This window comes from Mustela lutreola, chromosome 15 (assembly GCF_030435805.1).
Source record: "Mustela lutreola isolate mMusLut2 chromosome 15, mMusLut2.pri, whole genome shotgun sequence".
Taxonomy (NCBI): domain Eukaryota; kingdom Metazoa; phylum Chordata; class Mammalia; order Carnivora; family Mustelidae; genus Mustela; species Mustela lutreola.
This window is the reverse complement of record NC_081304.1, coordinates 20,319,136-20,456,773: the sequence shown is the minus strand read 5'-3', so window position 1 is coordinate 20,456,773 and position 137,638 is coordinate 20,319,136. Positions and strand designations below refer to the sequence as shown.

At 52.4% G+C, this 137,638-nt stretch overlaps 9 protein-coding genes and 1 long non-coding RNA gene across 14 annotated transcripts; 4 read left to right on the top strand and 6 right to left on the bottom strand.

The window, feature by feature from the left end:
• The first annotated feature begins 14,333 nt into the window (after positions 1-14,333).
• Positions 14,334-17,108, top strand: EIF1 (eukaryotic translation initiation factor 1). Its single transcript, XM_059149442.1, has 4 exons — positions 14,334-14,522; positions 15,227-15,390; positions 15,537-15,638; positions 16,232-17,108. The coding sequence occupies exons 1-4, from the start codon at positions 14,492-14,494 to the stop codon at positions 16,274-16,276; spliced, it is 342 nt and encodes a 113-aa protein (XP_059005425.1). The 5' UTR covers positions 14,334-14,491; the 3' UTR covers positions 16,277-17,108.
• A 16,551-nt stretch (positions 17,109-33,659) lies between these two features.
• Positions 33,660-34,166, top strand: GAST (gastrin). The gene is made up of 2 exons (XM_059149443.1): positions 33,660-33,870; positions 34,002-34,166. Exons 1-2 carry the CDS (start codon positions 33,660-33,662, stop codon positions 34,103-34,105), a joined length of 315 nt encoding a protein of 104 aa, XP_059005426.1. The 3' UTR covers positions 34,106-34,166.
• A 5,468-nt stretch (positions 34,167-39,634) lies between these two features.
• Positions 39,635-47,029, bottom strand: HAP1 (huntingtin associated protein 1; the record flags this gene model as incomplete). The annotated part of the gene is given in 12 exon segments (XM_059149650.1): positions 39,635-39,832; positions 40,937-41,251; positions 42,194-42,553; positions 43,140-43,214; positions 43,598-43,728; positions 44,981-45,042; positions 45,108-45,201; positions 45,424-45,598; positions 45,721-45,837; positions 46,135-46,572; positions 46,632-46,700; positions 46,948-47,029. Coding segments are annotated over 10 exon segments (1,716 nt in total), but the record flags the coding sequence as incomplete, so codon positions are not given.
• A 12,732-nt stretch (positions 47,030-59,761) lies between these two features.
• JUP (junction plakoglobin) lies at positions 59,762-82,303 on the bottom strand. 3 transcript variants are annotated; one of them, XM_059149431.1, is made up of 15 exons: positions 82,164-82,303; positions 71,911-72,120; positions 70,082-70,341; positions 69,625-69,863; positions 68,713-68,914; positions 67,760-67,904; positions 67,514-67,617; positions 66,044-66,382; positions 64,745-64,900; positions 64,418-64,537; positions 62,105-62,255; positions 61,873-61,994; positions 61,348-61,387; positions 60,922-61,087; positions 59,762-60,624 (listed from the first exon to the last, which is right to left on the bottom strand). In XM_059149431.1, the coding sequence occupies exons 2-14, from the start codon at positions 72,113-72,115 to the stop codon at positions 60,936-60,938; spliced, it is 2,235 nt and encodes a 744-aa protein (XP_059005414.1). In that variant the 5' UTR covers positions 72,116-72,120; positions 82,164-82,303; the 3' UTR covers positions 59,762-60,624; positions 60,922-60,935. The 3 variants fall into 3 exon arrangements, with proteins under 3 accessions (XP_059005414.1, XP_059005413.1, XP_059005415.1); XM_059149430.1 differs by having other exon boundaries at positions 71,911-72,123; positions 82,164-82,298; XM_059149432.1 differs by lacking the exon at positions 82,164-82,303 and adding an exon at positions 82,080-82,094 and having other exon boundaries at positions 71,911-72,123.
• Positions 82,304-88,227: 5,924 nt separating this feature from the next.
• On the bottom strand, positions 88,228-91,457 carry LOC131816474 (uncharacterized). Its single transcript, XR_009348076.1, has 3 exons — positions 91,258-91,457; positions 90,404-90,474; positions 88,228-88,718 (listed from the first exon to the last, which is right to left on the bottom strand). It is a non-coding gene; the product is annotated as an uncharacterized LOC131816474 (long non-coding RNA).
• Positions 91,458-92,694: 1,237 nt separating this feature from the next.
• Positions 92,695-99,012, bottom strand: P3H4 (prolyl 3-hydroxylase family member 4 (inactive)). Its single transcript, XM_059149517.1, has 8 exons — positions 98,478-99,012; positions 98,010-98,162; positions 97,743-97,914; positions 96,767-96,895; positions 95,812-95,957; positions 95,072-95,155; positions 93,454-93,598; positions 92,695-93,140 (listed from the first exon to the last, which is right to left on the bottom strand). Exons 1-8 carry the CDS (start codon positions 98,955-98,957, stop codon positions 93,118-93,120), a joined length of 1,332 nt encoding a protein of 443 aa, XP_059005500.1. The 5' UTR covers positions 98,958-99,012; the 3' UTR covers positions 92,695-93,117.
• Positions 99,013-100,066: 1,054 nt separating this feature from the next.
• Positions 100,067-108,176, top strand: FKBP10 (FKBP prolyl isomerase 10). Its single transcript, XM_059148509.1, has 10 exons — positions 100,067-100,414; positions 103,684-103,829; positions 104,264-104,453; positions 104,571-104,716; positions 105,058-105,247; positions 105,427-105,572; positions 106,143-106,335; positions 106,720-106,862; positions 107,065-107,228; positions 107,514-108,176. The coding sequence occupies exons 1-10, from the start codon at positions 100,170-100,172 to the stop codon at positions 107,697-107,699; spliced, it is 1,749 nt and encodes a 582-aa protein (XP_059004492.1). The 5' UTR covers positions 100,067-100,169; the 3' UTR covers positions 107,700-108,176.
• Positions 108,177-110,478: 2,302 nt separating this feature from the next.
• Positions 110,479-119,388, bottom strand: NT5C3B (5'-nucleotidase, cytosolic IIIB). 2 transcript variants are annotated; one of them, XM_059148510.1, is made up of 9 exons: positions 119,281-119,388; positions 118,938-119,036; positions 118,273-118,342; positions 118,140-118,186; positions 115,601-115,686; positions 114,944-115,033; positions 112,827-112,989; positions 111,833-112,033; positions 110,479-110,984 (listed from the first exon to the last, which is right to left on the bottom strand). In XM_059148510.1, exons 1-9 carry the CDS (start codon positions 119,290-119,292, stop codon positions 110,850-110,852), a joined length of 903 nt encoding a protein of 300 aa, XP_059004493.1. In that variant the 5' UTR covers positions 119,293-119,388; the 3' UTR covers positions 110,479-110,849. The 2 variants fall into 2 exon arrangements, with proteins under 2 accessions (XP_059004493.1, XP_059004494.1); XM_059148511.1 differs by lacking the exon at positions 119,281-119,388 and having other exon boundaries at positions 118,140-118,205.
• Positions 119,389-120,242: 854 nt separating this feature from the next.
• Positions 120,243-126,299, top strand: KLHL10 (kelch like family member 10). Its single transcript, XM_059148508.1, has 5 exons — positions 120,243-120,577; positions 123,346-123,835; positions 124,554-125,171; positions 125,479-125,628; positions 125,858-126,299. The coding sequence occupies exons 1-5, from the start codon at positions 120,384-120,386 to the stop codon at positions 126,230-126,232; spliced, it is 1,827 nt and encodes a 608-aa protein (XP_059004491.1). The 5' UTR covers positions 120,243-120,383; the 3' UTR covers positions 126,233-126,299.
• Positions 126,300-126,442: 143 nt separating this feature from the next.
• On the bottom strand, positions 126,443-137,238 carry KLHL11 (kelch like family member 11). 2 transcript variants are annotated; one of them, XR_009347972.1, is made up of 3 exons: positions 136,636-137,238; positions 130,214-131,872; positions 126,443-128,332 (listed from the first exon to the last, which is right to left on the bottom strand). XR_009347972.1 is itself a non-coding variant. In XM_059148639.1 (2 exons), exons 1-2 carry the CDS (start codon positions 137,178-137,180, stop codon positions 130,291-130,293), a joined length of 2,127 nt encoding a protein of 708 aa, XP_059004622.1. In that variant the 5' UTR covers positions 137,181-137,238; the 3' UTR covers positions 126,443-130,290. The 2 variants fall into 2 exon arrangements, 1 of the variants encoding a protein (XP_059004622.1); XM_059148639.1 differs by having other exon boundaries at positions 126,443-131,872.
• Between the last annotated feature and the right edge of the window lie 400 nt (positions 137,239-137,638).

Below are 137,638 nucleotides of genomic sequence, written 5' to 3'. Positions count from 1 at the left end.
CCACGTCCTCCCCTCCCTCCTCCCCTTCCTACTCCTCCCTGACTGTCCTCTGCTGTCCTCTGCTGTCCTGCCCTCTGCTCCCAAAACTTCTCTTTTGTTCTGCCTTAGGTGAATTCTTTCATGACCAACGCTCCCGGCCCCCACCCAGTTGGAACACCCCACGTTTGGTCTTCCCCCGCCCCCATCCAATTGGAGTGCTCCAGAGCTACCCACAGTGGTCCCGTCTGGCTACATACAAATCAGGGGTTCTCCTAAGCCCCTCCTAGGGTTCGATAATTTGCTAAAATGGTTCATGGAACTCAGGGAAACACCTAGTCATGACCCGTTTCTTACCAAGGACAGAGAGACGAACAGCTAGATAAAGAGGTACAGGGCACAAATCTGGAAATGTCCCCACACTCAGGAGTTTGTGCCCTCGTGAAGCTGGGGTACACCTCCCTCCCAGCACATGGATGTGTTCACCCACCTGCAAGCTCCCCAAACTCCATTGTTTGAAAAGTTTTTATGGAAATTCCTCTATGTGTGGGCGTGATGGATTAGCTCATTGCCTCTCCCACTCCCCCTGCTAGGGTTCCCTCTCTCGCTGTCTCTCTGTCAAATAAATAAATTAAAAATCTTTACCAAAAAAAGGTCATGAGTGAATGCTGGTGTTTCCCATTTTGTTCCAATATGACAGAATGCCTTCTTCATTTCTTTGATTTGATTTTTTTTTTCCATCTGCTTATAGCTTGACAGTTTTTAAATTCTTTTTTTTCTCATTTTTTCTTTTTTTTTTTTAAGATTTTATTATTTATTTGACAGACAGAGATCACAGGTAGGCAGAGAGGCGGGCAGAAAGAGAAGGGGAAGCAGGCTCCCTGCTGAGCAGGGAACCTGACAATGTGGGGCTTGATCTCAGGACGCTGAGATCATGATCTAAGCCGAAGGCAGAGGCTTAACCCACTGAGCCACCCAGGGGCCCCACACTTTTTCTTTTTTAATTTAAATTTAATTAATTAACATACACTGTATCATTAATTTCAGAGGTAGAGGTCAGTGATTCATCAGTCTTATATAATACCCAGTGCTGGTTATATCACATAACCTCCTTAATGCCTCTCACACCCAGTTACCCCATCCCCCCCACCTACCTACCCTCCAGCGACCCTCCCTTTGTTTCCTATGATGTAGGATCTCTCATAGGTTGTCTCCCTCTCTGTTTTCATCTTATTTTCTTTTTTCCCTCCCTTTCCCTATGATCCTCTGGTTTGTTTCTTAAATTCCACATATGAATGAGATAATACGATAATTTTCTTTCCCTGATTGCCTTATTTTGCTTAGCATAATACCCTCTAGCTCCATCCACATGGTTGCAAATGGCAAGATTTCATTGGCTTTTTGAGGGCTGAGTAGTATTCCCGTGTGTGTGTGTGTGTGTGTGTGTGTGTGTGTGTGTATCACATCTTCTTTATCCATTCATCTGTCGATGGACATCTGGGCTCTTTCCATAGCTTGGCTATTGTGGACATTGTGCTATAAACATTTGGGTGCACATGCCCCTTCAGATCACTACATTTGTATCCTCGGGGTAAATACCCAGTAGTGCCATTGCTGGATTTTAGGGTAGCTCTATTTTCAACTTTTTGAGAAACCTACATACTGTTTTCCAGAGTGGCTGCACCAGCTTGCATTCCCACCAACAGTGTAGGAGGGTTCCCCTTTCTCTGCATCCTCGCAAACATCTATTATTTCCTGACTTATTAATTTTAACCGTTCTGACTGGTGTGAGGTGGTATCTCACTGTGGTTTTGATTCATATTTCCTGGATGCTGAGTGATGTGGAACATTTTTTCTTGTGTCTGTTGGCCATTTGGACGTCTTCTTTGGAGAAATGTCTGTTCATGACTTCTGCCCATTTCTTGATTGGATTATTTGTTCTTTGGGTGTTGAGTTTGATAAATTCTTTTTATATTTTGGATACTAGTCCTTTATCTGATAAGACATTTGCAAATACCTTCTCCCATTCTGTCAATTGTCTTTTGGTTTTGTTGACTATTTCCTCTGCTGTGCAAAAACTTTTTATTTTGATGAAGTCCCCATAGTTCATTCTCGTCTTTGTTTCTCTTGCCTTTGGAGAGACGTGTCTTGCAAGAAGTTGCTACTGCCAAGGTCACAGAGGCTGCTGCCTGTGTTCTCCTCTAGGATTTTGATAGATTCCTGTCTCACATTTACGTCTTTCATCCATTTTGAGTCTATTTTTGTGCATGGTGTAAGAAAATGGTCCACTTTAATTCTTCTGCATGTGACTCTCCCTCTGTCCCCCCTCCACACACAATGATGCATCTGACTGCATCCATGCTCTTGGAAATCCTACAAGCCAGCACATCTTTTGGCCAAGTGGAGACCGGTCTTTGCTGCGCGCATGGGTGGGGAGGCATGGGGCAGAGCTGAATTGCAGAACCAAGGTAAGAAGAGGTTAAGGTCTGGAACAGGGACAGAATCAAAGGGGGAGATGAGGAAGCTAGCAAAGACAGATCCTGGAGGGAGAAAGGGACACCCTTATGTTATGGGATTTCTTCTCCTTTAGTGCCATGGTTCTTGGTCACACCATTTCGAAAAATGAAGAGGTAAACCAGACGGAGAGTGGTGGGCAGCAAAGCAAAGTTTATTGATAGTAAAATGATAATACAAAGCTTCTGAAGAGGGACACCTGGCTGACTCAGTCAGTTAAGCATCTGCCTTCGGCTCAGGTCATGATTCCAGGGTCCTGGGATCGAGGCTCCCTGCTCACATGGGAGTCTGCTTCTCCCTCTCACTCTATCTCTCTATGTTCTTCTTTCTCTTAAATAAATAAAACAAGCTCCTGAAGGGGGAGGAGACCCAAGAGTGTGGCCACCAGAGTTGCTAAGTTCTAGAGGTTTTTATGGGTTTTTTGACCGAATCTAATTAACCCTCTGTGCACCTATCATCCAATCAGGTTTTGTCAACTTTCTATCATGTGGAAAAGGGTTGAGGGCTCCTTGCAGGGTGCTGTAAAATCCTTTAACGGTGGCTTCCTCTGCAGGGGGAAGGGGAGGCTCCTTGTCCCTCCATGCCTTTCTTCCAACTATCCTTTATCAGAGTGAGCAGTAGGGGTCCTCGAAAGCTGAGACTCTTGAGCTGTGTTGGGGGGATGTAAGTGCCCTCCCCTGCCCAGAGGTCACTGAGTAAAGCTCACATTGTTCACTACTGGGTTTTGGGTTTTTTTGTTTGTTTGTTTGTTTTGTTTTTTGACAGACAGAGTGTAGTGAATACGAACCTTTAATAAATAAAGTGTAATAAATAAATAAATAATATGTAGTAAGTGCGAACCCCTACTAAATGAAAACAGGCAAAAGGAACAAAATACAAACTAACCACATAGCAAATAAGCCTAGACCATATGCGTGTAGTGAGAAGATTAGCGCGGAGTAACAAGTTGTAAATATTTTAACTTGTGCGAAATATCGAAATATGGTAAACCAAAACATGTTTGCGACGTGTGTATGTTTTTGGTGTGTAAGCATAAGAAAAACAAGTGATGTAATATGTTTATGAAGGAGACTTAGCACAGTATATAAAGAAGCATCGGGTTGGACTGAGGTGAAGTGAGTTTCCTGTCAGGAGAACATCATCGCCGGTGCTACTGACGCCCCGACAGTTTCGTTGCCGACCACTCGCTGGTTCTCGGTCTCAACTTCTGCGGTGACCTCTCTGTCTAGATTGTGAGGAGACGTCTCCTTCTCCGTGACAACGTCAGCGGACTGTGACCGGACCACGATAGTGGTGCGGACCTCGTCCCAATAAAGATCAAGTGAGTTACATCATATCCATCTCTCTATCTCTTCTTTACACGTTGCGACTCCTGGCGGGACACAGGGGTTTTGCTCGGGACACAGAGATTACAAGTAGGCTGAGAGGCAGGCAGAGAGAAAAGGAGGAAGCAGGCTCCCTGCCGAGCAGAGAGCTTGATGCGGGGCTTGATCTCAGGACTCTGGGATCAAGGCGCCCCAGGCGCCCCTTCACTGGTGTTTTAAATAACAATGGATTCATTGTCCATTAGGGGGAGAACTTGAACAGGTGCCAAGAGTACCAACGGCTAACATGACACAAAGCAGAAGGACACTCAGCAGTGGACAGCTTTATAAATATCCACATCAAGAGGTGGAAACATGACAAAATGAATCTTGGTCATTCTTAGGCGGTAACTGATTTAACAGGTGATTTTTTTTTTTTTGGTCACTTTTCTACTTTTAAATTTTTTATACATTAAGAACATATCATATTCTTTAAATAATATATTCTCATTGCATAAGAATTTTGAGAAGTTAAAAAAACAAGAATATAGTATTTTACAATGGGGAAATAAAATCATTTTTTTTAAGGTTTTAATTATTTATTTGACAGAGAGAGATCACAAGTAGGCAGAGAGGCAGGCAGAGAGAGAGAGAGGAGGAGGCAGGCTCCCTGCTGAGCAGAGAGCCCACTGTGGGCTCAATCCCAGGACCCTGAGACCATTACCTGAGCCTAAGGCAGTGGCTTAATCCACTGAACCACCCAGGTGCCTCTATAATCATTATTTTTGAATAAAATAAAACTGAAGGAAGTGAGTTCACTCAAGGCCACACCAGGCCACCCCACCCGGGGAGGGGTGTCTCCTCCCAGCTCTAGGAGGGGGAGTCCAGCAATGTCTGGCATTTGGGGGGAAGCCAGTATGGACAGCCCTTCAGGGCAGGGGCACCTTCACAGTCAAGGTCACAGGCTGGGGCTGAAGCCAGCCCTGCAACTTACCAGCTGCGATCTTGCAAAAACAATGCCACCATTCTGAACTTCAGCATTCTCATCTGTAAAAGGGAATGGCTCCTCCTGGTTGCTGGGGTGTCGGGAGGATTCAAGGAGACAATAAATATAAAGTACTTAATGCCGGGCCCTTGGAAGCAGGTAATAAACAGAGGCTTTACAATGAGTCATAACCTAACCAAGGCATCCCAGTTTCCCCCCCACACAGCCCAGGCCGGGGCTCACTCTGTCCCCAGGAGAAAATCCCCTCTGTGGAAGCACCAGTGAGCACTGGATAGTTGACTAGAGATTCTGCAGGAGCAATGCAGATGGGACAGGTAGATCCCTGCACACCAGGCGCGCAGGAGGCTTCCCGAATAAGGCCCCCAGGGAACGGTTATCTCTCCCAGCCCCACCACCCACCCCAGCTTCACTTCATTGCCCCCAGCTGCCCTGGGCTGCACTTCCAGTCCCCTCAAGTTTCCCTGGGGGTCTCCATCCTTCCCCCAGCACCTTAGCTCCACCCAGCCTCCCCCATCAGACAAGAAAGGCCCTCAAGGCACCTGGAGCAGCTCTCCTTAGAAGGTGAGCTGGAGAGTATAGTAAGTCAGTCCTGATACATATAGGAAAGGACACGGGCTCAGAGAGATTATGCAAGTTGCCTGAGGACACAGAAGAGTCAAGTAACAAGACAGCATCTCAAAGAGTCCCTTGACCCAAAATCCCAGTCATGCCAGCAAGGCCTCCCTGTGGGGACTGAGATCCTTCCCTAAAGCCTGGCTGTCCCCAGGAAGCTCTCAGTTCCTCCGGAGCATCTGGAAAGGAAGAAAGGACTGTACACATAGATACATGCTCCCGCTGGCTCAGATTTGCAAATGGGCACACACACGCGCTCACCCCCATATCTATTCACACTGCCCACACATTGCACACACACATGTCTCTGTTACCACAACACCCAGTCCTCTCTGAACCACAGCTGGTCTCTGTACATCTCCCTGACACCTCAGGGGCCAGACATGCACCCATCTCAGTGTAGGTCAGAGCAGTTCAGCCATTGTTTAGAGAACAAACTTAAATATCCAGTTTTTTAAAAAATCCAAGTCCGTATGCTACCATGGCTGCCTGTCCGCAGCATCACTGGTCACCCAGATTCACTCTTCAAACATGGAGCCACACCCCCCAGCTCTGGCAGAGAACTGGGGTGCAATCCCAGGTGTGGGCCCCTTGAGGGAATGGCAAACCCTCTAACAAGGACAGGAGCAAGCCAGAGGTTCCTCCCGGGACCCCAGCTTTTCCGGGTGGCCGTGCAGCACAGCAGGAAGGCTGTTGCCACTCCACAGTGTGTCCTTGTCCAAGCCCAGACAGCTTACCTGCAGAAGACAATGACAAGAACTTTGTCAGGATTCCACAGGACCTGAGAGGGAGACACTCAGCACATGATCCAGAATGGAGGGGGTATTCGATAAAAAAAAAAAAATGTTTTTTGTTTAAATTGTTTGAGTTACTGTCCAGGATTCCTCTCTGGAAGAGTCCTCTGTATGGTTACAGAGAATAATTGCTGAGTTGGGGGCCGGTACCCCCACCACCTTGGAACGTTCTCAGATACCCTTGGACACTAGCCAATGGAAGTGTCGGTTTGGGCTAAGCAAGTGAGAAAGAGAAGGACATCACCTTCTTGGTGGTAGAACTCTCCCCCTGCCCAAAAAGAGACCCAGTTTGGATGGGTGAAGGCTCATAGGACCCTCAAGGTGGGGGGCGGGGGGCGGAATCCCTGGACAACCCTGGCCGGCCTCAGTAGTCCATGAGCATCACTGAGCGGACTTGCAATTTGCAATCTCATGGCAGAGGGAACCAGAGAGGCTGGGAGAGGGAGCAGGAGACAGAAATAAGGCTGATGGTGGCGAGAAGAAGGCCGTGGCAAGCCCCGTGTATGAGGATGGGTTTGCATCTGCCCAGTCAACCCTCTCTTCCGTCTGGAATTATCTAGAGCAGCGCCACCCAGTGGAAACAGAGTATATGTCATCTATATAACTTGAAATGTCCTAGAAGCCCTGTTTATTTAAAAAGCAAAAAGAGGGGTGCCTCAGTTAGTTAAGCCTCTGCCTTTGGCTCAGGTCGTGATCCCGTGGTCCTGGGATAGAGCCCCGAATTGGGCTCTCTGCTCAGCGGGGAGTCTGCTTCCTGCCCTGCCTCTCTGTCTCCTTGTGATCTCTGTCAAATTAATAAAATCTTTAAAAAAATAAATAAATAAAAATAAAAAGTAAAAAGAGACAGGCAAAATTAATTTTAATAATATATTTTATTTAATTCAATATATGCAGAATATTATTTCAATAAGGAGTTGAGATAAAAATTACTGAGATAGTTTACAATTGTATTATGTTAAGTGAAATAAGTCAGTCAGAGAAAGACAAATATCATATGATTTCACTCATATATGGGATTTAAGAAACAAAATGGATGAACATAGGGGAAGGAAAAATAAAACAGGATGAAAACAGAGAAGGATGGGGCGCCTGGGTGGCTCAGTGGGTTAAGCCACTGCCTTCCGCTCAGGTCATGATCTCGGGGTCCTGGGATCAAGTCCCGCATGGGGCTCTCTGCTCAGCAGGGGGCCTGCTTCCCTTCCTCTCTGCCTGTCTCTCTGCCTGCTTGTGATCTCTCTCTGTCAAATAAATAAATAAAATCTTTAAAAAAAAAAAAAAGAAAGAAAACAGAGAAGGAGACAAACCAAGACATACTCAACCCCAGGAAACAAATCCGGGTGGCTGGAGAGGAGGTGGGGGGGTGGGGTCACTGGGTGATGGGCATTCAGGGGGGCACTGGATGGAATGAACAGTGCTGTGTTGTGCGACTGATGAATCACTGAATTCTCCCTCTGAAACTAATAATACAGTATATGTTAATTAAATTGAATTTAAATTAAAAATTAAAAACTCGTGTGTGTTACACTTCTAGCACATCTGCCTTCAGGCTAACCCTATTTCCAGGGCTCATGACCCACATGTGGTCCGTGGCTGCTGTGGCCCTTAGTGAGTTGGATTTAATTGGGGAAAGGTGGGTGGGTGCAGGGGAGAGCAGAGGCCACCCAGAGTGGCCCAGCCACCTCCAGGGGACACGCTGAGAAGAGCTGGGGGCTGGGGGCAGGCCGCAGAGGTGTGGCTGAACGAGCGCAAGTGGTAGGGAGGGGTGGGGACACCCTGACCTTGCTCTGTCAGTCCTCTCTCTGTTTCCTCCTGGATCCTCAGTGCAAACCGCCCACACTCTCCCAGTCGACAAGAGAGCTCCCCAAGGCCATGGGAACGACTTGTCCAGATTGGACAACAGATTGCTGTTGCGTGAACACAGAGGCCTTTCTGGAGATGACCCTTACATGAGTTACACTAGTTTTAAAAATAAAAATAAAAGAGGAGGAGGTTGGAGGAGCGGTGGTCTCAGAGGAAGTCCGGTCTGAGCTGATTTCCATTACGGCACGTCCACTGCTCTTCTCCTGGTCTGGTTTGTCCATCCTGCCTCACCCCCCAGCCCACCGAGGCGACTCCTCTCCCAGTGCCTCATCAGAATGCAGGGCCCTCTGTGCCTCTGGACCTGGCAGCCCCTCCAGCATCCAAAGCTTTGCTGGGCTGTCAGCTCCTTGAGGACAGGGCCAGGTTTGGCTCCTGGCTTCCTCCGGGAACCCAGGCTGCTCTTTATCCTTCCCACCAGAGGCTCCTGAGTCTGCAACTTGGTTATCCAGGTGGCCCTGCCCAGGGGAGGAGAACCAGGGGCTCTGGCTGTATCCCCTTGCCCAAGCAAGGCCACCTCTCCCTCATCCCATCTATAAGGGACTCTCCAGAGGAGGAGAGGAGGGGAAGGAGCAAAGGTGAGGTACAGAGGGAAGATCCTCCGCACTGAGTGGGGGTTCCCACCTTGGGTTGGTAGAAGTGAGTCCCTGGCAAGGGCAAGAAGAAAACCGGGCTGAATTGGGGCGGAGGGGCAGGTTGGAGCGGAGTAAAGCAGACCTGACATATATACAAAAGCATGTTAGCTCTAAGGGTCCAGCCCGATGAGTTTTTACCACCCGGATCAAGGTGGAGTTCATTTCCAGCACCCCATAAGGTTCCCTCGTGTCCCTTCCTAGTATCACCCTGGACCAAGCGGCGGGGGGGGGGGGGGGGGGGGGGCAGCCTAGTCCGAGCATGCGTGCAACTTACGGTAATCACACGCGATCGGGTCAGAGCCGCAAACAAGCCCGGCTCTGCCTCCATTCCAAAGTGATAACAATAGCAGACTTCATTCACTGGGAAGAGGTGGGGGTTGGGGGCAGCATTCCAGCTGTTTCCATACGTGGGTGGTGACTCGCTAATAGAGAGCAAGAAATGCAAGGAACATGACATGTATTTGACTTTCTTTAAATCGAGCGAAGTCCCGTGCCAGTGAACAACCCACCCAGCTGCCCTGAATGTGATCTCGGATGTGGCAAGGGCTCTAGCGTGCCCCAGGATTTTCTCTGGGTCACAGGGTTTCCTGCAGCACCAGAGCTATAGGTAGACGCCTTGGACGAGATCATCCATCGGCCCTAGTTCCCAAGAAGACACCTATTTCTCCAAAGAATGCGACTCATTCCCCGAAGCCACATTCTTGGGAGACTGCTGTTTCCATGCCAAGTTTGGGGCCCTGGGGAATTCTTCGCGGGGGGAGGGGGGGGGCGAGGGTCCCCAGGTGTACCGCACAGCTGTGCCCTTGCCACATGGCCTAAGGAGATGACCATGAGGAAGTACCCACCTCTGTCCCATCCCCATTCTGAGGTGCTCGCGCTGTCCCCTGTTGCTCTCAAGGGTTCTCTCTCTCCCTTTTCACTTCTGGGAACCTGGCGTAAACTCTTCGGTGATTTAATAATGCTATATGTTTATCCCATCACACGTATTCTCCTCTTGAAATTCTCTCAAAAGAGGGACGCCTGGGTGGCTCAATGGGTTAAAGCGTCTACCTTTGGCTCAGGGTCCTGGGATTGAACCCCGCATCAGGCTCTCTGCTCGGTGGGGAGCCTGCTTCCCTTCCTCTCTCTCTGCCTGCCTCTCTGCCTGCTTGTGATCTCTCTCTGTCAAGTAAATAAATAAAATCTTTAAAAAAAAAAAAAAGAAAGAAAGAAAGAAAGAAATTCTCTCAAAAGAGAGGGCAAGAGAAAGGCATCATTATCCATTTGCACAGATAAGAGAATGGAGGCTGGGAGAGATGGAGCCCCCATCCCCGCCCCTCCCCCAACCCTCCAGCCCCCTCACCCCCTCCCCCACCACCCAGGAAGAGGAAGCTGGGGATACTTAGATTCAGATATTCCAGAGCCCATGCACTGTCCCTGCCCCCTGGCTCCCGGGCAGGGACCAGAAGTGGGACCACAGTAACCAATAAGCAGTATTCACAGTAAGCACAGGTGTCCCTTTCAGACAAATTTGTCCTGGTCCCATCTTTACTCCCCAAGCTCCCAGGGTTGGGATAACCTCCACACTGGACTGTGGGCTCTTGGAGACCCTCCTTGGAAATGCTCCCAGCCTGGAAACACAGAACCCCGGACTTTAGACCTGGCAAAAGCTTTAGAAATCACGGGGGCCTGGGTGGCTCAGTGGTTGAGCCGCTGCCTTTGGCTCGGGTCATGATCTCAGGGTCCTGGGATCGAGTCCCGCATCGGGCTCTCTGCTCAGCAGGGAGCCTGCTTCCTCCTCTCTCTCTCTCTCTGCCTGCCTCTCTGCCTACTTGTGATTTCTCTCTGTCAAATAAATAAATAAAATCTTTAAAAAAAAAAAAAGAAAAAGAAAGACCTAGGTCTTCTGCTTCCCAGCTGCTTGCTCCAGGCCTGCCCTCTGCACTGCCTCCTGCCTGGGGCAAAGCCTGTGTGTGTTCCTGGTGATAGCTGTTTACAGAGCACCGAGGTCAGCGCTGCCACCAGGCATCGAGTCCCTGCAGGAGAAGCTGGGGGATGTGGCTGACATAGGGCTATCATCCCTGCCCTGAGCCAGGAGGCCAGATCTAGAAACTTTCTTTGGAGCCCAGAGACAGACCTCTCAAAAGGACTTTTTTCTCAATCCTCCACCCCAGGACTCTCTAATACAGTAGCAGAGGTCACAGCCTGGAGTCAGGGATCAGCCATTCCAACTAAGCACTTACTATGTATGTCCATGTGTTCATTCGACAAGCACTGGGCACCCACCGTGTGCCAGGAATCTACCACACACAGACTACAGAGGAAGTAGGCATGCACCTGCTCTTTGCACATACAGCCCAGCAGGAGACAAATAAGGGAAGGGGCAGAGCCCGATTCAAGGGCATGCCACCTGCAAAGTCACATGGGGCCCCATCCTTGGAAGAACTGCATGTGTGGTTTAATGTTCTGCTGTCACTGTCTTGAAATTCTTAACCATTTTTTGAGCAAAGGGCCTCACATTTTTTATTTTGTCCTGGGCCCAGCAAATTACCTAGCCAGTTCAAGGAACAGGCGAGCCAAATGCAGTTTGATAAATGTCAAAATAGAGGGGGTGGGGGCCCAGAAAAGGCTCTAAGCACAGTCTTCTCCAAAGAACTGAGTCCCAGCTGAGTCCCACAGATGAGTGGGAGACATCACACGAAAAAGACAGAAGAATGTAGCAAGCAAAGGGAGAGCCTTTGCACAAAGCCCCTGAGATGAGAAAGTCCAGGGTGCTTCGTAGAACTGCCGTGGTGTGGAATGTGGGGCGTGGTGATAGGCCACAAGGCTGAAAGGGGAACTAGGACCAAGAGCCAAGATTATTCTGAAGAAGAACAAAACGGAGGAGCTCATCCTGTTGGACATCAAGACTTTTGGCAGATCTCCTATCATTAAGGGAATGTGGCTTTGAGATAAACAGACCAGTGCATCAGAACAGAGACTCCAAAAACAAGCCCACACAGAAATGGAAACATGAGTAGAACAAAAAAGGCATGAATCAGCGGGGGAATTATACGTTATTCAATAAATGGTGCTGGAACAGGTGGCTATCCATATAGGAAAAAAATTAGATCCCTATCTCACACCACACACACAAATCAGTTCCCTGCCTTAAAGACCTAAAAGGTAAAAGTAGGGGCGCTTGGGTGGCTCAGTTAGTTAAGCTTCTGCCTTCGGCTCAGATCATGATCTCAGGGCCCTGGGATCAAACCCCACGTTGTCAGGCTCCCTGCTCAGCAGGGAGTCTACTTCTTTCTCTCCCTCTGCCCATCCCCACCCTTGTGCTCTCCTGTATGCGCTCACGCTCTCTCGCGCTCTCTCTCTCTCTCAAATAAATAATCTTTAAAAAATAAAAATTTAAAAATTAATTAATTAATTAAAAAATAAGTACAAGTTAAAAGTAAAGTTTTAAAATTTTCAAAGCAGGGGCATCTGGGTGGCTCAGTCATTAGGTGTCTGTCTTTAGCTCCGGTCATGATCCCAGGGTCCTGGGATGAAGCCCTGCATCGGGCTCCATGCTCAGCAGGGGAGTCTGCTTCTCCTTTTCCCACTGCCCTGGCTTGTGTTTCCTCTCTCACTGTATTTCTCTCTGTCAAATAAATAAAAAATCTTAAAAAGAAAAGAAAACTTTCAAAACAAATAGGAGTGCCTGGATGACTCAGTTGGTCAAGTGTCTGACTCTTGATTTCAGCTCGGGTCATGATCTCAGGGTCTTGAGATCAAGACCCATGCGGGATGTGGAGCCTGTTTAAGACTCTCTCGTGGGCAACCCTCTCGAGTTCCCTCCCTCTTTGGGAGCTTTGTCCTATCACGCAATAGACTTTGCTTTGCCAGCCACAAAAAAAAAAAAAAAAAAAAAAGCCTTTTTCCCTCTGAGCACCGCTTCTCCCCTCTCTCACTTTTTTCTTTCTCTAAATAACAAAAGAGGGGCACCTGGGTGGGTCACTCAGTTAAGCCACCAACTCTTGACTCTTGGTTTCTGCTCAGAGCGGTCCTGGATAGAGCCCTGCATCAGAATAGAGCCCTGTGTTTGAGCTCAGTGCAAAGTCTACTTCAGATTCTTTCTACCTCCCCCTCTGCCCCTCCCCTCTCATGCTCTCTCTCTCAAATAAATACAATCTTTTTAAAATAATAATAAATAATATAAAAAAAGCTTTTGAAACAAACAACAAAAAGGAGTATCTTTATTTACTCAAAGGAGAGAAAGAATTTCTTTAAAATGGCACAGAAAGGGTCTTTTCCTAAAAGGGAAGATTGATAGGCAAGACCATGTTGTTAATTTAAAAATATGTATAACAAAATATGTCTGCAAACTGGGAAGGCTAGTTCTAACTCATTCACACTCTCTTTCCTCAAACCCCTTTCAAGCACAGCCATGTCTATGAGGGCAGAAGTTCCTAGGTGGAGGGCAGGTAGGGATGGATGTCTGAGATGCCCATGACTTCTAGCTTTGGTTCCCCCCTTCCTGGTATCAAGGAAGCCAAATTATTAAAAGGTAACTTAGTAAATATGCAATCAAAACAACTATCAAGTACACCTAAATTTTCCTTCCTTGGGGTTTCTCACCTCATCTTGCAGGCTCTCACCCTGCCCCCACAAATGGGCTCTTTCCCACCCTCTATGCGTCACCTGGGGCTCACATCGCCCATCGTTTCGATAACCCCTAGTTCTCACCCCGGTCCCCTCCACACCCCATCACATCACACTCCTTTATCTTACCTTCCTGGCCCCTGGAAGCCTTTGGTGTCTAAATCCCCTCTATTCACCCTTGCAACTGAGAACATTTCAATTTATATATTGAAAGATCAAGAAAGGTTGACTGTTTTGAAGAAAATATTTTGACTCCTCTCTGGTAAGGTTCTACCCCACACAACTTGGAGGACACACAGGACACCCTTCGGGTGCCTGAATTCTTTTAGCCCCCAGAACCCGCCTCACTCCCCCTTGAACCCAGGTTAATGAGCTGGGCATTTTTTCTTTAGATTGTATGAATGATGTATTTAAGGTAGATTAATCCATTTTTAGATTAGATTCATCTGAAGAGTAACTTAATCTAAATGATGAAGTTAAGGCTTGAGTTATATCATTGTTGATACCAGTGTTGATATCAGTGTTGATTTAAAAGTGCTGCTCTATATCCGTAAGGAAGATTACGTGGGTAACTCGGAGAGTATGAGACAGTGGGAATTCGTCGCGTCTGGGAGGTTCAGCATCTAAGCCTTATTTAAGGAGAGCCGATCTAACCCATGCAAACGCTCTTTTCCAAGCAGATAGGGCTGCAACAGGATCAACCAGGTGGAATGTGCCAGAAAACATAAGAAGCAACGCGCTCCAGAAGCCTTGGCCAGTTTCCTGCGCCACCCTGACACCCTCCTCCTGCACTGCGCAGGCGCCTAGACGGACCAACCTTTCCCTCCCCCTTCCACCTCTCGGGGAATCGAGAGGACGCCCTCCTGCAGCGCAAGAGTTCCTGCGCAAGCGCCGTCCCGCGTCCCCGCCCCCGAACCAATCGGAAGCGGCGGCGCCAGGGCGCGGAGGCCACGACGCCGTGGGTGGGGCCGGGACGTGAGGGCAGCGCGCTGGCGTCACAGGGGCGGCTATATAAGTGAATACAGGCACCGCCCCTCCGCCCCAGTCACTGAGCCGCCGCCGAGGACTCAGCAGCCTCCCCCTTGAGCCCCCTCGCTTCCCGACGCTCCGTCCCCCCCGCCCGCCTTCTCCCGCCGCCGCCGCCTTCCGCAGGCCGTTTCCACCGAGGAAAAGGAATCGTATCGTATGTCCGCTATCCAGAACCTCCACTCTTTCGGTAAGCTGCGGAGAGGTCCAAGGGGTGAGGCCTGGGTGGGGCGGCGAAGTGTCCGGGCTCGGACACCTGCCGGATGCTCCGGGCTTTCATAAACGCAGGCTGATAGAAGGTGTGTGGACTCGCAGGAAGCGGGGCCCCGAATTGGGCCCTGGGGTCGGCCCTTAAAGCGCGACCGGAAGGAGCGGGCTGGGAGGCAGCCCTTGGGCGGGCCCGGCGTCTCGGGTGGCGCATTTACTAATGGCTCCCGGGCCGCCTTGGGCCACACCCGCCCCCTCCCGCCACCCCTGCGTCACGTCCGTTACGTCACCGCCGTTGTCACGGAGCTGGGAGTGAGAGGCGGTGCCAGCCCTAAGTGACAAACGCTCGCGCCAATGGGGCGGGAAGCTTGGCCCCGCCTTGGAGCTCGGGTTCCGGCCTGTTGCATCAGCCGGGTGGGGCGCTGCCTGCCGGCCCAGGCTCCCCCGGCACGTGATCATCCTCTGGGGGCGGGCCTGGGGCAGGAGGCCCAGGCTCTCCCTGGCTCTGGGAAAGCCGGCCGCCCCGGACTGACCCGTTCGCGGACAGCCAGCAAGGACAGATCTGACGTGACCTAAGCCCTGGAGATTTCAGTATTAGTTTGTACGCGCGCAAAAAAGATGCTTTGGAAGGGTGGCAGTGGCGTCCGAGCCCCAACAGCTCTAAGTGAGCTTGATCTTTCTTCCCAGACCCCTTTGCTGATGCAAGTAAGGGTGATGATCTGCTTCCTGCTGGCACTGAGGATTATATCCATATAAGAATTCAACAGAGAAACGGCAGGAAGACCCTTACTACTGTCCAAGGGATCGCTGATGATTACGATAAAAAGAAACTAGTGAAGGCGTTTAAGAAGGTAGGTTTTAAATGAGATTGTAGGAAAATCATATTTAACTTGCTCAGGTTGGGGGTGCTGACTTGGATTGCTTCTCATTAGGGATTGTTAAGTGCCCTCAGCCTGTTGGCTTGGTCTAATTTGTTTTACTTCATCGCTGCTTGCAGAAATTTGCCTGCAATGGTACTGTAATTGAGCATCCAGAATATGGAGAAGTAATTCAGCTACAGGGTGACCAGCGCAAGAACATATGCCAGTTCCTGGTGGAGGTGAGTTCAATCAGTTCTTCAGAATCCGTTTGTGCCACTGTCAGATCTCTGTCCTCTGTTCAAGCTCTCCTGGGGACACAGAAGTTTGTTCTGTAGCGCTAAGCAAAACAGTGGTTGAGTTGTGAAATATATACACCGGTAGACTTGTCTGACTTATATCACTGTTTGCGTGGATCGTTTTTTTTTTTTTCCCCTACTTTTTTTTTTTTTTTTTTAAGTAATCTCTACTTGGACCCAACCTGGGGTCTGAACTCAGATCCCCAAGGTGAAGAGTTGCGTGCCCTACCAACTTAGCCAGACAGTTGCCATGTATATGGATCTACTTTAAAGATGCCATTTTAAATTGCACACAGATGATAAAACAGGATGTCTGGCTGACTGTTCCTAAGTGCTAAAATCCTGTTACATCATTGGTTTCTAACTGCATACTCTGAGTTAACAAACCATTGTGCCCGTGGTGCTCAAAGTGTGTGCCTTGGGTCTGGGACTTTTGCCCAGTGTAGAAGCAAGCAAACAGAGTTGTTGCCATCAGAAATGGACACTTGAATTCTTTTCATATCTCCTCTTATAACCTTGTTTTCTTTTCTTTGCAGATTGGACTGGCTAAGGACGACCAGCTGAAGGTTCATGGGTTTTAAGTGCTTTTGGCTCACTGAAGCTTAAGTGAGGATTTCCTTGCAATGAGTAGAATTTCCCTTCTGTCCCTTGTCACAAGTTTAAAAACCTCACAGCTTGTATAATGTAACCATTTGGGGTCTGCTTTTAACTTGGACTAGTGTAACTCCTTCATGCAATAAACTGAAAAGAGCCATGCTGTCTAGTCTTGAAGTCCCTCATTTAAACAGAGGTCAAGCAGTAGGCGCCTGGCAGTGTCTGGCCTGAAACCAAGCAGTAACGTGAGGTTTCGGTCCAGCACAGAGCCCCAAGATCACAGACGGCTATGTCTGGCCGGAAGCTCCTCGGCTCTCCCTCTTCAGAGTTCCCTGCCCTAAGAGAATGTCACTACCTGAACAGTCCACGGTGAAGCTGAGAGGACAGGATGGGGTAAGACGGCAACCGCAGCTGTGCTGCTACAGGGAGTCACCGGTAGTCAAAGCTCAATCCCTGGTGTCTCCAACCTGACCAGGTGGGCAGAGCTTAGGGCAGCCACCTTCCCTCTAGTGAAGCGTCCTAGGACATCTGACTTGCCACCAGGTCTTTTTGACCAGACATATCCTAGCTAATGGATGTCCAAACACCAGAATGTGAGGCCAACCTTCTATCTGAGTTAAACTTTTGACAAGGGAACAAACTTCAAATTGATGTGTCAGTCAGGTAGCTAGCTGTAGAGCTTGCAACTTACTAGCGACAGCTGCCCAATGCCATGTGAAGTAACAGACTGGTTTTTGGTTTATTTCTTCCTTCAGTTTTAATGTTATGTAATGTATTTAAACCCTTATTTAAATAAAACTTGTTTTCAGAAACACCTGACTTGAAGATTGTATTTTCTCAATCAGTCTCATATGTGTGAAGGAACCACAGAAATGGGCAGTGAGGGGTAGTCTATGCCCGTAGCTCAACTGGGACCTCAACCTCTTGGCCAAGAAAACCTTCAGTGAGCTTTTTCTTTCCCAAGTTCCCCACAGGTCAGCTGTGTTGCAGGCATGGTGGTCAGATGTGGTAACGGCTGTCCCCTCCCAGTGGCTATGGAGGAACTTGTGCTGTGGAGCAGTTTGGAGTCTGCTCAGTGATAGGACCTCAGCTTGAAGGCTGTAACAAAGACAGTAGTGTAGGACTTCATTGAATCCTCACACCCATATGAGGTACAAAAAAGGCCTTCTCTAGGGAATAGATTTATCATGTGCCCATTCAATGATTAGAAGTATTCTGAGAAGTTGAAGTACAGTCCGGAGGCCATCCTTTGAAAGGGCAATGAGTATGTGGAAGTTTGTTCCTGGTGCCATTAATTCTGCTAAAATTCTCCCAGCATGTGGATCATGAGTTGGTACCAATTTCAGGTCATAAATAAAGGCTGCAAACTGCAGAGAGGAGTCCTGAAGAATCCACACTTGTTCCCCTCTTGTAGATGGTCAGCTGGCAGCCTTGTGAACAAGACTGTACAGAGGCCAACCTAGAAGGGGAGATGAGATTGGAGGCTGAGATGGTGGCCACTGCCATGAGAGTAGAGGATTGTAATCTGGGAGATAAACTGGTCTCATTTAAGGTCCTGTAAAACCTCTGTTTAGCAAACAGGAACTTAACCAATTGCTACCAGACGTGAGGGCATTGTTAGAATGTTTGGGTGATTGTTGTAAATCTAAGATTTGACTGTAAAGCAGAAGGGCTCTTAGAAACTTCTAATAGGAACCTTGGAGGCCAAACCCACAGAAGCCCACAATCAGAAAATAAAACAGAATCAAGTAGGTTAATAACAGTAGGTCCTGTGCTAGGCTATTGAGAAAACTTTGACCTTTTAAAGACTTTAGTTTTCTAGAAAGAAATGAGATGGAGTTAAGCTAGCAGCATCAGTATCAAATCAACCATCTAGAACCAATCAAAACAAATGCCTGGGGGCACGGGGTGGCTCAGTGGGTTAAAGCCTCTGCCTTAGGCTCTGGTCATGATCCCAAGGTGCTGAGATCGAGCTGAGCCCCGAGCCCCACATGGCTATCTGCTCAGCAGGGAGCCTGCTTCCTCTTTCTCTCTGCCTGCCTCTCAGCCTACTTGTGATCTCTGTCAAATAAATAAATCTTTTAAAACAACAACAACAACTGCCTGTAAGCGTGGCAGTTTGGGGAACACCCTAATTCAGTATCTCCGGCCTAATACAAAGCACAGTTGTGCCCATTTGGGAAGGGCAGAAGCCAGAGATCCTGGGTTCTAGATGAAACTCTACCACTGAGTAGCCCTGCGAATTTTCCCCATCAAATGGGCACAACTGTGCTTTGTTAATGTGTAGTTTATACATTAACAATTTAAATAGCTCATTCTACAGGGGCACCTGGGTGGCTCAGTGGGTTAAAGCCTCTGCCTTCGGCAGCTCAGGTCATGATCCCAGTGTCCTGGGATAGAGCCCCACATCTGGCTCTGCTTGGCAGGGAGCCTGCTTCTCCCCCTCCCTCTCTCTGCCTACTTGTGATCCATGTCTGTCAAATAAATAAATAAAATCTTTAAAAATAAAAACTAAATAGCTCATATTACAGAGACTGTTGTATGCAGCATACAGCGTGGGGAGTCATGGGGTCCACTCAAAGTAGTCAGGAGGACACCCTGTGTTCGGGAAGCAGATGGCCCAATAGCGTGGAGGACCAGCACACTCCTTGAACATGAGGCAGAAAGGAACCAGTACTGCCACTGGCCTGTCCAAAGAGCTGCAGGTGTTTGGGACTGGGAAATCTTCCCCACCTGGTCCATACTTGGGGGGGCCAGGAAAGGCTTCATTAAAATTGGTGTCATCTTGGGGTGCCTGGATGGTTCAGTGGGTTAAGCCTCTGCCTTCAGCTCAGGTCATATCTCAGGGTCCTGGGAGCAAGCCCTGCATCGGGCTCTTTTCTCTTTTCTCTCTTTTCTCTTCTCTCTTTTCTCTTTCCACTCCCACCCACCCACCACCCACCCCCACTGCCTGCCTCTCTGCCTGCTTGTGATCTCTCTCTCTGTCAAATAACTAAATAAAATATTTTTTTTTTAAATTGGTGTCATCTTAAGTCAGGGTGTTCTGGTCAGAATCAAGACCCAGAGGTGAGAACACCCAGTGTCTCAGGGCCCTAAGGTAGGACCATTTGGCTGGAACAAAGACCTTGTACAGAGCAGAAATAATGTAGTATTATCTCTCACTATATGCCAGGGCTGTGCTAAGCGCCTATAGCTACACTGGCCTCTTTATTTAACAGTAGGGACTCAGCCCCATGGAAAAACAGATTCAGAGGAGTGATGCAATGAGCCAGCATGTAGGCGATGAGAAGGGAGCAGAGGGGAAGGAAGGCTGGAAGGTTGATGTGAGGTCGCGGTGGGCTGAGCCAAAGCTGAAAACATTCAGAGGTTAGTCTGTGTTAAAAGAGTCACAGCCAAGAGCAGAACACGATGAGGAGTGTGTCCCAGCTCTGGGCTCTTGGCTCCTCTCTCCAGCCGCAGTCTCCTCTCCGCCTCCTCGCTCCCTCTGGTCGCCTCTCTCCCCTTCCCTCTCCCATTTCCTGCCGAGATGAGTACTGGTCAGCTACAACTGCACAGGAATCCACAAAAACTACTTTAAAACCTATTCAAAGTTTACCTATAAATAGGACAAAGAAACACGATATATTTGGGAACTAAACAACCGGTCAACCAGCTCTGGAATTGCCCGGCTTCCTTGTTTACCAGCCTGAGTGCTGCCCCCCGGTGGCAAGAGTGTCAAAACACAGTTGACTGTCCATAAGGCTTTGAAATGGAAGAGCTCCCGGTCTATTTAACTTTTCAGGAGGTACACATTTATTTCAGAGTTAGCAAATAGTGTGAGGCTTTGGCCGTTTCTTCACTTGGACTCTCTTAAATCCTCCTAATTCAAATATTCATAATACACAGTTCTTGGGAAGCATGTTAAAAAATTCAGATTCTAGGGGTGCCTGGGTGGCTCAGTGGGTTAAGCATCTGCCTTCAGCTCAGGTCATGGTCCTGGGGTCCTGGGATTGAGCCCCGCATCAAGCTCTCTGCTCAGTGGAGAGCCTGCTTCTCCCTCTCCCTCTGCCTGCTTCTCTGCTTACTTGTGCTCTCTCTCTCTCTCTAATAAAATCTTTAAAAAATTTTTTAGATTCTAGGCCCCACCCAGGATAGGGCTCCATTGGGTGTGAGCTGAATAATCCCACCTGCTTTTCAAGAGCCTACAGTAACGTCTAGGCACTGGAAGAAACTGATCATCTCCAAAATTTGACCAAAAAACTGTAAGACTCAGAATGAGCAAGTGTTTAACACTACAAGAGGTAGCACTGGCTGTCACTGATATATAATTCTTGTATAACTATATGTAAATGTAATAAAAATTTCTAGAGAAAGAACAGTTTTTTTAAGTAGGGCTTGAACTCAAAACCTTGAGGTCAAGGTCTCAGCTGAGATCAAGAGTCAGACACTTAGATGCCCTAAGAACTATATATATATATATATATATATATATATATATATATATATATATATTTTAGATTTTATTTGACAGAGAGAGCACAAGCAGGGGGAGTGGCAGAGGGAGAAGCAGGCTCCCGACTGAGCAGGGAGCCTGATGCGGGGCTCAATCCCAGGACCCTGGGATTAAGACCTGAGCCGAAGGCAGACGCTTAACAGACCGAGGCACCCAGACGCCTCAAGAATAATATTATTTTTAACAAAACTCAGATTTATGGGACGCCTGGGTGGCTCAGTGGGTTAAGCCTCTGCCTTTGGCTCAGGTCATGATCCCTGCTCAGCAGGAAGCCTGCTTCCCCCTGCCCCACCCCGCCTGCCTCCCTGTCTACTTGTGATCTCTGTCTGTCAAATAAATAAATAAAGTCTTAAAAAAAAAAAAAAAACTCAGATTTATAAAATTTATACATCTTTCCAAAAATACTACAGAAAATGTCTATTTGGCCTGTGGCTGCATTTTATTCACTTGGTATGAGGTACAACAGAGCCTCTGAGGTCAGAATGCCTGGCCCACAATGTTCCAGGAAATGCCCCCCTCTTCTAGAGCCAGAGACCCTGATCCAGAGGTTCTGATGTGGGGCTCAGGAACCTGCCATTTTAACCAGCATCGGCCAGTTCATGTGGGAGGGCCACAAACCACACTTGGGAAACACTGCTTGGCTAATGGGAGCTATTGAGGAAACATGAGCGGGAGAGAGCATTACCAGAGCTAAGCTTCAGGGAAAGCAATCAGAAGTATTGTATTTAAGATGGTTTGAGAAGGGGGTGGCCAAGAGTCAGAACTTGGTTACCAGCACCTGAGAAACCAATCCCTGATGTTTTGTGTGTGAGGTACATGTGGGCATGTTCTGGTAAGACTGTCCATGGCATGGGGCGCCTGGGTGGCTCAGTGGGTTAAGCCTCTGCCTTCAGCTCAGGTCAAGATCTCAGGGTCCTGGGATCAAGCCCCACATCAGGCTCTCTGCTCAGCGGGAAACCTGTTTTCCCCTCTCCCTCTCTGTCTGCCCCTCTGCCTACTTGTGATCCCTCTCTCTCTGTCAAATAAAAAATATTTAAGAAGAACTGTCCACGGCTTTTATCAGATTCTTAAAAGAGCCCGTTACCCAAACCAGCCCGTTACCCAAACTCACGGGTCTGTGGTTTCCTCCCCAGTCTCACACAGCCCCAGGATTAACAAAGTTTTCTCAAGCACAGCACTCCAAGCAGAAACGTGCCTATTCCAATATCGACTTTGAAAATGAATAACTATTTAAAGATATTTCTAAACAGCTCCCAAACCGACTGTGTGCCGGCCAGAAGGTACACAGACCGCGCAAGCCACAGCCGTCAGCCACCACCCTGCCTCAGCAGCCCGGGCCGTCGCCCAGTTTAAATTGTCTTTAATCTTAGTACTTGATGGTCCATTTATACCTAGAATGAACAATCGGCTAAAAACAGGAAGCACAGGGAGCACAGAGGTTGGAAATGTTAATGTGGGGCATAAACGTTACTGTCATTCCCTGTGTGTCAAGTCATTGATTGTCCATTTCTGTGCAGCAGGAGAAAACAAGAATGAAGTCAATGCAGAGAGCTGTGACCTACCTAGGTTTCGTGGTCCACCTTCGAGACAGAACTACAGACACTTTTTTTTTTTTTTTAAGATTTTCTTTATTTCTTTGTTAGAGAGAGAGAGGGACGGAGGGAGAGCACAAGCAGGAGGAGCGGCAGGTAGAGGGAGAAGCAGGCTCCCCCCTGAGCAGGGAGCCCGAAACAGGACTTGCTCCCAGGACCCCAGGATCACTAGAGAGCCGAAGGCAGACTCTACCCCGACTGAGCGACCCAGGCGCCCCAGAACTATAGACTCTTGCTGCTCAGTGTCCCCTGGGAGCTCATTGGACGGACAGAATTTCAAGCCGGACCCCCCTGAAGCCATCTTCATTTTAACAATCGGCACTTAGCAAAGCTTGAGAAGCATGGGTTTGAACCATAAAATTAGCAGGCCTCATATTGTGGTCTGCAAACTGGTTAAAAAAAGACAGTAATAGGGGCACCTGGGTGGCTCAGTGGGTTAAAGCCTCTGCCTTCGGCTCAGGTCTTGATCCCAGGGTCCTGGGATCGAGCCCCACATCGGGCTCTCTGCTCAGTGGGGAGCCTGCTTCCATTCCTCTCTCTCTGCCTGCCTCTCTGCCTACATGTGATCTCTGTCTGTCGAATAAATAAATAAAAATCTTTAAAAAAAAAAAAGACAGTAATATTATGACTTTTATTTTTTAAGATATTATTTTTAAGTAATCTCTACACCAAACGTGGGGCTTGAACTCACAACCCTGAGATCAAGAGTCACATAGTCCATCGACTAAACCAGCCAGGTCCCCCATGACTTTTAATTTTTATAAGTGCATTTTCTATTATGGTTTTAGATGTGCATTTAAAACACACAAAAAGAGGTCCCTGGGTGGCTCAGTCGTTAAGTGTCTGCCTTGGGCTCAGGTCATGATCCCGGGGTCCTGGGATGAAACCCTACATCGGGCTCCCTGCTCAGTGGGAGGCCTGCTTCTCCCTCTCCCCACTCCCCCTGCTTGTGTTCCCTCCCTCGCTCTCTCTCTGTGTCAAATAAATAAATAAAATCTTTTAAAATATAAAACACACAAAAACTGTCACAGTGTGGAAAGCAACAGTTGTGAGCTGAATATGGATTGGGTTCATTGCAGTAGCTAAGAGGTATAGAGACCTGGCTGTCATGGGATCAGCTGGAGAGCCCCTGCAATGGTACCAAGCCTGGACTTGGCCCCCAGAGCCTCAGGACAGAACCACTGGGGGGTGGGGGTGGCCCATGAGTGATGATGATCTAGCCATCCACCCCCATCGAAGCCCACCAGACCTCCAAGTCCCATGCATCTGATTAAGAAGTCTCCCAGATGTCAAAAATAATGCCGAAGGAGAAAATACAGTGCTGGCTAGAACTAATTTGACTTCTATTTCACTGGAACCGAAGACACCCTGCATCTCTGTAGTGCCGTTCACAATGTGCCTGCGTGTGAGACATCTGAAACCCTGTTCTGTCGCCCCCAGGAAAAATAATACAAAAACCATAATAAATATAAGGGGATCCCAATGAACATTAGATTGTTTTTTTTGTTTTGTTTTGTTTAGATTTTATTTATTTATTTGACAGACAGAGATCACAAGTAGGCAGAGAGGCAGGCAGAGAGAGAGAGGTAGAGGGAAACAGGCTCCCTGCTGAGCAGAGAGCCCGACGCAGGGCTCGATCCCAGGACCCTGAGATCATGACCTGAGCCGAAGGCAGCAGATTAACCCACTGAGCCACCCAGGCGCCCCTTAGATTGTTTTTTAATTACATAACAAAATCTAAAGCTACATTTTAAGATACATTTTTTTTCTCAGAACCAAACATGATGCAGTATCGCTTTTTTAATTTGTCTGAAGTCATGCTTTTCCTTCTAATTAAATTTAAACAGTGTTTTGTCACCTTTTTTTACTGGGGAAAGTCAAAAGCTGTCTTTGCACGGTATGATTATTACAGATTATCTTTTAAGTCGAACTTTAAAGGAACCAATCATAATTTACCGACTTCAAGTAATTTTTTTCTTAAAATGCTGGGCATACAGCTGGCATATGATGAGAAAGATCTAAAAAGATCTAAAGATCCCAAGTTGGTCCTGTAGACTGTTGATAGGACAGGGATTTTGAATCCAAAAGAGTCAAGACTCACTGAGACAGAGCTCAGTTGCTGTGTTGGATGCAGGATAGAAAACATTCGTGTGGACCGATTCACGAAGAGCTTGCCCAGGCTTATGACAAGTACCAGGGGGTTCGTGTAACCCGGGGGCTTCACTTAACTCAGCACTATTAATATTTGGGCCCAGATAATTATGTGTTGGGGAAGAGGGCCTGACCTGTGTATCACAGGATGTTTAACAGTATCTCGGACCTCCCCCACTGCTGGGTGATAGCACTCGTTCCCATGCATGCCTGACAACCAAAATTATCTCCAGACATTGTTAAATGCCCCTGGGAGGCAAACCCACATCCCCCTTTTGAGAACCACTGGTTTAATTCACCCTTTCACTCGGGATCCACCAAGTAGAAACACAAAGCAAGGAGAGCAAATCATGATGTTACAGAATCTTCACCTGCTAATTTTCACTTCTCATGGCATGAGTCATTCATTCATTCAATAAATATTTATGCAGCATCCCAGCTGTGCCCACCACCCTTTGAGGCACTGAGAATGTAGCCCCGAACAAAGATCCGAATGGACACTACGTTCTAGGAGGGGAAGACGGACAGGGTCTTGGATGTCCTCGTCTCCTACAATTGTTTCCTGCAACCCTGAGCACCATACACCAGCCCTCTTTCCTTCTCCGATAAAGTTTCCCATTCGGTACCCTGTGACCTCTCCACCTGCTTGGACCTAACATCTCTCCATTCTCCAAGTGTAGGGGGAGTTCCAAAGGAATGAAGACAGTCTCGGCCTTTGGTACCTCTCCCGTGGTGGCCACACCCTGGGTCATGACTGATTATGCTTTCAGTGTTCATGATCCTAATTCTCTGTTTCCAGCCTCCATTTCTCTCTCAAGCCCAGAGCCCACTGCCAACTCTCTGCCGTATTCACTCACCCATTCCCATTTCCGGAGGACTTGCTCAGTACAGGTCAGCAATGGAAAAACCAAAGCCCACCTTCTTCCTCCCGGAGTCTACACTCTAGCTGGGGAGTCAGATGCTAAACCAATCAGTGTACAAACACCTGAATTATTTCAGTCATGCTTAGGCAAGGGGTCACACTCAGCCTGTGACAGGGACTGCCTGAACAAGTCAATAATTTATCTTTGTTTGATTTTGCCCATCTTCCCCCATCTCTTAGAATTCTTGTGGCTGTAAGGTTCTAGAACCCAGTGGTTTGGGTTTCCTTTCGGAGTGCTATTTGAGAGAGCTGCTTTAAATTTCAACCAGTCGATGAGGAGGGAGTTCCTCGTAAGGTGATCTCCGCGGTGCCAACTCCCCAAACAGTTATTTGAAAACCACTTTTTCATTTCCCAGTCATTCCCTCCAGAGGGATGGGGAGGAATGAGGAGTGACGGCAAATGGGTAAGGGGGTTTTCCTTTTGGGGTGATGCAAATATTCTGGAACTAGATAAAGGTCATCGTTGTGCCACTTTGTGGATCTGCCGAAACCCACTGGCTTGTGTGCTTTAAAAAAGTGAATGGAGGGGCCTGGGGGGCTCAGTGGGTTAAAGTCTCTGCCTTCGGCTCGGGTCATGGTCCCAGGGTCCTGGGATCGAGCCCCGCATCGGGCTCTCTGCTCAGCAGGAAGCCTGCTTCCTCTTCTCTCTCTCTCTGCCTGCCTCTCTGCCTACTTGTGATCTCTGTCAAATAAATAAATAAAATCTTTTTTAAAATTTCTAAAAAAAAAAGGGGGGGATGGAAAAAATAAAGAGTGAATGGTGTTAAAAAAAAGTGAATTGTGTGATATATGCACTATATCTCAATAAATAGAGCTTATATATGTATCTTTTAATGATTTTTTTATTTATTTGTGACAGAGAGAGCATGAGTGACGTGGGAAGGGGCAGAAGGAGAAGCAGCAGCAGATCTGGGATCGAGCCCCGCATCGCATCGCATCGCATCACATCGGGCTCCCTGCTCAGCAGGAAGCCTGCTTCTCCCTCTCCCACTCCCCCTGTTTATGCTCCCTCTCTCACTGTGTGTGTGTCTCTCTCTTCGACAAATAAATAAAATCTTAAAAGAAAAAAAAAAAAAGTAAGATTACAGGTGAAATCAGCTACCAAAACCTCCCTCATTTCCCTGGCCCAAATCTGCCCCTCCAACCAACCCCACTCACTGGCTTCACAGATTACAGAGTACAGGGAAGAGAAGGCTCACTGTAGAGAACGCGGGATAGCAGCAAGGAAAGGCTTATTTTTTTTTTCTTTTTTAAGATTTTATTTATTTATTTGACAGAGATCAGAAGTAGGCAGAGAGGCAAGCAGAGAAAGAAAGGAAGGGAAGCAGGCTTCCTGCTGAGCAGAGAGCCAGAAGCCGGGCTCGATCCCAGGATGCAGGGATCATGATCTGAGCCCAAGGCAAAGGCTTTAACCCACTGAGCCACCCAGGCGCCACCAGAAAGGATTTTCTTAACGCTTACAGAATCCATCTGTCTAGGTTCAAGCCCCCACTATGCTTCTGATGGGCTCTGTGAGGGAAGGCTCTAGGGACTATTACAGGAAAGAGTAGAGAAGAAAATAATCAAAGAAAGCAGGGTAGAATATTCTGGAAGTCAGCAGGATGCAGCAGCACGGAGGAGGGGCAGGTAAGGCTGTGGTGCTGACAATACCAATGCTGACAGCCTTACAGAGAACTTACCGTGTGGCAGAGACCAAGTGAATGCTACAGGTGTCTCTGTTATCCCTCACCATGGCCCTCCCAGGTAAATGTCGGGGTGGGGGGGGTGTCCCAAATCTGTGACTTGCCTCAGATCACAGCTAGGAAGTGCCAAAGCTGGGGTTCAGCCCAGAATGGCAAAGCCTCCTAGTCCTGGCCTCCCACGTGCACAAACCCCAATTCCGCACCCAGACTCCAGCCACCCCCTGGGTCTCACCCTTGCTTTTGATTTGAAAAGCCTTCTGATGAGCACCCTGGGTGTGGGGGTGGGTTTAGGGCTCCCCCAGGTGATCCTAACATGAGGAGTGGATTGAAAGCCACCGCTCCAAAGGCACAGCTGGGCATCAGATGAGAAGGAGAGAGGGGGACCAGGGAGAGGAGACCGAGGCTGGAACGTGGGGTGCCCTCTGCTCTCCCTCCCAGCCAGCTGAGCGGGTCACCTGGCCCCTGAGCTCATCCCAGGGCACCCTCTCCACCTCTGCCTGAGAGCAGCCTGTGGGCTGTCCTCTTGGTCCTGTTCCCTTACCAGCCTGGGAAAGCAGGTAAAGCCAGAAGTCGTGAACCCACTTACTCCTCCGCAGCCCCCCTTCCCGGGGAGGGACCACAGACGCCCCTGCTGCTGCCATGAACACCTCCCAGGTGTCACTGTTTGTCCCAGCACCTTCGCCCCTCCCCAGGCCTCACTGCCTGAGGCACAGAGGCATCCTCAGCCTCTCCCTTGTCCACCATCAATAATCAATGAGGAGCCCCGGGCAGCCTCGCACAGTTTGCAGCTCCCCAGTACAACAGGTGGGAGCCCCAGTACCACTGCTTGCCAGGACCAGTCCTGGCCGGTGGGAGTGTGGTCCCGAGAGCAGACTTGCCCCGGGGGGGTTCTCCCTCCCCAGGGACCGTCCTCCCCACTCTTGTTATTGTGTCTATTGTTTGTGCCCCTATCCCCTGGAATCTCAGTGCCACCAAGCCATGAAGGGGCCAGTCATAGTCACCTCTTATCCCCAGGGCCTCGCCTACCTCTGACTTACAGCAGGTGCTCACTAACTGGAAGGAAAATGGAATGGGGGAACAGCCCAGTACTTTTTCTTTTTTTTTTTAATATTTATTTATTTATTTGACAGACAGAGGTCACAAGTAGGCAGAGAGGCAGGCAGAGAGAGAGAGGAGGAAGCAGGCTCCCCACTGAGCAGAGAGCCCCATGCAGGGCTCGATCCCAGGACCCCAGGATCATGACCTGAGCCGAAGGCAGAGGCTTTAACCCATTGAGCCACCCAGGTGCCCCACGGCCCAGTACTTTGACGAACACCCTCCTTACCTATATTTGGAAAATCCCACACAAATTCACACAGGGCCAGTTCTGACTGAAGGAAACCTCCATGAGGCCAGAATCCTGGGTATTTTCCAGCCATAACAAATCACCACAAGCTTTAGAAGTTTAAGACACCACCAACTCATTCTCTGACCGTCTCATGGGTCAGGAGTCCCAGGTACAGTGTGGGTCCCTGGGGCAAAACAAAGGCATCCCCAAGGCTATGTTCCATTCTAAAGGCTCTGGGTGAACCCACTACCAGGCTCATCGGATTGTTGGCTGAATTCAGTTCTTTGCATTCTGGGGCCTCAGCTGGGGGCCTCTCTCAGCTCCTGAAGGCCACCTGCTCTCCTCAGCCTGCTGTCCTCCCTCTCCCATCTTCAAACCAGCAAGGGCAGGTGGAATCCTCCTCAGTTTTCGAATCTCTGATTTATCCTTTAGCCACATCACTTCCACTTTTACCCAAAGGGCATGGTTTGGTTTTTTTGGTTTTTATTTTTTATTGTTGTTGTTAAAGATAGAGAAAGCACACAGCAGAGGGAGAGACAGAGGGAGAAGCAGGGTCCCTGCTAAACAAGGAGCCCAACTCGGGATTCGATCCCAGGACCCCGAGATCATGACCTGTCACTCAACAGACTGAGCTACCCAGGCGTCCTGCCAAAGAACGTTTTAAGGGCTCATCTAGTTAAATGGGGTCCACTCAGATAATCCAGGATAAGTTCCCTACTTTATTTATTTTTTAAGATTTTTATTTATTTATTTGACAGAGATCACAAGTAGGCAGAGAGATAGGCAGAGAGAGAGGAGGAAGCAGGCTTCTCGCTGAGCAGAGAGCCCGATATGGGGCTCGATCCCAGGACTCTGGGATCATGACCTGAGCTGAAGGCAGAGGCTTTCACCCACTGAGCCACCCACGCACCCAAGCTCCCTACTTTAAAGTCTATAATTACATCTACAAAGTCCCTTTTGCCGTGTAACCTCATATATTCACAGGTCCCAGGAACTGGGGTATGGACATCTTTGGGACACCATGATTCTGCCTACCACACCTCTCCTGGGAGCAGAAAGATCCCAGAACCAGGATTTCTGGTGCAGGTCTCCTTGGTCCTGTAAACTCAGGATAGAGATTATTCTCCTATGTGAGCCTCAGTTTCGTCGTCTGTGGAATAGGGACACATTAGTACTTACATCCAAGAGCAATGGTAAACAGCAACCACATTTATTCATGCAAAGAGCCTGTCACACAGCACTGTCACTATTGGGGAAACACGGGCAGGGGCCGCAGAGAGAGGGAGGGCACTGACCCCAGGGTCTGGGATCTGGTCTTCAATTTATAGACTCAGAAACTGGATTTTCTGGTCACCCAGCAAGTCAAAATACTGGAGCCAGGAGTCTATCCTGGCCTCACCGGTTCCCACATCCTCTGTACACCAGTCGGTGCTGGCCTCTGAGATGTCCAGCCTCCACAGGCTCCATCACTGCTCCCTCTTCAGTGGCAACCCAAGACAAGTGTCCCTCTGAGTCGTGGCCAGCAGGAGGGAAAGACTTAGATTCACAGACGATACTTTTTAGGGAACTACCCTCCTAAGTCTTGGGAAAGGAGAAGCTCTCTGATGTGTGCAAAGTGTGTGCGTAGACCTTGTTATATTTCCCCTTCACATCAGCTCAATGAGGTAGGAATGAATGATTGCCATTTCCAGATGAGGCTAACTGAGGCCCATAAACAAATTAGGTGCTTGAGATGTTCTGGGCACTGTGCATGGTGCTTTATGTACATCACCTTCACAAGATGCTCCCCCTCCAACCCAAGTTATTTTCCTTGTTTCTTGAAGGAGAAAATAGCTCAGAGAGGAGGAGAGATCTGCTCAAAGTTCAACATCTGGAAAAGGGCAGCACCTGGAAACCCCTCTGTTTCCCATTGAACAAGGTTTCCCTAAGAACAGAACATGGAGGTTCGTGACTGGAAGCACCTCGGGATGAGAGCTGTCTCTCAACTCTGAGCAGAGCCCTCCCTGCACGCCCGCCAGTGCCCGCAGTCAGCGGGGACCATCACCTGCTGAGTGGGTACCCGCTTCTGTCTGCTGCTTTCACCAGCCCTGGTGTGACCAGCCTGTGAAAAACAGCCGGGGTGACAGGTGGAGGGCTGCCTAATCCCCTCCACAGGCGAAATCTTGGGTTCTGGTACAACTAAGGCTCCACAGAGAGCTTCTTGTTTCCCATCACCATGGTAACACGAACATCTCTATTCCTCTAGCACGTGAACAGAGCTGCTCCTCACACCACCGGCTGCCAAGCCCCCCCCACCTCCGCAAAGGCCTTTCCATCTCTAAGACTCTGGATTCAATTCTTTATCACCAATCCCTGCACTGAATTTGTCGTTTTCGCTTAATTCCATCTGCCGAGTCACCAAGCCAGGCCCTGGGTTATTCACCAGAACATTCGGCTGCTGGTTGCCATGGACACCTCACAGCCTGCGGCATCACCTGTTAATTCTCAGCAAGGCTGTCGCTGAGCATGGGTACCACTGCCCCTTATCCAGGACCCAAGGGGCATCAGAAATCCCCCAGACAAGAAGGGGCCCCGATGACGCATGAACAAAAGCAAAATCTCTAACGTCAACCTCGGAAAAGTCAAAAGCAGCCTAGAGCTCGTTACGTCTGTCCAAAAGAGGTCGAGGTGACAATTTATCAAATCAGTCAACAAGCGTACTCTTTGGTGTTCTGGCACATCTTGGGCAAATCCTTCATTCAGTCTCTTTGCTAACCACTTGAAGGTGTATTTTTATATTGAAAAGTGGTGAATGCATGACACAGATCGCCATCTTCCCTAGAAGACAAAAGGAGGGAGCCTCCAGCTGCAGAAGGCTGCAAGAATCAGCCCTGGGTGGGGGTTTGCAAGAGGCTGGTGGAATGGGCGGAGCTGAGGTGGAGCTGCCAGCGGAACCCAGGAACCCAGCCGCCACAGAGGGCACAAGGCGGGGGACACTTGGGGTTTTCCAGGCAAAGGAGGTGACGGAGGCAACCGGGCTACCGCCCAGGCGGAGCAGGCAGGGCCATCAGCCTACGGCCCATTGCCCCCGATAACTAGCTCACGTCCTGTTTGTAGAGCTGGGCAGAGGGGACAGGGGATCGATACAGGACTTGACATCCACACGCTCCCTGCTCTTCAAACACCAGTGTCTGATGAAAGATGCTTCCTCACCAAGGTCACTCGGTGCAACTGCCTCACCAGCCCCCCAAGGGGGATGTAGCTGGAGGGCTGATGCATCCCAAGGTCCGGGCAGGGGGGCACTGTTCCTGACCCCAGGAAGCCTGTCTCCTGGCTGCCTTCATGCCCAGCTGAAGCCAGGCCCCCACCCGCACATGCCCCTCACTGCCAGGAAGGTCAACTCCTCTCCCTTCCCCCCTGTAGATGACTGAATGAATGGTAGGACAGGGCAGAGGCGAGGGACCTAAGCCCACGCCCTTTTGTCTTGCTGTGGTGGAGGCTGACCTCCTGGGGTTTGGGAGGGGCCTTGAGGGCTTTATAAGGCAGGGCAGGAGCACCAGGAGGAGCAGAGAGAGGAAGAGGCACCAGGCTGGCTAGAGCATCGCCCACCTCCCAACTCTGCAGGTGAGAGCACCCAGGAGGGGAATGGAGAGGTGGGGAAGAGGGTTGATGGGACAGTTCCCTGCATCAAGGTACCAGGCTCATGTCTCTGTGTCTCCAAGGCTGCCACCCTTCCTTTATCTCAGGGCCAGACTAGGTCTCAGCTCTAGAACCCACACTGGCATTCCCATACCTTTCCTTTGAGCTGACTTGCTACTTCAACCCTCTTACTCCACGCTCATCCCAGTCCTGCAAGGTGAGAAAAACAAAGTCTCTTCTCCCGTCTCTTGGGTGAAAAAACTGAGGCCGAGAAGATGTGACTTGCCCAAAGTGACACAAATTATTGGGAAGGGTTGGAACTGGAGCCCAGGGCTTCTGGATCCCATCTCAAGCTCTTTCCTAGACTAAGGCTGTTTGAAAGAACTTTCCATGATGATGGGGTCTGTACCTGCACCACCCAATATGGTAGCCACCAGCCACAAGTGCACCGAAAAGGTGGCTAGGCTGGGGGACGAATTTTTTATTTTAATTAATTTAAATGTAAAGCGCTATATCTGCCTATTAGCTACCACATTGGACAATACACGTGGCCAGCATGGGCCAGTGTAGCTCTAGATCACTGATTTTTTAACCTTGTATCTTTTTTTTTTTTTAAGATTTTATTTATTTGACAGATGGAGAGAGATCACAAGAAGGCAAAGAAGCAGGCAGAGGGGGAGGGGAAACAGGCTCCCTGCTGAGCAGAGAGTCTGACGCAGGGCTCAATCCCAGGACCCTGAGATCATAACCCGAGCTGAAGTCAGTGTCTCAACCCACTGAGCCACCCAGGCGCCTTTAACACCTAGAACACTTTCTCTTCCAAAGGAAATCTAACAGAGAACCCCACTATGAAAAATAGATAAAAGTCTTATTTTATTTCTATTAATGTGTTCCTATAAGGTAATGCCAATCAGAATAATGAGACTGAAAGAACACAAATGCTGAGAATAGAATTTTAGATTTGAATTTTAGATTCATTTGAGTATCAGTTTAGGTGATACATAACACATAGGTGTTATGGTGTCCCCAAACTCAGGTCACCCTGATACACAGGAGCAAACGGTAACAGCTTAATTTTTAACTGCTTCATTACAATCACAGGATAGTCCTCAGTTAAGCAAAAATGGTGGGAGAAGCTTCCCTCCACGGGCGGCACAGAAACGGTGAGACCCGACCCCACACTGAATACACTGGGGGTCTTCACTGAGATACCAGGTCGTCTGCAATGTGCCCTTGATATGACTATTTAAAAGCTCACTTGAAATTACAAGAGGGAAACATCTACAGAGCCGCTCACATAGCCTCAAATTCTGCAGAAGTTTGGAAACTATTGCTCTAGGTTGTAAATTCCTCCGAGAGAAGTCACTGCTATAATGAAGGTAGGTGATGAAGAAAGGGGGCAAGGCTTGGGAGCTGGGGGAGTTGGCAGGAACTGGAGAAGTGAGCTGAGGGACAGTCCACAACCCCACACAGCGTGGTACCTGCCTGCAGGGAGGGATCTAGAGTCCATCTGGTCCAGGCCTGTGCCTCTGGGTGCCTGGATGGCCCCATCTTGCAGCTCTGTCCCTCTTTCCTTTGCAGACAAGATGCAGCGACTGTGTGTGTGTGTGCTGATCCTGGCGCTGGCTCTGGCCACCTTCTCTGAAGCTGCTTGGAAGCCTGGCTCCCAGCAGCAGGACGCACCCTCAGGTCCAGGGGCAAATAGAGTCCTGGAGCCACACTGGCTGGACCGGCTGGGCGCTGCCCCTCACCAGCGAAGGCAGCTGGGGCTCCAAGGTCCCCCACAGCTGGTGGCAGGTAGGAGCTGTGACAGCCATCCCTGCTTGCCTCGCCCAGCCAGGGCTGGCCCTGGCCTTGGTTTCCAGCAGCTAGATGTCCTTCCCATAGCCTCACGTTTCCCCCCCCCCGCCCCCCACTCTGACCCTCAGACCTGTCCAAGAAGCAGGGACCGTGGGTGGAGGAAGAAGAAGCAGCATACGGATGGATGGACTTCGGCCGCCGCAGTGCTGAGGAAGGGGACCAGCGTCCCTAGAACGGAGCTTCAAAGCCCAGACATCGCCCAGCCCAGCCCCATGAAAAACCACTCAAAATAAACTAGCTTCCAATGGATCACATTGTGTCAAGTGTGGGGCAAGAGAGGGGAGTTGGTGGGGATAGGGTGAAGGCAGCGGGAGAAACTGAGCACTCCCCTGGGGGCAGGGACCATGACCTGTTCTTCTGGGTATCCCCAGATCTTAACATTGACCCTGAACCTACTCATGCAGGTGGGAAATGGTGGTGGGGTTGCAACCAGAGTCAGCTTTCTAAAAGACAGATCAAATTGTGCCACTCCAGGCTTTAACCCTCCAATGCTCCCTGTCACACTTAGGAGAAGACCTAAACTTGCCAAAGCCCTAAGCCAGCCTGCTGTCCTCACGGCAGGTGCCCTGTTCCTTCCTCCTCTCTCCCTTTCTCCTTGCACAAATGTGCCATGCTGGGTCCTGCTCAGAACATCTATCCTCACCATTCCCTGTGTCCCAAAGGCTTTTCCAGGCACCCACATGCCTGGCTGCCCTTTTTCTCCCTGGGGTCTTGGCTGAAACATCTCTTCCTGAAAGACCCACCTGTTCTGCTCCTCCTGCCTCATACCCAGTGCCCAATGTCCTCTAACGGCCCCACAGTCCCTGACATTGCTCTCCAGAGCACACTTCACACCCTGTCATTGTCTCGTCAGCTAGTTTATTGTCTGCCTCCCCAGGTAGCAGGGCAAGTCTGTAAGAGTGGAGACCACACATCCCTCTTCCCTACTGTATCCCTGGTTCCAAAAACAGGAGGTATCCCTTAAACACTCATCAGATGGGTGCATGAGTGGCCGGCAGAGGCACTGTCAATGCTACCCCCATATTCCCTCATAGTTCTCTGCCTGTCAGCAGCATCCTTCCCCAAGCAGGTGCCGCTGCTCCCCCTGAGGGCTTTCTGAAGGCAAAGCAGGCTGCAAATGCTCTGGAGTGATTGTCTCCCGAGGGAGCCCTGCATTGGTGACAGTTGAGAGCAGGAGGATCAATACCCCGGCTTCCTCACCCCTTGGGCGGGGTAACTCTGAGGTGTATCCAGCTCTGTCTCCCAGAATTCCCCCACAGGACTGAGCCCCACTTACCCACAGCAAGCAGCTGCTCGAGGGCACCCTTTGTTGACCACCCTCCCTTCCCTGTCCTGCATGCGCACGCTCCCACAGGTGGTCTTTGGGATCACCACACTCCAAATAAACTATTTGAACTCAAATCCTTATTTCCAAGTCTGCCTCTGGGCTAGGGGACTCCTCTGAAAACAGGTGGTCCTAGAAGGGTTGTAGAAAGCAACACTGTCATCTTGGGATTCTGGAATTTGATCCTTCACTAGCCAGACCCTTTGCTGGCATTAAGCAGGGTGCCGACCACCTCTGGAATACTTTAGCAACCCCACTGCTAAGATTCTCATTGTTGGTGCATCAGGACAGGGTATAGGGGCCCTGTTTAGCTGATTGCTTCAGCATTCAAGACAGAAGAGCAATGATGATTATGGCTACCGCTAACGATCAGAGATTTCTGAAGGAAGAAAATGTTGGGCTCCGGTCAGCCAACCATTAACTCAAGCCCAAGATCTGAATGTAAGAAGTCAGATAACAAAGAAAGTGGAGACATTGGAGCACCAACAAGTCTCCCCATCAAAGTCCTAGAATGAAAGGCATGGGACCATGATAACCATGCACAGAACATTTGAGAAAATGCCCTGAAGAACTTCAAACTCCCAGGTTTCCAGGAAACTTCTGGGCTGGAGGAATTGTCTCCACCTTGCCAGAGGAAAGCAGCTTTTCCGTCCCTGGAGACCATGCCCAGACCTCCTTGAGGCAGAGGTCTTGCGAAGTGATGTTTCTCGCAATCGGCCCCTGCCTCCCTTCAGAGCTTCCACACCAAAAACTAGGGTCAAGTCTTAGGCTGTGCAGAAGCACAGTCCCAAACATGGCAGAAACAGGATTATTCACCCACAATACTACAGGTCCTGAAGAAGCTGGAAAACATGGCACAGAAGGAACCAGGAAGCACACACAGGAGGGGATTTTCGAGGCTGACAGACCAAGGAGGAGGGCTGGGGACTGGGTACGGAGAGTTTGTTGATACAGGAGTGGAGGACTGTCTCCCACGAGTCAGGCTTTCAGCTCCCGGCAAGGACATGCGGAGCCCGTCTTCATGCCTTGATGGGCGTGACTCCCTGAAAGTCTGGAGCAAGTAAAGTGCCCAAGCTGCCCCAGCAGAGGACCGAGGAAGGAGCCAAAAGATGAGCAGGCACCCTGGAATGAATTGCCATGTCACACAAGAGCATCCACCATGTGACTCCGGTCCCTGCAAGGATCCAAAAACCAGTCCTTTTCTGGAGGACATAAGGAACGTGTTGGTGAGGACAAGCAAGCATTGTTGAGCAGCCCAGCGGAGCTTGTCCTCTGCAGCCTGGGGCTGACGTAGGAGATGCTGCTATGGACCCAGGTTACTTAGTGTCAGTGGGGATGACAGGATTTCAGGGCAGAGGGGACCAAGTGGCAGCACTTAACCCACTTAACCATCAGAGGCAAGGTGGACCTACTCACCAGGCAGCCTTAACCCATAGGATTTGCAGCAACAGCTTAGACTATGGGGCTCCTAAACTGGAGACCTACGGGTGGCCAAGAAGAGCCCTGCTGGTCTTGGGCAAGGAGAACAGGTCAAGAGCAAACGAGCCTAAGCTGATGTCAGCTGCCCAAACGGAAAACCACGATCCGCAGACTGGTTTACAAGTCTGCATCAGTGCTTAGAAGTTGCCATTTATCGGTATGTGTGCACACTGGGCAGGAGGCACACCCAGATCATTCCAAAGCTGTCACGCACAGGGCCTGAGCTGCCACAGCCGAGAATGCAAATGCCATCACGCTTCCACCCACGTTAAAGAGACACTGCAAGGGGCGCCTGGGTGGCTCAGTGGGTTAAAGCCTCTGCCTTCAGCTCAGGTCATGATCTCAGGGTCCTGGCATCGAGCTCCGCACTGGGCTCTCTGCTCAGCAGGGAGCCTGCTTCCTCCTCTCTCTCTGCCTGCCTCTCTGCCTACTTGTGAACTGTCAAATAAATAAATAAAATCTTTAAAAAAAAAAAAGAGAGAGAGAGAGAGAGAGACAGTGCAAGGTGGCACCTCTCCTGGCTGGTTCAGTCCGTAGAGCACACGGCTCTTGATCTCATTGTCACGGGTTCAAGCCGAACATTGGGCTCCATGCTGGGCATGGAGGCAACATACATACATACAAAAAGTGTAATCGTTTAAAAATATCCATTCCTGGGGCGCCTGGGAGGCTCAGTGGGTTAAGCCTCTGCCTTTGGCTCAGGTCATGATCTTGGGGTCGAGCCCCGCGTCGGGCTCTCTGCTCAGCAGGGAGCCTGCTTCCTCCTCTCTCTCTCTGCCTGCTTCTCTGCCTACTTGTGATCTCTATCTGTCAAATAAATAAGTAAAATCTTAAAAAAAAAAAAAAAACAAAACAAAAAAACAAGTATCCATTCCTGCATGTGCTGGCCATGGTCCACTAGAAGCATCAATATTCTTGGGGCGCCTGGGAGGCTCTGCCGGTGAAGCATCTGACTCTTGGATGCAGCTGCCATTGGCCTCTGCGCTCAGCAGGGAGTCTGCTTCTCTCTCTCTCCCTCTCTCTCAGCCCCTCCCCCTGTTCTCACTCTCTCTCTCTCAAAAATAAATGAATCTTTAAAAAAATTTTCTGCCAGCAGCATTTCCCTTACCCATGCATGGGGCACAGAGCGTGACGTTAAGGCCCAAGGCTGCCAGTAACAAATGTCAGCTGGGAGATGCTTGCCCGGCTTCCTCATCCCTTGGGCGGGATAACCCAGAGGGCCTCCATCTCGGTGGGTCCCGAAATTTTCCATGCACGTGCATTCCCCAGCGTCCTTGTGACCATGCAGAGTCTGACTCTATAGGTCTGGGGTGGGACCTGAGAATCTGCCTTTCTGTTAAGCTCCCAGGAGATGCCAATCACACCTGTCCACAGGCCACACCCGAGATGCAAAGGGTACACTTGTTTCCAGAATTCCCCAGTAGGGTTAACCCTCAGTGCCTCGCATGTCCTTTAGCTTTCTTCCTTCTCAATATCTGCCCCCGACCCCTGCCCCCCGCTCCCAGCCAGAAGTGCTTCCTGGATCAGCTTCCAAACAAACTACTGGTTTTCAAATGCTGCTGCAGGTCTGACTCCAGGTCTGAGGGACCTCCACCTAAGACAGTGGGCGACTCTTGCCGGTGTCTTACCCCTCACAGCCAGGGGACTAGGTTAGAATTCCTGGGGCAGAAAAATAGGGAAGGGAGGCTGCCTGAGCACGGGCTCAGGATGCCTGAGGGCTCGGGTTCACATCCCAGTTCCGCCGCTGGCTCTTAGACCCTTGGGAGGGTCACTTAATCTGCCTGGGCCTGTTTCATCCTCCAACACCATTTGTAAGATCACCCGCCACTCCACTCCACACGGTTGTTGATGGGACTAGGTCATGTGTTTAACAAAAGTCCATTGTCTCGCCACAGCTTTGCCCCAGGAAAAGCTGCATGCGCAAGCACGCACCCACGAATGCACACACACACACACACACACACACACACACACGCTCCCAGAGAAAGATGCCAGAGTGCAGGCCTGGTAGCACACAGGTCCTTTATCTCCTGCACCAGCAAGTGTGTGGGCTGACAAGCAACAGAAGAACAGAAGAGCGAGTAGCACAGCAAGGAGTAGGGTCAGACCGAGGGGGGTCCTGAGCCCCTGAGTCCAGCTGTTTAGGAATAAAGAGTAGGAAAGGGCAGAACATCTGGAATGAAGAACGAGGAGGGGAGGGCAACAGGGAGGGGATGACTTGGGCGGGGAGCCGAGATATTCAAGGGCCACAGGCAGGGAAGCGGAGAGGCGGTCCCCAATGGTCAGAGGGGTCCCTCACCCTCACATATAGACACTCTGGGTTTCCAACAGTAGTGACGGACTGAGAGGAAAGGACCAAGAATGGAGGAAGAGGGACAGGTCCCTGAAAGTCAGCAAGGACTTGGAGGCCACCTTTACCTTGGGGGTCAAGGTGCATGTTGCTAGGAGGGTCGTCAGAACACCTTCCTGCACCGGGCCCGAGCCCCACCCCACCCCACCCCGCCCCGACACAGCTCAGAGCCAGGTCTGGCAACTGGCCGGCCTCCCCCTGGGCTTCCACCGCCCCCTTGACTAGCACGTGATCCCAGGCCCAGCTGCACAGTGAGGGCTCGGCCCCTTATCTCGAGAAAGCCTGCAGGCTTGGGTCCTCAAGGCCCAGCCCAGGTTCGTCCCAGGTTCGTCAGGGCAGAAGGTGCGCCGCTGACACAGGAGGGTCCCATTTGGGAGGGTGGGAAGGAGGTTTCTTTTTTTTTTTTAAAGAAGAAGTATAGGAAATTTTTTATTTCCCACATTCCTTTTTTTTTTTTTTTTAAGATTTTATTTATTTGACAAAGAGAGATCACAAGTGGGCAGAGAGGCAGAGAGAGAGAGAGGAGGAAGCAGGCTCCCTGCAGAGCAGAGAGCCCGATGTGGGACTCGATCCCAGGACCCTGAGATCATGACCTGAGCTGAAGGCAGAGGCTTAACCCACTGAGCCACCCAGGAGCCCCGGGAAGGAGGTTTCTGCAGCAGGTGGGACTTGGCCGGGCAGCTAGCTGAAGGATGGGCCTCAGGCTGTCTGTGAAGCCTCTGCAGGCTGCTGGGACACAGCAAAGCCTGGAAGAGAAGGGGAGTGGAGGTTAACTGGGGGGCCTGGATGGTGGGTAGGGCTGAGGCCTTGTCAACTATATCAGAAAGACAGTCACGATGACCACTGTGCAACTGCCCACTGGCCGGCCATAGAGGTCACTGTTCGATATACAAACTGCACAACTGTCCATGGCGACCCTGATGAAGCTGCCCAGCAGTGACCAAAAGGCCAACAGAATTGGGGCAGGCCACTTACAATGGTGAGGCTAGCAACAGGCTCTAAATTTCACAGCTGACTGAGCAGGCTAGGCAAGCACTGAGACAGGGTCAGAGGGGAGAGACAGGCTAGGAGAATCATTTCAGCACAGCGCTGATGAGAACAGGCTCAGATCCTCTCCAGCTGTGTGGCCACCAAGTTACTCTAGCTCTGTTCTCACCTAACAAAGGGGGAGGGCACCTCTACCTATGGGCGTGACAATTAAAGGAAACAATGCATCTCTGTGACCTTCGTGAAGGTAGCTGACACTTAGCAGGTGCAGCTCTCCAAAACTTGTGGAGTTTCTAGCTGGGGAGAGGAGACCCTAGCCCATCTTCAGACTCACCCAGGGGACCCGTCCGACCACCCTTGCTGGCAGAGGCCTTTGTCCCAAGGGCCTGGGTGGCCCCAAAACACCCCCCTCTTTGTCCCTGGGAGAGTGGTTGGCCCTGTCCTCCTCCAGTCTCTGGAAGTCCAGGGTCAGCACCCAGGCTGCTGTTTTGCGATAGCGCCCCCCACACTGTTTTGGACTGCTGTTGCCACTGCCTTAGGGTTGGGGAGCCTTGGGGACGGGGGCAGCAGAGACAGGAAGCTGAGGTGTCATGGAGGGCAGCAGTCCTGGTACTGACCCCCAGCACAGCCCCCCAGGAGGAAAGCAGGTAGAGCTCTGGAATCTTAGGCAAATTCCACATAAATGAGCCCTGGGACCACAGTCCCCTGTTGCCTATGTAAATGATATGCAAAGTCCATGCAAATAAGCACACTAGGTGGGGCCAGGTTGGAGTCAGTGAGCACTCCATGAGCTTGTCCCACTGGTGGGGTGGGGGGGACTTGAGGGGTCGGGGGGAAAGTGACCCCTGTGGGAGCACACTCACCTTCTCACCTTTCTGGAACTTCTGTCGAAGTTGCCACCTGTACCCCGAGTCCCACCAGTCAGCCACCTGCTGGAGGACATGCTTCATGCTTAGGTGAGAGGGGCCCAAGCCACTGGCCTCCAACGTCGAGGTCACCACACTGTTATCCAGCTCCAGCTCCACTTCCTCCCAGGCTTCAGCCTCCTTCAACACCAACTCTGCCTCTTCTGTCAACCCGTCCACAGCAGGCACCCCCTCTTCTGTGGCCCCCAGCTCCTCTGAAGGCACAGAATCCTCAGCTGTCATTAACCTCTTCTCAGACTCAAACCCCCGTTCCTGCTCTCACGCCTCATTGTCGCACAGCTTGAACCTGACCAGGGAGACAGGAACGTCTTTCCCTGCCCCTGAAAGCCTACCCCAGCCAGAGCCCCCAGTCCCCCATCATCTGCTCCTGAGGGACATCCCTGGCCACCAGGGCTGAGGAGCTCCCTGCTCTCTGTCCCAGTCTACCCCCAAGACCCGACGGCTCCTCCCCACTTCTGTCGCGGGGTGTGGGGGCTGGGAACCAGCACCCAGGCTTCCAGGTAAGAAGGAAGAAGAAGGGTCACCCACCGTGCACAAGCCCCACAGGCCCCTGGTACCCCCTACCCTGTGCACACCCCAGAGGAGCAAGGATAATATTCCTCTCCCTGATTTAACCTTCGTGGCCCAGCCCACAGCTAACTGCCATAGGAACAAATTCCTTTTTTTTTTAAGGCAGAGAGGCAGGTAGAGAGAGAAGGGGAAGCAGGCTCCCTATCGAGCTAAGAGCCCGATGCAGGGCTCAATCCCAGGACCTGGGATCATGACCTGAGCTGAAGGCAGAGGCCTTAACCCACTGAGCCATCCAGGCACCCCAACAAATCCATTTTAATAAGGCTCAGACAAGTCAAGCCATTTGCCCAGGGATACACAGTCAATAAAGGAATAAGGTGGGGACTCAAGTCTCAGACGTCCCCAGCCCTACACCAGTGTTCATTCTCCCCTCAGTCCCTGGTGATGTGAAGGGAAGGCTTCAGTCCCCACGTGAGACAGCCTAAGTCAGTTGGCCAACTATGGGCAAGTGGGAAGGAAGAGGGGGCATCCCCTTCCCAGAACACCTCAGCCCAGCCAGCCCCAGGAGCCGGGCCTTCTCCAGGATGGCAGGGTCACAGGTGGCTGTCTGGCTGCTAAAAGTGAGGCCAGTGATGGGGGGCACCTGGCCAGCTTACCCCAGGTGTGACGTCTCCTCTGCAATTATCCCGTGACTCCTTCAACAGAGAAAAGGGCCATCACTGTCCCAAGACAACATGAGCTGAACCTGCAAAGTCCCTGGGGCCCCAGTGTGGAAAAATCCCTGGAGAAATGACAGGCCCACACACATGGACAGAGAAAAGGGGGGTAGAGGGGCCAGGCAGCTAATGTGGGGAGCCAAGAGTGAAAGAAAGCAAAAGCAAACCCTCTCCACACTCTGGGAAGGTGAGTGTGGATCAGGCAGGGACCGGGGAGGGGGGCCCCAGCAGAGCACCTTTCCATAAAAAACACAGAATCTGAGATTATCTTCCTTATAGATATTCTGAGCTCCTCGTCCAGGGTCTCCTGGAAACCAGGAAGGGCCTCCTGCAGGGGAGAGCAGGGGATCCCCACAGAACCCCAGCCCCCACTTCCAGGGCCAGAAAGGGATGAGGGATGGAAATCAGCCAGCAGGGGAGAGCACACAGAGGGCAGAAGGCGGAGGGGAGGGTCCTCACCAGAGGTACAGTGTATGTGTAGCAGGTGACAGGACCAGTGGACACAGGGGCTCACCGGCCGAGGGTCCTCACCTCCTCGTGGGCCTCAGTCAGCATGCCCCCACACTCTGCGTACCTCCCCTGCAGGTCCTGCGGCTGGAAAGCCACCTGCAGGTTCTGCTGCAGACACACACAGGCCCAGGCTCCGGACCCACACAATGACATGATGGATGTCCCTGAGCTGGTCCTTGGACTCTGCTCCACTCAGGCTCCATTCCATGTGACCTCTTGCTTCAGAAAGAGCTGAACAGCCAGGGCCCCACACCAGACTCCAAGAGTGTACAAAGGGACAGACCCAGAGCCTACTCAAGGAGCTCGTCTTCCCAGGACAGCCAGCCAGCTGGTCAAGGGCTTGAGTTCCCGGCTCTGGGCCAGGGGCTCTCAACAGCCCAGGCAGGACCCAGGGGGAGCTTCACCTCATCCTGGAGCCTCATCTGGATTTCCTTCTCCAAAGCCAACTGCCGCTGCAACTTCTCCATCTGGGCTCCATACTGGAAGGACCAAGACTAGTCAGCCCCACCCAAGACACACCAGCCCCACCCGAGGCCTCCCTACCTGCTCCAGCAAGTCTTCCCAGGCACACTGCCGAGTGTTTGGCAGACCTTTCTGAAGCAAGAGGTCACATGAAATGGGGCCCCATAGAGCAGCAGAGCCAGGCATTCTAGAACACCCCATGACCTTCCCTGGGCTTGGGTCCCTTCCCGGGGACAACCAGGGGGCAGAACGAGACACTCTCCGGTGTCCTCCAGTTCTGACTCTGCGCACAGAGGGGCCTGGGGCCTGGCTGCTCTGTGAGCCCAGGGCAGGGAGGAGGGGGCTGGGCTTCTATGGGGCCAGGCAGGGAGGAGGGAGCCCCGCACACCACCAGACCCACCGTTTGGCAGCAGCACTGCAGCATCAGGACCTGGGTTCGCAGCTGGGTGACCTCCCTCTGCCGCTGGTCTTGGGTCTCCGTCCTGAGCGCCAACACCTCCGACAGGTCGGCCATCCGCGCACTGACTTCGGGACCAGTCTGGCCCTCCGGAGGCCCTTGTCCACCCCACCCCTCAGCTCAGGCAGGGGACTCGGGGCTCGCAGGACTCCCCATTTCTCACTGGGTCTTCATCCCAATGAATGTCTGTTGACTGACATGGAGCAAGGCCCTGGCTGAGGAGCCCGAGAGCCCTGGTCCCAGCGCATGCAGAGCTCAGGTCTAGTGGGGACACTGAAGAGCAAGGAAATGCCACCAGGGCCCACTGTGGGCTAGGGAGGAATGTGTGTAAAGGGCACGCTGGGGGTCACAACAGCGGCACCCAGGCTCGCCTTACACAGTCTGTGCAGCTAAGACCTCTGCAGGGTGAGTGGGACTCAGCCAGGCCAAAAAGGGCAGACAGGCCCAGAGAGGGTGTGGAGGGGCTCAGAGCCCATCATGAGACCCTGGGAGGGAGGGCTCTCCCAGATCCCAGGGGCTGGGGTAGGAGGCCCAGGTTACTCTTTGGCCAATGGGAAGCTTGGGGTTTTAGGCAGAGGATGACATGGTCAGATTTGGTTTTAGAAAACTCATTTGGACTGTGTGCAGAAGGACCTGGAAAGACAGCAGTACAGGAGGGGAGGCCAGTTAAGACTGGGCCTGGGCTAGAGACAGGGCCTGAGGACAACGAAAGAGACTTGAGCCTTCCTTAGGAGGCGGAAGCAATCGAACTTGGGGACCAGCTCCTATGGGCCTGGCCACTGGGGTAGCTGGAGGACCCAGAGGGAAGGAAGGTCAGGCCTGCGGGAGGGGGGGGGGGCACGGGAGCTCAGCCCCTGCCATCTTGCACGTGCATCTCACATCTTGACTTGAGCTTCTTGGGGACAAATGCTGTGCCTGCCTCATCTTCATAAACACAGGTACCCGCACTGGCCCCTGCCCCAGATCCGGTGCCCCGCCTGGTGTCTGGCAGCTCAGGGCTTCTTCTCTTCCTTGCATCCAGGCCCCTCCTTCCCGTGTCCCGAATGACAAAAGGAAACAGGCTTAGAGGGGTCCCATGGCTTCTGCACAGCTCTTTACAATGTGTGCAAAGCACATCCTCAGCTTTGCCTCTGGAGAGGTCTGCAGGGCTGAGGTAATTCCTCCTCTTTCTAAAGTTTCAGAGACATCAGGAACTTGACCAAGCTCCCACAGCTACAAAATGCTGGAGAGCTGGGACTCGAGCTCAAGTCTCCAGTCTATGATTCCTGAGTTCTTCCTTTGGCTCCTTGGGACAGCCCTCCACCCCCAAGTTACAACCTCACGTACAAAACTGCTGCGCACAATCCAGGATGAGCCCTTGCTCCTCTTCCTCAAGGGCATCGAGTTGAAGGTCTGGAGGGAAAGAGAGGGGGGTCAACAGCCCCCCCCAGAGGGTGCGCCCTCTTGCCACAGCCTCACCTCCTCACTCAGGGGCTGGTTCTCCTCCTCCAGCTGCCTCAGATGCTCCTGCAGGGTTTCCAGCTGGGGGCAGTAGTGTAGCGACTCAACTCCCACACGGAAGTCCTAGCGGGCCCAGGAGCAAGGGGAGTCAGGGCCCAGGGCTGGGGGACCCAGGGCCCAGCTCCCCCAAGGTCTACCCCACCACCACCAGGCTCAGCGGGGTGGTCTCATTTGGCCCCAGCAACCCTGCTGGCAGGTGCACCATGTATGTCTCTGTTTGCAGATAGGGAAACTGAGGCAGAGAGCAGAGACTGTCCCAGAGAAAAGGCAGGACACTCACAGCCCACGGGCTCCATAGGGATGATGGTGCTGCTGCTCTGCCTCTTCCTCCTCTTCCTCCTCCTCCTCTTCTTCCTCTTCCTCCTCCTCTTCCTCCTCATCAGAGTCGGAGTAGAGCTAGAGGAAGTCATCTCGCAAGCACAGCTGGCATCTGAGATGTAAAATCTGCCAGTGGGGGAAAGGATCCGTGTTGGAAAGCAGGCAGAGGCAGGCACAGGTCCTGGCACGGCGGGGACGCAGGAAGGTCTGAGATGGCACCCCCGTGCCCCTCCTCCCTGCCCAGCTACCTCCTCCCTGGCTGAGCCCAGCATGGCTTCCAGCTTGCTGTTCTCCTCCGTCAGAGCACGGTTCTGTTTCGCCAGGGACTGGCCAATGCGAGCCGCCGTATTTAGGTCCCAATCTCTCTACAGAGAGACCCACAACCATGGGGAATACTTTCTTGTTTTCTGGGATCTCCCAGACAGGTGGGAGAAGCTAGGGAGTACACAGGGGTCAAAGGGAAGCCAGGCCACTAAAAGAAACCTTTCCACACCCTAGTTTTCCAGGGTACTAGGAAAGAACCTGCCGTCAACCCACTGTGGGGCCTGACTCCATGTCCCCTTATGGGAAAGATGGCTCTAAGAGCAAGTCCAGCCTGGACCTCATAAGAGGGACCCCCCAGCTTGGCCCCCAGAAAAACAGTGAACAGACAGGCCTCCTACCCCTCCGGGCAGATTTAAAGGGGAGGCCTGGCTAAGACTCAGGCTGGCCCCAGCGGGAAGGCAACACCCACGTCCTCTAGCAGATTCAACATCAACCTGACAGCTTCTTGGGGGCCGGTCAGGATACAGGGATGCAAAAGCAGGGCGTGCAGCTGTGTCAGGAAAAGGGGGGCATATCCCACCCCACATCCCACCATTTCCTGTCCGATCCCCAAATGCTCCCTCAAAAACAAGACTCAGCAGCAAGGGAGGAGAAGACTGAGCTCCCTTCCTGCCCCCAATATCCTCTCCACACCACCCCACCCCACCCCCCAGTACTCAGCACTCCCTTCCCAGGACCCGCTGGACTCTCGTTCTGGAGGGGCCTGGGCACGGTGAAGGATCCCAGTCCTCCAAGCTCAGGTAGAACTGCTTCTCCGCCGCCTGGGTCCCTGGTACCTAGGAGAATGCAGGCGGCTAGTGGAAGTACAGCCACAGACTGGCTCATTCCTCCTTACCCCGAGGGCAGCCTAGGCCGACTCACTTGGAGCCTCCTGCGTCAGAAAACAGACGCACCCACCCTGCACCTGTTGCGTATGAAAAGAAGAAAGAAACTTTTCCAGCACTGCAGTAGGGGGGCCCTGAGCCTTTAGACCCAATCCAGGGATCTCCAATCACCCAGGAGAGGCTATGAGGGGAAGAAACCTGAAGCCCCGCCCATCCCTAGGCTTGGGAAAGCAGGGCTTTGACCCCCAGCAGCCAGAAGGTTGACAAAACGTTCCACTCCGCCCACCCACCTCCCCAGCGGGCGCAAGGCAGCGTCCTCCCTAGCACCTGCCCTTCTCCTGGCACTGCGATGGGGGGGGGGGGGCGGCTGAGAGTGCGCAGATCAGCAGAGCAACGGGCGTGCAGAGCCCCTAGACCTGACCCCCCGTCAACGATCTGCAGACGACAGAAGGGAGGAGGAGATAGAGAAGAGGCGATCGGACAGGCTCCGCAGACTGTGACGTCACAAATGGATAGAGCGATAAGACTGAATGCCCGAAGGGCCGGGGCGCGTGGAACCGACGCGGCCCCACTCTCCACGGAAATGCCTGCGTCCCACTCGCTCTGGGGTTCCGAGGACCGGCTTTACCTTCCTCCAGATCCCAAATAAAGGCGGAGCGCCCGATGAGGCGCTTCCAGATGCCCGGCGCCTTTCCAGTCCCCAGGCCAGTGGCCCCGGGGACCAAAGGGTCCCTGGAATTTGAAGCGGGTCCGTGGTGCGTCCGAGTTGCTGGGCACGTACTGGGCATTCCCCCGGGCGGCTGAGAATGCGGACGCGCGTGGGGTTTCTGCCCCCGATCCAGCCTTGGAGGTCAGGCGAGCTGGGGCAGGGCGTCCCGAGACGGATGGGGATCCGGATCCTGCTCCCTGTCCGGCCGCGGGTGCCTGCGCAGAGGGCTCTGGAGTGAGATGCGCTAACGGCGGGGGTGCGAGGGTGATTCCCGCCAGATCCCACTGTCTGAACCGTGTCTTGCGTACCGGGGCCCCGACCCCTTAGGACGCAACTTGAGTTCTCAACCGGCTGCAGCAGCCGGGCCTGGATAACCAGCGCCGGGAGTGGGCGCCTGCCGAGCGGTACAACGCGCGGGAGTGGGCGGGCGGGAGTAACCTGTGGGTCCGGGACTGGGGGTCGCGCACAAGGGAAGCTCTTGGTGGCGAGGCAGCGCGCAAAAATCAGAATAAGGAGAAGATTCGAGCGGCCATCCCAGCCGGTTCCATGGGCTCTGGTTACGAGTGCAGGGCTTCTCCTCTCCCTCTCCACCTCCCGAGAATGGTTCTGCCCCAAGTCGCAGCTTCCCTGGAATTCGGATATGGCGATTTCAACGTCCCTAGATGGGGACACCCCCGCCCTCCACTCCCGCTATGGTTGCCGGCTGCCCACCCTGGATATGACCTGGGAGTTAGGGCAGTATTGTATTTTCACCTCCGTAGCCGGGAGGTGAATCCAAACTCCAGGATGGTTTCCAGGCGCTGCCCAGTGTGGCGCATCACACCGTGGTCCCCGCGCTCACAGCCCAGTGCTCCAGCCGCTGGACAGCCCTCTTTCTTATACCTTACTTCTTATTACCTTTGCTGGTGCTTTACCTCCAGCCCTCATTCGCTTTGCCCACCTCTTTCCACCCTGGCAGACTCCTGTTCTTCCTGGAGACTGCACTTAGAGGCTCCCCAAGTGAAGACTCCTCGGACCTCGTCCTGCATGCCCCCAGAGCATCCCTTACCTGGTGGCAGGCAGTGCTCAGAGTATGTCTGTCTCCCAGACCAGACCTGCGCCCCTACAGCACAGGAAGGAGTCCCTCAGAGTGCGCCCAGGAGGGGGTACCTATGAGTCACCCGAAGTCCTGAATGAGTTGGATGGGGCGGCAGAGGAGTCCGGTGGCCATTTCTGTCCCTTTAGATTGGAAGAATCTGCCGGCCAGAAAGAGATGGTTGTGGAACTCATTCTTTTAAAGCCTTAGAATCGGTGCACCTGGGTGGCTCAGTGGGTTAAAGCCTCTGCCTTTGGCTCAGGTCATGATCTCAGCGTCCTAGGATTGAGTCCCATATGGGGCTCTGCTCATTGGGGAGCCTGCTTCCCTCTCTTTCTCTCTGCCTGCCTCTCTGCCTACTTGTGATCTCTGTCTGTCAAATAAATAAATAAATAAAATCTTTTTTTTTTTATAAAAAAGCCTTAGAATTATTCTTGGTGCCCCAATTTTCTTCCCTTCGATAACCAATCACTTGTCCCGCTTGATTTACCGCCTAAATATTTCTCAATATTTGTGCAGTCGCCTCTTCAGTCCCTCTACTGTTCAGGCTTCATTTTCCCTTCTAGATTTTTGTGATAACCCCCCAGCCCCCTCCACATGAGTCTGTCTTGAAGGAATTCCAGGCACCCCTTCCCCACAGCCACCAAGCTAAGCCTGAACCCAGAACCAAGGCTGCTGCCCAAGGACAGCTGGGACAGAGACTTCTAGTGCTGACAATGTGCCTTGGGAGTCGGGCGTCTGTGACACAGCATGGAACAAGAGACACAACCTAGGAACGAGGATCAGAATGCCCTGTCCACCAGCTTTCCCATGCATAAGCATTGTGATAAGAATGTTTCCTTCCAGGGTGCCTGGGTGACTCAGGGGGTTGGGCCTCTGCCTTCCCCTCAGGTCATGATCTCCGGGTCTTGAGATCAAGCCCCATATCCAGCTCTTTGCTTGGCAGGGAGCCTGATCCCCCCCACCACCTCTCTCTGCCTGCCTCTCTGCCTACTTGTGATCTCTGTCAAATAAATAAAATCTTTAATTTAAAAAAAATGTTTCCTTCCATCTGGGTCCATTCATTCACTTGACAAATATTTATTGAGTCCCTAATACATCAGGCACTGTACTATACTCTCAGACTAGACTCTCAGCAAAGAGTAAGAGAAACTAGATCCCTGTTCTCCTGGAGTTCAGGATCTAGAAAGGGAAACAAATAGCTGAGAAAACAAGACAATTACAGAACATGGTGATTTTTTTTTTTTTTTAACAAATAAGGAACTATGAGAAAAATGGAAAGTACCCATCTGACAGGGTGGTCTGGGTGAGAGGGGGAGAAATCATTAATGGCTTCCTAGTTTGCATCTCAGGCCACACTCCCAGCCTTCCCAGCCAGCTCATATCTGTCCCCCTGAAATGGCAGTCTCTCTCCTCAGGAGCCAGTGTTGTTTGTTCCTGATTGCTGAGTGAACCCTGGTGCCTGTTCACCTCCCTCGCGCCAGATCCTCTGCACCCCCAGCAGTCCCCCAGGGAATTCTCTGCCTGTTTACCAGAGGGGCAGTCTTCATTAGTTATGTTATTTCTAAGATATTGCCTCCGGGGGCGCCTGTTAGGCATCTGCCTTTGGGTTGGGTCATGATCCCAGAGTCCCAGGGTGGGTCCCCTGTTGGGGGGTCCCTGCTCAGCAGGAAGCCTGCTTCTCCCTTTCTCACTTCCCCTCCTTGAGTTCCCTCTCTTGCTGTATCTGTCAAATTAATAAAAATCATATATATATATATATATATAATCTGTAAAACGGAGCCAGGAAAGCCCAATCACTAGTATATATATATACATATATATATATATGTATATATATATACATATATATGGGGGGGTGCCTGGGTGGCTCAGTGGATTAAAGCCTCTGCCTTCGGCTTGGGTCATGATCCCAGGGTCCTGGAATCAAGCCCCGCATCAGGCTCTGTGCTCAGCGGGGAGCCTGCTTCCTCCTCTCTCTCTGCCTACTTGTGATCTCTGTCCAATAAATGAATAAAATCTTAAATATATATATATATGGAAGAATCTTCCAGCCAGAAAGAGATGGTTGTGGAACTAATTCTTTTTTTTTTTTTTTTTTGGAACTAATTCTTTTAAAGCCATAGAATCGATGCACCTGGGTGGCTCAGTGGGTTAAAGCCTCTGCCTTTGACTCAGGTCATGATCTCTGCTCAGCAGGGAGCCTGCTTCCCCCTCTCTCTCTGCCTGCCTCTCTGCCTACTTGTGATCTCCGTCTGTCAAATAAATAAATAAAATCTTAAAAAAAAAATAGAAAAGAAAAGAAAAGAAAGAAAGGGAGCAGCAGGCCCCATGGACCAGACCTTGCCTGAGGGAGTGGACGGCTTGTCATCAGAGAGATGTCATCTTAAGTTTAATGAGAGAGAGACACGGCTGTGGCTGTGAGTAGAGACAGTAGGCTGTGTCTTGGTTGGCTTGGACGGTTTTAACAAGATACCATAGACTGAGTGGTTTATAAACTGTTTCTCGGAGCTCTGGAGGATGGAAAACCAAGGTGCCCACAGATGTGGTGCCTGGTGAGACTTCCCACTCCCGGTCCATGGACGCTGTCTTGTCTTCTGCTGGTGGTTGTCACATAGCGGAAGGGCTGAGGGAGCTCCTGGTGGCTCTTCTACAAGGGCCATCAGTTCCCACTCATGGGGGTTCCCACCTCAGGATCTAGTCACTTCCCCAAGGCCCCGCCTCCTAACACCATCACACTGGAGGTTAGCATTTCAACATGAATTGCAAGGGCACACAGACATTTAGACCATAACGACCTTATCGCTCTTGTTCTTGAAACAAAACAGGTTTTTTAAAAACTTATTTTTTTTAAGATTTTATTTATTCATTTGACAGAGAGATCACAAGTAGGCAGAGAGGCAGGCACTGTGGTGGGGGGGGAGCAGCCCCGATATGGGGCTCGATCCCAGGACCCTGGGAACATGACCCAAGCCAAAGGCAGAGGCTTTAGCCCACTGAGCCACCCAGGCGCCCCTAAAAATTTATTTTTATTTCTTTTTTTTTCATTTAAATTTTTTATTTTTTATTAACATGTAATGTATTACTAGCCCCAGGGGTACAGGTCTGTGAATCTCCAGGAAACAAAACAGCTTTTTTAAAAGACTATTTATTTATTTCAGAGAGAGAAGTGCACAAGGTGGGAGAAGGGCAAAGGGAGAGGGGAACCAGACTCCCCACCGAGCAGGGAGCTTAACTCGGGGCTCCATCTCCCAATAGAGATCATGACCTGAGCCCAAACCAAGAGTCAGACACTTAACCTACTGAACCACCCAGGAGCGCTGGGGCGCCTGGCTGGCCCAGCCAGTGGAGCATAGGACTCTTGATCTTGGAGTTGTAAGCTTGAGCCCCACGTTGGGTGTAGAGATTACTTAAAAATAAAATCACAGGGAGCGCCAGGGGGGCTCAGTGGGTTAAGCCTCTGCCTTCTGCTCGGGTCATGATATCAGGGTCCTGGGATCAAGCCCCGCATCAGGCTCTCTGCTCAGCGGGGACCCTGCTTCCCACTCTATATCTGCCTGCCTCTCTGTCTACTTGTGATCGATCTCTCTGTGTCAAATAAATAAAATCTTTTTAAAAAAATAATAAAAAGTAAAATAAATAAAATAAAATCACAAGGGCTCCTGGGTGGCTCAGTTGGTGGAACATCCTCTTGGTTTCAGTTTGGGTGATGATCTCAGGGTCCTGAGATCCAGCCCCAGGTCAGGCTCTGTACTCAGCAAGGAGTCTGCTTGGGGTTCTCTCTCTCCCTCTGCCCTTTTCCCCCTGCTCTGAAATAAATAAATAAATCTTCAAAATAAAATAAAAATTAAAGTGTCCAATCTGTGGTTTTCGGTATATTCATGGAGTTGTGCAACCAACGCCAGTATCTAATTTCTTAACATTTAATATTTTTTATCACCTGCCCCAACAAATCTCCCCAGAACAGGACATACAATAGGGGCCCATTCCACGCCTGCTGAATGGATGTTTGATGAATTGAGTTATTCCTGCTCATGAGAAAGCAGCGCGGAGGACCCTGAGAAGTTTAGGGTGATGAAGGAGAAAGTGGAGCGGAGAAGACAGGGTTGAAGGGGACCCTCTAGGTCCCGGCACCGGGCAAAGCAACTCTAGACACAGCCACCAGGGGGCACTGTCCGCCCACATACCCCTACCTTCTTCCAGCCAGCCCTGACCCGTGGGATCAGTGACCCCACAGAAGAGGCAGAGTACGGATGGCGACTTCATTTGACCAATGGAGAAGCCAACGCTTAGACCCCTGGTCACTCCACAAATGAACATTTTGGACTGACTGATAAGCCCACAGCTGCCCAGGAGACCCTGCAGGGTCCCCGATCTCCAGTGGTGTCCTTCCGCCTCGTTCTCGGTCCCAAGCGGCAGAACAGAAACCCTAGACCTCCTCCTTCCCTCCCAGTATGCACCCTCTGATCCCTGCTGAACCAGAAAGAGGACAGGAAGAGGCTTGTGACCCACCACAGCCATAAACTTGAGGCCAAGCACAGTCACTCTGACCCCAGCCTCAGGGCACCCCCGGCTCAGGCCACCTCTCCTGGCCTGATCCTGGAAAATGAACCCAGGACAGGCTACCCCATGGCAAGAGCCTCTGAGGGTCAGGTCAGTGCCAGGGATCATGGCAGGGCCAGACACCAGGACCACTTTCTGCCTCAGACTAAGTGGGAGTGCATTGGGCAGGACAGGGGAGCTGCCTCACCAGCCCCCCTCCTGCTCCTCTCTTGTAGGGCTCCTCCCGGAACCCCTCCTCCCTCTGCAGCACCTCTTCCCCACCACTGCCCAGGCCCCTCCACAGCCTCAAGCCCCCGGTCCTTGATTCCTCCTCCGCAGACCCTGGTCAGACTCCTGGGCACTGCACACTCAGAGCTTCTCCCCCCAGACATGGGCTGAGGAAGTGAGGATGCTGGGGACCTGAGCCCCTGGGCCTGGTGTCTTCTGGGTGTATAGGCCCCTTGCTGGTCAGGACAAGGGAAGGAGAGAAGGCAGAGGGGAAGTACCTGGGGTGACAGTGGGGACCGGGCTCTTTCTAGCAGGGATGGCTAGGCTCTCGACCTGGAGGAACATCCAGGAACATCCATTACCTACATGGCCTCCAGGCTCGCAGGCTCACTTCTGCTCTTCTCTGGCTCTCCTGCTGAGGCTGGCCTCCTCCTCCGGGAAGCCCTCCCTGTTTCCTCCTGGCATCTTCCCGCCTCTCATTGTTCATAGTGTTAAGAGTCTTGTCACTTATAAGATGGTTATTTAACCAGGAGAGCATGTCTGTTTGCTCACTTCTGTATCCTTAGGGCTTTAATTGGAGTAAGCACTTAGTATCTGTTGAATGAACACACGATGGATTCTCTGGGTGAGTCTGGTTGTGGGTGGGGTGGGTGGGGAGTGTTCCCCAAAAGACTCCAGAGAGGCTTGCCGAGTCAGGGCGAGACCCTAGGGCTCTAGACCCTGGACAGTGCTCCACACTCCCCAACACAGGGGAGCCACCCCCCCCCCCAAGGAAACCTCCCAGGGCACAAGGACAGCAGACCCTCAGGGGTGGGGGATATTGGGGCTGCAGCATAGTCCTCTCCCCGCTTCTCACTTAGAGCCCCTCAGCTCAACCCTCACTCACTTCCTGGAGGCACCAGAGCTAGAGGCCTAAGTGGGATAGGAGCAATCAGCAGGTGGCAGGTCACAGCCCAGGGCCTGGGAGGCTCTGTGGGAAGCACCTGGAAGCCAAGGGAGGGGAACCACAGCACCCTGTGTCAGGGAAGGCAGGGCCACCAGCTGTGTCTAGCCTGCTGAGCTGGCAATGGCAGGCAAGCCTGGGAGGAGCTTCTCCAGCCCTGGGGCCTCTCTCTGCTCCACCAGGTTCAAGGAAAAGGCCAAGGAACACTTCATGCCCTGATTTCTGTCCCCAGAGTCAGCGGCTCCTTCTAAACCTTGGGTCCATGTCCAGACTCTGAGCCCTTCTGGGAACAATTCATGATGGGGTTGCGGGGGACAGCAAAGCAGGGAGAAACGCAAATTCACCGGGCCCCATATGCTATTCATGTATGTCATTTCATCCTTACTGGAAGGAAGAAAAATATTACTGTTTTATAGATGAGAAACAGGGGTTAGCACACCAAGCGGCGAGTGAGGACTCTGGACATTCCAGCCATCCCCGGCAGAGGAAGTGTCCTGGGGTTCCCTAGTCACAGATACCCCACGGCGCCAGGTTCCAGGGAGACCTTTTACCAGTTTTCCCTCATTTTCCAGCCTGTTTCTCGCTCTCACCCCTCCAACCCACTGTCATTTCTCCTGACTCTGTGCTCAGTCTCCTGTCCTCACGTCTTTGCTGCTCCCACGGCCAGGAAATCCCAGATGCCTTCCATGATTTCCATCGAACACCTCCTTATTTGAAGGGTGACTCAAATGTCCCCCACTTCCTCCACGGGCTCGCTGAACCCACTGAGACTCCCACGCACATGCGCTCTCTGCTGCCGCCACTGCTTACTTGCGTGTTTCCGCACTGGAAGACAAGAATGTGGGGCATCTCTATCCCCAGGGCCATGAGCAAAGCCTGCCAAAAAGCAGACCCTTAGGAAGCTTTGGTGATGGAATGAACAAAGAACGCCCCACGTATCTAGCCCACAAGGAGCGTTCCCGTTCCTTCCAGAGACCAGGACTGCATTTGGACACGTTTTGCACAGCTTCGTGGTACTAGTAATTATTGGGAATGGGTGCGGGGGGTGTCAACAACAGAATTTCTCAAATCTTTCCCATGTGTCTTGGGTGTTACCCAATTTCTCTGTATATGTTACCCATGTTCTCTATATGTGCAGAGAGGTCTTTGGATCTAGTATAGGATTTAGGATTCCATCTAAATATTTCTTACCTAGTTATTTTATCTTGTTTTTCTTTTTAGCCAACTTACATGCCTTTTAGATGTGGCTGTGTAGACATGTTTTCAAGTTTTTTTAGTGTAAGACTTTATTTTTCATGTTTTTAAATTAATTTTTTTTTAAGATTTTATTTATTTATTTGACACAGAGAGAGATCACAAGTAGGCAGAGAGGCAGGCAGAGGGAGAGAGGGTAGCAGGCTCCCTGCTCAGCAGAGAGCCTGACACAGGCCTTGAACCCAGGACCCTGAGATCATGACCTGAGCCAAAAGCAGAGGCTTAACCCACTGAGCCAACAGGCGCTCCTTTATTTTTATTTTTTTTTTTAAGATTTTATTTATTTATTTGACAAACAGAGATCACAAGTAGGCAGAGGCAGGCAGAGAGAGAGAGAGAGGAGGAAGTAGGATATCCGAGGAAGAGCGCCTGATGTAGGGCTCGACCCTGGGATCACGACCTGAGCTGAAGGCAGAGGCTTTAACCCACTGAGCCACCCAGGTGCCCTTGGCGCTCCTTTAAATTAATTTTTTAATAAGATTTTCTTTTCTTTCTTTCTTTCTTTCTTTCTTTCTAAACCACGGGTTTCACACATGAGCCCAGTGCAGGGACCTGAACTCATGACCCTGAGATCAAGGCCCAAGCTGAGATCAAGAGTCAGATGCTTAACCAACTGAGCTACCCAGGCATCTCTGAAGATTTTGTTTTTAAGTCATCTCTACACCCAATGCGGTGCTCAAACTTAGAACCCTGAGATCAAGAGTCATTTGCTCTACTAAGCCAGTGAATCACCTTGGTAATCTTTAAAAACATTTTTTTTTAAGATTTTATTTATTTATTTGACAGAGAGAGATCACAAGTAGGCAGAGAGGCAGACAGAGGGAGAGGGGGTAAGTAGGTTCCATGTGGAGCAGACAGCCCGATCCCAGGACCCTGAGATCATGACCGGAGCCGAAGGCAGAGGCTTAACCCACTAAGCCACCCAGGCACCCCTAAAAACATTTTTAATAATGTCTTAAAATTGACAGACTATATTTCGAACAGTACTTTTAGGGTCACAAATGATAGTTCATTTTGGATTTATTTTGATAACTTGATTATTTTTGTTTGGTTTGGTTTTTTAAGTAATCTCTATGCCCACCATGGAGCTCAAACTCGGAACTCCGAGATTAGCCCTCACGTGCTCTACCAACTGAGCCAGCCAGGTGCCTCCTGAGAACTTGATGTTGAAATCCCACTATAGGGGCCAAGGGCAGGCTGTCCCAAGATGGGCCACTGGGGCATAAAGATGATTTCCAGGTAGGAAGAATCAAAACCTAGCAGATGCAGGGAACGCTCAGCCTCCCTTTCAGCTACCAAAATTTACATTGGAAAGGAGAGCCTGTGCCCGGAAGAGAGCTATTAACAGACTTCCCTTTACCTGCATAATTGGGCAACCTTGTTTTTCCAAAGCTCTCCTTTCAGCCTCCTGCTGGTGAGCTTCCTCCCCTTTGAATCCGCAGAGCCTTCCCCATCAGCTTCCCATTGCCTCATTATCTTTGGAAGTTCATGTCTGTGTGGATTCCCCATAGGTAGACCTATTAAATTTGATTTTCTTCTGTTCATCTGTCTCATGTCAATTGGATTCTAAGCCCAGCTGGCAAGATGTAGAGCAAAGGAAGGTCTTCTGCCCAACACCACTTGGTTGGCTTCTGCCCCTCATTCTAGTTCTTTGCCATTTCTGGGGGGCGCTTGGTGCTGCCTCCCTGGTCTTCAGCCTGAAGCGTGACACCTGCCATTGTGATAGGTGAGGGTCAGTCTCCATTGGTTCTGGTGACACCGAGGTGGTGTCAAGATGCCCCTGTGGTGTGTGGCAGACACGGAGACTGGCCCAGACCACCAGGGCTGGGCTTCCTGCTCCTTGGGGGTGCCTCTCAGTCAGGTCTGCCCACACCCTCTAAGCCTGCACTCCTGCTTCTGGTTGGCTCCTTCACTGAAACCCAGGCACCCGGCCATTCTGCTGCCTTCTCGAATAAGCCTACCTAAGTGGAAGAGGCTAGCCAGGGAGACTAGTTCCACATCACAGCAGACACAACAGGACATCAACCCTCTGTCTTCCATGCCTCCTTCCTTTCTTATCATCGGCACCCCGGTTTGGGTGTCTGGGTGGCTCAGGTCATGATCCCAGGGTCTTGGGATGGAGCCCCACATTCGTGGGGGGGGGGGGTCCCTGCTCAGCGGGAAGCCTGCTTCTCCCTCTCCCCCTGCTTGCTGTCTTGCTGTCTATGTCAAATAAATAAATTTCCCAACTTTCCTTGCAGCAAGGTAGGGTCATGGGACAGCTTCCTGCCAGTGTCCCTGGGGGTAGATATCCCTTCTGGAAAACAGAAAGGCAAAACGCCTCTGGGAAGCCTTTGCCTTTCCCCTTTCCTCCTGCCTGGATTCACTGTGCTCTCATTCGGTCTTCATGTGCAGTAGGCAGAGCAAGCATTATCCCCACTTTACAGAGGAAGAAACTGAGGTTCAGAGACATCCATTGAATTTTTTTTTTTTTTTAAGGTTATGAGGCTGTTAGCTCCTACAGGGAAACTGGAAGTGTCGACTCACTTCATCATCTAGCTTAACTTTCCCTTTTTGTCCAGGCTGCCAGGAAGCTCAGCACCTACTGTGAAGCTCAAACATGGCCGGCCCCTCCCATCCCTTGTCCTCATTGCCTCTTACGAAACTTGAGGACAACCCTTTCTTGGAAGACTCCTCCTCTGGAAAGCGTGGGGTAGGTCAGCTTAACCTTCCTTGGCTCCTGTACCTCTCTCCATCCTGCTCAGGGCAGCAATGATGTACATGGATGGGTTCTCTGGTTTCTGCTTGGGTTTGGCCAACAAAGATCACTGGTGGGAAGAGAGCACCTCCTCCAGGGGTCCATCCCCAAGGAGCACTCCCTGTCTTCTGGCCCGAGGCCTCTGTAATTAGCCCAGGGTGCTGCCTTCTCCCTTGTTTGTTCCTCCCCCTGCCTAGGTCTCTGTGAACTGTCCCTTCACCGAATTCTCAAATGACCCAAGTTGTGTGGATCTTGCCAGGGCCCCGTCATACCCTGAATGTCCCCCCAAATTCATATGTTGAAGTCCTAGGCCCCAAAGCGATATTCAGAGGTGGATCACTTGGGATGTAATTAGGTTTAGAGGAGGCTAGGAAGCTGGGGCCCCGGGAAGGAAGTGGTGCCCTTCTAAGGAGCAATCCCTCTCACTGAGCTTGCACCGAGGAGAACACAGTGAGGAGGTGGCGGTCTCCAGGCCAAGGAGACGGCTTTCGCCAGGTGTGGATTCTGCTGGGACCTTGACCTTGGACTTCTAGCCCCCAGGACTGTGAGAAATAAATGCCTGACATTCAAGCCCCCAGCCTTTGGCATTCTGATACAGCAGCCAAAGCAGAGGATCCCCTGAACACAGAGTGCAGAGGAAGGGCTTTGCTGAAAATCCTTGTGCTCTGAGAACTCTGTCCTGTCCCCTCTCCTTGGCAGACTTTGGTTGAGCACCTAGCACCCCTTACCTGCCTCTCCACTGGGCTCCCTGCGCCTGTCCCCACCCACCTGTGCCAGTGCCAGGAATCCTGTGCGGACGCAGCCATGGCCTCCCTGCACGGCCTGACCTCAGGCAGGTGAGGAAATGACACAGTGGTGGGCCCACAGGTGCCCCAGGTCCTCAGGCTTGGTGGACGCCTTGCAGCTGGCCCTCCCTGGGAAGGGGGATGGGAGATGTGCGTGGGGGAACCGTCACATCAGCAGGCAGTCACGACAACAGGGTTGGGGGAATGACGGCGTGCACGGGGCATTATAGACCAGAGAAGGGCCACCAGCTTGGCCTGGCTGGGAGCAGTGGGAGGTCACGGAGGAGTGTTCCCAGAGGGAGGTCTAGCAGGGGGAAGGCATCCTGCACAAAGATCAGGAGGCAAGAGCCGGCAAGGAGGATGCTGGCTGAGGGGACAGAAGGGAGGGGCAGGGGCTGGGGTGACCCACCCCAGACCACAAAGGGGCCTGGATGCCAAGCCATAGGCCACAGGGAAAGTTCCACCCAAGAGAAATCCAGCACATGTATGCGAAGGCTGGGCGGGACAGGACTGGAGGCTGAGGCCGGCCAGGAAATCACCCCTTGGACAGACACACGAGACCTGGTGTCCCTGAAGGGGGGACTCATGCCCAGCCATCTCTTCAGCCCTCCCACCCCCTAAGGTTCCAAGGTGCCAAGCTGGAGGCCTCTTGAGTGTGTGGGAATTGAATTAAAGCTACTCCAGATCCTAAACCACTCTTTCTCCTGGACTCCTCTCTCTGTGTCTCTGCTGCACACACGTAGCCAGGAGTGCACGTGGGGCCCAGCCAAGGAGGCACCAGGCTGCTCGGGCAGCCCCCAAATCCCTATCCCACCCCTACCAACCCCCCGCGCCCCCCCACCCCCCGCCCAGTACAGCCTCCATTAGATCTGTGTGTTAGTTTTATTTTCTTTGCTTTGGTCTATACAAAAAAACCAATAACCAAAAACATAAAGCGAGAATAATAAAACTCTCTGCTGGGACCTCCCCCAGCCCCCCACACCCATGTGCGGGAGGTGGTGGTGGGTTTGAAACAGGAAGGGGAAGAGAAAGCCCCCCCACCGCACACCAGAGGGGTCAGCCAAGAGCACTTCTCAGGAGTCAGCTAGGGCAGCTGTGGGTGGGAAGGGGCGTGAGGGAAACACCCCCAGGGCTCCCGGGAAGGGGTCGGGAAGGGGTCGGGAAGGGGCCGGGAAGGGGCCGAAGCCAGCTGAGCGTCCTGGAGAGAGGTGCAGCAGGGCCTCGGAGTGGGGGGACTCACTCTCTGCATCTCTGTCCCATCTCCATGGTCCATCCCTGAACTATTCGGATAGCTTTGGATTCTGGGCTTTGGGCCTTGAATCTAGGTCCTGGACACCCCAGGGGATCAGGAACAGCTGGTAGGTTGGGAGTTCGGTGAGACAGTCAGGCCCAAAGAAGGAACCAAAGCACTGTGCGGCCAGGCCCTGCTGGAGTCAGGCTACCCGGGGTGTGGCTGGGGGTGGGGGTGACAACTGGGGGAGGGAAGAGCGTGGGTGATTGAGTCTAAAGCTTTAGTGCCAGGGCCACAGAGGTGGGGAGGGGGTGTTGGGCCCTAGACCCACAGCCCAAGACAGAAAAGCAGGAGCAGATCACCATCCCAAGAAAGACCCTACAGAGGACCTCTGGAGGCGTGGGGTTCGGCGAGAAGTCGCGGCCCTGCTCCCGGGGCTCAGGCACTTTTCTGTCCGCCCCTTTGCCTGCACAGAGAGCCTCTCAGATGAGGAATCGCACCTGCGGGGGGGGGGGGGGGGCAGACACAGAGGGGTCAGGGCAGGCCTGCGGCCCCTAGGATCTTGTCACCCAGCCACTACCCACAGGAAGGATGAGGGACCAAGGCAGGCCAAGGTACAGCCCTTCCTTGGGGGAAGCTCAAAAGCAAAAGGCCCCACACTCGATCCCTGCCAAAAAGAGCCAGGGTTTCAGAGGAAACATGACAAGCCTCTGGGAGAAGGTTCTAGAGGGCAGGAAAAGCATGTCTCGACAGCCCACGGGCATGAGGGAGGGCTGTGAAGCAGGAAGGCGCCATACCAGAGTAGGGCCCGCTAGGCCAGCACGTGGTCGCCCGCGGGGTAGGGGGGCCTCAGGCCGTCGCTGTAGGTGTCAATGGGATAGTCCGGGTCTATCTCCATGTGCATATCCAGGGGGTCCAGGGGCACGTCGCTTGAGTACATGGGGCGGTAGGTGGCATCCATGTCTGGGGAAGAGAAGGCAAGGGGACCTTCTGCGGTCTGTAGACCACCCTGCTGGACAGCCCTCAGTCCGTCTCCAGGGAGCCTGACCCCTCTCCAACCTCCCATATCAGGGGGCCTAGAAAGGAGTGTGTGTGGACACTACACAGAGAAGCTGCCTCGGATCCTTCAGCCTTGGAGACGCAGAGCCTCTTGTCGCTCACATCCACAGAGAACCCACACCTCAGGCTCCCGGTGGTCCCCGAGGAACTCTGCACACACTTACCATCTGCATAGGGTTCATTGATGGGGATCATGCTCTGGGCCTAAGGAAAGAGAGAGAAACATTGGGGGAGGGGAGAAGGCTGGACAATATAGGCTCTGGGCTGGGGCGTGGGCAGCCAGAGACGGTGCTAGAAAAGGGGCCAGGGAAAAGCAAAGACCCATCAGAAGAAGAGAAGATGAAACAGGGTTACACAGTGCCCCAAGGGACTCCTCTCCTAGGGCATCCCCTCCTAGGATGGAAGGGCCCACCATTCATGCTTGGGGAAACCCACAGAACTACAATGGCCCTGGGGACAGCAGCGCATGGGACAACATGAGAACAGGTACCAGGGGCTCACCCACCCCTCAGAAACAGATAGTTTGCCCTACTACTCCCATCTGCTAGAAATTGTCATCAGAGATCTGTAATTATAAAATAAAAATCTATGAAGTTGATAGTGTAGTAGGAGCCCCCTTAAAAATTGCTGTCCTTGAGCAGTGTGCGACTTGCACAACCATACGTTGCAGTCCAGCCCACGATACTCACAGCCTCCCAGGCAGCTGGGTCATGCTTGAAGAGGGAGTTGGTGAGCTCTACAGACACACGCTTACGGTAATCTGGGTTCTTGTCCTCGGAGATGCGGAACAGGACAGCAGCAGCGTAGGTGGCTGAGCAGAGAGGAAAGGAAAAACCAGTTCAGGCGCCTGCCTCCACCCTGGCTGGAGGACCAAGACCCAGCCCTCCTCTGCCACCCCCTCACCCAGAGCATGCCCCTCACCGGTGCCCTCATTGCGGGAGTGCAGGAGCTCCATGAGTGGAGCCGAGGCCCCCTCAGCATCAATGGCGTCAGCTGCTTCCTTGTCCTGTGCTAGTTCACACAGGACCCCAGCGGCCACACGCTGGATGTTCTCCACTGATGAGTACAGGAGCTGGGGAGAAGGAGCATGGGGTGGGGAAGGGGTGCAGGTGGGTGGGCAGCCAGTCTCCCAACCTTGTCCATCTCTGCCTTTCTTTTCTGGATTTTTTTTTTAAAGATTTTATTTATTTATTTGACAGAGTAAGACACAGTGAGAGAAGGAACACAAGCAGGGGGAGTGGGAGAGAGAAGCAGGCTTCCCCAAGGCGGGGCTCGATCCCAGGACCCTGGGATCATGACCTGAGCCGAAGGCAGACGTTTAACTGACTGAGCCACCCAGGTGCACCCCCTCTTTTTCTGGATTTAACACAAGCTCCTACTAGAAGGTGTGGAAAAGTCTAAGAAAAGTATAAAGAAACAGGAAAGAAAATCAGCCATAATTCCCCACCCTCTGTTAATACACTGATGTAATACACTGATCAGGTTTTTTTTTTTAACCATAATCCTGTTTTATTTATATATATATTTTTTTCTTTTTTTCTTTTAGGATTTTATATTTGACAAAAGGGAGAGATAGCTAGAGAGGGAACATAAGCAGGGGGAATAGGAGTAGGAGAAGCAGCCTACCCACAGAGCAGGGAGCCCGATGCAGGGCTCGATCCCAGGACCCTGAGATCACGACCTAAGCCAAAGGCAGATGCTTAATGACTGAACCACCCAGGTGGCCCTATATATATACATTTTGATTCCTGCTTTTTTTTTTTTTTAAGCATTTTCTTTTTAAAGATTTTATTTTGGGGTGCCTTGGGTGGCTTAGGCACCGACCGCATCCCTTACTCTAAACTCTAATAATTAAAGAGAAAAAATTCCAAAAGCAAAAAATTCTTCAACTTCATTGTATATAGCCATATGATAAAATGAATCCTTCTTTTTTAACCATTCCCTTATCATTGGCCATTCATTTTGTTTTCAATTATTATAAGTCGCATATGGTGCTTGCTGGCTGTAGGTATACATTTCTGCCACATTTTAAATAATGTTAAAATGATTTCACAAGAAGAAAATCCCAGGTGAAGGACTCGATCCCAGAACCCTGAGATCATGACCTGAGCTGAAATCAAGTGTCAGAGGCTTGACTAACTGAGCCACCCAGGAGCCCCAGACATGAGTATCTCCAAGGTTCTCCATGCAGATGGCAGAACTGCCTTCTGGGGAGGGTTGGCCATCTTCTCTTCTCCCTGGCGGAGTCTGGGGCTGTCTATTTCATCAAATCTTCGCCAGCCCAGGGCGAAGCCCAGGGCACTCCCTTTCCTCCTACCCCAGTTTGATAGTGGAAAATGGAATCTCACTGGGAGCATCAGCTTCCTGCCTCTCAACTCCTGGGGTTGAGCACTGCTTGTCATGAGGGACCTGGGGATTGCTTCTGCCTCTGCCTGTCTAACCACTGGGGTCCTGTCTTAGGGAGCTTTTTTATATAAAAGATATTAAACTCTTGCCTATTGTGACACTTGTAAACATTTTCCAAGTGTGCTACTAACTTTTTCATGCTTTTTAGGCTATTTCTGACATACAGATGATTTTTTTTTTAAGATTTTACTTATTTATTTGACAGACAAAGATCACAAGTAGGCAGAGAGGCAGGCAGGGAGAGAGGGGGAAGCAGGCTCCCCGCCAAGCAGAGAGCCCGATGTGGGGCTCTATCCCAGGACCCTGGGACCATGACCTGAGCCGAAGGTAGAGGCCTTAACCCACTGAGCCACCCAGGCGCCCCTGACATACAGATGATTTTAATGTTTATGTGGTCGAATCTGGAGGTAATTTTTCTTGTTTGTGATCTATTTCTTGCTTCTTTTTTTTAAAATTTATTTTAAGACTTTATTTATTTATTTGAGAAAGACAGAGAAAGCACACAAGCAGGGGAGTGGGAGAAGGAAAAGCAGGCTCCATGATGCTTGATTCCAGGACCCCAGGATCATGACCTAAGCCAAAGCCAGACATTTAACCAACTGAGCCACCCAGGTGTCCCTCTTCCCTTGGTTTTGAGCCTGTAAAGCTTCCATGCAGGGATATGCTAAGCACTCACTCCTGGTGTGGCCACTTTTTTCACACTCCTTCAAAGACCTCTTGCTGCCTGGCCCATACCCACCAAACCCATGGCTGCCGAGTTCCCCCTTTCTGTCAAGGGGGTGAGCAGGGGTTGGAGGGTCCTCTCCTGTCCACTTGCCCCAGACTCACCTGTACAAACAGGGGGATGGTGTTGAGTCGGAAGATCTCCATGCGGTTCATGGGATCCCGGGCGAGGATGTGCAGGGCTCCAGTGCAGCCCTCCACAATCTCCTCCATCCTCACACCGTCCTGCGCAAGAGGAGTCACTGGGACGTGGAAACCGATGGTCCTTGGACCCGGCCACACGCCCCCACCATGACAATCCAACAAACCTCACAGATCCCTGGAGATCACCTCAGTGACAACTTGCCTCCCCGCTTACACACACACACACACACACACACACACATACATTCACCAACAGGACAACCCAACTCCCACAGAAGGCTGGCTCACCGTGTAGGGCTGCTGTGTGCCTGCAGCCACATGGCGCTGGGCATCCTGGTGAGCCTTGACCAGCAGCTGGACAAGGCGGGGGATAACCGCTGCCTCCTGCAGAGGTGCATGGTTTGCTGGGCACAGAGCCAGATTCCTGATCAGGCCGATGGTCGCCTGAAAGAACAATCAACAATGATAGGGACATTTCTTGGGCATCTGGAGAATCCCAACTTTCCAGCATCATCTCCCCCTTCCCTTGTCATCTCTCTGTGCCCCAGGCCAGACACAGACATGCTGGAAGATCTCCAGACCATGAGACCACTCCCAGCCCACGTCCCTTATTCCACTGGATCTGTGGGTTTTCACATCTAATAGCCCCAGCTAAAATGATACCCTATTCCAGAACATTCTACCAGCCCCATGCCTTGATCCTCACCCTTGTCCCTTCCCCCAGACAGCTGCTTTTCTGGTAAGTCCCAAACCATGATTATCAGGGAGTCCTTGCTATGGCTGACCCCAAAGTTTCCTGCTTTAGTGATATGCACACCGCAGTCAATCCCCAGCAAGGCAGCTCTGGAAAGAAGCCTCTTTCCTGGGGCACCCCATCTCCCAGGGACCACTCTGGCCTTCCAGAGTCCCTCATCTCATCTGACCCTCGAAAAAAGCAGCCAGGAGGGCAGGGACAAAAGTCATGAGAGATGAGGATGTGAGCACAAGATAGATAGATGGCCTGCCATGGTCACCTGTCAGTGAGCAGTTAGGTCAAACGCTCCCCTTACCTCCGGCTTGCAGTAGGGACCCACCCCAGGGAGGGACGACATGGTTTTTTTTTTTCCCTTCACTATGGATTGTTAAAAATTCAATGTATAACTCCTTAGACTCATTCTTATTTGTCCTGTCAGACTGTCTAAAATTTCACCAGTGGGAGCCCTGCCAGCTCGCTCTTCTCTACCCAGGCAGCCCCCTTCACACCCTTAACTACAGCAGATGCTAACTGCCCCCCCAGAACCCTTTCTGTTAGTATCCCCCCTTGACTTTTAGCGGGACACATGGCCTTCGGACCAACGACACTTGGCTAGCCTCCCTGTATCTAGATGGTGTGATTAAGACCTAAAGTGTGAGTGGAAGTGATGTGTTCCACGAACCAGCCACACCCCCTGGGAACCTGTTAGAAATGCAGCATCTCGAGCCCACCCCAGCCTACGGACTCAGGGCCTCTCTGTCACAGTAGCCTTGCCTGGACCCATCCAGCACCTAAGCCTGCCCACAGAGAGCTCCTTCCCCTTGCCCAGCCCCCACTGCAGCCCCCCACGGCACCTTCACCAACGGCCACTGGTTGGGCTGGTTGAGCAGCTTGACGATGGCCGGGATGCCATAGTTGAGGCGCACGGAGTTCTGGGCCATCTCGGCCTCGGGGTGGCGGCTGGTGAGGTGGCGCAGGGCGCAGACGGCAGGCTCCGTGATGTCGTCCTTGTCGCCTGCACGCAGGATGGCATGGATGAGGGCCTCCACACCGCTGTTCTGGGTCACCAGCGTCTTATTCTTGCTGTTGTTGCACGTCAGGTTGGACAGAGTGCCCGTGGCGCAGGTGAGGACGTTGACGTCGTCCACGCTCAGCTGGTTCACGAGAATCTTCAGCACACTTTCCAGGCCCTCCTGTGGGTTGTGGGGGAGACAGCGGAGAGGGAGGGAGATGTTGCACTCCCAGAAGTTCTCCTCACATCTGTCCCACAGGAGCGAGATGGCCTGACAGGGTCTAAAGCCCACTCAGCCGATAGTCAAAGGGCCCTGACCCGTGCCCCGGAGACTTCATCCTGTGCCACTGCTGAGGACACCCCAGGAGAAGGGGGTACTCGCCCCCCAGGCCACTGCTGCTCAGAGCAGCCAAGGGGCTCCCCGACACAGCCACAGCCAGCAGGCCAGCTGTGAACCCTGGCCTGTCTCTAAGTGCCCCTGCCCCTCTGTGTCCTCAAACCCATGCAAGGCCAAGAGGAAAGTGCAGAGGTGACCACATGCTTCAGGGGCCCAGCTGGCCTGCTCTTCCCAGCCTCTCATCTTTCTGGGCCTTCGTGCTGCCCCCCTCGGGGGTCCCCATGCCAAATCCAGTTTCGGGGACCATCACTGACCCAGAAGCCTCACTCCTCCCACGGGGAGCCCCAGGGGCCTTGTGGTAGAAGAGGAAGACTCCAGGCTCTGGGATGACACTGCTGAGTCCCAGCTCTGCCATTTACCAGCTGTGACCGAGGGCCATTACGTAATTCCCTGGGCTCCTGTTTCTTCACCTGATCACCTGGGTCCCCTAGCCCACCTCTAGCTATTGAAAGGGGTGAGCAAGCCAAGGTCCACAAGTGCCCAGCCAGTCCCAGCATGTGGCCGGGGCTGAATAAACTGCCTGTTGATGGTGGTTTGGGGGCCTCTTCGGAATGGCAGTTGGGCTGGAAGGAGGGATCAGCAGTCTTGTTCTAAAACCACGTTTTTTCCTTAAACTGTGTGTTTAGCCACCAGAGCCCCCACGTCTCCTGGTGTATCACTGCTGCTCCTTGCAGGGTCTAGGTCGAAACTGTTTTCCAGGGACCACCTGAACTCAGCTTAGGAACATCAGACCCTAGAGCCTGAAGCTAAAGGGATGAGGATTTCAGGGTGTTTCCAGCTTCAGCCACAACACACAAGATTTGGGGCCTCAGGCTCCCCACGGCTCCTAAGGGCAGAATTCCAGACAGGAGCCTGTGCGTGGCAAGAGGGGAATGAGCTGGCTGGGGAGGTGGGCCCGGGCCCACCCCCCCCCACCTGTTTAGTGGCCACATCCGAGAGGTTGCGCAGGGTCCAGAGGCAGTTCTGCACGAGGCGGGGGCTGTTGCTTGTCAGGTGTTTGCCCAAGGCCTGCATCCCACCTGGGGCAAGGGACAGGGAGCACGTCAGTCACAGGGAGCATGGCTCACCAAGACTGGCTGCTGCACAAGTCGTTCCCCTCCGCCCCCCACCGCTATCCCGGCCCTCCTGGCCACGTGGGCCACCCTCGCAGGCCACACTCACCAGCCTCCACAATGGCAGGCTTATTGCTGGGACACACGGACAGCACCTTGAGCACACGGCTGGTGGTCCAGAGCAGCTTCTCATAACTATAGTTACGCATGATCTGCACGAGGGCCTGGGGTCCTCCGTTGGCCAGGATGATGAGCTTAGGGGGAGACAGTGGAGAGTGAGTGGGAGACAAACAGGAAACAGGACAAGAAACAAGGAAAGGAGAGGGTGCGACAAAGCTGTCACTACTGAACTTTGGCGAAAACCTGAATCGCTCCTGTGATTACTAAAAACGCCAAAAATTGAAAAAAGGGCAATACACAGTGCTGACAAGGATAAAGTCAAACTGTATTAACAGACACCACCACCACCACCACCACCACCACCACCGCTGGAACTAATACAATCCTTCCGGAAGGCGTTTGGCAATCTGGGTAAAAGCCCACAAATATTAAAAACCCGCAGCCTCCCTGATGAAAAAATTGTCCACTCTTTGGGAAAAGCCATGTGCCCAAAGCTGTTCATTACATCACTGTTCATAAAGGCAGAAAAGCCAGAGCAATCTAAATGCCCTCCCTAAGAAGGTGGTCTGGGGGCCCCACTTCATGAAAGGCTATTTGCCACAACAGAGGGTGATTTTAAGGATGGGGGGATTAAAAATACGCAGAAAACAGATGCAACGTTGTACATTTGCCATGGCTACAACCGCGTACAAATGACCCCACGGGATGGCCTTGCAGGAAGCAGATGGAGATAGCAGTGGTTGCATGAGGACAGTGACTTTTTTTTCTTTTCCTTATCCTCAAAATATTCAGTTCTACGATGAAAGATGTCCAGCTGTGTATACTCATATTTAACCGAAAAAGGGTAAGGACTCAGGGCCAGAAGTTGCTGCTGGGCAGACGGTGCCCTGAGGGGCTGTAAGGCGGGGCTAGGGGCGAGGCTAGGGGCGGGGTGCAGCGCACCTTGCTCTCCTGGTTGCCATAAGCCAGCAGCTGCAGGCAGTCTGTGGTGATGGCCAGGAACTTGGGGTTGTTCTTGTTGAGCAGGGGCACCATCTTCTGCAGCCCGTCGGCCAGACGCACGGCCATCTTGGCGCCCTCCTGGTACAGCAGCAGGTTGTGCAGCGTGGTGATGGCGTAGAACAGGACCGACTCCACGGGGGAGCTGGGATGATGGGCAAGGGGTTAACGGGAGTCGGGTCCCAAGGGGCTTGGCATGAATGTGGGCTACCTCCCCGACGAAGCCTTCCCCATACCAACACCCCTGTGGAAATAGCCCTTGACTTAAAAATCTCATCGTCCCTTGAGCCCCGCCCCACTCTTAGCCATCTCCCCTCTGGGACCATGACTCCTCCTCCTGGGCTCATAGCCCAGGGTTGGGCGCACAGTAGGTCTACTACCATATGGGAGGCCATGTGCTACAGAGGTCCTGGGAGGGAGGGGGTCAGAGTATCTCCAATCTCAAGGAACTCACAGCCTGTAATGGACATAAGGAGGAAGACCAAGGGACCTTGCAAGGTTGGGAAAAATCTGGAAGGCAAAGAACACTCTCTGCTGTTCCCTCTGCCCTGGATACTCTTCCTTTCGTTGACAAGGGCCAAACCCTGCTCATCTGTCAACACCCTGCTGTTAGTGTGCACAGCTGGTCAGAGCTCTTGAGCAGTGTTGGGCAGACCGCTCTCGAACCTATACCATATCCTGGGAATTAACGTGCTCGTTCCTTACGTGCCAGTCTTCTCTGCTTGGCTGTGAGGAGCTGAGCTCCAGGACTGGGCATGGAGTTGCACCTGGCACACAGTAGGTCCTCCATAAATGTTGTATGGAAGCCCAAGGGAAGGGAGACCCTGGGATCCCACAGTAGGTAGGGGTGGGTACCTGAGCATGCGGACCAGAGCAGGGATGCCGCCTGACTTGAAGATGGCAAGCAGCCCCTCACGGTGGTGGGAGAGGTTGTGCAGGATGCTGGTGGTGCAGCGGGCCGTGTCCAGGTCACTGGTGTTCTGCATGGTGCGTACCACGGCTGCCACTAGCTGGGGTGAGCCCATCAGCGCCCGCCGAGACGCCTCTTTCTTGGATAGCTGGTTCACAATCATGGCTGCCTTGGTCACTACCACCTGAGTGGGAGGGGAGGGATGGGAAAAAGTGAGCAGATGGGCTGGGCCAGCTGTCACAGAGAGATGGAGAGGCCCAGTGGCCCCCTCCACAAAGTTCAGAATGACCCAGCTCAGACTCTCCCCTCCCTGCTGATGGGGCCCGTGGTAAGGTCATTCCCTGCAGACCCCTGTCCTCTCCGCTCTGTCCTGCCCCCGCCCCAGCCAGGCCCCTCACGGACCGGGTCCTCATCGTTGAGTAGTTTGGTGAGTTCAGGCAGGGCCCGGGTGGCCAGCTCGGCGTCGTCCTGGTAGTTGATGAGATGTACAATGGCTGACTTGAGCAGCTGGGACGGCTCGGCCAGCCGCTGCAGGTTGGTGCTCTGGCCGTCCACCTGGGTGGCCAGCAGCAGCGAGCTGTCTTCCCCTGTCACACCAGGACACATGGCCTCCCGCACTCGCTTGGCTCTGGCCGTCGTGGACATCTGGTACTCCAGATCACCTGGGGGATGAGCCATGGGCAGGGACTGAGCCATACAAGGTGCATTGTGGGGGGACACTGGGGAGCAGGGCATGCCTTGTAGACAGACCACCTGTGTCCTTGGGACTGACCCCGACAAAGGCCCCAGTTACACCCCTCACATGGTTCTGCCACTAACCGGGGCGGTTAAATCAGCCGTAAAATGGGGCGCCACCTGATCTGCCCATCATAGAGAATTCTTAGGGGAATTACATACTAGTTATAAATCCCCCTGAAAAAAAGGGATCATTACATCACTATGAACCTGTTCATGAATGTTACTATTCACAGGAATATTTAACATCTTTTGAGTATTCACTCAATTAAAAGTTTTTCTTATATTTTCTCATTTATCTCATAATAACCCTATGAGATAAGTACTATTATCAGCTCCATTTTACACATGGGGAAACTGAGGCACAGAGAGATTCTAGGAGCCCAAGCTGGGGTCTGAACTCAGCCTGACTCCAGAGCCAAAACCCCAACCCTATACCCCTCCTTTAACAATCAGGTTGGGGTAGCAGGAGACAACCTAGGTCTCCTTTCAACCCTGAAATCTCATGATTCTAATTACTCATCATCTCCAAAAGAGGCAAGTCTCCCATTACAGAGGCAAGCAAAGAGAGGCCCCGAGGGCCACCCAGTATCATACAGATCAGAGGGAAAGGTGGGAGTGTGGGTTTCAGAAAATACAAGGAGGGTTCTCAGCTCAGACTCTGGGTTCCACCCCCTGGGTGAGTCCAGGAGTCCTATAAGTAGGTGCCCAAGCTTCCCAGGCAGCCCTGCCCTGGGCAAGTGTCCAGATGCCCCAGGGAGAGAGGCGGACATTCCACCCTCCAATTATTCAGGATGGAGGAGATACCCACAGAGCTTTCCCACCTGAATGCTGTACTTTGAGCTATTAACACAATGGCTGGCCCCCGCCCACTGTCAGGAAGGAGAGTCCTGGGCACTGAGACTGAGCTCCACAGGGCCTCCACCTGTCCCAGCCCACCCCGCACCTGTCCCAGCACCCACAGCTTAATGTCCGGGGCCCTGGAGGCAACCATGGACAGCGGTCCTAGGGCCCACGTACTCCTCTCCCCCAGAGAAGCCAGCACCCCAGCTAGAAGCCCCAGGCCCAGGAGCCAGCAGCTGGGTCATCTTGCCACCACCTAGCCTCAGCCTACCTGCAGGTCTCCTCCTACCCTCAATGGGAGCCCTACCACCCCATCAAACTTGAGGCTCCTAGAGCAAAAGCACCATCTTTCCCGACAGACCAGGCAGGGGTCCCCTGAGGGCAAGAGGGATGCCTCGAGGGCCAGGACCATGCCTTCAGACTGGCAGGAAAGGTCTTCACTTCCCCCCGCCCTACTAGAGGTTCAGGGAAGAGGAATCTACCCTCTCTCAGATGGGGGAGCCCCAAAGTAGCTGTGCCTCCTCCCTCAGACAGGAGCCCCCCAACCAAGTCTGCCTCCTTCTGCTGCGCCCTCCCTCTAGGGCCCAGGCTGTTTTTCTGCTGAAGTATTTCCGTGGAATAGTTTCCATGCAAGAGTCCCCGGTGATCCTGACCTTGGCTCTGGGGCACCGGGGTGTAGGTGGTGGTCTTCTTGAGCGTGTACTGGCGCCCGCAGGCATCATCCTCTTCCATGATGCCCTTGCTACTGACCGAGGGCACACAGGTGTTGGCACCCGAGTGGATGCCAGAGTCATAGGTGTATGTCTGCTGCCACTCAGTCACCTTGATGGGTTGTTCGATCAGGTTCATCACTTCCATGGTGGCTGCTGGGGACACAGGAATGGCAGGAAATCAGCTGGCTCCAGGGAGGCATCCCATGACCTGGTGTAGCCCGCAGCTCCAGCCCATCCTCAGGCTCAGGGACGGACTGCCCAAAATGGGATACCCAAGGGTGAGTCCTGGGCTTAGGTCTCTAACCTCCAGCCCAGGGTGGGGTGAGCCCCACGGGCAGTGGGGCAACAAAGAGCCAGAGGCCCCAACCCAGCCCTGAGCTCGCTCACTTCGCTGTCCCCGCCCAACACTCCCAGAGCAAAAGATACACAGGGCCTCCAGCAGCTTCTGGGGTCCCGCAGACCCACCCCCGTGCACTGGGGCTCCCTGGGAAAGTCTCTGATGAGGTACCTATACCTCAAGCATTGAGCAGGAAACTGGGTGGGGCAGGGAAGCAGTCAGACGGGTTTCTCCAGAGAGCCCTGGAGGCCACTGGGAGCCGTCAAAGTCTCCCTTGAGACTCCAGGATCTCAGGACCTTTCCTGAAGATGGGGTGGGATCACAAGATACCCCAGAGGCCCAAGTCCTGAGATCCCTGTCTCTCCAGCACCCCAGATCCTAGATCCTTTTCCAGAATTCCAAGCCCCAATGACCATTATCAGCCACACACTACTGGGCCAATTCCCCTCTCCATAGAGCCCAACCCTCCTTTGCAAAATGGGGTACCACGTCCCTTGCAGGTTCTCGTAGGGCAGATTTGTAAAGGACCCAGCTCAGTGCTGGGCACATCGTAGGCGCTCAGTGTTGGTGACCGTGGCCATGCCTGTGGCCCTGCCTGTGCCATGTAGCAACACCGCCTCTTTTTCAGGGGGGTTTTCTCACCTCCTGTCCTCCTAAAACCCAGACTAGAGGTAAGGGATAGAGGAGGCCTGGGGTGGGGGTGGGGGTCACTGCTATTCAGGCACACCTCCCTCTCCCTGCAGAAACTTGAGGGCACCTGAGATTCATGAATTGCTGGGCCCTACTGTGGACCAGGGTAGTGAATTCTCTCCTGGTCTGCTGGGAATCCCTGTCCCGGGAGCTGACCTCCAGAGTCCTGCCCTTGGGAGGTGAGGCCCAGGAAGCTATGCTCCGGGGAGGGCCTCTACCCCTCTCCCCCAACTAGAGCATTCTCGAATGCCATCACCCTCCTGAGCATGTGCCCCCCCTTTATGGACAGGGAGCCTGAGGCTCCACTGGGGGAGGGGGCACAGAAAAGAAATGGCAGAGCTGGGACAGGGCAGAGCCATGACAGACACTCAGGTCTGTGCCCTTTGCACACACAGTGTGGCGTCAGACAGCAGACCCCAGGCCGGTCCACCCACAAAGGTAGACACGACGCAGCCCCTCATACCTACTGTCCCCTCCTGATGAGGGTCCGGGTGAGGCCCAGCACGGTTCAGCTGGCTCAGCCTGGCCCGGCCCCAGGACGAAGTCAGCAGGGTCTGTCCTCCCAGGGCCACCCTGATGGGGGGTGGCTTGGGGAGGATGTATGATCCTCAGGCCTCCCTGCCTTTTATGGCAACACAGGCTCCTTCCCTGCCTGCGAGCGCACCTGGAACAAGCAGAGGCAGGAGCCAAACCAGCTCCCAGCCACCTCCTTCCTCTCTCCTCCCTTCACCCCAAGTGACTCAGAGTTTCGAGATGATAAACAGAAGCAGGCCCAGAGCGCCCCAGAGAGCAGGCTCCATGCCACCAGCTGCATCCAGCTGCTTCCCAGGCACCAGCAGCCGCCCCCGGGGAGGAGCCCTGGGCCATGCCAGCACTGCCGAAGGGAGGTAAAGCTCTAGAAGCTGCACAGATCTAGCCACTATACCAGGGAGAAGGCTGAGCCCACAGCTGGGCCCCAAGGTTGTCCTCAGATCTGCTCAGGACGAACTGGAAATCTCCAGCCAGGATTAGTAAGAACACCCCATCGGAGCCAGGAAGAGCCCTCCGCAGTGGAAAGCGCTGCCTGGCCCTGGGGGCTTCTCAGCCCAGCCAGAGAGGCGCAGGCCTCACCCCAAACTTCAGGGCTCACACCTCCTCCGCTTGCCGGCCCCATAGCCACAGGGACCACCGAGGTCAAGGCTGGCGACAGGAGGGGGATTTCCCAGCAGGCCCCTCAGCATCCCTGCCAACCCCAGGCTTGAAGCCAAGAGAAGCTGAGGGCTGATGGTTGGCAGCTGCCCAGGGAGAGACAGAGGCCACAGAGAGGTCAAAGGGTCCACGGGGCGGGGGCGGGGAGGCCACACAGCTGCTTTTACTGTCAAATGAATCTCCCGCAGGCCTCAAAGCCACCTGGGCGGGCATGTGTGGTGCCCAGTTTCCAGCTGAAAAGACAGAGAGACACCACCCTGAGAACAGGGCAGCGATCTGCTCAGATCGGGGTTCTCCTTGTGGCACACCGGCCTCCAGCCCACTCACGGGGGCTGCTCCCCTGGCTCCTGACAGTGGAGGAGAGGGGGCCAGACACCAGTGTATGAGGGGGCAGCCAGGGCAAGGGAAGTGTGGAGCCCCTTGCCAGCAGGCAGAGAGGCTGGGGAGGCCCAGACCGCTCACAGCTGGAGTCCCAGGCCCTGGCCCTGGTCCCAGCTCAGCCACAAGCTTACTGGTGTCCTGAGACGATTCCTTGCCCTCTGTGTGTCATCTACAGGAAGAATGGCCCAGCTGATCTCAGAGGAACGGGGATCTCTAAGACTCAGGCGTCCCAGGACAGACAAGAGAAGGCTCAGGGTGGACCAGAGGAGACACGGCACACAGTTCAGGGAGGACACCCCCCCCTACACACACACCAGAACGCTTCTCCAGGAATGGATCCCAGAGTGAGCTCCTCCTGCAGCAGGAAGGCCAGGAGTCAGACGTCAGGCAGTACTGTGCAGCCGCCCCACCTTTCTCCTCACGGGCTCACAGGAAAAACAAGGCAATTCTCTCACCAAGAAACAGAAGCGCTATTTTGGCAGTTCCCACGGTGCAGGGGGCCGCACCCAGCTTGGTCTCGCCCCTCTCCACCCTGGACCAGAGCAGGCCCTGCCACAGTGCCCCCGGACAGAGCTGGGGTGGAAGTGGGCGAGACAGGCGTGGGCCCTGCTCAGCGCCGGGCAGAGCCAGGCAGAGGCAGACACGGGGCGGGCAGCCTTTCCGAAGGGCATGGGGGGCCTTTGTTCAGCAGCTTGCTCTCTCCTGCAGGCCTGGGGCCACACAGGCTGGGAAGCCAGCTCCGAGAGCACAGGGTGCGGTGCCAACAGTACCGGGGACAGGAAGAGAAGCCTGGGCCCTGGAGAAGGAGCACCAAGGAACCTCCCCACGGAGGTGCACACTGAGTGGGAGGGTGCAGGTGACCTTTGGATATACCCTGCGCTCCATTCCTGCTTCCTCCCCAGCAAGGCCACCCCAGCGGGCTGTCCCTGGGCACCCTAAGTCTGAGTGGGTCCCAGCACAGCGAGGTCCAATCCTGACATTCGAAGTAACCACCCCCGCGTGCCAGGCTGGCTCAGTGGGAGGACCAGGAACTCTTGATACTGGCGTTGTAGTGTCTAGCCCCACGTTGGGTGTAGCAATTGCTTAGAAATAAAATCTTTAAAAAAAACTAAATAAAAACAAAAACCCTGCCCCCAGAGCTACCTCAGGCCCCTGCCCCCTCCAGCACCGCTGTCAGTGCTGGGCACGGCTGAGCTGGGCAGCACGATGCCAAGGTTCAATGAAACACCTGGAAACACAGACAAGGCCCGGGAGGCCTGCGGGAAGGAGGCTTAGACACACTGCATGAGGGAGCTTGAAGAGCAGGCAGGGCCCTCCAGAAGTTCCTCGGGCCAGCACCCTGTGGACACCGATCACAGCTCCGTGATAGAGGGAAGGGGCTTTGGGCAGAGCAGGAGAACCTGGGAGTCAGAGGAAGGGATCAGTCCAGCCCTGCCACTCACTGGCTGCATGCCCTCAGGCAAGTCATCTGATTTCCTTAAGCCATCTGCCAAGTAGAGATGATCCAGCCACTCCTTTCTTCAGACCCTATGTGGTGGATCTCACACAGCCGTGACCGACTGTGACCAGGGAAGCCCTCTTTCAATAGTAAAGGCCCAGGCCAGCTTTCTTCTACTAGCCGAGCGCAGACATGGCAAAGAGGAGCCCAGCAGAGCCAGGCCTGGCAAGGTGGCCAGCAGCCAGCCTGCTTTTTGGGGACCCAGGACCAGGGAGGGTGTCTGTCTCCCAGCCCTAAGCCCAATACAATACAATATTGGGGGTGGGGTGTGGCTGGGGAGGAAGTTATGTCTGGTCCAGGAGAGGCGACCCAGTGCTGCCCACTGCCCTCTCCTCACTCCCCTCTTCCCGGTCACATGGGCTGCCTCCTGCAGCCAGGGGTGGCCAGGCCAGTCAGGCTGGGACATTCCCCACATAACAGTCCCCAAAGAGAAGCTGGGCTGAGCAGGGTCACCAGCCCCCACCCTTCCTGACTGTCTCTGACTTCAGATCTGGCCAGCGGTCCCAAGAACCAACCAAAACAGACCCTAGTAAAGTAAAGACAGACGTAACTGCTTCCCTCTAGAGCCCTGTCTCCCCCATCAGGCTGAGGCTTCCCAAATAGGCCTCTCCCGTCAAGACTGGGCTCCAGCAGGAAACACCCCCCACAGATTAGAGGTTCCTGGACAGATTCTGTAGTCTCTCCTTTCAGAATGGTGATTCTGAGCAGGCAGAGACCGAAATGGGCACCACCTATGGCCAAGGGCCCTGGGGACACGAGAAGACAGAGGAGCCCATCCTCCTGGATGCTTCCAGAGGAAAACCCTCACTTCCGGTCTGGAGGACAGCCCAAGCTGCTGCCCAGGCCTGGATGGGGGTGGGGGAGGCTCAGGTCAGGCCGTCCCAGCTGCTGTTTGTTTTCTTCCATCTGGGCTCCTTCCCAAAGCAAACAAATCAGGGTGGGAAAATGAAGGGGACTTGGAGGAGAGGGAAATGCAAGGCCAGGTGGCTCGACCCCAAGAACCTCCGGGCTCCCCTGGAAGAGGGCTCCAGCTGGAGCTCCAGTCTCTGCTGGTGACCCTCTGTGGGCAAAAACCCAAACCGGTGGATCACCCCAAACCAGGGTTCCTGAGACTGGAAAAACACTGCAGCCAGCCTCAGGAAACAGCAAAAGGTTGACTTGTGTCAGTAAGGCCCCACACACCAGTGTCCCCAAGGGGGCTGGGCAGACCTGACCCCAGCTGGTATCCCCTCCTTAGGGGGTGGTCCCCCAGGGTTCATTCTGCAAGGATCTGCCTGACCCTCTCTCAGGAAGTACAGGAAGAACCAACCCTGAGTTCCCTGATTTGCTGCAGAAAACTAGGATTTGGATCAAGGTTTGGTTAAACTGTGTTATTGTATACAGGGCATGAGATCATCAAGGCAGAGGCTAAGAAACAAGAAAAGAGAGAGGAAAAAATGTTAGTGGCGGGATTATGGAGTAGGATTATGGGTGTTTTTTTTTTCTTCTCTTGTAAACTTTTCTAAACTTTCAATTATTTTTTACAATGATCAGATATTACTTTTCGATCGAGAGAGAGGAGGAATCAGAGCCCAACCTCCTCCTCATCCCCAAATAAACATACTGATTGCTCAGCCCATCCCAACTCTGCCTGTCCCTGACCCTCAGCCCAGTGTCCCTACAGTGGAGAGAAGGCAAGGCCTGTGAACCCACATTCTGCAGGTCACAGAGAGCTGAGCTTCTTATCCTGTGGGCCCCTCAAAGGCTGAGGTGCCAGGAGGCTGAGCAAAGGACTTTCTCTTCAGGCCTGGCCAAGAAAGTTGCTAGAAATTGGGGCAGCCCATGCCCCCAGACCTTCATCAGATTCAACCATGTCCCAGGAGAGAGGCCTCAAAACGTCACTTGCAGGGACACAAAGCTGGGTGACCTGCCCCAGCCACACCTCTCTTTCTCTTTGTAGAGGGTCACTGGGCCGGCCAGCTCAAGGATACCTGTCCCTCTTACTGCCAGGACTCTCTTCTCTCAGAAGATACCAGACTGTGACTTTCCCCAGGGACCCCAACAGACCTCAGACTGGCACCAAAGGTACTGAGTCCTGCCTGCACTCTCTCCTGGGCCACAATGGTGCTCCTCCAGCTCCGGCAGACAGAGCCCAGCTTCCTCCTCTTCAGAGAAGAGTCACCTCTGACCTTCCATCTCTCCCTTTTACTCAGCAATGCAAGATCTCATCTCTGACAGACAGGAAGTCCTTCCTCCTGTCTAGCCACCATTCTTTCCCTAAGAACATCAGTCCCAGGGGCGCCTGGGTGGCTCAGTGGGTTGGGCCTCTGCCTCTGGCTGAGGTCATGATCTCAGGGTCCTGGGACGGAGCCCCGCATCAGGCTCTCTGCTCAGTGGGGAGCCTGCTTACCCCTCTCTCACTCTGCCTGCCTCTCTGCCTACCTGTGATCTCTGTCAAATAAATAAATAAAATCTTAAAAAAAAAAAAAAAGAAGAACATCAGTCCCAGTGGCTCTTGTGTCCCCAGGGGTGATGGTACCCTCTTTATAGCATCAGTCAGGACTGAGATCGTGGTCTTTCCTTCTCTGTCACATCAAGTCCCCTCAGCCTTCTCTTCTCCAGGATCAATAATCTCCATGCCCAGGGTCCCCTTTTGACCTCAAGGGATCCAAAAACCCAGTGCTGACAGACTCAGTGCCTGGTGTGCACCCACACAGAGAGAGGCTCCATATCCCAGGCCCATTCTGGTGTCTGGAGCCCAGTGGGCAGAGGCGCCAAAGCCAGGCGGGTCTGACACCACCACCGCTCAGGGACCAAGGCTCTGGCTGACCCCAGCTCCCAGAAAGAGGACAGCCAGCTCTTGGCCCCAGAGCAGCCAGGCAGTACTGACTGGCACAATCCTACAGCACCATGGCCCAGTCCTAAATCTCTCATTTCTCCCTTTTCCCCAGAGACCAGGCTCCCCTTGATCTTGGCCCAGGCCCAGCCCCCAGCAAAGCAGGAAGCCCCACTTCCTATACAGGGACAAGCCCAGAGCAGCCAGGATCTGGCCCAGCACAAAGCAGGAGGTGGCAGCAGCTTTGACCCCTGCCCTCCTCTCCCCCCCACCAGCCTCCTCCACACATGGCCACAGGCCCTGGCCCTGGGGAGATGGCCCCCTCCCCCAAACTAAAAACCAAGCCAGGGAGCTTTCAGAGGGCTGGAGGCGAGGACATGAGTCACCCCCTCCTGACCAACCTGCCCCCACCTTCACTACCCACACAAACCTTCCTGGTTCATTTAGAATTGTCTTCTCCCCAAAGTCCCAAGCAGAGGCTCTCCAAACTGGTGGCACATTCTTCCCAGAGCTGCGGTGGGTTGATACGTGGTAAGATGGGCTCTGGGCTTGGAACCAGAGGACCCAAAGGCTAGTCTTGGCAGCTGCTTGGGTCTCACTCTGCAATCTCTGGCACTTTACTTCACTTCCCTGGGTTTCAGTTTCCTCGTCTGCTGAATGGGGCGATTATACCTGCCTCTAGGGACTGTCCTAAGGAATGAGCGAGAATGCTCAAAGAGAACGCTTGTATCTGTAAAGCCCTCCTGTAAAGCATTCTTAATTACCATTTGTCAAATACTATTGGGCAGTGGGTATTACTCCCATTTTGCAGAGGTCACTGAGGCTCAGAGAGATGAAAGGACCTCCCCGAAGCCACACAGGTAATGAGTGGCAGAGCTGAGACTCAAACCCAGCTCAGGCCACGCCCATTTCACTGTGCTTAGAATTGGCCCCCAGTCCTTCCACTGACAGTCAATCACCCCATCTCATTCTTAGGCAGCCCCTCTCCGCTACCCCTCAGGGGGACCTGCCCCTCCAGCCTCCAGGAAGGGATCGTTCTACACTTTGTTCCTACACATTCGGGAAGCCTTGGCCCTGGCAGCCCCAACAAAGGCTCCAGAAGGAATGGGGGTGGGGCAAGGTGGAGAGAGGGTTTCTGTCACCCAAGCTAGTGCTTCATCTAGCAAGAAATGACTCATTGGATCCTACCTTTTCCCCTCCTACCTCCAGCCGGGAGAACCCTACCAGTTGCCACCAGGAACCTCCTCGCAATACTTCCTCACTATTATCTTTTGATCACAGCCACAAACCAGATTAGCTAAACTTATCATTTAACCAATGTAATTACAACGCCTTCCCCTCCTCCACTCTGGCACATGGAAGAGGGCAAACAGGTTATTTTGGCCCAAATTCCATGACCTTTTGGCTCCCCAGAGGTACACTACCCATTAAAGAAGGATGAGGTTCCCTCCTCCTCCTTCCCCTCCCCCAAGGCACTTCAGGGGGATGGGTCTGAACCCTCCCCACTCCCCCAACTACAACCTAGAAAGGGGTGGTAGGGTCTTCCCAACTGAGGCCAAGCAGCCCTGATTCCTTCCAATACTCCCTTCACCCCGGGACTGAGGGAGAGCCTGGCTCTTCCATTCCCCCAAGGAAGGTGGCATCCAAAATCCTGCAGAAAGATCACACTTCAGATTTTTAAATACCAGTGCTCAAAGCCTGGGGATCTCCAGCTCTGACCAGGGAAGGGGCCCTCAGTAAACTGGGGGGCTCTCATGCCTCTCTCCTGAAACCTTGTCCCCATGCCTGTCCCACTCGCCCCACCCAACTCTCTCAGGAAGGGGAGGCTGGGAGACTGACTGCAAAAGCCTCCAGAAGGAATTGTACCTTCAAAATCCAGAAATCAAATGGCAACCAAACCCCAAGCTCCACACTTTTCAGCCTCAAAGACCATCCAGCTATATAACGTGGGGGATGGGGGAGAGTGGAAAAAAAGGGCCAGAACAATCGCTCCCCCCACCCTCGTTGGTTTGACCGGGCCCTGCCCCACCCCCATTCCTGGGGAGGGGGCAAAGCTTGAGAGAGAGCCACTGGCACAAGCCTCAAGCGAGGGGGTGTGGTGGTCCCCGGAGGCAGGAAGAGAAGGAAGAAGCGGCTTCCCCTTTGGCCCACGCCCCCCACCCCTGCCCCCACCTCTGGTCCCAGGAGCCCAGCAAACAGGATGGAGGTGGGGGCAGGGAGGACTGGGTCAGAGCGCAGGCACTGGCCCTGGCGCAGCCGTGCCGGCTGGGGGAGGAAGCTTTGCTCCAAGACTGACCCCCTAAGCCTAAGCCAGGGGGAAAACCCTTGGACAAGGAGGCAGGAAAACCCGCAGAGAAATCTGAGGTGAATACTTCCTCCTAGAAAGTTTGTTTGGGGTGATTTTTTTTCGACAATAAGAGGTTAGTGAAGAAGAGTAGTCCTGTTCCCTGTCGACGCTCTGGTAGCAGCAGCTACTGGAAACTGGGCCAGGGAATTCTCCAACCAGCCACGACCCCTCCGCTCAGACCCCAGTCCGGGCCACGGACGTCAGACATCAGCTGGCCGCGCAACCCCGGCCCTTCGCCAGTTCCCCTGTCATTCCATCCCACCTCCGATGGCAGAGCCCTAGCCCGGCACCCACCGGGGCGGAGGGAGGCGCGGCAGGTACTGTACGGACGAGTCGGGGAGCTGAAGGGCCGGGCCTCTGGACTCCGAGTGCTCACCTGCTCCGCAGGTGGGGCCCGCGTCGCTGGGAAAACGTGTGCTCGGCCCCCAAGGTTGGGCAAGCCGGGCGCAGACAATAGGGCCCCACCCAAGCCTGGGGGAGTAGAGAGGGAGGGAAAGCGAGGATGACGCGTGAGGTGGGGTGAGGGTGGCCCCAAAGACACCAGCGGCAGCAAGTTTCCCGAACTGTACATTCCTGACTACAGAGTGAGCCCGAGGAGCAAGGCTAAGTCTCCCTCGCAAGAGTCAGAGCGAGAGTCGGGGACTCCGCGTTGGGCGAGCTCCACCGGCCGCAGGTCAGGCGCGACCCCAGAGGCACCTGCCCTCATCCCTCCCTGCCCTTCGCGGATCTCCAGCTCTCGAAGCCCCCAGCGCATTCCGCCGGAATCTCGCGCCCCCTGACTCGCCGCGCCCAAGCGCTCCAGCGCGCCCCCTGCCGCTGGTGCAGGGTGGCGCTCTGCGGCTCACTCCCTCACCTGCCCGGAGACCGCGGGGATCGACCTCTCGATCGTTCGCCGCCCTTCCCTCGCCCCAGCGATCCCTGCCCCGATCGTCCGCACCTGCTTGTGGAGCCTGGCCGGGCTGGGTGTAGGGGTCGGGCCGGGCTGGGAGCCGGCGCGGGCAGCGAACTGAGCTCGGCGCGCTCGGGCGGCGGCTGCTCCGGACTCTGGCCAAGGCAGCAACTCAGTAACCGAACAAAAGGCGAAGGGACCTGACAGCCAAGCCACGCCTCTCGCCCCCTCGAAGCTCCGCCCCTAGGGAAACGCCCACCCGCTGATGAGGGTTCACTGGCTGGCTGCCTCTCCTGGCAGTCCCGTCGAGGGGCGGAGCCTCGCGCCCAGTCCTCTTCCACCGCCGCCTCTGTTTATCCGCTGGCCATTGGCCCCAGGGACTGCTAGTCGGCTCTGGGGACCGCCTCCAACTTGAGGTTTCATCCTCACGCCGCACCTATTGGCAGATAGAAGGTTACTTCCTCCTGATTGGGCAAGGGATTGTCAGTAAGACTAAGAAAAGAACCAATGGGAAAGATGGGGTGTGTCTTGCCCCACCCTAGCTCTGAGCAGGTGAGACTCATTACTCTCCCCTTCCCCCTACCTGTCCAACAGGTGAGTCAGGAGGCGCCATGGGAAAGGACAGACGCCTTCACAGGCCAGCCAACTCAGCGTCAGGCATGATGCTTCTTTGGGCTTATTCACCCTTGCCACAGAGGGATAATAACATATTTGTATAGCACTTCATAGGCTTTTTTTTCTGGGCTGGGATTTTTCCCCCAAAGACAGACTGCTTATGAGATTTCGAATTAGAAGGCCTGGGTTTGGGTTCTGCCACTTAGTATCTACATGATCTCAGCCAGTTACCTCATCTTTCATCCTGTTTCTCTTCATCTGTAAAATGGGTATATTAGCTGTTTCTGTCTCATGGAGGGTGCAGGAATAAAATTAAGGTTTCTGAAGTCACTAGGACAACTGCTAAAAGTTAGAATATAAAGATAGGGAGGGGTTTATTTAATTCTCACAATTCTGAAAAAAAATTTTAAGAACAAAATGAGCATCATTTTGACGATGGGGAAGCTGAAATTCAGAGAAGTCACAAAACAACAAAGTAGCATATCCTACACTGGAACCCCTTTCTTCTCATTTCAAGGCCCACCAAACGCATGTTCTCCTGGTGGAATAATAGCATAGACATAAATGTTAAAGCAGTGGGGAGGGGTGGGGAGAAAAGAAAAAAAAAAATTCTTGGCAGAGACAGAAGAGCGATGATTTGGGACAAAGATAGAGAAAATAGTGGTGGGTTTGGGGAAAAATCAGGCATCAGATCTAAAGGAAATCAACACAAGCATAAAAGAAACGGGGCAACAACCCTGTGGGTGGTGGAAGATCGTGGGTTAGTTATCAGAAAGAACTTCCCGATAGGCAAGCAAGTCAAGAAGACAAGGGTCTTTCTGTTCTGTTGGTAATGAAATGGATGCCCACTTTCGTGGATATCTGGTTTGCTGAACTTACCACGGATATTCATTCATCAGCACTTAAGTATTGAGCACCAACTGTATGCTCAGCACCAGATGAGACCCTGGTAACACAGAAAATCACAATGATCCAAACCCCCGAAGGGTTCCCAGAGAGCTAAGTGTAAACAGGTCATCTTAGCCACTCGGAGTATGTGGGAATTGGGGGAGTAGTTGTCAGGAAAAGGTCCTCCCTCAAACAAGTTCTGTAGTCCCAAAGCTAGCGCCTAGGGTGGGCTTCGTGAAGGCAACCCAGCAGTATCCTTGACCACTTTCCCACCAGAGAAAGGAATGGTGGCCAAAACAGTCTCACTTCTGAGGCTAGTGCCATCCAGGAAGCCTTCCTGGAGGGGATCAGGGAGACATCAACCTCCTTCACCAGACATCATTCCACATGCCAGGGCCACTGCCCTTTACTTAGTTTCCTTGACTCCCCCTTCTCTTGTTTTTTTAGTATCTTCCTCCCTACTGCTCCCCTCAACCCCCAGCCAGGTAGAACAGTAGCCAGCCCTCAGCTTGGGAGGAATAGAGCTGCTCTCCCCATCCCCCACCCACCTCCCCACCCACACCCTTGCACACCGACACACACGCTTCCCAGACCCGAGCCTGACTTCACTCTTTTCTTCCTCTCTTCCTCTCTCTGCATACAGGCTGTTAATAACAGAGGAGTGGAAGAGCCTGGTGGAATAAAGGGGCACAAATAGGGCTTCAGAATAAAGCCTGTGTGTGTGTCTCCCCAGAATGTTCCTTGCACGTCAACCTGGGACAAGCTGCAACATGCTGGCCCCAAAGCTAAGCCTTGGGCTGGGACTGGGTGGAGGCACCACCCAATGCAGCAGAAAAGACTTGAATAAGAGCTATGACTCTTCCCAGATCGAGGGATTTCAGCACATTTATTATGCACCTACTGTGTGCCTGCCTGCCAGGCACTGAGGATTCATCCGTAGGATACAGAAAAGAATCAGAAAATGATGTTTACTACCATGAGCTACCTGGGTAGAGGATTTGGTCTCAAGGGGCAAAGAGGTGCCTAGGGACAGGGATGAGAGTCACTGTGACCACAGTCTCCCCGGTAGCTTGAATTTAAGGCCACAGGAACATCCTACCTAGGCCCCTTCCTCCAAGCCTTTAAATAAATAAAGGCAGAGAATTCTCTGTTTGACAAATCTCCCAGAAAGGTGCGTCTCCAGCCTCCCTTATATGAATACCCTTGTCTCCTTTTATTCTAAGTTCCTTCTTGTGTCTAGCTTCACTTCGTATTCCTGAATTTTGAGCTCATTTCTCTTGCCCAGAGCTGAGGGGAAGCAGAGTTCTTGGGCCATGAAGAACACAAATGGTTAATACAACCGTGCAGCTTTCTGGGTTGGCAGAGTAAAGAAAGGGCACCAAGGGGCTTATCCCCAAGCTGCGCTAGAGATGGAGATTATCAGCAAAGAGGAGTATGAGGAGGGTCCGATGTTGGGATGTTGGGGTGGGGGAACTGGTGGGGACCAGGGAGGTGCTTCCTTGTGGGAAGGTGAACAACGGCCAGGCCAGGCTGCTCTCCTCAGCTCATCCCTGCAGGCCTCTGGGCCATATAAGGAGGCGGAAGAGATGCTGTTGTCTTCCATCTCAGGCCCCTCTCTGTCAGGGATTTAGATGTGCAAAAACCACACACACATACACACACAACCATCTGCACTCATACCTCCGGGATATACACTGATTGGCCCAGATTCAGACACACAAATGCCAGGCACGTCCGTGACATACACATACACACACACACACACACACACACACACACACACACACAAAACCCCTTTCCTTCCTCTTTGACCCAAGGTGGCCGCAGGGATGGCCACCTGTAGAAAGGAAGATGGCGGGGGGGGGGCACCTGGGTGGTTCAATCAATTAAGCATCTGACTTCAGCAGGTCGTGATCTTGGGGTCCTGGGATCCAGCCCCACAGCAGGCTCCCCGCTGACCAGGGAGTCTCCTTGTCCTTCTCCCCTTGCCCCTCCCCACACTTGTGCTCACGCTTCCTCGCTCTCTCTTTCTCTCTCTCTCTCAAATAAATATATATTTTTTTAAATCTTATAAAGGAAGATGGGGTGAACAGATGGGTGACTAAACCTCGGGCTGATGACGTTGCCTTTCCACAGCAGGAAAGAAACAGACAACTGGAAGTTATTCCTGGGGGCAGCAGACGGAATCAAAGGCAATGCAAAGAGCCAGAGGCATTTTGCAAACAGCCTCCTCTGGGCCCTGGCGCAAAGCCATCTACAAGGCTGGGGAAGGGGCCTCCGTCCTGGTCCTCCCACAGGGTGTGGGGGAGGATCCCTCCATACAGGAATAAGGGGAGGAGTCTACACTGTGTTCTTACTCTCCCCTTTGAGACCACACTCCGGATGGGAAACTGGAATTCCCTGCCCACAGCTGACCCTGCTTTAGAGCCTGTGGTTCTCCTGTTCTGGCTTTTTCTCCTGAGAATGGAAAGCAGCAGCTTGTGTGTTAGGTGCACACTTGGGCCAAAGGGCGACAGGGGCAGGTATGAGGGAGGGATGGACGCTGCGGATATCCCCCCTGGGGGATCCACACACGCGTGCTGGTGAGTGGGGAGCCAGGGGCACGAGGGCAAGGGGAGATGGACCAGGGGCTGGGGGTCGGGGAACAGTTATCCCCAGGCTGCTATGTTCTGAGAAGGAATCAGAACTCTGAGTTCCATTCTGGCCTTTCTGGTTGCTGTGGGGTATACTTGTCAAGGTAGATCTTACTTAGCAGTTTATTGGCTTGATCTGTGGCTCATTCAGAACACCGCATGTGGGCCTCTATTTGCACTCTGGCCCCTGCTGCTGGTGTCCAGGAGGAAGGATGGCTCAGTGGGATCCCTTGGGGCTGGGGAGACTCTGGATCCCTTGGGGCTGGGGAGACTCTGGCTCCCAAGCTCTCCGGGCAGGAGGTCGGTCAGGCCCTGCCGGCAGCAGGAGCGCAGAAAATGGTGCAAGGCCCCTGGGCAGGGGGAGTGGGAGCCCTGTATCCGCTTTTTGTACTGCCCTTTGTCCAGGGGCGGAGCCCCGGGCGCCAGAGACCGCCCACAGCTGGGTCCTGAGGGTGTGTGCCCAGCCAGCCCGAGAGGGGGATGGCTTTTAATTACAGAGGTAGCTCCCAAGACATTTCACTGCAAGGCCTGTGGGCGGGGATGGAATGTCAGAAAGAAAACAGGGAGACCAGAAAACAGAGATAGGAGGGCCAGAAATAGCACAGGCCAGGGGTAGATACCAGGGGCTGGAGGTGGTGGTGGATGGAGAGGCTGGAAGAGGGTCAGGACCTCTCCAGAGAGTGACTACCCCCTACTCGGTACCCCCAATCCCCGCCAACAAGGTGTGATTCCATAATTTTAGGAACCCAACAAGATGGGCTCCAAGCACTGAGATTGTATTCTTGAGATGTGCCTCCCAGGCTTTCTGCGCAACCCCCTCCCCCTGCCTAGAGTTTGGGCGGGGTGGGGGGGGGGAGACGCAGCAGGGGGAACCTTGCCACCTGAGTCACCCCTCTCACTGCTCCTGGCCTGGGCGACTCCTGGAACAGGCTGACGCAGCTGAGGCCCCACCCGCCTGCCAGCAAGCTGGAAGAGATTCCTGCCCTTGATAGGCACCATTCTCGTGGAGAGGGTGCCCCTCCCCTGGCACACGCGTGTGCAAGCGTGCGCCCTCGCGTACACACACACACCGATGACAGAATTTCTCCCCCACCTGTGGAGAGTCCTTGGGAAATGGAAGAAGAAACAATCAGAGCCTCCTTCCTTGCATATACAGGGAAACTGAGGCTAGAACCAGGAAAGGAACGTCTCCAAGGTCACACGAGCAAATTCCTGGCAGAGCTGGGACCTGAACCTTGTCTCCTGCCCCCCAGCCCACGGGTCCCACCAATCTACGTCTTCTCTACCTCAGCAAAGTTGGGGTGACGTGTATATATTACGGGGAGATGAGAACCAATTTCGTGGGAAGTCACCTTGTGGTGTGACTTAAGGAAAAAAACATCGGGATTTGAGAAATGGGGTTGGGGGGCCAGGGGGCCTTGCTGGACTGTCCCACCCTCCCCGGGGCTGGAAAATCTCGGCTTAGGAGGGCACCGTCCAAAGCCACAGTCCGTGGATTTCGCAGAGACCTTTCCCCCACCTCCCCGGACTCCAGTCTCTGCGCCCCAGACACCAGCAGGGCAGGATCTGCGTCTAGGGCTTGGAGCCCCCACCCCACCCCCTGCTACGTGAATCCCTTCTTCCCCAGTCCTATCTGTGGCCACCGGGGAATTTGAGAGTTGAGATCCCTGAATATTTCATCGGCACCTCAGCCTTCAGTTGAAGGAGCAGCCAACTTACAGCTCATGGATAATTTATGGCGCCGGCGGGGAACCTGGAAGTGGTGAGGGGGAGGGGCGGGCAGCGTGGGGGCAGGCGAAGCCTGGATTGGGCGGGCGCTGAGGGTGCTGGACAGAGGCCAGGTCCTCTGGAAGTTTGCATGTGTGCGTGTGCGCGTGTGTAGGGAGGGGGGCGCTCCAAGGCCTGGGACATTTCCATTTTTGAGGATACCAATGTATTAACAACAACAAAAAAAAGGCAAAACCCCATAACCACCACCAATAACCAGGTTCGTCAAAATAATTGTGCTAAAGGTTAAAGTCACGCGACAAGCATTTTCTGACTTCATTCCTAACCCTGTGTCTCTGGAACTGTGAGCATAACCTCATTTGGAGATACCGAAAGCTTTTTTGTTGTTTGTTTTAAGATTTTACTTTTAAGTAATCTCTACAGGCAATGTGAAGCTGGAATTTACAACCCCAAGATCAAGAGTCACCTGCTTCACAGGCTGAGCCAGCCAGGCGCCCCCCAAAAGCTTTTAATGGTATATCCTTCATGCCTGTGAGGTCTCTAAAAGGCCCCTGCTCCCCACACCCACCAGGGCCAGGGAGAGAGGCCAGACTCGCCACTCAGACTGGAGGGACTTCTCTCCTTCCTTGCTTCCTCCAGGAAGACCACCAGGATTTAGCCAAGGGGTCAAGGGAAAAGGAAGGCATCTCCCGTGGCAGCTCTTCACTGTGCTCCAAGAACATAAAATCCCACTCTTCTCCTAAAAGGAAGGATGAAAAAGGTGATCCCAAATGGAAAATGTCAAGTTCTCCTTGACTCTTCATTGGGAGTAACTTCCCTTAGTGAGTTCTTCCCCAGATTCAGAGGATTAAATATATGTGTGTTGGGGGGGATGGTAAGAAAGCAGGCATGTTCTCCCCCTTACCTCATTTTCCCCACCTGAGTCATGGGTGTGAGAGGCACACTCCCACCCCAAGGGCTGACTGGGGGACAGAAGAGATGCTATCCAGGTGCCTTGGCGCCTAGTGGGACCCAGGCTGGTGGTGATTACAGGTGATGCGTCCACAGGTTGGCCTGGGGCTGGCTCTGGTGGGCAGCCCTAGGCCCCGACATAGTCCCACCTAATCCCTGAGTCATCATGGGACTAGCCTCTCTGAGCCTCAGTTTCCCCATCCATGAAGGTAGAGCCATCTGCCAGGGCTGTCCTTGGAGAGGAGTGGGAGAACTGGATAAAGACCCCAGAGTGGGGACCTGCAGTCAGATTATGCTGCTGTCGCTGGTGCCAACACAGGGAAAGGGGTCCTTCTCTGTCCCCAGGGGAGACCCTACTCTCCTGGAGAAAGGGGAAAACCAGGGTGGGACTTTAAGAACTATTGCTCAAACCTAAGGGGAGATTTCTTCCCTTAGAATTTTCTGGAATTTTGGAAGAGGCTGTAGGACTTTCCCCCTCCACTGGCCCTCACTTCTCAGGATTCAAGAAGGTGCTGGTCTAAGTGACCCCGGCAAGTCTGTCCCCAGGCTCCCTAACATGGGCTGGAGGTGGCGGGAGGTGGGGGAGGGCAGAATCTGGTTTTGGGGCTGAGGCAGAACTTGACTGCCTGCTCTTCCTTGCCCCTGCCTACCCCCTTACTCCCTCCCTTCAAGAACTCCTTGTCTCACTCAGTAAGCTCAGTAAGCTCCTCCCCTGCTCTATTTTTCCACACAGCCGGCTCCAAAGCCAACACCTCCCTCTCTTTTCTCTGAGCGGCATCGATCCTGGGGAGAAGAGCCTCAAACCCAGCTCAGCTATCACTCAATCTGGGGAACCTGGGACACGTTGCTTCCCATTCCTCCGCCTCACCTGTAGCAGAAGGGAACTGAGGCCTATGTCACAAGTACCTTTAAGACCAAGTACCCAGGGACACCTGGGTGGCTCAGTTGGTTGAGCAGCTGCCTTCAGCTCAGGTCATGATCCCAGCATCATGGGATCGAGTCCCACATCGGGCTCCTTGCTCCACAGGGAGCCTGCTTCTCCCTCTGACTCTGCCTGCCACTCTGTCTGCCTGTGCTCGCTTGCGCTCGCTCTCTCTCTGACAAATAAATAAACAAAATATTTTAAAAAATTAAAAAAAAAAAAAAAGACCAAGTGCCCAGCACATGGTGGGTACTCAGGACACTGTAGAAGTGACATTTACTTTAGGACGGGGTCTTTCTGGGTCCAGCCACCTCTGTGGCCTCTCAGCCTGGCCCTATTGTGTGAGGTCACCATGCCCAGTCCCTTTTAGGCCTTCCCTCACCTTCTACCCATTATACTACAGATGCTATGACTGATGAGGTGCTGGGTGGGGTGTTGGGGGGCGGGGTAAGGAGGGACCAGGTGAGACAGATGTGGAGGAGGCGAGGGTGTCTGCAATGGGTGGGGTTGGGAGAATGGGCTAGAGGGCCCACGCTGGGACTCGGTCTCACCGGTTTGGGGACCTGGCCCGGCACTGGGGAGACGTTGGCATCAGGAAAAGGCGGGAGGGGCTGACGGTTGCCTAGAAGAGGAGAGCTGAGTAAGGGACACGGGGCTGCAGGGCCTGGGCCACAGAGCACTCCCCATACACACACACTCTGCCTCCCCACCACACACTCAGACATGCCACTCTCAGATGCACACTCTGACACACACAACACACTTCTTAAATGGCATCCCCTCAGCTCTCCCAGTTCCTCCTCTCCAGCTCTATTTTTCTGATTTATCAGACTAACCATATAATTTATTGATTATAGCATTTATTGTTGGGGCACCTGGGTGCTCAATCAGTTAAGTGTCTGCCTTCAGCTCAGGTCCAGGGTATCAAGTCATGAATATGGCTCCCTGCAGAACAGGGACGCTCCCTGCGTCTCCCTCTCCCTCTGCCCCTTCCCACCGCTCCTGTGCTCTCTCTCTCTGCTCTAATAAATAAATAAAATCTTTTTTTAAAAGATTTTATTTATTTATTTGACAGAGATCACAAGTAGGCAGAGAGGCAGGCAAGAGAGAAGGGGGTGGGAAGCAGGCTCCCTGCTGAGCAGAGAGCCTAATGTGGGGCTTGATCCCAGGACCCTGAGATCATGACCTGAGCCAAAGGCAGAGGCTTTAACCCACTGAGCCACCCAGGCGCCCCTAAATAAATAAAATGTTTAAAAACAAAAACAAAAACATCCATTGTTTATCGCAGGTCTCTGCTGGAAGGCGAGCTCCGTGAAGGCAGGGTGCTTGGCCTGCTTTGCCCACTGTTGTATGCCCAGCACCTACACCGTGCTCAGCACATAGTAGGCGCTCGATTAATACTTACTGAGTGAGTGAACCCCTTCAGAAATACATTCATGAAGGCACCCACTCTCCTGGCCCCGCGTGCAGAATCACGCTCGGTCCCTGTGAAACTGCCACAGACATCCTCAGACGCGTGCACGGAGGCCCAGGCTCACACCCAGACCCACACATCCACGCAACACGCGAGCACACAGACTTTCTTGCTCCTGCACTCACACCCTCTCAGACTCACACCCAGCTGTCCAGATTCCAAAGCTCCTACTCACAGCAGGCACGCTCCAGCACGTCCCAGCGCCCCACCCTCTGAAGTGCCAGCCCCTCCCAGAAACAGGGGGCGGGGCATCCGTGGAGGCTGACGACACCGCAGCTCCAAGGGGGTGCGGAAGCGCAGCCCTGCCCAGGCCCCCGCACACGGGAGCTCTGACCAGAGGCTCCCCCTGCAGACCCCACCTACGGGAGAGAGGGAGTGAGGTCACCGGTGCCTTCAGCCTTGACCCAGCCCTGCTCCAGACTGACTCTGGCCTTCTTGTCCTGGTCCCCACCAGAGACCCAGGGGCGGGGTCTGGGGTGAGGCAGAGAGTCCTCCTGGTCACAGAGCTGGGGAGGGCCCAGGCCAGGTCACCTGGCACACCTGTGGGGAGAACAGGGGTGTGGGCTTCCCAGCATCGTCAGCTCCACCCTCCGGTAGGAAGAGAAGCTTCCTACACCACCCTGCTCCCTGGGAGGCCTGAACCATGGGGAGTCGCGCAGAACTGTTATCTGCCGGGCCCCAGCCCAGGGTCCCTTTCCAGAGAGGCCCCTTTTGCACCCTCCCCCACGCTGGACAGTGGGAGAGGACATGGGTGCAGCACAGCCACCTGGAGACACCCTCGTCTCCGCACCTCCAGACTCTTGACCCCCTAGAGCTGATGGGGATTGGGCAAGAGGATCTGGCAGTTCCACCGCCACCACGAGATCTCAGGTCATCAAAATGTATCCCTAGGGCCCCTCTGGCGCCCGAGATTGGGCCCCAGACTCTGCTCAAGAATGGGAGACTGGACATGCTTGCTCATACCCTCGAGCACTTGGGTCAGGAAATGCCTAGAAAGTAAGAACATGGAAATGTCCTCAGCCCCCTCCCCATGCTCATCACACTCCCCGAGGGAAGCAGTGCTGAACCAGGAAAATATAGGACATCCCATCTTAGAAATCTGAAATCACGCCTTCCAGGGACTGAGGAAGGAACTGCGTGCTCACGCCCCCTGGTGGGCGGATCTGCAATTGCACTCTGCTCTCAAAACAAAAAACAAAAAACCAAAAAAAAAACCAAAACCAAAACCCAACCCTGCGCAGGGTTTGAGGCCAAACTCTTTCCCCCTTGCCCACCCCATATTTACACAGGAGGGGAGATGGATGCAGAGGGAGGGAGGGAAGGACGCGCACCCTCAGCCCAGGGGAGACCGGACTCCAGGTACTGCGGTTCATTCAACAAGAAACATTTATTGAGCACGTGCTGCCAGCGGGCCAGGAACGACTGGACTCCTGGCCCAGTGCTCTTTGTGACACCAGCTGCCCCCCTGCGGTCTCTGAAATCCAGGCTGAGATCCAATTTGGAGGAGCAGGAATCTTCTCCTCCAGGAGACTGTCCAAGTGAGGAGAGCATCGGCGAGGAGGAGAGGCCGTCAGCAGCTGGAGCACCACCGTCCTGTGGCCCAGAGACCCTGAGAAGGCACAGGACGGACCTGGGGAGCAGCGCTCACAGCTGGGGTGGGATGAGGCCTGGTCAGCTATGTCCATTTTACATTTTTAATAAATAGTTCTTGCTGCTGCCCAGGCTGGTGTGGGCGGTACCATTGGGCCCAAGTGTCCCCAGCTCTCGAGGGGTGCAAGGCTGGTCCTCTTCTCATGCTAGTTCAGGCTCCAGCTCTGGAAAGGAAAGGAGGGAATACCAGGTTAGCCCCCCACTTGCTCCCAACAAACATCTGGGTGCTGTCCTGCAGGGCTGGAGACAGGCAGGAGGGGGGCTCCCTGGGGCAGGTCTCAGCTGGGTCCCCACTCCAGAGAGGATGCCACCCCCCTCACATACAAGGTGGGACAGGGTTGGCTAACAGGCTAGAAGTCCCCAGAGGAGGGGTCCCAGCACCCCAACTGCCTCTGCCGCACAGTACGCGGATCCTTCTGGGGCCAACCTCCAGCCCAGGTTACAGCCCCACCCTCCCCCGGGACTTGAGTCACTGACCGGCCTCTGCCTCGTCCCCCTTGGCATCAGGTTCCTGCCACCAGTCAGCATAGATGCTCTCCTCGTAGTCCCCCTCCCCCTCGAACTCGGCATCTGAAGGCAGGTCCTTGGGCTCCACGGGTGGCACTGTCTCTTCCAGCTCCATCTAGAGCAGCCCGAGGGTGGGGAGAGAAAAAAAGGTCACGACAGGTGCAAACCCAGACAGGTTCCTCTCCTGGATGAGCCCCACTCCTCCCCACACCCGCCACCACCCCATCTCGGTCTCCAAAGTCCCCATTTTCCCCAGTCTCAAGATTCCACCAGGGACCTATCTGAGGGTTTCTCCCACAAGGTCCCACTCCCAGACGGCTGCTGCCGGAGCCGATGCTCCCCCAGCAGAGATTCGATGTCAGCTAAGTGGTCCCTTTCCATGGCCCTCCGCTGAACCAGGAATTCCACAGTGAATCTGCTAGTCCACGGGTACCGTGTGCTCATGTGATTTCCTGGCCAGGAACACGATTACTGCCCCCCACCACCCATGGCTGGATAATGTCTGGATAGCTCCTGCTGACCTCGCTGATGCCACGTGTCAGCTCCGGGATGCATCCCTGGCCCATAAGCCCATTGGATCTGGAGCTCTCCCCTGGTGGCCAACGCCAACCTCTCCTGAGCACTGCTGGTGCCTCCCCAGCTAGACTGCGAGACGCTCAGGGAAAGTGCTGTGCCTTTCATCCCCTTGCCACAGCCCCACAGTGTCCGGCAAAGAGCAGGCCACGAATAAAGAGTCATCAAAATGGCACCATTGACTGAGCACCTGTACTAAGTGCTTTCCACACTTGACCTCGTTTCATTGTCACCAGAACGGTGTGACGTGGGTATCATCTCCCCCCTGCAAGATGCAGGAATGGAAGTTCAAGAGCTATTTGAGACTTGCCTGGAGGCTGCCCACCCGGTGAATGGCAGGGCCTTGTCTAGCTGTTGCCAAGGCCAGGGTGCAAACTGGGACCCCCTGCCCTGGTATATGATGAGTAGGCAGATGGGTGAGTGAGCAAAGCGGGTAACGAATATATCGGCCCCAAGCACAACACCGCACCAAAATTCAGACTCTCGAACCCTCGTTCAGAATCAAGGTACCACCCTGTAGTCCCTCCTTCCTGGCATCCTGCGTTGGTTCATTCACCGGTTCATTCAAACTGTTTCTCAATGCCAGCTCTATGGCAGGTGCTGTGGGAAAGCTGGGAATAACGTGGTCCCCCATCCCCGAGCCCAATCTTCTGGGAGATTGGCTGGAGAAGGGGGCTGCGAATGAGATGGACCAGTGCTGCAAATCACTCCAGGCCCGGGGAGGCACAGAGGGTCAGAGCTGGCACTGAAAGCCCAGAAGACAGAGCCAGGGCACACAGGGAGGGCTTCCTGGAGGAGCTGCCACTTGAGCTGGGCAGGGGAGTTGGTGGGCAAGACACATAAAGAAGGGGAGCATGAGAACACTGACTGGGGAGAGGAGGGACAGGTGAATCTCTCCCCTGCCTCACAGCAGCTGACTTCCAGGAGGTGGGGCTGGGCTTTGGCACAGCAGCCCCTCGGAAAAAGCTCAAGGGTCTCCATCATGGCCCAGCCTAGAGAGCAGGGGGCTGCTTACCTCATCATCTGACTGCAGGTACGTATGTGCAAACTCTAGCAGCTCCCGAAGCTCAGCGGTCTGGTTGTGGTAGAGCACAGCCTCCTGAGAAGAGGGGAGGAAGATGGGGTAAGCCAGACCCTGACGCCACATGGGGGAGGAGCCTAGTTTTGAGGATCTGGGGGTTCCCACCCTTTTTCGGCTCAAGGAGCAGGGGACAGGTATCAGCTCTCGTGCTGATGGAGAAAGCCACAGGTGCTTGGAATGTCAGGTTAAAGGAGAATTCTGAGGGTTCTATTAGAAAGAGTTCCCTAATCCATTAGCAACGTCTGCCATGCCTAAGGAAATCAAGGGTGGCATCATATGCCCCATGACTGTCAGTCTTGCCCTAAATTCCCAAGGGTTCCTTCGTTGGTCCAAGCTAGGGGGTCCCTGGGGGTCTGCTGGCAAAGGCCAGCAGAGAGAGGGACCAAGGTGGGGCAGAGAGCAGGCGAGGGGTAAGGAGCAAGATGAACAGGTATTTTGGGGCCTCCCACAGCCGGGGGTCTGTGCTGTCACGGTAGGTGGGACCTCTCCCAACATGCAGGTGAGGCCACATACTCAGAAAAGACCAGGAAGGTTCCTAGGCCCATTCAGCGGGTGGGGCTGGCCCAGGACTCCAACCACAATCTGTAGTCTTTTTTTTTTCTTTCCCATCCTGCCTTCCAAAGAAGCCAGGAGTTTTTTAATTGAACTGAGAGTGCCTCCAAAGGCGTGCCCACCTCCCGGGGCTGGAAGTCCTCCTCCTGCAGGCCCCAGCGAGCTCGGTGGAAGCGGTAATACACCAGATTCTGCTGCATGACGCTGTCCTCAGGGTCGAAGAGCATGTAGCTGGCGGCGCTGCGGGCGGCCTGGCGCACGTCGTTCACTGTGGGCAGGACAGGAGGGAGGAGTTGCCCTGCGCCTCTCCACCTTCAGGGACAATGTCTTCCTAGCCCATCCCCATCTCCCAGCTCAGTCCTCACTGAAGCCTCACCGCTAGTATCATCCCCATTTTAGAGACAGGAAACCCAAGGCACAGAGAGGTTAGCTAGATATCCCAAACTCACACAGCTGGAGAATAATGGCACTGGGGAATGAGAGCCCGGCAGCCTGGCCCTCAACCTATCTGCCGACCAAACCCATGAAGGGTCTCCTGGCCCCTTGGTCCTCATCTCCTCCAGCCTGACTCCAGCCTCCATCCAAATCCTGGCATCTTAACATTGTAGGAACACCGGACACCAACTGTCCCAGCCCCAGCTGATGCCCAGAATGTCCCCCAGACAAGGATAGCCGTAAGTCCCCATGCTACTTATTATCAGCCATGTGACTAATGGCCCCTTGCACTGTATGAGCCTCAGTTTCTTATCCGAAAAATGGGTCCAGTCATGTCAGCTGCCGGGAGGTGGTGGTGGGGGTTGGTCAAAGCATCAAGTGAGATAAACAGACATGGCAGGGCTTTGTAAATTGTCAAGTGCTGTGTAATTGTTGGCCTCCTGGTCATTTACCCAAGAGGTCCCTGAATTGTCCGAGGGCTGCTCTGTTCCTCCCCACCCTCTTGCCTGCCCGCCACCCCCAGCCTCCCCTCCCATCACCCAGGGTCCTCACATCAGAGGGACTGCTCCCCATGACTGACACTCCCAGTGCAGTGCTCTCTCTTCCCCCTGTCCCCCATCTCAAGCCCACCAGGAGGCTCACACTTGTAGTAGGCAAACTGCAGGTAGTGATACATGGTGGCCACGAACTTCTCCACGAAAAAGCCGCCCACATTGGGGGTCAAGTTGGCCTCACAGTCCACCTTGCACTGCAGGGACTCTGCAAAGAGATCTAGGGAGTGGGAGACTGAGGTGAGGAACCAGTGCTGGGCCAGCCCCTGCAATCATAGACTTTGCCTGAGTAGACTTCATTCAGCATACGAAGGGCAGTGCTAAGGGCGTCTTACCAACCCCCCCCAACCCTCACCCACAAACCAGAGGGAGCCAGGGCATTCTTTTTTTTTTTTGTTTTTTTTTTAAGATTTTATTTATTTATTTGACAGAGAGAGAGAGATCATAAGTAGGCAGAGAGACAGGCAGAGAAAGGAGGAAGCAGATTCCCCTGGGAGCAGAGAGCCCAATGAGGGGCTCAATCCCAGCACCCTGGGATCATGACCTGAGCCGAAGGCAGAGGCTTTAACCCACTGAGCCACCGAGGCTCCCCAAGCCAGGGCATTCTGAGGCAGATGAGGTTTGGAGGTGGCACTGAAGCCTAGAGAGAGCAGCTCAGGACAGTCCTTTCTGCCCCTGCTGAGGGACCTCGCAGTTAGGGAACCCGAGACTAGGAGTGATTTCTGGTGCCACAAAATGCCTTCTGCACCCACCACCTTCACACCTTTGACCTCTGCCTGGAAGTCCTGTGATCCCCATGTCCCTAGATCCTTTGGGGATGTCATCACCTCTCCGCACCCATGCCCCACACTTAGGACAGTCAGGACTGTAGCCTGTCCCTCTCAGCCAACTGAAGTCTCCAGGGGAAGGTTAACCCCTTACTCCTCCTATCTGCCTACCAAGAACTTCCCAGGTGCTTCATTAAAGGGTATGGAGTGAATACTTGTGTCAAGGGGCTTTAGTTCTGGGAAGCAGGGCCCTGTGGGTGAGCTGGACATCCACAGGGGTCTGCAGGGGCTGGGGAGTACCTGCTATGGCTGGGTAGAAGTCCTTGAAGTCCACCTGCTCGTGGGCCCCCTCGCAGCCGGCCAGACACCGGGCAAAGACGGCCAGGTACTCTGCCAGGGCGCGCTCCATGTCCTCCGCGCTGCTTCGGAAGTCCCCGCTGTTGTAGATCTTCACAGCCCTGAGGAACACGGCCTGGAGGAGGGCAGGCCAGGGTCAGAGAGACCCCCCCCCCAATATCTCCCTTCCTCTAACAAGCGTTAGGGGCCAGCTCAAGCCCTCCACCCCACCTCGTAGGGCTGCGCCTCCAAGTCTGTGAGGGGCTCCTCGGCGGCGTCTAGCAGCCCCCGGTAGTAGCTGAGATACTTGGCGGTGAGCTCGTGCTTCGGGTTCTTCTGCAGGAACGTGTAGGCCGCGGCGGCCGCCTTCTCCAGCCGGTTAGCCTGCGGGGCGGGGTCAGAGTGGGTCGGGAGGGCCTGAGCCCGCAGTCCAGAGCGCATGAGTGGGCTTGACTGTCCCGGGTCGTGCGGCCGACTCTGCTTCCGACCTGCCAGAAACCGACCCCAGCTCCGAACGACACGACCCCAGAGGGCAGGGGCTCCGGGGTGGAGGAGGCACCCCAGCTGCGGGCGGGGGTGGGGGGTAGGCGTGGTGGAGGGGAGCAGGCGAGGCGGCGGCTGGGGGGAGGATTCCGGGACTGGGGGCGCGGAGGGGCCGAGGGGCGGTGGGGCAGGACGGGAAGGGGGGGCGAGGCCCACCTTGAACAGCGCGTAGTGCAGGTACTGGTAGGGCAGGCGGCTCTGGAAGTCGCGCAGCAGCTGGCGCGGCGGGTAGGGCACCTGGAAGGCGGGCAGCGTCCTCTTGCAACGCCGCAGGCAGGCGGCGCGTTCCAGGACGTGGCCGAAGAGCTGCAGCTCGCGGGCCCACTCGTCGCCGGGGCCGCCGTCGGGGCCGAGCGCGGGCCCCGAGGGTGAGCCGACGGGCGGCGCGGGGCCGCTGCAGTTGGCGTGGCAGAAGGCCTCGCTGTCCCGCAGCAGCCGGTGCAGCCGCAGCGCCGCCTCGAGGTAGCGCGCGCTCTCCCGCCAGCTCTCGCCCTCGTACTGCTCGAGCGCGTGCCCGTAGGCCGCGGCCAGGGGCATCAGGTCCTCGGGCGGGAAGCCTCGGAAGCTGTACTTCTCGTACTGCGCCGCGGCGCTGCCCAGCAGCAGCCACAGTAGCCCGCACGCCGCCCGCCCCATGGCCGCGCCGGCCGGCTGTACCCCGGGCGGAGCAGACGTCAGGGCCCCGCGAGCGGCTGGGGGGGTTGAGGGGTAGGGGGGAGCCGGGGGGCGGGAGCCGGGGCCGGGCCGGCGCGCCCGCTGGGTCTTAGCGCCCGGCGCCGGGCCGGCAGGCGGGGTCGCCGTCTGGGTCAGCTCCCGGGAGAGGCAGAGTGGTGCCCGGAGTCCCCTACGTTGCCCGACGTAGAGGGGGGGTGGTCTTCCGCTTGACAGCGGGTAAGCGGCTGGAGGAACGCTTCCCGCAGGGAGGGGAGTCCGCAAAGCTCCTCCCCACACAAGGACAATCCCCCACCTTAAGATCAAGAAGTTGAGCGAGCGCCGCCTCTTCCACTCTGCCCAAACCTTGGCACCTGGTCTTTCCATTACAGAGTCCCTTCTGCTTCTTCTCCGCCCCTAGCCCTGATGAAGTCGCCCCTAGTGTCCCCTCCCCATCCCCGACCCCGGTCCGCTACCGGGAGGTGCACACCCGGCTTCACCCTGCACACAGCACTCTCGCCGCCGCCCACCCATCTCCATCCCCGCGCGGGCATTCTTGGACGCCCAGCTTCTGCGACCCGGGGCCGCTGGTCCCCGGAGAGGCCATCCCTGGGGGCAGTGGGGGTCGTGGGCGGGGGCAATACCAAGGCTCTGGAGCCCCACGAGGTTCTGGAGCCCCACCAGCCACCTGGAGAGATTTGGGGGGTACCAGCGAAAGAAGGAAGGGGTCCTTCAGCCCGGCCTTAGGACCCGGGGGCTCCGGAAAAAAAGACGCAGAACTTTTTTTTTCTTTCTTTCCTTCTTTCTTTCTTTCTTTCTTTCTTTCTTTCTTTTTTTTTTTTTTAAATGGGAGTAAGCTCCGACTTCTCCGCTTTCCCGAACCTCCCTCCCTGGCCGGGCCCCTGGACGCTAAGCCCAGGGACAGCGGGAGGAGGGAAGCTGGAGTTCTTTGTGGTGCATTCCTGTAACTCCAGCACTCAGTCTTGCCCCCTCCTCCTATTCCACCCTCGGTCTCCCGCCCCCCGGCCCGCCAGCTCAGTCTCCCCTGCCCCCCATTCCACGTGTACCAGCCAGGGCGGGGGTGGGGACTGAGGACAGGAAGGGGGGGAGCCTGCTCCGGGAGGAGCGGGGGAAGGAGTTTAGCGGCGGCGACTCCCTCGCTCGTCCTCACTGCCGGCAGTCCCAGCTCCAGGCACCATGTTCCCCGCGGTGTCCCCCAGCCACACCTTCCCCCGGCTCCCCCTGCTGCAGTTGCTGCTGCTGCTGGTGCAGGCCGTGGGGAGGGGGCTGGGCCGTGCTAGCCCGGCCGGGGGCCCTCTGGAAGATGTAGTCATCGAGAGGTACCACATTCCCAGGACCTGTCCCCGGGAAGTGCAGATGGGGGATTTTGTGCGCTACCACTACAACGGCACTTTCGAGGATGGCAAGAAGTTTGACTCGAGGTAATGGGTTGGGTGCCCCCAGACTCGCCACCCCCCTTAGGGCCAGGCTCTCTTAATTCTGGGGATCCCTTGTAGCCCCTTAGGCTGTGTCCACATCCCCTACTCCATAGTCTTCTAACCCCTAACACAGCACCCTGGGGATGGGGACTTCCAGACCTCCATCTTACCAAAGACATCCTTGCCCTGGATTTCAAGCCCTCGCCTCTCAAAGGACCCCAGTTTCTTTTAGAACAAGCTCCCCCATACCCCCCCCCCAAGTGTTTGGTGATCTAGGCGAACTGTTCTGTTTACTCACCGGTGCTTTATTAAAGGCCTGGCAGGGAGGAGGTTCTGGTCCCCAGTGGTGGGGGGAAGGGCTTGGCCCCAGGCTGCTTGTGAATTCTCCAGGGGTCTCAGCCTGGGACCCCTGCCCTTTCTACCCAGCCTGAATCTCTTCTGGTTCCAGCCCCAGGGTCTAGCGCCTTTGTAACCGGAAAAGAAGCAGTAGAACCTCTCTGGAGGTGGTGGTCAGTTTGAGCAGTTAGCCCTGTAGAGCCAGGGAACATTAGAGTAAGACAGCACGATGGATTCAGGAGTGTAGGGCATAGCTCTGTGTAGGGACCCCAACTGTCTACGTGTCACATGGCCTGCCATTGACCTCCTGGGGTCCTTGGAGGGTTCTCTTACCCCTCTTTCGGGTCTCTCTTCACCCCTACCTTCCTCCATCTTAGCTCTACCAGGCCTGGGCTGCCGCCCATCTTGCCAGCCTTGGCATGTGAGAGATGGGCTTCTGGTCTGATTGGGCCTTTGATCGGCTCTGGCAAGCCACTTTTGTTGGGGGAGACAGGGCAGGACTGCACGCCAGGCTGGGTTAAACCTCGGGTCCCAGTCACACAGCATATCCCAAGAAGTCAATCCCACTTAGACCCCGTCCCAAAACACGCAACTCAGCCCACGGGAAATTAGTGGCCTTGGCTTTGGAAGGCAGGCAGTATACAGAGTAAGAACATGAACTCCAGAGTCCAAGACCCCAGATTCCTGTCCAGCCTGTGACCATGGACAAGGAATTTCTCCACTTGAAGCTTCATGTTCCTTATCTGAAAAATGGAGGTTAAAAACAATCTGGAAAATTAAGTCCTCCCTTCCTAAGACTGGTAACAGGGCTCAAGTAAGATGATGAATGAACACGAACTTTGCTCAGTGCCTACCGATCCGAAAGCCAGTTGAGGGCACGTTAATCTTGACTCTGGGGAGGACTGAGTGCTCTGATAGTTTTTAACTGGAAGAAATTTTGTGCAGGCTTGGGCCTCACAGCAGCACTGTGAAGGACTCAGCTCAGTGGGCAGAATGAGGTATGGCCTGTGGCCAAGAGCACAGCCCAAGTAGGGGAGGGGCGGGGAGCAGGCCATGACTTCCATGATGGGACTCTGGGAGCCTGGCTGTTCCCAGTTTGTGCAGTGCTGAGCTTGGAAAACTTTCCTAACCCCTGGTTCTTAACCCCTTGGATCAAAATAAAAATCTCTTGGGGCACCTGGTTGGCTCAGCTGGAAGAGTATGCAACTCTTTATCTTGAGGTCTTGAGTTCGAACGCCTTGTTGGAGTTAGAGATTACTAAAAAAATTAAATAAACTTAAAAAAAAATGAAGTGACTTTAAAAAAATTTTTAAATAAAAATCTTGGGGTGCCTGGGTGGCTCAGTGGGTTAAGCCTCTGCCTTCAGCTCAGGTCATGATCCCAGGGTCCTGGGATCAAGCCCCACATCAGGCTCTCTGCTCAGCAGGGAGCCTGCTTCCCTTCCTCTCTCTCTCTCTCTCTCTCTGCCTTCCTCTCTGCCTACTTGTGATCTCTCTCTCTCTCTCTCTATCAAATTAATAAATAAAATCTTAAAATAAAATAAAAATCTCAGGGGAATTGTTTGCCTTCAGCTCAAGTCATGAGCCCAGGGTCCTGGGATCGAGCGTAGTGGGGAGCCTGCTTCTCCCTCTCCCTCAGCCTGCCACTCCCGCCTTGTGCTCCCTCTCTGTTAAATAAATAGGTGGAATCTTAAAAATAAATGAATAAGTAAATAAAGAAAAAAATCTCCCACCCTCCCTTAACTGGTGACAGATGCTGACTGGATCTATCATTCTGCTCTTCTTGTAATGTATGTCAATTAAATGTCGAATCACTATGTTGTACAACTGAAACTAATAATCATATTGTATGTCAATCATACTTCAATAAAACAATTAATAAATAAAAGTAAGAGGGGCGCCTGGGTGGCTCAGTGGGTTAAGCCGCTGCCTTCGGCTCAGGTCATGATCTCAGAGTCCTGGGATCGAGTCCCACATCGGGCTCTCTGCTCAGCAGGGAGCCTGCTTCCCTTCCTCTCTCTCTGCCTGCCTCTCTGCCTACTTGTGATCTCTCTCTCTCTCTGTCAAATAAATAAATAAATCTTTAAAAAAAAATAAAATAAAATAAAATAAAATAAATAAAAGTAAGAGAAAAACAAATAAAGGCCACAGCAATTTTAAAACAGGCCTTTCCGGGGCGCCTGGGTGGCTCAGTGGGTTAAGCCTCTGCTTTCGGCTCAGGTCATGATCTCAGGGTCCTGGGATCAAGCCCCATGTCGGGCTCTCTGCTCGGTGGGAAGCCTGCTTCTCCCTCTCTCTCTCTGCCTGCCTCTCTGCCTACTTGTGATCTCTCTCTCTCTCTCTCTCTGTCAAATAAATAAATAAAATATTTTAAAAATAAATAAATAAATAAATAAATAAAACAAGCCTTTCCCAAACTGGAAACCAATCCCTACCCTCCGTGAGCTCTGCTGCTTCCTCCTTTCCTTGGAAAATTGATGGTGTGGCAGCACGAACACGGAGTTCACTAGACCAAGGGACCTTGGGCAAGTCAGTTAGCCTCTCCCCTCAAACTTCATCATGAGAAAAATGAAAACCCTAACGTCCAGTTCACAGGGGAAAGAATGAAATAAAGGAAAGGAAAAGGCCAAGGATTTCATCTGGTTGGTTGTAAATGCTCAATGGGCCTCCTCCCCTTGGTGCCACACGCAGCCCTCACCTCTGCTGCACAGATACCCCGCCCCCACCCCCCCAACAGTCCCATCCACCCCCATCCCCCGTCCTAGGCACATAAAAGCCCCCAGCCTCCCTCAGGGGCTTCCCTGTGTAACTGGGGAGGGAGGCTCCGAAAGAAGACAGGACCTGTGGACGCACACCTGTGGAATGGGAGGGGGACTGAGTGTATGTGTGCCCCTGCGCAGAGGCCACCGTACCCCAGCTGTTTCCTCCCTCCTCCAGCTATGACCGAAGCACCTTGGTGGCCATCGTGGTGGGCGTGGGGCGCCTCATCACCGGCATGGACCGGGGCCTCATGGGCATGTGTGTCAACGAGCGACGACGTCTCATTGTGCCCCCCCACCTGGGCTATGGCAGCATTGGTGTGGGTGAGAAGGGTTGGGGCCCAGGCATGGGGATGAAGGAGAGCAGGAGGCAGCATTCTGGAACCCAAAACCAAAAAAACTGAAGCTCAGAGTGGGAGCGTGACTCGCCCAAGGTCACACTGCACAGGCAGTGGGAGTCGTGGCAGGTCTGAGACCAGAGTTTCTGTCTCCTGCCCCTGGAGTGGGAGAACAGGAAATGACAGGGCCCTGGGTAGAATCGAAGCTTGACTGGGGAGAAGGGGAGCCAGGGTGGGAGGCGTGGGCAAGCGGGACTTTCAATGTCTATTCAACCCACCTTGCTGGAGCTGGTGCAACTGTGGCTCCGCCTTTACCACCAGCTAAGGCTAGAGGGAGTCCTGGGGCCCCAGGGGCTGTGGCCTTTGGAGGGTTCCTGGAGGCTGCCCCAAATACTAGCTGTGGTTGTTGGACTCCCACAGCGGGGCTCATTCCCCCTGATGCCACCCTCTACTTCGATGTGGTCCTGCTGGATGTGTGGAACAAGGCAGACACTGTGCAGGTGAGCACCTTGCTGCACCCAGCCCACTGCCCCCGCACTGTCCAGGACAGCGACTTTGTCCGCTACCACTACAATGGCACCCTGCTGGACGGCACCGCCTTTGACACCAGGTAAGGGCTGGAGGGAGTCCTGGGGCCCTAGGGAATAGAGTATGATGGGGAAGGTGTCCGGGGCCCAGCCTGCCTCTCCCGTCTCCTGCAGCATCACCTCTACCTCATTCTCTGCAGCTACAGTAGGGACGGCACTTATGACACCTACGTTGGCTCTGGCTGGCTGATCAAGGGCATGGATCAGGGGCTGCTGGGCATGTGTCCTGGAGAGAGAAGGAAGATCATCATCCCTCCATTCCTGGCCTATGGCGAGAAAGGCTATGGTGAGGACAGACAGGGACTTGGGGATTCCCCAGAAGAGGGCTGCCACATACAGTTGTTCAGGTTGTGTACTGCACAAGGACACTCAGCCAAGGAGGCCCATAGAGATGAAATCTATCTTGGTGATGATCTCACTAAAAAAGGGTGCTTTATTCTGATTCACACGCATTCGATATGGGCTGGTGATGGTCTTGGGAAGATCCAGCTCACGCCTCACTTGGGAAGGGTCTCTGGAGAATAGAATTAGCATCTTTTTGCAAGGTGCTCACATAGGCTTTCCTGAATGGAGAAGGAGCTGTGGTTTGCTCTCCACTTGTATGGTTCAAGCCTATCCCTTCCCCAGGGACTGTGATCCCCCCGCAGGCCTCCCTGGTCTTCCACGTGCTCTTGATTGACGTCCACAACCCTAAGGACACTGTCCAGCTGGAGACGCTGGAGCTACCTCCTGGCTGCGTCCGGAGAGCGGTAGCTGGAGACTTCATGCGTTACCACTACAACGGGTCCCTGATGGACGGCACCCCCTTTGATTCCAGGTCCCGGGGACTCCTGAAGAGGGAAGGTGGGGGTGGGGAGGAGGGAGGAGGAAGCTGAAGCAGGATCTGAGGACGGGGCCCCCACAACCCCAACAGCAGCTAGGGGTTGCTCCGAGCTGCGGAGAAGAGGGGGTCAGGGTGCACTTCTGACTCCCTTGCTGACCCTCCCCGCCTTACAGCTACTCCCGCAACCACACCTACAACACCTATGTGGGGCAGGGTTACATCATCCCCGGGATGGACCAGGGGCTGCAGGGCGCCTGCATAGGGGAGCGCCGGAGGATCACCATCCCCCCCCACCTGGCTTACGGGGAGAACGGAACTGGTAGGCATGCCCCTGTGCTCCCAGTCACCGCCTTATTCCTCTGCAGTCTGTTCCCTGACATCCCAGCCACTGCTCTGCCCCTCTCTCATCCGCCCACCTCCTGCCACACAGACTCGGTCCTTTCCTCCAGGGGCAACACACCCCCCCCCCCACTTCTCCCTTCCATCCTGGAGAAGGGCAGCAGACTCCTGGGTTTGGGGAGGCGGGGTGGTTGTGGAAGAACAGAAACAGCGTAGTCCTAGGAAGCAAAGAGACGTGGACTTGTGCCCCAGCTTTGCTGGAAGCCTCAGTGTCCTCACCAGTAGAATGGGACTAATCACACTGACCAGCAGGGTAAGTTACTGGGAGATTGCAAGAGCTTTTGTATAAAGGGCTTTCTAACTGGCGTGGCCCTTCCTTCCCTGCCCCTCACCCTCCACAAGAGGGTATTAGAAGAATCGACCCTGGGGACAAATACTCCTTCCCATCCTGGCTTGAAAACACAGGACTGGGTAGGTCTAGGGGCCTCTGTGGAGGCCCGAGCAGCCCCTTCTGGATTCCAAGCCTATCCACTCCCCGTTTTGGCTCCAGGAGACAAGATCCCTGGCTCTGCTGTGCTGATCTTCGATGTCCACATCATTGACTTCCACAACCCTGCGGATCCTGTAGAAATCAAGATTCTGTCCCCGCCCCCGGAGACCTGCAATGAGACGGCCAAGCCTGGGGACTTTGTTCGCTACCACTACAACTGCTCCCTTCTGGATGGCACCAAGCTCTTCTCCTCGTGGGTCCGGGGCGGGGCCAGGGCTGGGCAGGTGGGTGGGCCCAGGTGCAGGGAGTCCTCCTGATCACCCCCAAGGGTACTTCTTCCCTAAGTTCCCGTCCAGCGAGCGAGTGTGGTGGGGGAGCTTGAGGAGCTGAGGTTCCTGCCTTGTGGGCTCAGGGAGGGTGAAGCCAGCCGTCTAGGGGAGCCGCTGGCTCCATTTGTGGAGCGGAAACCAAAGCCAGGGGCGATGAGCCCTCCAGGCCACGCTTTAGGGGCAGTGGCTCCGTGAGGAGGGCATTCTCCCTCTGAACTGGGGGGGGCCGGGGGTGGGGTGGGACGATGGGATAACAGCTGGCCGGGGACAAGGATGGGCACTGACCCAGGAATCTGCTCTCCCCCCAGCCACGACTACGGTGACCCCCAGGAGGCTACTCTGGGGGCCAACAAGGTGATTGAGGGCCTGGACACGGGCCTGCAGGGCATGTGTGTGGGAGAGAGGCGGCAGCTCGTGGTGCCCCCGCACCTGGCACATGGAGAGAGCGGAGGTGAGGGGCTGACTGTCCTTGGGGGCTGGCGGGGGGAGTGCAGGAATCCCTCCCAGAGGTTCTGCAAACATCCCATGTGCCCGGCACAGGGAAACTGAGGCCTCTGGGCTGGGGAGCTCCCAGGGCAAGGCTGCAAGTCGGGCCGAGCCCCGGGCCTGATGGCGACGCCTTCCTTCTCCTCTTCTCCCTTCCCCGCCTCCAGCCCGGGGTGTCCCCGGCAGTGCGGTGCTGCTGTTCGAGGTGGAGCTGGTGTCCCGGGAGGAGGGGCTGCCCACAGGCTACCTGTTTGTGTGGCACGAGGACCCTCCTGTCAACCTGTTCGAAGGCCTGGACCTCAATAAGGATGGCGAGGTCCCCCCAGAGGAGGTGGGTGAGAAGTTCAGTCCTTCTAAGAACCAATCCCCCGCTGTCACCCCAGCACAAGCCACCATGTAGGTGGCATCGAGCAATGCAGTCCGTCTGCCATCCCATCTGCACCTGTTTCTGCCCCTGTGCCGGGTCCCTGTGCTTGAGCTCCCTTGTCCCTGCCTCTTCCTCATGCAGCCCATCCCCCCCACTGCCATCTGGCTCCTGGGGCCCTTCCCCAGGCCACCCACGGCCGCTCAGGTGAGACCCTCACTCCCTTCTCCTCTTGGCTCTCTGGGCTCCCAGTTCTCCACCTTCATCAAGGCTCAAGTCAGTGAGGGCAAAGGACGTCTCATGCCTGGGCAGGACCCGGAGAAAACCATAGCAGACATGTTCCAGAACCAGGACCGCAACCAGGATGGCAAGATCACTGTGGAGGAGCTCAAACTGAAGTCAGACGAAGACCAAGAGCGGGTCCACGAGGAGCTCTGAAGGGCGGGGGCCTGGGCCCGGGCCCAGATGCAAAGGCCCACTTCTGGGAGTTCAGTGGGCAGTGGGGCTGACCTCGTAAGAGTCCCCCTCCCCTGTGCTGGCATGATGTCTAGAAACATCTAAAACGTGGTCAGAGGAGACAACTCTGGTCTTCCCACCAGTCCCAGAGTAAAACCCACAGCACAGACCTCTACTCAGTTTTTCTCTTCTGACCCCAAACCCCTCCCTCACAAGTTTTGGAGTCACAAAGCCAAGCTGGCCATTGGCCGAGCCTGAGGGTTGAACAGGGCCATTACTGGCGTGTCACCCATACCTCCCCTCCACGTCACCGGACATTGAACAAGGCTGAGCTTGTCATTCTTTCATTTCCCCCAAATTTCCCTTTTTTCCATACTTTTCCTTGCCACCCCCAGCCACCCCCCTCCGGCCCCTATTCCTGTGTCATGGCAGCTCCGCAGGAACATGAACCAGGACTGACCAGACTCTCAGCCTCTCTCTCTCAACTCTGGCTGGCATCTAGGGAGGGCAGCGCCCCACCTGTCCCCTGCGTCCCCACACCTCCGCTGTCCACCCTCCTCCAGGCCAGTAGGGGCTGGAGTGACCTTGGGGTGCAGCATTCAGGGCTGGGCTTGTCATTGCCTTTCACCCCTAAAGGCGGCTGCTTTCTCTAAGGGACAGAGAAGGGGAAGAATATGAAGGGGTGGGGGGGGCGAGGATAACTGCTTGGATGGCTACGACATCCTTGGTTCAGGGCTGAGATAAACTTGGAAGAAGGGCTCACTTGGGGTGAGAGGGGGGTAGGCGGAGCTCTGCATATTCAAAACACTAAATTGGTGTCGGATCCCTTTCTCCTTTGCACCAAATAAAAGACTAAACCAAAGGCCTCAGGATGTGTTTTTTTTTTTTTTTTAAATATTTTATTTATTTATTTGACAGACAGAGATCCCAGGTAGGCAGAAAGGCAGGCAGAGAGGAGGAAGCAGGCTCCCCGCAGAGCAGAGAGCCCGATGTGGGGTTCGATCCCAGGACCTGAGCCGAAGGCAGGGGCTTTAACTCACTGAGCCACCCAGGCGCCCCAGGATGTGCTCTTTCCATGCAGGGAAGCCTTTGGACCCAAAGACTGGGGAAGAAAGGGGCACAAAGTAGACACTCGAGATCCTGGATCTCTGCCTCCTGCCTCCTTTGGCCTCATCAGGGCCCTCTCCATGGAGAGGAACCCCCTAACTGCAGGAGGGAGGGTGGGGAGTGGGCATTCATACAGGGACCTCCTGGGGGAGGGGTGGAGAGATGATCCCGGTCTCCCGACTGTCCCAACTGAATGGAAAGATGAGGTCCCTGACCTCAAACATGACCCAAGAAACTCAAGAATTAAATTAAGCAGCTCAGGTTGGATTCATCTCTCACATGTAGATTTGTTCCAATGCTCAGGGAGCCCCACCTCTCCCTGCTCCTGGCTGCCAGCCATCACCTCCGTCCTGATCCTCCCCCATCTGAAGCAAAGGTAACAGGGCCTCCATCTCCAGGGTCTTCAGGGAAGAGCTGCTCCAGCCAGCAGGCCAGCCACCTTCCCCTCTCCCGCCCAGCTAGAACAAAGATGACCTAAACCAGGAGGGGACAGGAGAGCAGGGGAGGCTTGGGTGACAGACTGATGGTCCTGGGCTCCCTGAACTGACCTGTCCCCTACGAGCACCCACTTCTTGCTCAGGATCCTGAGACATGGCTTTTCCCCACGGCCAATCACAGATACTCCTGGCCCCAAAGCATCCCAAGGGCACCTCAGGGTCTGACTGTGGCTGCCGATGGGCCTCCAATGGTAGCCACAAGCTCCCCAGAAGCCAACAGGCAAGCTTGGAACCGGAGCCCACGCACGGGTGTGAATGCGTGAAGCCCAAGAAACGCTACGGCTTCGGTCAGAATCACTGAAATCCTGGCACTAGCTCCTAGCTATGGAGTTGGAGTAAGTTTCTGGTCTTTTCCAAGCCACCTGTAGATGGAAGCGACACCCGCTTTCAGGGCTCTCGTGAGGGAGGCACTGCCTTCTTTCCCCTACAGAGCTGCAGGGAACCGTGTCCCACAGCTAGGCACCCTCTGCGGGAGGAACAGTGCGTTTTTCAGAGGGCACGCTGCAAAATGCCAGTGGAACTGGCTGCTTTACACCTTCAAAAGGTGCCCTAGAGAGAATTCAGCTAGTTCTTGACCATCCAAGCCAACAGGGGAGGAAAGGAACTCAAAGGGCAGCCAGTGATGCGAGACGACAGAGCAGAAGTCACTTCCGCTGTGTCGAGGACCAGCTTCTCCCTTCAGGTCCCACTGCAGGACCCTCCCCACCCCGAAGGCACCCATCTCCATGGCCCTGGGCCCACATAAGGAAGAGAAGACAGGGCAGGAGCCCAGGGCACAAGAGAAAATCTCCAAACGGATCCGTTTGGAGATCCATCAAGGAGCTCTGCACACCAGGCTTGCCAGGCCCGACGGACCCCTTCAACTCCACGTTTAACAGACACCTCAGCATCATGTGAAACCATCCCAGGTCAGGGTTTGGAAACACACCTTCCAGACCTGCCTACTCACCTTGGTCCCCAGACACATTTAGGGGAGGGTCTGGGGTCAGAGGGTCTCGTGAGTGAACTTGGTGTTTGGTTTTATTTTTTTTAAGATTTTATTTTCTAAGTAGTCTGTACACCCCACGTAGGGCCCAAACCCATAACCCTGAGATCAAGAGTCACACGCCCCACCAACTAAGCCAGCCAGCCCTGCACCCCCCCCAAATCAGAACAACTGTTTTCTCCTTTTTTTATTTTGATCTGTTTCACACATTAGATTTCTTTGAAGAACATCTTCCTGTGTTTAAAAAATTAGGGGAGAAAGAACCCCTGGATTAGATGGTCCCTAGGGCACTAACACCCTGTGGGTCCCGCTTTCACCTGGCTGACCCCTGCCCCCCGGCAGGGGCCCCCCACCAGCCCCACCCCTGAGAACACCACAGAGGACACTGGGGGAGGAGGAGGAGAGGCCCAGGCTCAGCAGCTGCATCCTGGACTCCACGTGCACAGGGACATGCAGCAAGCAGCGCTCCCACAGGGCGACCTCCCGGTGAGGCTCCCCGCTCTCCAGCCCGTGGTGCCGGCACCCCCAGCCCCCTGCTGGCTCTCAGGAGCCCTGTGTCTCTCTCCAGTCCCCGCGGTGCAGGATGTGCTGCAGCAGCCCGTTGACCACATCCAGCGTCTCATCCTTCTCCAACACAATGTCGTAGGAGTCCATGTAGCGCTCCCGCCGCTCTTCCACCTGCCCGGGGGAGGGACAGAGAGTCCCCAGAATGCCCTGCCTTCTGCCTCTGCCTCTCAGGCACCCGGGGCAAGGGGCGGAGGGCATTCGAGCTGCAGCTCCCCAAGAACAGCTCCGGGACAGAGACCTGCCCTCTGGACGGCAACAGGCACAGAGCGCCACGATTAACCCTCGGGTCAGTGACAGAAGGACAGGACTGGGATTAAAATTTAAAAACCAGATGTGATTTCTAATCCATCTGGACTGAATTTTCACACGGGTCAAGCATTCTAGAGGTCTTCGGCACATGCTGGCTGGATGTGGAAGGGGGATGCGCGAACTGGTGGTCTAACTTGACACCATACTGAGCCCCTTCATGCTGATGGTGATCCCCCCCTCCTCTGGTTGGCCCCTGGTCTGTTCTTGTGTTTTCCTTCTCTGACTTATAAACCCACCTCCTGAATACTGACATCTCCCACCTCAATCATGCCTTAAAGCTATGATTTAGGATTGTAATCAGCCCCCCACTTCCTACACTATCTACCACCGGTAGATGAACCTCCTTGACTCAGTTTCCCCATTTGTAAAACGAGGCATAAGAGTCACTATCTCAGAAGGCTGCCATAAGGACTAAGTGGGTCAATATGCCAGGTACGTGGTGAGCACCCAATAGTGTCTCTGAACTCCGCTGTCATGCCATGTGCCCGACAGCTGTCATCGCTGTTTTCCCATGAGAATATAGTTCGTGCCACACCTCAGTGCATCTACGACTTGACCTTGACTGGCACATAGAGGTGTTCGCCAGGCATTTAACAGGCATCGAAACAGAAGCATGCCACTGAGCTGGGAAGCCCTGGTCCCACACCTACCTTGTCATTTAAGAAGCCAATCTTGAGAATGTTCTCCACACCTGGCACCCCATCAGCCATCGTGAGGTCCCCCATGGAGTCTCCCAGCAGGAGGATGTTGGTTTTGCCCTGAAGCTGCTGGAAGTAGCCGGAGTTCTCACAAACGGAGCTGTTCTTGTTGTATGTGTGTATGAGCTGGCCCTTAAATCCCTGGAGGAAACCCTAAGCAAGCGAGAGACAGAAGGGCTGCAGGGACCCTCTAGAGCCCGTTCTCCGCGGTCTCTGTCACAGAGGAAAGAGAATCCCGACAGCCAGAGAAATGCCAGAACATCCTTGTAGTCCAAACTCAGGGCCTGCCAACTAGGTCCTGTAGCCAGAAGCAAGCACTGTGGCCACATTTTTTTTTTTTTTTTGGCCACAGCAGAGTTGAGTAGTTGTGACAGATCAGAGCCCATCATCCCACAAAATCTAAAGTAGGTACTAACAGGCCTTTTACAACAAAAAGTGTGTAACCCCTGATTTAAAAACTCACAAGGACCCTTAGACATGACCGATCAGCCACTCTGGTGGGAGCGGGAAGCCGTGACACGGGCACTGTTCAGGCCACATGTGTGTTTGCCCTTGATGGTGGGCGCAGCCTCGCCCCAGGTGAATGGAGCAGCGGCCCAGCAGTTGGTATGAGGGGAAGAAATCAGAGCCTCGGTCTGGCTCCAGGAAAGCAAGTCAAAGTCTAAGCCCTGGAGTACCCAGGATGGCCTGGGACACTGACATGGGGCCTGGCTGAACCCTAAATTAGGTACCCCAGTGAGCTGTCAAACACCAAAGGGCGAGTCCTTCAGAGGTAACTGTCTTTAGTGGGCATGAAGAAACAAGTAAAGGCCTGAGGGCAAGAAGCCAGCAAGAGTTCCCTCCCTTTCCTCCCCAAGTCAGGGTTCAGGGGTTCAGCTGCTGCCAGGGAGGGGTGCTGGCGGTTCCCACCCCTTCACCCTCCCAGCCTAAAGGAGGTCAGGCTCACGTCTTCGTCAAAGTCCATGTAGTTAGACACGATGTGGATGTTGGGGTGGAACACCTTCATCTGCCGGATAATCTCCTCCAGGATGTCACCAATGCCCGCGGAGAAGATGAAAAGGGGAATGTTGTTCTGGTAGAGGGTGTTGAAGAACGTCTTGTATCCCTCCCTGAAAAGAGACACATGGACTCTGCAATGGCACTGCCTCTGCTCCTCGTCTTTACTTCCTACTTCGGTGATGTATTTTTAAATTTTTCATTTTCAAAGATTTATTTGGGGCGCCTGTGTGGCTCAGATGGTTGAGTATCTGCCTTCTGCTCGGATCATGATCTCCAGGTCCTGAAATCGAGCCCCACGTCAGGCTCCCAGCTCGGTGGGGAGTCTGCTTCTATCCTCTCCCTCTGCCCTTCCCCTCGTTTGTGCCCCGTCTGTCTGTCTGTCTCTCTCAAATGAATAAACAAAAGATTTTTTTTCAAGTATTTTTATTCGGGTGCCTGGGTGGCTCAATGGGTTAAGCCTCTGCCTTTGGCTCAGGTCATGATTTCAGGGTCCTGAGATCGGGCCCCACACTGGGCTCTCTGCTCAGCGGGGAGCCTGCTTCCCACCCCCACCGCCTGTCTTTCTGCTTACTTATGATCTCTCTCTGTCCACCAAATAAATAAAATCTTGGGAAAGAAAAGTATTTTTAATACTACCTTTAAAAAATTATTTATTTGGGGCACCTGGGTGGCTCAGTGGGTTAAAGCCTCTGCCTTCGGCTCAGGTCATGATCCTAGGGTTCTGGGATCGAGCCCCGCGTTGGGCTCTCTGATCAGCGGGGAGTGTGTTTCCTCTTTTCTCTCTGCCTGCCCCTCTGCCTACTTGTGATCTCTGTCTGTCAAATAAATAAAATCTTAAAAAAATATATATTTATTTAAGAGAGAGTGTGGGTGTGGAGGGAAGGGAGAGGGAGAAAGAGTCTTAAGCAGGCTCCCCACTGAGTACATAGCCCGACATGGGGCTCCATCCCAGGATCCTGAGATCATGACCTGAGTCGAAATCAAGAGTCAGACGCTTAACTGACTGAGCCACACAGGTGCCTCTAAATGTTTCTTTTTAGAAACATTTTATTATTTTATTTTTTAAAGATTTTATTTATTTGAGAGAGAGAGCATGCGCATGAGCGGAGGAAGGGACAGAGGGAGAAGGAGCAGCAGATTCCCCTCCGAGCTGGAAGCCCAAGGCGGGGCTTGTGTATACACACAGACACACAGATACACAGACACAGACACACACACAGACACACACACACCCAGGAATACTACTCAGTCATCAAAAAGAATAAAATCTTGCCATTCGCAATGACATGTATGGAACTAGAGGGTATTATGCAAAGCGAAATAAGTCTATCAGAGAAAGATAATTATCATATGATCTCACTCATATACGGAATTTAAGAAACAAGGCAGAGGATCATAGGGGAAGAAAGGAAAAAAATAAAACAAGATGAAACCACAGAGGGAGACAAACCATAGAGACTCTTAACCTCAGGAAACAAACTGAGAGTTGCTGGAGGAGAGGGAGGTGGGGGGATGGGGTGGCTGGGTGATGGACACTGGGGAGGGGCTGTGTTGTGGTGAGCACTGTGTATTGTGTAAGACTGATGAATCGCAGACCTGTATCCCTGAAACAAATAACACATTATATGTTAATTAAAAAAAAAAAAGAAGAAGAAAGAAAGAACATGGCAGCAGAGAGAGTAGCACTAGGAATGCCGCTGATGATCAAGGGTCCTAGGCCAGTCAACTCCCATGTCTGGTTTAATCCAGAACACCAGGCATCATGGTGACCCCAAAGTCTTTTCACCACTGGAGAAAATGAGCTAGACACTGTTTGTTCCAGGAGATGAAGCCTTGGTCATATTCCTATTACCTCCACTAGTAGCAGACAGCTTCCTAGGAAGCACTCACAGTTGAGAAATCCTTTAGCTGTATTCAGAGAGGAAAAGCAAGGCCCTCTTCACATCAGCCACTTATGGTGTCTGTCTCTTCTTATTCCCCTAGCAACTAACTCCCCTCCAGTCCTTCCCAGCCTCTTTTTGGGAGCAAGCCAGTTTCCAATGTTTCCCAGAGCAAGCCACTTACCTAAGCATTGCATTGGACTCTTTAACCACCTGGGCAATCTGAGCCTTCTGAATCTTCTGTTGGCAAAGGAGATCGTGTGCTTTGGTCCACCTAGAAGCAGACGCCCCCAAAAAGCCCAAATTCCAATCACTAAGTAGGAAAGTATCCTTTCCCTTTTTAGGGCCAAGTCCCCTCTGGAAAGATTAATGGAGGCCTCATCCTTTTCTACCAAGCCACTTCCTGAAGGACTCCGGCTGGCCTTAAAAGGAAGAGGCTGAGGAAGCCGAACCACAGCCACAGGAACAAGAACTGGATGGGCTAACCGCTGAAGTCCAAGCCCTCCTCAATCCCTCCCTTGGTGACCCCATGTTCTGGAGAACCAGGGCTCTGTCCCCTATAGGCTACGTTGGTTCCTATAGGAAAGTTATCTCCCTGCAGCATGCAGTCCCCCAAACCCAGGGGCTTCTCCCTCCTTCCAAGGATTCTCAGTGGAACCCCACTCCAGCAGCAGCCACAAGTAGCCCCTCTGGGGCTGGACGGTTGGTTCTAATAGGGGGCCAGGGCAATTCAGTAAGGTAAGGGGGCCTGCCACCTCATTCAAGCTCAGGAAAAACATACTCCTCTCCCGGACCCATCCATCATGGGGGCCAGGAGCGGTTCAAAACCACCGTCACTCACCATTCCACCATGTGAGGTAACTTCTCTTTGATGGTCCGGTGCGGGTCGATCTCAATTGGGTAATAGTGGTGAAGGAGTGCTTTGAGCTGGGACATCCAAATGAAGAGAAAAGCCGTTAGCCCACATCAAGTTTTCCCCAGCGAAGGCCCACAGCTGAGTGTGAGGAAATAATCACCTAGAAGAGGCAACTCTGTGTTAGGGAGCGACGGACCTGCCGAGCTGGTCAGCCCTACATCCGCACCCTCAGAGGGTGAGGTCTAAGAATCCACAAAGACCTTTTGCTCTCAGGTGAGAAGTTACTAGATTTTGTTGTTATTCTTTAGCTCAGTCGACAGGGCTTAACCGGTAAGAAGGGATTAAAGCTATATTTCCCCAAATGGGGTCCACATTCTCAGGGGGTAGGCAAAGTCACTTTAGGAGGCACATGGATACACACTTATCATTTTAGTAGTTTTGGATTCCTTTTAATGCATATTAAGAAAAAAAAAAAAACTAGCGCATCAAATTCATGCTCTCACAAAGATTGTTTCTTTTCTAATTGCACTCAGATTTTTTTTAAAGGTTTTATTTATTTGACAGAGAGGGACAGAGAGAGCACAAGCAGGGGGAGCAGCAGGGAGAGGGAGAGGGAGAAGCAGACTCCCCACTGAGCAGGGAGCCCTCTTCGGGGCTCGATCCCAGGATCCTGGGACCACGACCTGAGCCGAAGGCAAAATGCTCACCCAGACTCCCCACATTCAGATTTTTAATAGTGACCCAACTTTAAGTAAAATATGTATTACTGGCCACTCTAACAGATATGGCAAAAATCATGAAAGTGGAAGTAGAAAAATCACGGAAGTGGGTTTGGGAGCCAGCATGTCGGTGGATAACGATCACAGAACCAACATCAGGACAATCAGTTCACCGGCTCCTGTGTGCACCTTCTCTTATTAAGATCTCCTTCCATGTCTGGGGAGACCGCATCTGGGACCACGAGTCACACAGGCCAGTCAGTAACAGCACCCAATAAAAACGGGAACTGGTCGGGCAAAAGAATTTTAACTTTAACATATGCCCAGTCTCAGAATATTATGAGATCAATGTAGAGTCCCTGACCATGGGTCCAAAAGAGAGTTAAAGGCAAAGAGCACACACTGACAAAGGGAGAAAACTCCTAAAATGTATTGAGATTCTCAATGTGTGCGTTTTGGGGGGAGTGTGAGAATATTTTTCTAAAAAGTGTAAGAGAATTCAACAGAATATATTTTTTTAAAAAGAAAAAGGGCTTCATGCATAAACTTTGCTTTATGATTTTTTTCGGGAGCTCATCAACGCCCAGAATCTTAGTTTGCCTTCATTTTGTTATCCTAAAGCAGGCACCCAACCTGTTGTCTTACTTGTGGGTGCAGCTTTCTGGAAGCTGATAAGACATGTATGTGAGGGACCACTAAAAGTGACTTACCTAAAGCAACTGACTAGGTCTGGAGCCAGAATTTACGTTAAGCTAAAAGTGCATCTCCAGAAATATGGGTTTTAGAAATATAAGGTGCATCTATAATTTGCTCCCATCTTAATAACAAGTAACCATGACAGGGTATTGGAAAAGCTGATCAAGATGACAGATTGACAGACCGCTTAAAATGTAATTTAGTGAATTTCATAACGAAGTGAAACTAAATGATACAGCTCTTCAGCAGAAAGAGCTCAGCAAACTACAGAGAAATGTACAGCCAGCAGGGCTCTCCTCTGGCAAAGAGGCCAGAATGTGGAACAAAGTAAAATGAACTCCAAGGCTGCATGATTTATATATAATATTTGTATGCATCTCATGGAAGTGGGCGTTATCATATAGTGACATTAATTCAGAAGTCTTTCTTGATACTTGTTACCTTGCCAAAAAAATTATATATTTTTTAAAAGACTTATCTATTTTAGAGAGAGAGAGGTGGGGGGGTGCACAGGGGGAGTGTCAGAGGGAGACGGAAAGAATCTCAAGCAAACTCCCTGCTCAGCAGGCTTAATCCCAGATCCCACCACCCTGAGCCAAAACCAAGAGTCAGATGCTCAACCCACTGAACCACCCAGGTGCCCCCCCACCCCAATTATATTATTAAAGAAACAGCATAATGTAGTGAAAAGAGTTTGGGACAGTATTAGATCTATGGGAAAACCAAGCTCTCTGTGTCTTGCCTGTATGACCCTTGAAGGAGTTGCTTATCCTCTTCAAGCCTGTTTTCTCATCTGTTAAATGGAGATAATAGTGGTTCTATCCACCCTTTGGAGTTGCTGGAGGGTTAAACAGCAAATGTTGAAGTCTCTTGTAAACTCTATAACTCGCAGAATGCATAACATCCATATGCTAACCACCAATCGTCACATGTCTTGAACAAAAAGGAAACACTGCCCCAGTCTATGAGACTAGGTCCACCTGAACATAAGAACAATTTTTAAAAAATATTAATCTTCCAAGGTCTCTACCCTGGAATCTTTGGTCCTGAGAACTATCTCAAGTAGAACATGACCGCCATCTCTGAACAAAGAAGGGGCTGTAACCCACCTCATTTTGGCACTCCTCACTGATGATCTTGCTGTTATCCAGAATGTCTGCAAACACACAAAACTCCTTTCATTTGCCACTCAGAAGCCACCATCTTGTCAAGCCCCCAAAAGCAAGCTAGTATGTGACTTACTGTAAGAAGAAGGGCATCGCTTTCCATTATATGCAAACCTGCTCAAGGTCATGTCAAAATCAGAGATGACCTAAAATGCAAAAAAGAGATGCTATCCATACAGATGCCTTATGGTGTGGCCCTGCCCGGGCAGGGGAAGATTATGAAAGGCAAACCAGCTCAGTATCCAGCCAGTAGGCAAAGCCCTGCAGGAGTTAGGAAGGGGTTGGGAGCGGGGAGGGAGAACTAATCCTAGTTAGTAGCAGCCTGCTATGCCTGAGGACGCCCAGACTCTTGGAGGTCGCTGGCAGGGTGGGGACTGAAGAATCAAGACCCTCTCTGACTCTTAGCCTTGCCATCTCATTGCCCTGGGTCCCTCCCAAGGTGACCCATCACATCTGCAACTTCCTGCGGAGCCCGCTGACCCGGCTAGTGTGGAAACAAGGCCTGGTGCTGGGTGCCTTCTACCTAGTAAGAGGAAGCAGACGCTGGTCATGACCGACAAATTTGAAATGTCGGTTTTCCGGCAGGTGGACTCTAACCCAGGGCAATCAGGTGGAGCAACCGGTTCGCCCTCCGGCCGCTGGCCATTTGTAGGGGCTCAGGGCCGGCAGCGTCCGCGGCAGCGCGGGCAAGCCCCTTGGGCCGGTCACCTCCCCAGCCGCCCCACGTCGCCCTCGCCGTACCTGCAAGCGGTCTCCCCCGCCTCTGCGGAGGGCGCCCACGATCTCCTGCACCCGCCCGGGCTGCCGCATCAGGACCGTGGCCTTCATCAGGGTGCTCACCTGTCCCGAGACCCGAGAGAAGCGCTGACCCCGGCACCGCGCTGGGCCCAGGGGGAGCCCGGCGCCGGCTCCGCAGCCCTGCGAGGCAGGGCCGGGGCGCGCGAGGCGCACAGGGGGGCTCCGGGCCAGACCCGGGCGCCTACTGGCCGAGGTGGCGCGGCGGGGCCCAGGCGGCCAGCTGGGAGCCTCGGAGCGCCCCGGGGATCGGAGCCCGCCCCACGTCGGACGCTTCCTCCCGCCTCACCTCCTCCGCCATGGCGCTCGCGGCCGGGACGAAGGCGCCGGGACAACGACCTCCCCGCGCCCGCACTGCGCAGGCGTCGCCCGCCGCAAGGAGGCCGGAGAACAGCGGGCGGGGGACCCGCTGGCGGGCGGGGCCAGGAGAGGGCGGCGCCCGCGCTGGGCAAGACCCTGAGTGCCGGCTCTGTGTTGAGCAGGGTGAGGGTCCCAAGAGTTGGGGTTACCGGGTGCCACCGTCGACAGCAAAAGTACTGGCTTGGGGCGCCTGGGTGGCTCAGTGGGTTAAGCCACTGCCTTCGGCTCAGGTCATGATCCCAGGGTCCTGGGATCGAGTCCCGCGTCGGGCTCTCTGCTCAGCAGGGAGCCTGCTTCCCCCTCTCTCTCTGCCTGCCTCCCTGCCTACTTGTGATCGCTGTCAAATAAATAAATAAATTCTTAAAAAAAAAAAAAAGTACTGGCCAGAGGGGTCATTTCCAGACGCAAATTTTGCAAAACACAAAAGCCGCAGGAAGGGAGGGGGTATGGAAAACATTCAGAAGGGGCTTAACTGGGCCCACTTCTCATCACAGAAGACAATGAGCGACTAACACAAGACCGCAGGGCAGGAAGGCCCTGGACAGCTCGGCCAGCGTGAGCTCTATCAGCTTCCCTTCCTTCTGCCTCCTCTGACTTGGTTTCGTTGAATTCAGTGTCTGGGGAGCCAAGTGCCCAGCAGTGGAAGAAGGTCTAGATGATGCTACACAGATACAGAACTGGGCATCTGAAGTGGGCAACAGGAGCTAGAATGGATAAAAACTCTTATATGGCGTTGGTGGTCACAGTCCTACTCCAGATTCAAGGGCTTGGAAGGTGTGGGTGATCTTCAGCCTGAATGGTGGGGGAGGGGGGAAGGAAGGAGGACAGAAACAGGAGAGAGTTCCAGAACCTGAGGCCACAATCCTGAGAGTGATCTCACTGCGGGCCCAGGATTCTGGAACTTGGGCTGCCTGATGGGCCCTATATGAAAGATGTAGTAGGGAAAAGGAGCGACAGCAGGCTAAAGGGGCCCCCCACAACCCTCCCCAACACCCTAGGAGAGCAGCCTCTCTCCGCTGGTCCCAGGGTGCCATGGAGATGGAGAGCGCGGCGGCCTCCACACGTTTCCACCAGCCTCACATGGAGAGGAAGATGAGTGCGATGACCTGTGAGATCTTCAACGAGCTTAGGCTAGAGGGCAAGCTCTGCGACGTGGTCATCAAGGTCAATGGCTTTGAGTTCAATGCCCACAAGAACATCCTCTGTAGCTGCAGTTCCTACTTTAGGTATAACAGGGTTGCCAAACTAAGCCAAAGGGGGACTTGGGCTCATTCTGAGACATTTTGGTTCATTTCATGTATCCCACCCCATCATCTTAAGTTAGGGACACTCTCAAAATTCTGAGCTCCCCTAGCCTGGCTCCTTTGTCTTCTGAAGAGGCACGCCTATGGCCGGAGCCTCCTCTCTGCTTTCCAACTGGATTTCAGCCAACTCTTAGTGGGCCAGGTGCTTTTTTCCTTTGATTCTCACCCAAACTAATCTTTAGGAAGGTTAAGGCACATCTCTACTGGGATGTGCCCCCATCCCAGTAGAGACTCTCTCAAACAGGGTGATGAGTTGACAAGGACTGAGCAGATGGGAAGGAGGATGCGGGAAGGCCCAAGGAAGTGTTTGTCAGAAGATAAAGGGAGTTTGGGCCACAAGCACTGGGACCCAGGAAGCAGCAGAGCTATTTTATTCATGAGCTGAAAATGTTTGAGTTCTTAGTTCCAATGAACTAAGAACACATGATACATGTGTTCCATCTGTTGCTAAAAACTCTCATTTCCTCTAGACCTACAACAGGGTCTACAAAAGACCAGATAGTGAATATTTTAAGGCTTACTGGCCATACAAGCCTCTGTCACAATGACTGCCCTCTGCCTTTATAATGGGAAAGCAGTCATAGACAATACTAAATGAGAGGGCATGGCTGTGTTCCAATACAAATGATTTATGGGTGCTGAAATTTGAATTTATTATAATCTCCAGGTGTTGCAAAACCTCCCCACTTAAAAATGTAAAAAACGGGTGTCTGGGTGGCTCAGTCAGTTAAGTAGTTAAACTCTTGATTTCAGCTCAGGTCATGATCTCAGGGTCCTGAGATCAAGTCCCGTGTTGGGCATGGAGTTAGGCATGGAGCCTGCTTAAGATTATCTATCTCCCTTTCCCTCTGTTCCTGCCCCCCAACCCCACCCCTCCCCAACTCTCTCTCTCTAAAAAGAAAAGGGGGGGGGGGCTCCTGGTTTGCTCAGTGGATTAAAGCCTCTGTCTTCGGCTCAGGTTATGAACCCAGGATCCTGGGATCAAGCCCCGGAGGAGTCCAGTCGGGCTCTCTGCTCAGCGGGGAGCCTGCTTCCTTCCTTTCTCTCTGCCTGCCTCTCTGCCTACTTGTGATCTCTGTCTGTCAAATAAATAAATAAAATATTTAAAAATAAATAACTCAAAAAAATTAAAAAAAAATTTTTTTTAAAAAGTAGAAAACATTCTTAGCTTGTAGGTGGTACAAAAATAAGAGGTGGACCAAATCTGGCCCAGAGGCTGTAGGTTTGCAGACCCCTGCTCTAGGGAAGAATCTCATTTCCAAGCCCATATTCTCGTAAACCACCTGGAAAAAAGAGGAAAAACTTGTCAGGGCAGTTTCTTCTGTCCTGTTCAACACCTAAAAAAGTACGTAGCTATACAGTAGAAGCCCAATAAATAGTTCTGGAATAGTACACTGTCAATAATTATTTATTGAGTGCCTATTTTATGACAGGCACTATTGGGGTACTAGAAATAAAACACTGAGTAAAGAGACAAACGTTTGTTTTCTCATGAAGTTTACCTCCTAGTAGGAGGAGTAGGCATTCAACAAATAAAAAAATAGCAGATCACAAGTGCTAGGTGGAAAAAAGGAAGGTAGGGAGATTTTATTTATTTTTAAAGATTTTATTTATGAGAGAGAGCGCGCACACCCAAGCGTGGTTGGGGGAAGGCGAAGGGAGAAGCAGACTCCCCTCTGAGCAGAGAGCCCAATCCAGGACTCGCTCCCAGGACTCTGGGATCATGACCTGAGCAGAAGGCAGATGCTTAACCAACTGAGCCACCCAGGCGCTCCAGGTAGGGAGATTTTAAATAGAAAGGTGGTGATTTTATATAGGATGGTTTGCTGACAAAGTGACATTTGAACAAAGACTTTAAGGGGGATGTGGGAGTGAGAAATACGGAGATCCACAGCAGGGAGCCTTCCAGGCAGAGACAACTGCAGGTACAAGAGGACCAAAAATGAAACACCTCTGGTGTATTCAAGGAAAGCAAGGCTGGTGGGACTGGCATGGAATGAGGGGGACAGTGGGAGGAAATGACCAGAGAGGTATTACTGGTCTAGATCTCAGAGGACTTTTGTACTCCCTGGCAAGCACTTTGTATTCTACTCTGAGCAAGAAAGGTTTTGGGTGGAAGGGTACATAAACTCATAAGGTGGTTGGGGTATGACTGTAAGTCCTGGCAGCATCAAGGGCAGAAGCAGGGGTATCCATTAGAGGGTTACTCCCAATCATCTAGGCTGGAGATGGTGGGGGCTTGGACCAAGGAGGTAGCAGTCAGAGGTGAGGAGTGATCAGATTCTGGGTGTGTGCTGGTTGAACAGTACTTATTAAAAAACCATCTTGCTCAAGTTTAATTTTCTTAAGCAAGATCAAGATAGAAGACATCTAGGTCTTATTCCTGGCTCTAGGTCTTATTCCCGGCTCTAGATCCCAATTTTTCCACCCACAAAATAGGGAAAAGTTCTACTTTTCATGAGGATAAGGAGAGTGACCAAAGTGAAAGTTCTTGGCAAGGTTCTCTTGCCCACTGTATAAGATGCAGAGTCTGCCTGCCCCCTCCCCTTCCTCACGCCAATTTATTTCTAACATACTCACTGTGCACTGTTTGGGCAATGTCCAAACTCTCCTCGATGAAAGACGGTGGGAGAACCTGTTAAACTGGAGAGAAATATTTCAGTGGCTGCTAGTTTTTTTCTTTTTTCCAGAGCTTTGTTTACAAGTGGCTGGAACAACACTGAAAAGAAGGTATACAACATTCCTGGCATTTCCCCTGACATGATGAAGCTAATTATTGAATATGCATACACCCGGACCGTCCCTATCACACCGGACAATGTGGAGAAGCTGCTGGCTGCTGCAGACCAATTTAACATCATGGGTATTGTCAGGGGTTGCTGTGAGTTCCTCAAGTCGGAGCTGTGTTTGGATAACTGTATCGGCATCTGCAAGTTCACGGACTACTACTACTGTCCCGAGCTGAGGCAGAAGGCCTACATGTTTATACTGCACAACTTTGAGGAGATGGTGAAAGTCTCGGCCGAGTTTTTAGAGCTCTCAGTCACTGAACTGAAGGATATCATTGAGAAAGATGAGCTCAACGTCAAACAAGAAGACGCTGTATTTGAGGCCATTTTAAAATGGATTTCTCATGACCCCCAAAATAGGAAGCAGCATATTTCAGTTTTGCTTCCCAAGGTCAAGTTTAGTTATTTTTTGTGGGATGCTTAATTGCTCATGTTTGGTTCATTTATCCCGGAGGGACTGTGCGAAGAGCCACATTCAGCTGTTTGGCAGATTCTGGGGCTGTATTCACATACACTTATATAGAAGGCTACTATTCTGTGGAATTTTGCAGGGTTTTTTTCTTTCTCGACATTGCTAGCTTCTTCTACCTCATTTATATTCTTTGACCAAAATTCTCCCTGGCAGTGGGGGAAGGAGATGGCAAGGCCTTCAAAAGAATTCTAAAGGGTCTTCCTTTCACCCATTTTTATTCTGTGAGTTTCCCCAAACCCCAGGTAGAAGTGGGATAGACACCAAACTGTATTATGTATAATTATAGCCATTTGGTGCTAATCTGTGTTATTTTATACAGAGAAACATAGATGTTCAATGACTGAACAATCACCACAGCTTTCTCTGGTCTGATAGTACTGCCCAGGGGCCCAGGAAGGGGCTAGCTCTGTGAACACTTGAGGTCCCTTCTATCTAGCTCATTCTCAGCATCCAAATGTATACCCCCTCCGCAAAACTGTGAGCTGTAAATTTCAAACTGTATTTAACTGTGAGCTGTAAGTTTCAAACACAAAATATGACCTTGCTGCCATGCAAAGGCAGACTGTAAGCAGGGAGATACGGAGATGGGTTTTCCAGGTACCCTCACCTCATCTCACTTTCTGTATTTCTTTCTTAGGTTCGCCTGGCCCTAATGCATGCTGAGTACTTCATGAACAATGTGAAGATGAACGACTATGTCAAAGACAGTGAGGAATGCAAGCCAGTCATCATCAATGCCCTAAAGGCCATGTATGACCTCAACATGAATGGACCCTCTAATTCTGACTTCACCAACCCACTCACCAGGCCCCGCCTGCCCTATGCCATCCTATTTGCAATTGGTGGCTGGAGTGGTGGGAGCCCCACCAATGCCATTGAGGCATACGATGCTCGGGCAGACAGATGGGTGAATGTCACTTGTGAGGAAGAGAGTCCCCGTGCCTACCACGGGGCAGCCTATTTGAAAGGCTACGTTTATATCATTGGGGGGTTCGATAGTGTAGACTATTTCAATAGTGTTAAGCGTTTTGACCCGGTCAAGAAAACGTGGCATCAGGTGGCCCCGATGCACTCCCGACGTTGCTACGTCAGTGTGACAGTCCTCAGCAATTTTATTTACGCCATGGGAGGATTTGACGGCTATGTGCGTCTGAACACTGCTGAACGTTACGAGCCCGAGACCAACCAGTGGACGCTCATCGCCCCGATGCATGAGCAGAGGAGTGACGCGAGTGCCACGACACTCTACGGGAAGGTAGGACTGGAGGGGGGGAAGAACACGTCCAGAAGAATGTTCTTCTTTGTTTTGGGGGGGCAGGTGCAAAATAGAAGGGGCAGCACTCACTCTGCAGGACTAACTCCGTCCTCAAAAGACGAAGTGGCCCTTTGTAACTGTTCTTTAACGTTTTACTACTTAAAAAATGATGTATGCACACATAGGAGAAAGAATGATCGTACAGGCTGGCATCAGAAGGGTTCCCTCATCACTGTCACATACACACCCTTTCTTTCTACTCCCCGGTGGTGACGATTTCAGTTACCTTGCGCCTCTCTCCACACAGGTCTACATATGTGGCGGTTTTAACGGAAACGAGTGTCTGTTCACAGCCGAAGTGTACAACACTGAGAGTAATCAGTGGACAGTCATAGCACCCATGAGAAGCAGGAGGAGTGGAATAGGCGTAATAGCTTATGGAGAGCATGTATATGCGGTGAGTTTATCTTGTATCACACCAAAACGATAACCCTAGCTTTTTGGTTCGCAAATAGGTTTACACTGCTGGTAAGCATTTGAAAAGCATTTTTTTTCCCTGTGGAAAATAGTGGAAAGAGGGAGGTATGAAATCACCGGTTCCCCACCCCCACCCCCAATGGTGGGCTCTTTCTTGGTGCACAGAAGCCATGGCTAACAGTCAACCGTGTTTCCCTTGCTGTCCATAGGTAGGTGGCTTTGATGGAGCAAATCGACTTAGGAGTGCAGAAGCGTACAGCCCAGTGGCTAATACTTGGCGCACAATCCCCACTATGTTTAATCCTCGTAGCAATTTTGGCATCGAGGTGGTAGACGACCTCTTGTTTGTGGTGGGCGGCTTTAATGGCTTCACTACCACCTTTAATGTGGAGTGCTATGACGAAAAGACGGACGAGTGGTATGACGCCCATGACATGAGCATCTACCGCAGCGCTCTGAGCTGCTGTGTGGTGCCGGGGCTGGCCAACGTCGGGGAATATGCGGCTAGACGGGACAACTTCACAGGATTAGCACTGCGAGATGAAGTCAAGTACTCCGCTTCGACAAGTACCCTACCTGTATGAGCTGCTTCATTTAGCTAATAAAAAGTCTAAGCAATAAGAATTACTTCTTTTTTTAAATAAATGCAGTGTTTAAACTTGTAAGAGTACTTGAAAATGTTCAACTTAAGGGAGCCAAGGGTTGGATGAACGAGGGAGTAAGAGGGAAGGAAGAAAGCATTTACAACCAACGGTGCAGCATTAAAAAAGAAAAATCACACAGTGCAAACCAGCTTTAAAGAAATATGTTTATTTAAAACTTACATTGAGACAATTAATAGCTTCAACACAGAACAAGATAGCTTTAGGAACATAAAACAAGCTATTTTACAATATAATGTCTCAAAGCATCCTAAATTCTACATATCCTCTGACTTAAAGGGAGAGAGCCAAGATTATATTTTCAGTAGAGAAGGGGCTTGGATACTGATAGCCCAAAAAACTCACGGTGTACCAACTTGAACTAAGTATGTATTTTACAAATAACTCAATGAGCCCTAGCACATGGATGGTAATCTTCAAACATCAAGCAAGCGTAATTTTTCACAAGTGCATTATTATGCAGGAGGATTAAGTTCACAACAAGTGCTCTACTGTATGTGCTTCAATGTCAGACATTCGTAGTGATGCTTAGAGAGTAAGACAAAAGCCCTACCAAGGTAATCAACAAAGCCGTTATTTGGCTATCTAATTAAATTCCTTGAAGCAAGATGACTACTACATTATGTTACTGTTATTGTATTACTCACTCAACTATGAGCTGTTTTGTTTCCAATGACCAGAACACGTTATAATATAGGCATTATAACAGCAACAAAAATGGACTATTCTCAAGAAAGCGACAAACCGGAGTGGACTGTGCCAAAATGTTTGAAAATTAAAAGAGAGACTGAACTGCTTCTCAAATATTCTACAGTTAAATGGCAACCTATAAATACCCTATTTTTCTAGTGAAGGCAGAGGACTTGCTTCACAATTCTGTGGACTTTCAAAAGACAGGAAGTGTGGCCAACATGCCCTTTTTATTTAAGCTTAATTAGATGAAAGTACAAAAAAAAGTCCCTTTAGTTATGCTTGTTAGGCCAAGTAACTAAAATAATACAATTTAGCTTGTCTACCTACAAGAATAGTGTCTTATTAGAACAATATGAAGCAGAGAATGAAGTATTTAAAACATCGCACATGCTACACTAGTCAAGAAACAAAGAGGAAAAGAGTGTGCCCTTGAAACTGCCTTACCAGCAGCCTGAAGAGTTTAAAAAACAAAAGCACACAAATCTTTGATAAACACTATCTTTCCAGCTTCAAACCTCTGTTTTCTCTCTCTATATATATAAAAGTCAATATTTTAAAAGTTTTTGGTCCCAACAATACTATATAAAACTGAGTGATCAAAACAAAACTTCATCATGAAGTCAATGAACTGAGATTTGTTAGCAAAATATTTTTGAATTGGCACAGCAAAAGCAAAGTTGGATATCAAGATATACAAGACTAATCATGCAAACTGCAAGTGAGAGGTATTACTTAAACACTAAGCTCACGACTGACATTCTCAATAGATACCACGGATTTGTTTTCTTAAAACCATGGTGGGGTAGGTATAGTTAAGGAATATCCATTCTAAGACAGAAGTAGCACTCAAAATTATATATAAATATTACTTTTTGGTATAATCAATTCCTCTTTTTTCCTTCCACAAAACAAAAACAAAAGCAACAACGAGCACACAAGGTCTGCTGAATATGTGTTAAGCTGTCCTTTTTAAAGCTATATTTTTAACTGCTTAAAATACCAAACGCATTCTTTTAAGTTTTCATCAAAAAGGAAACTTCTTTCCCCAAGAGCCATTTTAGGCTTGTGATCATAGTCAGAACCTTTCTAAATACTCTGGAAGTTATTTCCAGTTTAGATTTCAGAATGTCAGCCTTGAACAGATTTAAGCAAATCTGGTTTCCTTCCTTATTAACAAGTTAGTTAGGATATTTCAGAAACACAAGTTATTGATGTGAAGTCACACATGTGAATTCAAATATGAAAATTAGAAATCCAGTCAGGAAAACCTGCACACATCATGCAAGGAAGGACTTACCCCTTCTTTTCAGCCATGGCCTAGGCAGCCTGCTGAGTTAAAAAAACAACAGTTTCAATCAAGTGTTCAAAACCAGATTATACCTAAATCTTAGAGGAGTTAAAACTTGTCACATCCCCTGAAGAAAGACCACCCCCCAAATAACTTGGTAACAATGTCTCAGAAGACAACTCTAAGATCCAAAAACCTTAAATCACACCTTTTAGAGAGAAACTGCCACTGTAGTGAGCTACTAAATTATTTCACCACCACCAAGAAAAGGAAGCACTAGCTACCACAGTCTATCAGAGAGGAGAACATCACTCAGTGAGCTTCTCTGTCTCATTTGCACAGACCTCTCTCAACTCAGAATTAGCACTTCTCAGAAATGGCTTTTTTCAAAATAACTACAAATGGAAATTGGTAAGATGGTAGATGTGGCATAGGATAATATATCTTCATACAGAAATAGGACTTGAAGTTACTACCCCACCCCAATGGAAATGAAATGGTTTTAAAGCGGATTTCCAATATATTTATTGACAAACTGTCCTAGGCAGGAATACTAATTCAAGGGCTAAATATTAAAAGTCTTGCAGCAAACTGAGAGCCAAAATTTCTGGTTGTGCTTTTTTTGATATTTGATACAATAAGGAGGTTAATTATAACGGACTAGGGGAATCACTTCATTTGGAATTCAATACTTCTAGAACAGCATTCTGGAATGTCTAAGGAGAGAGACATTCTGAAAGAAACAAGAAACATAAAATGGACCCCTTTTGCAACACATTAGGGCAAGAGTCCTCTAAGCTAACTGAGTGCTAATTTGTATAAAGCTTTGGAGTGCATTCGAGAATCAAAAAATGCATAAAATAAATAAAAGGTAACTAAAGCAATACATTTTTAAGAGCCATAGTTGTGTACCTAAATTTGGTATTTCAGGGTCAAAGTTCCCATAAAAGTCTAGGGCAACTGGATAAAATAGAACAACCAGGGCTGAGAAACAATAAGGCTTCTCTTTAACCAATTTCTCTAAATTGTCACTTCCTTCCCATTTTAGAAAACATTTCTTTTAGAAAGGAATGAGGATTCTATACAATATACATTAGAGCAAAATTTAAAATTGAAGGCATTAAGTGTCGATTGTCATAGGCATTATTTACACTCAGTAATTTATCCTCAAATAAGCCTGCAACTCCTGAAGAAAGTGTTTAAATGTTTTAATGCCTTTCATTGCTCAGTCTATACGAATACTACTACAAATTTCACATATTTAACTTCCTCTGTATTAAACCAATCAGCTAAAGATCAATACTCTTGTCAACTACCATCATCTCAGAGCAATGGCTCCAAGTCTGTAACAGTTGCTGAAGAAAAATATTCAAAAAGTAATGAGCCAATCACAAATTTTTCATCAGTCATCTCTTCTAGAAAGAAACAACAGAATTTCTAGATAAACACATACAATGAAATACCAATGCAAATATTCTGCAATCATCTTGCTCAAATATTGTGCTTTTCCCTTCAAATCTCAGTCTCACTATTGCACACACCTCCTGCAGATGAGGGCTCAATGCATAAAATCTGCCCTTTTCAAAACCAGCCATTCAGGAAAAAAATCAAAAGGAATATCAAAGTAAATGTGCAAATAAACTGTTGCTTAAAGCATGTTCAAAACAGTAAGTCCCTAAGACAAAGGAGTTTTAACTTGTTGGCAAAAAAACAGCCAAGTGACTATCCCTGGTTTTTCCACTTGTCATTAGTAAGATCTCATTTAGCTAGCACATCCCACACAAACCAAAGACAGAAAAAGACTACAAACCAACAAAAGTTACCATATACTAAATCGGGTTTCCCATTCTTCAGTTTTTTAACTATATTTCCTTTATATGGGGCAATAATCAGTTTAGGTAGAAAATAAGTTATCGACATACTTTTTAAAGTAACAGTCTGGGTCTCCTCAGCCTCACGAAACAGGTACAACTGTTTCAAGCTGCACCTTTTAGAGAATCTAGCATTCGATCTGAGAGCTCGGCACTCGTCGCATGTTTAGGGCATGCCGATGTATTTCTTGCATCTGTCTGATCCGGTCCTTCTGCCACATTAAGTTTTGAGGCATAGGATATCTCTGTGTTCCATGCAAGTACCGGTATGGGATTCTTATGTGGCAAGCCGTGGCTCTACAACGTGGCTGTGGCATGGGAGGAAGAAGCATCCACCGCTTTCTTTCCGCACAGTATCGATAGGCTTCCTTCCGATACTGTTTGTCAATATCATCACTGTTTTTCCAGCCTCCGATAATGAAAACGTCATCTTTGTAGTAGCAGATGGCTGCTCCTTCGATGCTTAGGACTTCTGGAGGTAAGCTTTCAAGGATCTCATCGGAAACTTGACTGGCAATTTTTCTTACTGCCTCTTCATTTTCTAAAGAATAACTCTTAGGACAGCATGATGCTGTCTGATAAAAGTTTGAATTGACCACAGACATTTGGAAAAAACAGTAATTGTCAATAAGTGGCAAAGATTCCACATCTTGCCACTGTCGAGTCTCTGTATCATAGCATGTAATTACAGCTTTTAGTCCATCTTCCGTGTCCCGGTCCACAGGAGTGCGGGCAGCGATGTATACAAACCGGTCTTCAATGGCTAGCGCTTTGACATCTCGAAGAATCTTTGGTGCGGACTCCAAGTTGTGCCATTTATCTAGCTCGGGATTATAAACAGTCACATCTTTAAAGCCAGGGCTAAAGTTGCCATGTCCTCCAATGCTGTAGAGCTTCCCTTTGACTTCTGTTAACCCAAAAGAATGCTTCCTTGTCATCAGACTACAAACATGTTCCCATGTATTCAAATTTGGGTTGTATCTTTCCACAGTTTTAGCAAACCCTGGCTCCATTGATCCAGCAACATACACATAGGACTCTGTTACTGCAACAGCATGTCCATCAAGGTGATTATGAATATGGGGCAGGTTTACCCATCTGTCCTCATCGACAAAATATCCCACACATTCACTTAAATAATCCCCTCCTTCTGACACGCCTCCAATAACCATGATCACGTCCATATTTTGCCCATAGCGAGGTAATAATGAGACATGAGAGGCGGGGTGCTGGAAGGTGCCAGATTGTATGTTTTCAGCCCTCAGAGCATGCCTCTCTACTGCATCAGCCACTAACTTGACGCAAACTTCATTATTGGCCACCAGCCTCTCTGGTTTGACATGCCGAGTAAGGTAAGTAGGTTTCATCTGGGACAATCTCAGCAACTTAAAAAGTTCTTCAAAGTATCTTTCTCTCTCTTCTGCATTTCTCTGAACCCACTTCAGAACTGTTTCAAAGAGAACCTCCTCGGAATCCACCGTAATTTCCAAGTCTGACAGCCAGTCTCGGATGAGATGGAAAGGTAAAGTATAAAACTCTTCATCCTGAATTACTTTGTGGAAATTTCTCCGTATCATATCGGCAGCTTTCAGAGCAAGTTGGCTCAAGGTATACATGTGAGCTAAGCTATGAATGGCCACACAATTGGAGAGATGAAGTTTTTTCTTGAGAAATTCTCCACAAAATTCTTTTAAACGAATTAAAAGGAACCTAAAAATCAAGAAAAAGAAAATTTCAAATGTGCATGTTTTTTGTGGTTGCATTTTAAGAACATCTGAATTATACAAATTAAAATGGTAAGCTTTATCTCACTTTACGCCCAACATCTGAAAAAAAGGCAAAGCTCCCCAAATTAAAAAAGGATTATGCTAAAAAGTATATTTAAAAGCATAAAGTCATCTCTATGTAGGATATACTTTAAATTATTTGTATTATATAGTTTATATATAATTATACATGATACATACAACACACACACAGTGGAGATTTCTTCATAATGTAAGGTTTCCCGGAACATATCCTTCGATAAAGTACAACAGAAAAAAATTTATATATATACAATTTCACTCATATGTGGGACTTGAGAAACAAAACAAACGTGCAGAGAGAGAGAAACCAAGAAACAGACTCCTTAACTATAGAGAACTGATGGTGGGGCACAGAGTGGCTCGGTCATTAAGCATCTGCCTTCAGCTCAGGTCATGATCCCAGGATCCTGGGATGGAGCTCCGCATGGGGCTCCCTGCTCAGCAAGAAGCCTGCTTTTCCCTCCACTCCCCCTGCTTGTGTTCCCTCCCACTGTGTCTCCCTCTGTCAAATAAATAAATAAAATCTTAAAAAAAAAACCAAACAGATGGTTACCAAAGGGAAGGAGGAGGTTGAAATGGATGATGGGGGATTGGGGAGTGCAGTTATCATGGTGAGCCCTGGATAACGTATAGAATTGTTGAATTACTGCTGTACACTTGAAACTAATAAAACACTGTATTTAACTACACTCGAATTAAAATAAAAAAAAATTTTATTTTATAAAGATTTTATTTATTTATTTGACAGAGAGAGACAGTGAGGGAGGGAACACAAGAAGGGGGAAAGCAGACTTCCCAATGAGCTGGGAGCCTGATGTGGGGCTCAATCCCTGACCCCCCGACCTGAGTTGAAGGCAGACACTTAATGACTGAGCCACCCAGGCACCCCTAAAATAAAAAACTTAATAAAAAATAAAATGCAGGGCGCCTGGGTGGCTCAGTGCGTTGGGCCGCTGCCTTCGGCTCAGGTCATGATCTCAGGGTCCTGGGATCGAGTCCCGCATCGGGCTCTCTGCTCAGCAGGGAGCCTGCTTCCCTCTCTCTCTCTCTCTCTCTCTCTCTCTGCCTGCCTCTCCATCTACTTGTGATTTCTCTCTGTCAAATAAATAAATAAAATCTTTAAAAAAAAAAAATAAAATAAAATAAAATGCAATAGTCCCACGCTTTATTTTTATTGGCAAAAGTACAAATCCCAATCCCAATTTGTCTATGCCATTCCTGTCCTAATCCCTGGTCAATCACTTGCCTTTTCTAAATGAGGCAGGGTCTCAGGGAAGATACTTTATTAGGCCTTGACTAAGTGGTACAGGAGCTGTGGCTTCTGGGGGACTATGTCTGCTCAAATATCAGAAGGAACAGCAGTGGAAGCCTCCTGTCAGAGATTTTAATTTTTCTCTTACTCAGTTTTCTTCCTGGGCAGCTGCCAATGGGGGTTGGGGGTGGTGCTGGGAGGGTGTGGCCTGAGCGGGGTTCTAAAGCAGGGGGTGGGGGGTGGAGAGGTGGCAAGGCAAACTCAAACAACAGTAACAAAGGTATGAAAGGGTTTGGCATGCAGCTGAGGAGGAGCTGTCTGCTCACCTAAATTCACTGACACATACTCCCTTGCACAGGGTGTTTGGAAACACCGCTCTATGAAAACAACAGGTAGCATATACTAGGCATGTGCCATGTTCTGGGCAGTGTGGCTGGATACTTCCTGTCATTTCCTTGAAAGAACCCTTGAAGGAAGGTATGATCAACAGTATATGGGTGGTAGGGACAGGAATGTTGCCTCAGAGATGATGGGTAAGATTAGATGTGATGGTTGCAAGATACTTAGAACACTGTCTAACACCAGGCAGCTGCTAAAGCAGATGGAGAGAAATTAAGAGTTTTAGGTAAACTGCCTGGGGCGTTCTCTCCTCACCTCCAATTCCCCTATAAAGCAGGGGCAAATTTGAAAAATAAGCCCACACAACAGACACAAACATAGCTTGAGTGATTCCAATGACCCTTATCTACCCATTTCATTCAACAAACCTCCCTCTCTCATATCTATACCTGCCCCCATCCTTCTTCACCCTCTAATGAATGACCCAACCCTGGGCTTTGAGAAAACAGAAGCAATCAGGCAGAAACTCCATCTCCCCACCACCCAATCTGCCTGCAGGTCTATCCTATAACTCTGCATTCCCAGTCCAACTTTTCCATTTTATTTATTTTTTATTTTATTTATTTATTTTTTTAAAGATTTTATTATTCACGTGACAGATCACAAGTAGGCAGAGAGGCAGGCAGAGAGAGAGGTGGACGCAGACTCCCTGCTGAGCAGAGAGCTTGATGCGGGGCTTGATCCCAGGACCCTGGGATCATGACCTGAGCCAAAGGCAGAGGCTTAACCCACTGAGGCACCCAGGCGGCTGCCAGGACTCAGTCTTGCCCCTTCTCTGTCTACACTCTCTTCCTAAGTAATTTCATCCAGTTCCATGGCTTTAATCGCCATCTATATGCCATACTCCTCCCAATCCCTAGCTCCCAATGTTCTTATATCCATCCACCTGCCTCCTCATACATTGCCTGGGCCAAAACCAAACTCTTCATCTTCCTCCCAAACCTGCTTTCCAACACTTTTCCACGTTTAAATAAATAAATAAATAAATAACCCTATCTTACCAATTGCTTGGATCAAAAAAACTAGCAGTCTTTTCCCTTATACTCTACATCAAACACATCAGCAAATGGTCCCTTCTACCTTCAAAACGTATCTGGAATTGAAGCGCTAATCACCTTTACTTCTCTTTGACCCAAGCCTCTACCACCATCCCAACCTCCTAATCTCTCTGCTTCTGCCCCAGGAACCCCATCCTTTTTTCAACACGGCAGATTCTTCAAATCAGACTGCATTGTTCCGCTGTCCCCAAAGCAAAATTCTTCAAATCAGACTGCATCATTCCTTTGCCCCCAAACCTTCCCATCTCCCACTCATTCAGAGTAAGAACTCCTTTCACAAGCTGCAAGCCCTCTGGAACCCAAGCTCCATGGAAACTAGATCCATCCCCACGCTGAGGGGCCTCTCCCATGCCTCTGCACCTGCATCCATTTGATGGAGTCACACTGGCCTGCTATTCTCTAACATCCAGATAAGCTCCACCTCATGGCCTTTCCAACTTGTGTTCCCTACATAAAACACTCTTCACCTCATCCCCTTCGGTTCTTTGCAAAATGCCTTCTTCATTAGGCATTCTCTATGTATTAAAAAACACAGCTCCTCTCCACCAGCACTTTCTTTCTTTCTTTTTTTTAAAGATTTTATTTATTTATTTGACAGAGATCACAAGTAGGCAGAGAGGCAGGCAGAGAGAGGGGGGAAGCCGGCTCCTCCCCCCCCCCCCAGCAAAGGCCCGATGCGGGGCTCGATCCCAGGACCCGGAGACCATGACCTGAGCCGAAGGCAGAGGCTTAACCCACTGAGCCACCCAGGTGCCCCTAAACCAGCACTTTCTATATGCCCTTACCATGCTGTACTTTTCATCAAAGCTGTAACAATCATCTGACATGCTATCTACTTTATTATTTTTTTTAAGATTTTATTTATTTATTTGACAGACAGAAATCACAAGTAGGCAGACAGGCAAGCAGAGAGAGAGAGAGAGAGAGAGAGAGAGGAGGAAGCAGGTTCCCTGCGGAGCAGAGAGCCTGATGGGGCTCAATCCCAGGACTCTGGGATCATGACCTGAGCGGTAGGCAGAGGCTCAACCCACTGAACCACCCAGGTGTCCGCTGCTATCTACTTTACTTACTTGTTGTCCATCTAGTAAGGTAAGTGCAGCGAGGAAAGGGGCTTTTGTCTGTTTTGTTCACCACTGCATTTCCAGCACAGGAGAACCCAGTGTCTGATCTGATGCATAACAAGCACTCACTAGGTACTTGTTAAAATAATGTACCTGTAACACAATACTGCCAAAACAGACTCCTCCACAACTCTAAAAATGGCATTCACCTGCCTCCTAACCATTCTCTGAAACATCCATTCCTACCCCTCACAATCTATTTCTCACAGTAGCAAAATCGGCCTTTATAATAATTAAATCAGGAGATTTCTTCACCCAGCTTCCCATCGCCCAGTAAAAAAAAATCAAGCTTCTTATTTCAATGGGTTTCACACACCCTTCACAGACTAGATCCAGCTCCGCTGGATATTTCCTTTAGTTCTTTAAGCCAAACCGGGTCCTACCAGAAGGCCTTTGCGCTATCTGCCTGGAATGTCCATTTCCCATCTTTGCACGGTAGGGCTTTCTTGCCATTTGGAGGTCGGTTTTAATGTCACCTCCTCAGAAAGGTCTTTCCTCAACCCAAGCACTTATCCTTTCATCCTTTTAAAATGTCAACACAGCACTGATCACAGGCAGACTTTCTTTTTCATTGCCTTTGTCCCTCCACCTGGAATCTGAGCTCCCTAAGAGCAGGGCGCCCTCGTCAGACCGGCCGCTGCATCCTCAGGACCCAGGGCAGCGGCTATCCAACAGTACACAGCTGGCGCTCAATAAGTACCAAACAAATGCATTTCCTCGGGCTCCCTCCGGTCGAAACCCGTAGGCACTGCCTCCCCCGTCCCCTCCCTGGATGCGACCCTGAGGTGGAGGACACCTCCACCTCCCCGCGCGAGGCCCTCCGCATCCCGCCTACCTGTCGGCCAACTCCAGCACCTCGTGCACACTGCCCGTGCTGACGCGGATGCGCCCGGTGTACATGTATTCGATAACGGCTTCCACCGTGTCGGGCTCGGGCCCGGGCTCGGAGCTCCACTTGCGCATCTCCACCCGGCCCGAGCGGGACTCCGAGAACTGGCCCGAGAGGAGGGGCGTGAAGTACTCAGTGGCAGCGGCCAGCACCGAGCGGTGAGCCCGGAACTCGCGGCCTCCCGCGCCGCCGAAGCACAAGGTAATGTCGCAGAAGAGGCCCTGGCGCCTCTGCTCGTTCTGTCTCCAAGATAGCTCCGAGCAGTGAGAGCTGCACTCGAAATCCTCGGCCTCCGGGCCCGGATCGCCCCCGCTCGCCTCCATTGCAGATATGCCAGGCCCAGACCCGAAGTCCACCGTGCCGCTGCCTCGGACTTCGGCGGCCAGCCCTGCCGAACCGGCGGCGGCCGTCTCCATGCTCTCCATCTCCAGCACCTGAAGAGATGCGGCTGCTGCGGCCGCCGCGGCCGCAGCCACCGCCGCCGCCGCCATCTTGACGCCGCCGCGCCCGACCTCCGCAGTCTCGGAACGATCCAGCCGTTCTGGTGCGACACAGAGGGATTCTGGGAATAAATAGTGGGCGCGGGGCGGAGCCGGGCGCCCCTGGTGTGCGCACGCGCGGCCGCGCCCGCCGGGAGCCGTCCCACCTTGGAGAGGGCTCAACGGTGCTGCTCCCCCGACATCTTACACGCGAGTCTCAGTGGGAGGGTGGCTCGTCTCCTGCCCCTTAGAGTGGCATGCTCTTCCTGGTCATTATGTACCGAAAGCCACCCTCGATCATCAACCCGTGGTCAGTGTCTCGGGTGACGACAGTGGACTTCTACTTTAAAATTTAAAATGAATTTGGAGGGCGCCTGGGTGGCTCAGTGGTTAAGCCGCTGCCTTCGGCTCAGGTCATGATCTCAGGGTCCTGGGATCGAGTCCCGCATCGGGCTCTCTGCTCGGCAGGG

Coding starts and splice junctions, on each gene's coding strand:
- EIF1 (XM_059149442.1), top strand. CDS start 14,492: ATGTCCGCTATCCAGAACCTCCACTCTTTCG. Junction 15,391..15,536: donor TAGTGAAGGCGTTTAAGAAG/GTAGGTTTTAAA, acceptor CGCTGCTTGCAG/AAATTTGCCTGCAATGGTAC. Junction 15,639..16,231: donor TATGCCAGTTCCTGGTGGAG/GTGAGTTCAATC, acceptor TTTTCTTTGCAG/ATTGGACTGGCTAAGGACGA.
- GAST (XM_059149443.1), top strand. CDS start 33,660: ATGCAGCGACTGTGTGTGTGTGTGCTGATCCTGGCGCTGGCTCTGGCC. Junction 33,871..34,001: donor TCCCCCACAGCTGGTGGCAG/GTAGGAGCTGTG, acceptor TCTGACCCTCAG/ACCTGTCCAAGAAGCAGGGA.
- JUP (XM_059149431.1), bottom strand. CDS start 72,115: ATGGAAGTGATGAACCTGATCGAACAACCCATCAAGGTGACTGAGTGG. Junction 66,383..67,513: donor CGGATGTGGCCACTAAACAG/GTGGGGGGGGGT, acceptor CACAACCCACAG/GAGGGCCTGGAAAGTGTGCT. Junction 61,388..61,872: donor ACCCAGCTGCCTGGGAGGCT/GTGAGTATCGTG, acceptor CTCTTTCCTTAG/GCCCAGAGCATGATCCCCAT.
- P3H4 (XM_059149517.1), bottom strand. CDS start 98,957: ATGGGGCGGGCGGCGTGCGGGCTACTGTGGCTGCTGCTGGGCAGCGCC. Junction 93,599..95,071: donor ACCTGCAGTCAGATGATGAG/GTAAGCAGCCCC, acceptor GGGCTGCTCTAG/ATGGAGCTGGAAGAGACAGT. Junction 93,141..93,453: donor GGGGGACGAGGCAGAGGCCG/GTCAGTGACTCA, acceptor TTTCCTTTCCAG/AGCTGGAGCCTGAACTAGCA.
- FKBP10 (XM_059148509.1), top strand. CDS start 100,170: ATGTTCCCCGCGGTGTCCCCCAGCCACACCTTCCCCCGGCTCCCCCTG. Junction 104,717..105,057: donor CTATGGCGAGAAAGGCTATG/GTGAGGACAGAC, acceptor TCCCTTCCCCAG/GGACTGTGATCCCCCCGCAG. Junction 106,336..106,719: donor GGCACCAAGCTCTTCTCCTC/GTGGGTCCGGGG, acceptor CTCTCCCCCCAG/CCACGACTACGGTGACCCCC.
- NT5C3B (XM_059148510.1), bottom strand. Junction 118,187..118,272: donor GCGATGCCCTTCTTCTTACA/GTAAGTCACATA, acceptor GTGTGTTTGCAG/ACATTCTGGATAACAGCAAG. Junction 115,034..115,600: donor TTACCTCACATGGTGGAATG/GTGAGTGACGGT, acceptor GTCTGCTTCTAG/GTGGACCAAAGCACACGATC.
- KLHL10 (XM_059148508.1), top strand. CDS start 120,384: ATGGAGATGGAGAGCGCGGCGGCCTCCACACGTTTCCACCAGCCTCAC. Junction 125,172..125,478: donor CCACGACACTCTACGGGAAG/GTAGGACTGGAG, acceptor CTCTCCACACAG/GTCTACATATGTGGCGGTTT. Junction 125,629..125,857: donor ATGGAGAGCATGTATATGCG/GTGAGTTTATCT, acceptor TGCTGTCCATAG/GTAGGTGGCTTTGATGGAGC.
- KLHL11 (XM_059148639.1), bottom strand. CDS start 137,180: ATGGCGGCGGCGGCGGTGGCTGCGGCCGCGGCGGCCGCAGCAGCCGCA. Junction 131,873..136,635: donor GTGCTGGAGTTGGCCGACAG/GTAGGCGGGATG, acceptor CTTGATTTTTAG/GTTCCTTTTAATTCGTTTAA.